This window comes from Lolium perenne, chromosome 4 (genome assembly GCF_019359855.2).
Source record: "Lolium perenne isolate Kyuss_39 chromosome 4, Kyuss_2.0, whole genome shotgun sequence".
NCBI classification, from domain to species: domain Eukaryota; kingdom Viridiplantae; phylum Streptophyta; class Magnoliopsida; order Poales; family Poaceae; genus Lolium; species Lolium perenne.
Genome location: NC_067247.2, coordinates 24,576,070 through 24,720,248, shown reverse-complemented (window position 1 = coordinate 24,720,248; position 144,179 = coordinate 24,576,070). Strand labels below are relative to the sequence as shown.

General features: G+C 46.0%; 1 protein-coding gene, 1 long non-coding RNA gene and 1 pseudogene across 2 annotated transcripts; 1 reads left to right on the top strand and 2 right to left on the bottom strand.

Moving 5' to 3' along the window:
• Positions 1 to 41,024: 41,024 nt before the first annotated feature.
• On the bottom strand, positions 41,025 to 92,555 carry LOC127346625 (beta-fructofuranosidase, insoluble isoenzyme 2-like; annotated as a pseudogene).
• Positions 92,556 to 106,547: 13,992 nt separating this feature from the next.
• Positions 106,548 to 108,314, bottom strand: LOC127291936 (uncharacterized). Its single transcript, XR_007844839.1, has 2 exons — positions 107,489 to 108,314; positions 106,548 to 107,020 (listed from the first exon to the last, which is right to left on the bottom strand). It is a non-coding gene; the product is annotated as an uncharacterized lncRNA (long non-coding RNA).
• A 1,152-nt stretch (positions 108,315 to 109,466) lies between these two features.
• Positions 109,467 to 110,676, top strand: LOC127346624 (protein ALP1-like). The gene is made up of 2 exons (XM_051372906.1): positions 109,467 to 109,907; positions 110,014 to 110,676. Exons 1-2 carry the CDS (start codon positions 109,467 to 109,469, stop codon positions 110,674 to 110,676), a joined length of 1,104 nt encoding a protein of 367 aa, XP_051228866.1.
• The last annotated feature ends 33,503 nt before the right edge of the window (positions 110,677 to 144,179 follow it).

Sequence of the window (144,179 nt, the reverse complement as noted above, 5' to 3'; positions counted from 1 at the left end):
GGAACACGACTTCCCAGCCCATGAGTTCCTCATTCTGACATGGGTAGGACAAATAATAAACTTGCTTGGTTTGGTGAGCCACAACATAGACGTCGGATCCGCTGTAGGTGGTTGTAGGCCTAACTTCAACTAAACCAATGGAGGGGGTGCTTCTCATTCCACCGTGTGGGTCAAACGTACCCAACTACGGGTCCGGCGACTGTCCCGTAAATGCCACAAGCGTTACGGTTCAAAATATGCTGACCACTAATGCATATTTATCCGCGTAACGCTTGCGGACGGGAATTGACACCTAGGTTACGCGACTTGACGGAGAAATTAAATCTAATGACATAGAAAATGCGGAGGGGGAGTCGGCAATTCAGCTCACCCTCGGCTGTAGAGGAAGTAGTCGAACAACCGGCGATGTCGACGGCCGTAGAGATGCGCCGCAAGATCCGGGATCGTCACGCGGGATGCTCAGTACGGGACCTAGTTAGAATAATCAAAATTTGTCAATGCAAATTCATCAATTGATAAAACAAATGCATTTCTACAAAATTCTAATTTATTTCATTTCAATTTCCATTTCTATTCCTTCATTTCAATTTCTATTTACATTACAAAATTCTATTTTACTTCATTTCAATTTCCAAATTCTTTACATGTTTCTTTCAAATTCTTAACATTTCAAATTACCTAGCTAATTGCAAATACTAAAAAGCTAAAAAAATAAAAAAAAGGTAAGAGTACCTTACCATATGGCCGGCGGCGGCGGGGTGCTGGGACGGGACGCGGCGGCGGGGTGCTGCGGGACGGCGCGTCGGCTGGGAACGGCCCGGGCCCGGCTGCCGCAGGGCGAGGAGGCTGCCGGGGCGGGGAGGCTGCGGGCGGCGGGGTTGCCGCTGCGGCGGAGCAGCTCGGCGGCGCGGGGCGGCGGCGGCCGGCGGAGCAGCTCGTCCTGGGGCGGCGGAGGAGTAGCTCGGCAACGCGGGGGTGGCGGCATCGGCGAGGCAGCTAGGCACGGGAGCGGCGGTGGCGGCGGAGCAGCTTGGAGCGGCGGTGGCGGCGGAGCAGGTGGACCGCGGGGTGGTGGCTGCAGTGGCGGCGGGGTGGTGGCGGCGAGGCGGCCGGTGAGGGGGCGGCGGCGGCGCGGGGGCGGGTTGCGCGGGGGCGGGTGAGGTTGGGGGCAGCTGGTTTCTGGCCCCCGACCGTGTCGACCTGGCCGTTATGGCCAATTCACTGTGCCGACGGTCGCGTATGTGCCGACGGTGACCGTCGGCACAGGTAGGGTTTTTTTTCTTTTTTTTTTAATTTTTTTACTGCAAATAATAAGAATAGATTATCACACATGGCATGCAAAGCAAAGGTTGGGCCCACTTTACCATGAAATAGGAGCCGACAGACCCGCAGCGGGAGTTTCCACGTACAGATTCAGGATTACAATAAGTGTAGGAACCCCATGTCCGAGAAGCCGGGCACACCCGGAGGGGGTAGCATTGGATATAGAACCATCTCAAATCACTTTTGTGCATGCCATGTGGACACACACAACTTTTGGGGCCATTCCCTAGGTCCGATGCTCGATTTCTGACGAAACCCTAGTTCTGTTGACCGCGCCGTCTACCCCTTTGACTGCATCCCATCGGGGGTCCCCCGGTGGGTGTATGCCTACGTTTGAGCTTGGTTAGGTCATAGGTACATGTGGAAACAAGGATCATACCCTATGATCCCAAGGTTCTCTCCGGTTCACCTCCGAGGGAGTTCCCCCTATACATGCAGAATCTGCCGAAGTGTAGGAACTGAAGGAGATATGCCCTAGAGGCAATAATAAAGTGGTTATTATTTATATCTTTATGTTTATGATAAATGTTTATATATCATGCTAGAATTGTATTAACCGAAACATTAGTACATGTGTGATATGTAGACAAACAAGAAGTCCCTAGTATGCCTCTTAAACTAGCTTGTTGATTAATGGATGATTAGTTTCATAATCATGAACATTGGATGTTATTAATAACAAGGTTATGTCATTGTGTGAATGATGTAATGGACACACCCAATTAAGCGTAGCATAAGATCTCGTCATTAAGTTATTTGCTATAAGCTTTCGATACATAGTTACCTAGTCCTTATGACCATGAGATCATGTAAATCACTTATACCGGAAAGGTACTTTGATTACACCAAACACCACTGCGTAAATGGGTGGCTATAAAGGTGGGATTAAGTATCCGGAAAGTATGAGTTGAGGCATATGGATCAACAGTGGGATTTGTCCATCCCGATGACGGATAGATATACTCTGGGCCCTCTCGGTGGAATGTCGTCTGATGTCTTGCAAGCATATGAATGAGTTCATAAGAGACCACATACCACGGTACGAGTAAAGAGTACTTGTCAGGAGACGAGGTTGAACAAGGTATAGAGTGATACCGAAGATCAACCCTCGGACAAGTAAAATATCGCGAGACAAAGGGAATTGGTAATGTATGTGAATGGTTCATTCGATCACTAAAGTCATCGTTGAATATGTGGGAGCCATTATGGATCTCCAGATCCCGCTATTGGTTATTGGTCGGAGTGAGTACTCAACCATGTCCGCATAGTTCTCGAACCGTAGGGTGACACACTTAAAGTTGGATGTTGAAATGGTAGTACTTGAATATGGAATGGAGTTCGAATATTTGTTCGGAGTCCCGGATGAGATCCCGGACACCACGAGGAGTTCCGGAATGGTCCGGAGAATAAGATTCATATATAGGATGTCATTTTATGTGAAATAAAATGTCGCGGAAGGTTCTATGGAAGGTTCTAGAAGGTTCTAGAAAAGTCCGGAAGAAACCACCAAGGAAGGTGGAGTCCACTTGGGACTCCACCTCCATGGCCGGCCAGCCCTAGGTGGGGAGGAGTCCCAAGTGGACTCCCCCATAGGGGGCCGGCCACCCCCCACATGGGAGGTGGAAATCCCACCTTTGGGTGGGAGTCCTAGTTGGGCTAGGTTTCCCCCTCTTATGGAAGGTTTTTTGTTCGGGTCTTATTCGAAGACTTGGACACCAACACTTGGGGATCCACCTATATAATGAGGGGCCAAGGGAGGGGGCCGGCCACCCCAAGACCACAAGCTGGCCGCCCCCCTTGAGTGGCCGGCCACCCCCGCCCAAACCCAAGCCGCCCCCGTCTCCGCCATATAGCCCGCGTAGCTTAGCGAAGCTCCGCCGGACTTCTTCACCGCCACCGACACCACGCCGTCGTGCTGTCGGATTCAAGAGGAGCTACTACTTCTGCTGCCCGCTGGAACGGGGAGGTGGACGTCGTCTTCATCAACAACCGAACGTGTGACCGAGTACGGAGGTGCTGCCCGTTCGTGGCGCCGGAACCGATTGTGATCAAGATCTTCTACGCGCTTTTACAAGCGGCAAGTGATCGTCTACCGCAGCAACAAGAGCCTCATCTTGTAGGCTTTGGAATCTCTTCAAGGGTGAGACTCGATACCCCCTCGTTGCTACCGTCTTCTAGATTGCATCTTGGCTTGGATTGCGTGTTCGCCGTAGGAAAATTTTTGTTTTCTATGCAACGTTATCTTACAGTGGTATCAGAGCCGTGTCTATGCATAGATGGTTGCACGAGTAGAACACAATGGTTTGTGGGCGTTGATGCTCTTGTTATCTTTAGTTTGAGTACTTTGCATCTTTGTGGCATAGTGGGATGAAGCGGCTCGGACTAACTTTACATGACCGCGTTCATGAGACTTGTTCCTCGTTCGACATGCAACTTGTATTGCATAAGAGGCTTTGCGGGTGTCTGTCTCTCCTACTATAGTAAAGATTCAATTTACTCTTCTATTGAAAACATTAGTATCAACGTTGTGGTTCATGTTCGTAGGTAGATTAGATCTCTCTCGAAAACCCTAAACCACGTAAAATATGCAAACCAAATTAGAGACGTCTAACTTGTTTTTGCAGGGTTTGGTGATGTGATATGGCCATAATGTGATGATGAATATGTATGAGATGATCATTATTGTATTGTGGCAACCGGCAGGAGCCTTATGGTTGTCTTTAAATTTCATGTTGAGTAGTATTTCAAAGTAGTTGTAATAGTTGCTACATGGAGGGTGATACGTCCCCGACGTATCCATAATTTCTGTCGTTCCATGCTTGTTTTATGACAATACTTACATGTTTTGCTTGCACTTTATGATGATTTCATGCGTTTTCTGGAACTAACCTATTAACAAGATGCCACAGTGCCAGTTCCTGTTTTCTGCTGTTTTTGGTTCCAGAAAGGCTGTTCGGGCAATATTCTCGGAATTGGACGAAATCAACGCCAAACCTCCTATTTTTCCCGGAAGGCTCCGAACACCGAAGAAGAGTCGGAGAGGGGCCGAGGGCCACCAGACCATAGGGCGGCGCGGCCTGGCTCGGGCCCGCGCCACCCTATGGTGTGGAGCCCCAGTGCCCCCTCGCGCCGCCTCTTCGCCTATAAAATCCCTTTTCGACCTAAAAACGCAGTACCAATTGACGAAACTCCAGAAAGACTCCAGGGGCGCCGCCGCCATCGCGAAACTCCAATTCGGGGGACAGAACTCTGTTCCGGCACCCTGCCGGAACGGGGAAGTGCCCCCGGAAGCCATCTCCATCAACGCCATCGCCTCCACCATGCTCCGTGAGTAGTTCCCCCATGGACTACGGGTTCTAGCAGTAGCTATGTCGGTATACTCTCCCCCATGTACTTCAATACAATGGTCTCATGAGCTGCCTTACATGATTGAGATTCATTTGATGTAATCGGTGTTGTGTTTGTTGGGATCCGATGGATGATACATTATGATTAGTCTATCTATAAAGTTTGTGAAGTTATTGTTGCTGCAATCTTGTTATGCTTAATGCTTGTCACTAGGGCCCGAGTGGCATGATCTTAGATTTAAGCTCTATACTTATTGCTTAGATTGTATCTACAAGTTGTATGCACATGTCACTGTCCGGAACCAATGGCCCCGAAGTGACAGAAATCGGGACAACCGGAGGGGATGGTAGTGATGTGAGGATCACATGTTTTCACGGTGTGTTAATGCTTTGCTCCGGTACTTTATTAAAAGGAGTACCTTAATATCCAGTAGTTTCCCTTGAGGCCCGGCTGCCACCGGCTGGTAGGACAAAAGATGTTGTGCAAGTTTCTCATTGCGAGCACGTACGACTATATACGGAAAACATGCCTACATGATTAATAAGCCTGATGTTCTTTCTTAATGCTTTGATTCCTATCAATTGCCCAACTGTAATTTGTTCACCCAACACTTGTCACTTATTGGAGAGTTACCACTAGTGTAGATCGCTGGGAACCCCGGTCCATCTCTCATCATAATATACCTGTTCTACATGTCATTGGAAGTAGTATCAACTATCTTCTCGTGCCATCGCTCTCATATTGCTATTACTGCTGCTGTGTTACTGTTATTACTGCTCTCATATTACTGTTACTTTCACATCACCCCTGTTGCTAGTGCTTTTCCAGGTGCAGCTGAATTGACAACTCAGTTGTTAAGGCTTATAAGTATTCTTTACCTCCCCTTGTGTCGAATCAATAAATTTGGGTTATACTACCCTCGAAGACTATCGCGATCCCCTATACTTGTGGGTCATCAAGACTGTTTTAAGGCGCCGTTGCCGGGGAGGCATAGCTCTACTCATAAGTTCACACAGGGAGTACACTCTACCTCTCTCTCTGTTTTATTTTATTTTGTTTTGCTTAGTTTACTTTTGTCTAGTTTATTTTTGCTTAGTTTATTTCTGTCTAGTATTATTTTGCGTAGTTTACTTTTGCTTAGTTTATTTTTGTCTTGTTTTATTTGTCTCATATACCCAAAAATCCATAAAAATTTGAAAAACCAAAAAATTAAAAACTGCTGTTATGGGAGAACCAACAACCTACTTGGAGCTTATAGAATGTTATAATAATTTTAGGAAATCAAGAGCTGGTGAAGTAATGAGTGCTATGATAGAAAAAGTGAATACAATTGCTAAAATCTTGCTTAAACGCCATGATATAAACTGTTGCTCTCAACAGGATACTAAACATCTTAAATTTCAATGTGGCTTTAGTGAGGAATTTTTAATTAAGAACTATAATCGGAATTGCTATATTCATTATGGGTTCGAAGAGGTAGAACAATTTGTCGTGTTTATGGGAGCCTCTGAGATCGAATCCTTCATGGTTGAGAATTATGAAACTTGTGTTGTTTGTAAGGACCTTAAAGATTATGTCTCTTCTATCCTTAATTGTTGCATAGAATGCTTCGGTAATAATCCTTATATCATTGATTATAAAGAGAGACACATTAATGCACAAGAATGCACTCACAATTTGCAGGAACCGGTGGAAGAAGAAATTGATGAACCTGAAAGCTCATTGGATGAAAAAGAGGAGGAAATTGATGAACCTGAAAGCTCATTGGATGAAAAAGAAGAGGAGAGCGACGAACAAAAGGAGGAAGAATGGATTAGCTACCCATGCCAACCTTCTAATGAGAGTAACTCTTTATCTCTTACACTATTTGATTGTCCTCCATGCTTACCGGAAGAGGTTGAATGTTATGTTCCTGTGGATTCTCTTGAAATATTCCCTATGAGTAAAACTTGTGAGAATAATTATGCTACTGTTATATATGATAATCCATGCTACTTTGATAAATCTTATGATAATGCTTTGTTTGTGTCTGATGTCGAAATGCATGGTACTAAAGAATTTTGCTTGGCAAATGTTTATGATAAATCTCTAGATGATGGTCCTATGTTACTTGATAATATTAATTGTGCTACTAATGAAAATGGGATTGGAGAGTTCTTGACTTATTCTATGAGTCCCATATCTCTTGAGAATGATCAACTACCTTGTTATATTATTAATAAAAGTAAGTTTGAAAGCATTAAATCCACTATTCTTGAACTTGATAAAAATTATATGTTTGTGGATCATGAAAAGTATGCTGCATGTGATAGCTATATTGTTGAGTTTGTTCATGAAGCTACTGAAAATTATTATGAGAGAGGAAAACATGGTTGTAGAAATTTGCATAGTACTAATACGCCTCTCTATATGCTTAAAATTTTGAAGTTATACTTATTCTAGCTTCCTATGCTTGTTACTTTGCTTTTCATGAACTTGTTTATTTACAAGATTCCTTTGCATAGGAAGCATGTTAGGCTTAAATGTGTTTTGAATTTGCTTCTTGATGCTCTCTTTTGCTTCCAATACTATTTCTTGCGAGTGCATCATCAAAACTGCTGAGCCCATCTTAATGGCTATAAAGAAAGTAACTTCTTGGGAGATAACCCATGTGTTATTTTGCTACAGTACTTTATTTTATATTTGTGTCTTGGAAGTTGTTTACTACTGTAGCAACCTCTCCTTATCTTAGTTTTGTGTTTTGTTGTGCCAAGTGAAGCCTTTAATCGAAGGTTGATACTAGATTTGGATTTCTGCGCAGAAACAGATTTCTATCTGTCACGAATCTGGGCTGTTTTCCCTGTATAAAAATCAGAAAAATATGCCAATTTACGTGCGTGTTCCTCAGATATGTACGCAACTTTCATTAGTTTTGAGTTTTCTGATTTGAGCAACGGAAGTATTTTATTAAAATTCGTCTTTACTGGCTGTTCTGTTTTGGCAGATTCTGTCTCTGTTTTTTGCATTGTCTCTTGCGGACTTTAAGCGAGCTTTTCTAGACGTAGAGGGCTGTAGCTAATGTTTTATTGAGTTCTTGCAATGTGCCACTACAGGACCAAGGTGGATTCAAATTTTTTGAGTACTAACCCCTCTAATGAAGTTTATGATAAGTTTGGTGTGAAGGAAGTTTTCAAGGGTCAAGAGAGGAGGATGATATATGATCAAGAAGAGTGAAAAGTCTAAGCTTGGGGATGCCCCCGTGGTTCATCCCTGCATATTTCAAGAAGACTCAAGCGTCTAAGCTTGGGGATGCCCAAGGCATCCCCTTCTTCATCAACTTATCAGGTTTCCTCCCCTGAAACTATATTTTTATTCAGTCACATCACATGTGCTTTACTTGGAGCGTCTGTATGTTTTATTTTTGTTTTGTTTGAATAAGATCGGATCCTAGCAATCCTTGATTGGGAGAGATACACGCTCCGCTTTTTCATATGAACACTTGTTCTTCGTTTTACTTTTAATGTTCAATGATAAAAGTTGGAAGCTACAATACTTATCTTTATTTGGTTGGAAGAAGAAAATGCCTCATATGTATTGGATAATTTGACACTTGGCAATTGTTTTGAGCTCTCAAGTAGATCATAAGTTTTTGCATGTAGTTTAAACCTATTAGTGGAGAACTACCGTAAAGCTTGTTAAAATTGGTTTGCATAATTGATCTCTCTTAAGGTCTAGATATTTTCTGGTAAAAGTGTTTGAGCAACAAGGAAGACAGTGTAGAGTATTATAATGCTTGCGATATGTTCTTATGTAAGTTTTGCTGTACCGGTTCATACTTGTGTTTGCTTCAAACAACCTTGCTAGCCTAAGCCTTGTATCGAGAGGGAATACTTCTCATGCATCCAAAATCCTTGAGCCAACCACTATGCCAATTGTGTCCACCATACCTACCTACTATGTGGTATTTCCTGCCATTCCAAAGTAAATTGCTTGAGTGCTACCTTTAAACAATTCAAAATTTATCACCTCTGATTTGTGTCAATGTTTTATAGCTCATGAGGAAGTATGTGGTGTTTAGCTTTCAACCTTGTCATTTACTTTTGACGGACTCTCATATGGACTAGTGGCACATCCGCTTATCCAATAATTTTGCAAAAAGAGCTGGCAATGGGATTCCCAGTCCCAAATTAATTAACCAAAATAGACACTCCTCCATGGTATGTGATTGTTGGACGGCACCCGAAGGATTCGGTTAGCCATGGCTTGTGTAAGCAAAGGATGGGAGGAGTGTCATCATAATAAAACTAAAATAAAAAGGCACTCCTTCATGGTATGAGATTGTTGGCAGGCACCCGAGGATTCGGTTAGCCATGGTTTGTGAAAGAAAGGTTGGAAGGAGTGCCACCCAAAAATAAATATGCAATAATTCATGGGAGCCGCTCTTGAAAGTCCGGTTGGCGAGGTAGTTAGTGTACCCATTACCATTCGTTGACAACAACAAACACCTCTCAAAACTCTACTTTTATGCTCTCTATATGTTTTCAAAACCAAAGCTCTAGCACAAATATAGCAATCGATGCTTTCCTCTCTGAAGGACCATTCTTTTACTTTATGTTGAGTCAGTTTACCCATTTCCTCCCACCTTAGAAGCAAACACTTGTGTTAACTGTGCATTGATTCTTACATACTTGCATATTTGCATTCATCATATTACTTTATGTTGACAATATCCATGAGATATGCATGTTGAAAGTTGAAAGCAACCGCTGAAACTTATATCCTCCTTTGTGTTGCTTCGATGCCTTTACTTTGAATCTATTGCTTTATGAGTTAACTCTTGTGCAATCTTTTGATGCTTGTCTTGAAAGTACTCTCCATGAAAAGTTTTGCTATATGATATCTACTTGTTAGCAACTATAGATCATTGCCTTGAGTCACTTCATTCATTTCATATGCTTTGTAATAGTATGATCAAGGTTATGTAAGTAGCATGTCACTACAGAAATTATTCTTTTTATCGTTTACCTGCTCGGGACGAGCAGGAACTAAGCTTGGGGATGCTGATACGTCCCCGACGTATCCATAATTTCTGTCGTTCCATGCTTGTTTTATGACAATACTTACATGTTTTGGTTGCACTTTATGATGATTTCATGCGTTTTCTGGAACTAACCTATTAACAAGATGCCACAGTGCAGGTTCTGTTTCTGCTGTTTTTGGTTCCAGAAAGGCTGTTCGGGCAATATTCTCGGAATTGGACGAAATCAACGCCAAACCTCCTATTTTTCCCGGAAGGCTCCAGAACACCGAAGAAGAGTCGGAGAGGGGCCAGAGGGCCACCAGACCATAGGGCGGCGCGGCCTGGCCTGGGCCCGCGCCACCCTATGGTGTGGAGCCCCCAGGTGCCCCCCTGCGCCGCCTCTTCGCCTATAAAATCCCTTTCGACCTAAAAACGCAGTACCAATTGACGAAACTCCAGAAAGACTCCAGGGGCGCCGCCGCCATCGCGAAACTCCAATTCGGGGGACAGAACTCTGTTCCGGCACCCTGCCGGAACGGGGAAGTGCCCCCGGAAGCCATCTCCATCAACGCCATCGCCTCCACCATGCTCCGTGAGTAGTTCCCCCATGGACTACGGGTTCTAGCAGTAGCTATGTCGGTATACTCTCCCCCATGTACTTCAATACAATGGTCTCATGAGCTGCCTTACATGATTGAGATTCATTTGATGTAATCGGTTTTGTGTTTGTTGGGATCCGATGGATGATACATTATGATTAGTCTATCTATAAAGTTTGTGAAGTTATTGTTGCTGCAATCTTGTTATGCTTAATGCTTGTCACTAGGGCCCGAGTGGCATGATCTTAGATTTAAGCTCTATACTTATTGCTTAGATTGTATCTACAAGTTGTATGCACATGTCACTGTCCGGAACCAATGGCCCCGAAGTGACAGAAATCGGGACAACCGGAGGGGATGGTAGTGATGTGAGGATCACATGTTTTCACGGTGTGTTAATGCTTTGCTCCGGTACTTTATTAAAAGGAGTACCTTAATATCCAGTAGTTTCCCTTGAGGCCCGGCTGCCACATTTGGTAGGACAAAAGATGTTGTGCAAGTTTCTCATTGCGAGCACGTACGACTATATACGGAAAACATGCCTACATGATTAATAAGCCTGATGTTCTTTCTTAATGCTTTGATTCCTATCAATTGCCCAACTGTAATTTGTTCACCCAACACTTGTCACTTATTGGAGAGTTACCACTAGTGTAGATCGCTGGGAACCCCGGTCCATCTCTCATCATAATATACCTGTTCTACATGTCATTGGAAGTAGTATCAACTATCTTCTCGTGCCATCGCTCTCATATTGCTATTACGTCGCTGCTGTTATTCTTGTTATTACTGCTCTCATATTACTGTTACTTTCACATCACCCCTGTTGCTAGTGCTTTTCCAGGTGCAGCTGAATTGACAACTCAGTTGTTAAGGCTTATAAGTATTCTTTACCTCCCCTTGTGTCGAATCAATAAATTTGGGTTATACTACCCTCGAAGACTATCGCGATCCCCTATACTTGTGGGTCATCAGAGGGCAATCATGAAGACGGCGCCATTGACCTTGACGCTACGCCGACGATGATGGAGATCATGCCCGAAGATGATGGAGATCATGTCCGTGCTTTGGAGATGAAGATCAAAGGCGCAAAGACAAAAGGGCCATATCATATCACATATGAACTGCATGTGATGTTAATCCTTTTTATGCATCTTATTTTGCTTAGATCGCGACGGTAGCATTATAAGATGATCCCTCACTAAAATCTCAAGATAATAAAGTGTTCATCCTTAGTAGCACCGTTGCCAAGACTTGTCGTTTCGAAGCATCTCGTGATGATCGGGTGTGATAGAATCAACAAGTGCATACAACGGGTGCAAGACAGTTTTGCACATGCGGATACTAAGGTGGCCTTGACGAGCCTAGCATGTACAGACATGGTCTCGGAACACGTGATACCGAAAGGTAGAGCATGAATCATATGGTTGATATGATGAACACTTTGAGTGTTCGCCATTGAAGTCACACCTTTTCTCGTGATGATCGGGCTTAGGTGCGGTGGATTTGGTTCGTGTGATCACTAAGACAATGCGAGGGATATTGTTTTGAGTGGGAGTTCACCTAGATTTTTAATTATGTTGAATTAAAATTTGAACTCAATTTGTCATAAACTTAGTCTAAACTATTGCAAATATATGTTGTAGAGATGGCGTCCCCAATCAATTTTAATCAGTTCCTAGAGAAAGAGAAACTTAAGAGCAACGGTAGCAACTTCACCGACTGGTTCCGTCATGTGAGGATTTTCCTCTCTGGCGGAAATCTGCAATTTGTGCTTGATGCACCGCTAGGTGACCCTCCTGCAGAAGATGAAACCAATGAAGTAAAAGCTGTTTACGCGACTCGAAAAACTCGGTACTCTCAAGTTCAGTGTGCCATCCTGTGCAGTCTGGAATCCGATCTTCAAAAACGTTTTGAGCACCATGATCCTCATGAGTTGATGAATGAGCTGAAAGCTATATTCGAGACTCATGCGGCCGTGGAATGCTATGAAGCATCAAAACATTTCTTCAGCTGTATGATGGAAGAAGGCAGCTCCGTTAGTGAGCACATGCTCGCCATGACCGGGCATGCGAAGAAACTCAGTGACTTGGGAATAGTGATTCCTAATAGATCGGGATTAATCGTGTCCTTCAATCACTGCCACCAAGTTACAAGAACTTTGTGATGAACTACAATATGCAGAACATGAACAAGGAGTTACCTGAACTCTTTGGCATGCTAAAAGCTGCTGAGATTGAGATCAAGAAAGAGCACCAAGTGTTGATGGTCAACAAGACCACCAGTTTCAAGAAACAGGGCAAGTCTAAGGGAAAATTCAAGAAGGGTGGCAAGAAAGCTGCCACGCCTCCTATGAAACCTAAGAACGGCCCTAAGCCTGATGCTGAGTGCTATTACTGCAAGGAGAAGGGACACTGGAAGCGTAATTGCTCCAAGTATCTGGCTGATCTGAAGAGCGGCCTTGTCAAGAAGAAGAAAGAAGGTATATCTGATATACATGTTATAGATGTTTATCTCACTGGTTCTCGTACTAGTACTGGGTATTTGATCTTGGTTCGGTTGCTCATATCGTAACTCGAAACAGGAACTAAAGAATAAACGAAGACTACTGAAAGATGAAGTGACGATGCGCGTTGGAAATGGATCCAAAGTCGATGTGATCATTGTCACACTTCCTCTACATCTACCTTCGGGATTAGTTTTAAGCCTAAATAATTGTTATTTTGTACCCGCGTTGAGCATGAACATTATATCTGGATCTTGTTTAATGCAAGACGGTTATTCATTCAAGTCTGAGAATAATGGTTGTTCTATTTTTATGAATAATATCTTTTATGGTCGAGCACCACAAAAGAATGGCTTATTTCTCGTTAGATCTCGATAGTAGTGATACGCATATACATAACATTGATGCTAAGCGAATTAAATTAAATGATAATTCTACTTATATGTGGCACTTTGTCGTCTTGGTCATATTGGAGTGAAACGCATGAAGAAACTCCAGCCTGCTGGATTACTTGAATCACTTGACTTTGAGTCACTTGATAGATGCGAAGCATGTCTAATGGGAAAAATGACAAAGACTCCATTTTCTGGTATGATGGAGCGAGCTACTGACTTATTGGAAATCATATATACCGATGTATGTGGACCAATGAGCGTAGCATCGCGCGGTGGTTATCGTTATGTTCTAACCTTCACAGATGATCTGAGTAGATATGGGTATATCTATTTCATGAAACATAAATCCGAAACTTTCGAGAAGTTTAAGGAATTTCAAAGTGAAGTAGAAAATCAACGTAACAAGAAGATCAAATTTCTACGATCTGATCGTGGAGGTGAGTATCTGAGTTATGAGTTTGGCATGCATTTAAAGAAATGCGGAATACTTTCACAATTGACACCGCCAGGAACACCTCAACGAAACGGTGTGTCCGAACGTCGTAATCGAACTCTCTTAGATATGGTTCGTAGTATGATGTCTCTTACTGATTTGCCGTTATCATTTTGGAGTTATGCATTAGAGACAGCCGCATTCACTTTAAATAGAGCACCATCAAAATCCGTAGAAACGACACCGTATGAATTATGGTTTAACAAGAAACCTAAGCTGTCGTTCCTGAAAGTTTGGGGTTGCGAAGCCTATGTAAAGAAGTTACAACTGGACAAGCTAGAACCCAAATCGGAGAAATGCGTCTTCATAGGTTACCCTAAGGAAACTATAGGGTACACTTTCTATCACAGATCCGAAGGCAAAATCTTTGTTGCTAAGAACGGAACCTTTCTTGAGAAAGAATTTCTCACTAAAGAAGTGACTGGAAGAAAAGTAGAACTCGATGAGATTGATGAATCTATACTCGTTGATCGAGTAGCGCAAGATCGGGAAGTTGTACTGTACCACCTACACCGGCAACAGAGGAAGCTAATGATAATGATCATGAAACTTCGAACGAGGAAACTATCGAACCTCGCAGATCGACAAGGGAACGTGCCACTCTGATTGGTATGATCCTTGTCTAAATGTCATGATTGTGGATAACAATGATGAGGACCCTGCGACGTATGAAGAAGCGATGATGAGCCCAGATTCCAACAAATGGCAAGAAGCCATGAAATCCGAAATGGGATCCATGTATGATAACAAAGTATGGACTTTGGTAGACTTACCTGATAGCCGAAAGGCTGTCGAGAATAAATGGATCTTCAAGAGAAAAACAGATGCGATGGTAATATTATCGTCTATAAAGCTCGACTTGTCGCAAAGGGTTTCCGACAAATTCAAGGAGTTGACTACGATGAGACTTTCTCACTGTAGCGAAGCTAAAATCTGTGAGGATTTTGTTAGCAATAGCTGCATTTTTCGATTATGAGATTTGGCGATGGATGTCAAAACGGCGTTCCTTAATGGAGACATTGAGGAAGAGTTGTATATGGTACAACCCAAAGGTTTTGTCGATCCTAAAAATGTTGACAAAGTATGCAAACTTCAGCGTTCAATCTATGGACTGAAGCAAGCATCAAGAAGTTGGAACCGACGCTTTGATAAGGTGATCAAAGACTTCGGGTTTATACAGTGTCATGGAGAGGCCTGTATTTACAAGAAAGTGAGTGGGAGCTCTGTAGCATTCCTGATATTATATGTAGATGACATATTATTGATCGGGAATGATATAGAACTATTAAGCAGTGTTAAAGGTTATTTGAATAATAGTTTTTCAATGAAAGACCTTGGTGAAGCATCGTATATATTAGGCATCAAGATTTATAGAGATAGATCAAGACGCCTAATTGGGCTATCACAGAGTACATATCTGGACAAGATTCTAAAGAAGTTTAGAATGGACGAAAGTAAGAAAGGGTTCTTACCTATGTTACCAGGCAAGGTATTGAGTAAGACTCAAGGACCGGCTACGGCAGAAGAAAGAGAAAGGATGAGTAATATCCCCTATGCCTCGGCAGTAGGATCTATCATGTATGCCATGCTATGTACTAGACCGGATATAGCACATGTTGTTAGTTTGACTAGCAGATATCAAAGTGATCCAGGAATGGAACACTGGACAGCGGTCAAGAATATCATGAAGTACTTGAAAAGAACTAAGGATATGTTTCTTTGTTATGGAGGTGACCAAGAGCTCGTTGTAAACGGTTACACCGATGCAAGTTGGAACACTGATCCTGATGACTCTAAGTCACAATCTGGGTACGTGTTTATATTGAATGGTGCTGCAGTAAGCTGGGCAAGCTCGAAGCAGTGCACGGTGGCAAAGTCTTCAACAGAATCAGAGTACATAGCGGCTTCAGAGGCTTCATCAGAAGCGGTATGGATGAAGAGGTTCATTGTAGAGCTCGGTGTGGTTCCTAGTGCATAGGACCCATTAATCATTTACTGTGATAACATGGGTGCCATCGCCAATGCACAAGAGCCAAGGTCACACAAGAGGCTGAAGCATATCAAGCTGCGTTACCACTCGATTCGCGAGTACATCGAAGATGGAGAAGTAAAGATTTGCAAAGTACACACTGATCTGAATGTAGCAGATCCGTTGACTAAAGCTCTCCCTAGGGCAAAGCATGACCAACACCAGAATGCCATGGGTGTTAGGTATATTACAATGTAATCTAGATTATTGACTCTAGTGCAAGTGGGAGACTGAAGGAGATATGCCCTAGAGGCAATAATAAAGTGGTTATTATTTATATCTTTATGTTTATGATAAATGTTTATATATCATGCTAGAATTGTATTAACCGAAACATTAGTACATGTGTGATATGTAGACAAACAAGAAGTCCCTAGTATGCCTCTTAAACTAGCTTGTTGATTAATGGATGATTAGTTTCATAATCATGAACATTGGATGTTATTAATAACAAGGTTATGTCATTGTGTGAATGATGTAATGGACACACCCAATTAAGCGTAGCATAAGATCTCGTCATTAAGTTATTTGCTATAAGCTTTCGATACATAGTTACCTAGTCCTTATGACCATGAGATCATGTAAATCACTTATACCGGAAAGGTACTTTGATTACACCAAACACCACTGCGTAAATGGGTGGCTATAAAGGTGGGATTAAGTATCCGGAAAGTATGAGTTGAGGCATATGGATCAACAGTGGGATTTGTCCATCCCGATGACGGATAGATATACTCTGGGCCCTTGATACGTCCAAAACGTATCTACTTTCCCGAACACTTTTGCTATTGTTTTGCCTCTAATTTGTGTGTTTTGGATGCAACTAACACGGACTAACGCTGTTTTCAGCAGAACTGCTCTGGTGTCTCGTTTTTGTGCAGAAATCCAACTTTCGGGAAAAACCTCGGAATTTATGCAGAAGGCCCTATTTTCCCAGGAAACTAACAGAGCCAGAAGGGCAATTGAAGTGGAGGCCCGAGGGCCCCACACCATAGGGCGGCGCGACCCAGGGGGGGCCCGCGCGGCCCTGTGGTGTGGCCCCCTCGGCCGGCCTCCGACGCCCTCCTTCGGACTATTTATCGGCCTCGACCTAAAAACGCACGGGAAGAAGTCGAAGTCGCCAGAAACCCTCCAGAACGCCGCCACATCGCGAAACTCCGTCGCGGGAGCCAGAAGTCTCCGTTCTGGCACTCCGCCGGGACGGGGAATTGGAGGAGATCATCGCCGCCATCACCACCAACGCCTCTACATCAACCAGCCATGTTTCCCCCATCCATGTGTGAGTAATTCCCCCGCTGTAGGCCGAAGGGGATGGTAGGGATTGGATGAGATTGGTCATGTAATAGCATAAGATTGTTAGGGCATAGTGCCTAGTGTCCGTAATTGGTACTTTGATGATATTGTTGCAACTTGTTATGCTTAATGCTTGTCACTAGGGCCCGAGTGCCATGATCTCAGATCTGAACATGTTATTGTTTCATCAAGATAATCATTTTTTTGAAACTTTCATCAAGATAATCATTGTTTATGGTCTTACCTATAAGTTGTATACACATGTCGCTGTCCGGAACCAATGGCCCCGAAGTGACAAGAATTGGGACAACCGGAGGGGATGGTAGCGATGTGAGGATCACATGTGTTCACGGAGTGTTAATGCTTTGCTCCGGTACTCTATTAAAAGGAGTACCTTAATATCCAGTAGTTTCCCTTGAGGCCCGGCTGCCACCGGCTGGTAGGACAAAAGATGTTGTGCAAGTTTCTCATTGCGAGCACGCACGACTATATATGGAACACATGCCTATTGATTGCTTTGTACTTGGACACCGTTTTATTATTATCTGCAAATGCCCTGCTATGATTGTTACATGAGTTTCTCTCATCCATGCAACGCCCGTCATCCGTCCCCGTGCCTACAGTATTTTAATCCTGCCGTTTACTAAAATCACTACTGCTGTCTCTGTTACTCTGCTGCTGTTATTTCACTACTGCTACTGCTATAAACTCGTTACTATCGATAAACCCTTGCGAGCAAGTCTGTTTCCAGGTGCAACTGAATTGACAACTCCGTTGTTAAGGCTTCCAAGTGTTCTTTGTCTCCCCTTGTGTCGAATCAATAAATTGGGTTTTACTTCCCTCGAAGACTGTTGCGATCCCCTATACTTGTGGGTCATCAAGACTATTTTCTGGCGCCGTTGCCGGGGAGCATAGCTTTATTTGGAAGTTCACTTGGATTAATATTGTTCGCTGCAAATTCTCCATCATGGGTAAACCTCGCGATACTAAGATCGCCATATTACCATCCACTACAAGAAAAGGTACAATTCTGAATACCTCTGCTGCTCTTGATTCACCATCTGTGATTGATAAACTTGTTTCACCGCCACATGCTTCGCATGCGGGTACATCTGCTGAATCTGAACACTCTCATAATATTGATAATGTTTCTGCTGTGCTTGATGATAGTGGTTCATTGGGATCTTTTCTAGATGCTACAATTGCTAGGTCTAGACAAATTGAAAATACTGAAACTCCTAATGCTACTACACCTGTTAGTTCACCTGAACTTGGTTATTTTAGTGATGATCCCGAGGAAGATTATGTGGAGCTTAATGATGATTTTATTGAAAAATGCAATGCTACTACTGATGCAAGAAAAATTAAAAAGTTGCTTGCAGAACATGCTGTTAGATATAAACTGTCTCCCGATCCTAAGTTTGCCACATCTCCTATAAACATTAGGGATAAAGATTATGATTTTTCTCTTGATCTATCTCATATAGCTATTGTTGAGAAAACACCCTTTTGTGGTACTGAAAAAGAAAGTGCTGTTGAACACATGACTGAGCTATCTACTCTTAGTAGCTTGTTTTCTCGATGATGTTAAGATGCGTACTTACTTTGTTGCTAAAATATTTCCATTCTCATTAAAGGATGACGCTAAAACTTGGTATAATAATTTGCCACCTAATTCTATTAAAAGTCCGAAAGAATTGCTTGATGTTTTCTTCCGCAAATACTTTCCTGCTAGTGCTCAACATATTGCTTTGCAGAGAATTTATAATTTTAATCGGGAGATGAAGAGAAATTGCCCGAGGCTTGGTCGAGATTCTGCTCTCTTATTAGAGCTCGACCTGAGCATGATTTGGAAAAGCATGATTTACTTGATATATTTTATAGTGGACTAACCATTGAGTCTAGGGCATACACGGATAGTTGTGCTGGTTGTGTTTTCAGAAAAGAACTCCAGGGCAATATTTGAAGAATTATTGGCTAAAATAAGCCGGAATCATGATGATTGGACTACGCTGAACCGACTCCAACTCCAATATTGAAGAAGCGGGGTTTAATTAAATTGAATGATGAAGATATGAGGGAAGCCAAGAAGTCTCTCAAGGAGAAAGGTATTAAATCTGAAGATGTGAAGAATCTACCTCCTATTGAAGATATATGTGAGATAATTCCCCCTTCATCCATGATTGAGGTAAACTCCCTTCAACGCTTTACTAGGGAAGATATTCCGTATTCGAAACCTCCTGCACAATGCTTAGATGAGTTTGATAATTATATTGTTAAGCAAGAAAATTTTAATATGAGAGTAGAGAATCATTTAATGGAAAATTCTCAAGCTATTAGTGAATTGCATGATATTGTGGAGAGAACCTCCAATGATGTTAAGATGCTTGTTAAACATTTTCAAATGATTCAAACTCAAATTGATCAACTCACTAAAGTGCAAAATGACTTGTTAGGGAATAATTCTAAAGAGAAACATGCTTATGAAGTAACAACTAGAGGTGGTGTCTCTACCAGGATCCTCTATATCCCGAAGGGCATCCCAAAAGAGTTGAACAAGATTCTCAACGCATTGAACCTAGTGCTCATTCTAGGAAGAAAAAGAAGAAGAAACATAAAAATGTTGTAGAATCCTCTGAACCTGTTAATGATCCTAATAGTATTTCTATTTCTGATGCTGAAACTGAAAGTGGTAATGAACATGATAATGATAATGATAATGATAAGAATGATACTCACGATAAAGAAGAGGTTGAAGAAGAACCTGAAAAGCATGCTAAAAATAAAAAGTACACTAAAGAAGATTTTATTGCTGAGAAACATGGTAATGAAAGAGAACCTTGGGTGCAAAAGCAAATGCCTTTTCCTGCTAAGAAATTAAAATCAAAGGAAGAAGAACACTATAATAAATTTTGCGATTGGATGAAACCTTTATTCTTGCAAATCCCTTTGACTGATGCTATTAAATTGCCTCCTTATTCAAAGTATATGAAAGATATTGTTACTAACAAAAGGAAAATCCCCAATGAGGAAATTTCCACTATGCTTGCTAATTACTCTTTCAATGGCAAAGTTCCGAAAAAGTTGGGCGACCCAGGTATACCTACTATTCCTTGTTCTATCAAGAATAATTATGTTAAAACTGCTCTATGTGACTTGGGAGCCGGTGTTAGTGTTATGCCTTTTTCTCTTTATAAGAGACTTTACTTAGATAAGTTGATACCTACTGATATATCTTTGCAAATGGCTGATAAATCTACTGCTATTCCTGTTGGTATATGTGAGAATGTTCCTGTTCAAGTTACTACTAACTGCTTAATATTAACTGATTTTGTTGTGTTGGAAATGCCTGAAGATGATAATATGTCTATTATTCTTGGGAGACCTTTTCTTAACACCGCAGGGGCTGTTATTGATTGTAATAAAGGAAAGGTTACTTTCAATGTTGATGATAGGGAGCATACCGTTTATTTCCCCAAGAAGATTGATAAAGTATGTGGAGTCAATACTATTTCTAATGTGAGAACTATCAAAGTGGGAACTATTGATTGTCCTATATATGAGCCTAAGGAAGAATATCAAACTCTCGTGATTGGATCCATATCAATACAATTCAAGGTAACATGATTGATTTGAGGTTTATTTCTTCTTATGCTATGTAAAATTTATTTGGTGGCAAGACTTGATCAACCTTGTTAACGAATACTTTTTATATGCATAGAGGAGGTAAACAACATATCTTTCTTCCTCCACTTGCTCTAGTTGCTGTAGCACTTTTAATTTGCAAAGTTCTTTAGTTATTTGAAGATTTCGAAATTTTTCCTGGCCAGTAATAATAAACTAAATACCCAGAAATGTGCGTTTTTTTAAAGTTTTCAAAAATTCACAAAAATTATACCGTTGGTCCTATTTTTCGACGAGGCACCTGGGAACACCAGAGGATGACCTGTGGGGCACCAGAGGGCGCTGACCACGAGCCGGCGCGGCCAAGGAGGTGGCCGCGCCACCATGTGGTGTGGGTCCCCCTCTGCCCCACTTTGTCATCTCTTTCGCCCAGAACAGTCTCTCTCCCGAAAAAACTCGTACCAAGTTCCTCTCACTCGCGTTTTTGCTCCAGAGCTTCGGATTTTTCGATCTCTTTGCTCAGCCCAGATTTCTGTCTGAAATTTGGCACATTTGCTCTTCGGTATGTGACTCCTCCACCCATCCAAGTAGAATTTCGTTTGGTTGAGTATATCTTGAATATTTTGCTGCTGTAGGTAACATGTTTAGTGAGCTTGCATGCTTGTTCTAAGTGGTAGAAACTAGTTTTGATGCATGATTAGTACTCTAGCAAGTTCCTATGGTAGTTTCCCTCAATTATATGTCACCAAATCAAAATTCTTATGTCATTTGTTGAAAATTTCAGAGAAGCTATGAAGAAGTTTAGCTTTGGAGAGTTGTTCAAGAAGGGGACAACCAGCACCGGGAGGCCTTCTAGGGCCGCCACCCGGATTAGGCAATCATATAATGAAGACATCCTCGCGCCTAGCTTCGCGCCTGAAGAGGACAACGGTCCTCCTAATGCTTCTACTTTTCCATGTTATGATTTTCTAAGGAATGCAGGGATACTGGAGGATTTCTTAACCCTTGTCAACAGGGCAGGGTTAACCACTTATATGGGCGATGAAAGGGAGCAATACTACTTGCTCACCAAAATCTTCGTCGAGAGTTTCCAGTTCAACAACAAACACTATGAGCCAACAGTTGCGTTCAGGGATTTATGGTAATACCGTGACTATGCCATTGAAGGATTTTTGTTGTGCCTTGGATATTGCCCCTGTAGGTACAGCAAGTAGGATTGATGACAACCCCGGGACTTGCTGGAGCTCTACCGTGGGATCACCGACGATGATTGTCGCACCCTTGACGGGGCAAGATAAGGAACATTCAACTCCCCGCCATTAAATATTTTGCATACTACATTGCTACTAGCATTCTTGGTAGGGAGAACACTAGTAATATCTCTAGCTACCATCTTGCTTTCCTGAATATTGCACTTACTGGTCAAACCTCCTATCACCTTGGTGCTCTTATTGCTCGCCGCCTGACTACCAGGGGGCCTATTTTTGGAGGAACCATTGCCTAGCAGCGTTTTAACATATCTTAATCTTCCTATTGATCCTAATGATGTGCCATTGGCCCCTAGGAGACTTGATATTACTGCTATGAAGAGTCATCATTTTGTTACTACTGACTCTACTTTAGATAGTATGGTGTATAGAATGTTGTTTTCTGACGGGGAGGAGAAGGAAATCCCTCTTCCCCAACCTAGTTTGTTGAGTATTGACAGGCAGTCATGGTCGTGCACTAAGGAGGAGGTGGATGAACATTTGAAGATAAGAGACTTCCACTAGCAACATGACTCCGAGGACGTCGGGACCTCCTACGACCACACCGTCACATATCCGGGTGCTTCTTCTAGCACATACCCGGAATACGACCCATCTTCATATTACGGAGACACTACTTCATGGGATCGATGGGATTGAACTCCACTTAGGCCAAAAGCCTAAGCTTGGGGGGAGGTATACCGGCATCACTCATTCTTTGCATATTATGGTTGCTGGATACTTGTACATACTTGTTTTGTTCGATTGAGTGGTTTTCTAATGAGAGAAAGATAATATTTGGGGAAGTGCTGCCTGAAAACAGATTCTGGAACGTTACCGTAAAAATTCTCAAAAATATCCAGGGCGTCATTTTGAGCTGCCAATTTTTGTGCAGGTTCCCCAGGTTGTTATCTAACTTTCATTAGTTGAACACTTTTCGATCTGAGCAACGTAAGATTTTTGTTAAAATCGATTTCTGTACTGCTGTCAGGTTTTGGCAGATTTCTGCCATCTCGCTTTTCTGTGTTTCTTTCAGTTTGCTATTTCTTGATTTCGCTTTGTTTCCTTCCCAAAACACAAAAAGACCAAAAATATTTCTGTTATTTCTCTTCACCATTTGTTTGCTTTAGTTTCTTGCATTTGTTTCACTTTATTTGCTATTGCTAGTTTGCTATAAGAAAACCCAAAAAGATTTTGCTTTGTTTGTTTGTTTCCTCTTGTTCTTGTTTCTAAATTCGAAAACACCAAAAATATTTGCTGTTCTTCTCTGGTTTGTAAAGTTCTTTATGAGTTCAATGGTCTTCGGTGGCTGGAGCGTGGTTTTCATTTCATATTATCCAAGCTGCACAAGTGAAAAGGCAATAATGACGATCTACGACAATCTGATTGTGGTGAGAGGCTGGTATGAACTCTATTTGCTTTCATTTTTGCACATATACTCATCCATGTGAGCATGCTTAGTTGGTTCGTGTGAGGTATATGTTATTTGAGAAAGTCTAGTAGTTTATGATCTCTCATGATTAGCTCCAATCTATTAATATGAGTAGCATGTCATGGATGTTTGCTTGCATTGTTTTATTCATAAGTAAGTATGGCATTGTGGTATCCTCCTCTGAATAATTCATTTATATCGACTTGGCACATGCTCACGCATGCATATGACTGAACAAAAAAGTCAATTAAGCCTCGATGATTTATATTGTTTCAGAGTTCTTGTATCACTTTTATGCCTCCGTTAATTTATTTTGCCGCAAGCATGATTATGACAGTTACTGCTCTCTTGATTTGTCGCTCCCTAGTCTATTGCTAGCCTTCACTTGTACTGAGCGGGAACGCTGCTCGTACTTCCAAACACATGAAAACCAAGTTATTCCAGAGTGTCCACCATAAATACCTATGCATGGCATTTCAAACCATTCCAAGTAAATTCTCATGCGCTACCTTTAAAACCTTCAAAATGCTTCTCAATTTGTGTTTATGTTTCATAGCTCATGAGGAAGTATGTGGTGTTTAGCTTTCAACCTTGTCATTTACTTTTGACGGACTCTCATATGGACTAGTGGCACATCCGCTTATCCAATAATTTTGCAAAAAGAGCTGGCAATGGGATTCCCAGTCCCGAATTAATTAACTTAAATAGACACTCCTCCATGGTTTGTGATTGTTGGACGGCACCCGAAGGATTTGGTTAGCCATGGCTTGTGTAAGCAAAGGTTGGGGGGGAGTGTCATCATCATAATAAAACCAAAATAAAAAAGGCACTCCTTCATGGTATGAGATTGTTGGCAGGCACCCGAGGATTCGGTTAGCCATGGTTTGTGAAAGAAAGGTTGGAAGGAGTGCCAAATAAATATGCAATAATTCATGGGAGCCGCTCTTGAAAGTCCGGTTGGCGAGGTAGTTAGTGTACCCATTACCATTCGTTGACAACAACAAACACCTCTCAAAATAATTTTACTCCTGTCTTTATAAAAATGAAAAGCTCTAGCGCATGTTAATCCCTGCTTCCCTCTGCGAAGGGTCAATCTTTTACTTTTATGTTGTGTCTCCATTATTTCTTTGAGCACTATCTTGAGAGCACAACTGTCATTCTTAGTATAATATGCTTGTCTCAAAATATGATTGATTGTGGTATAACTTTGATGCATTTATCTTTTGACAATCACTACTTCTAGACTTTCTATGAACTCCAGAGGTGCCCGGGCATTTATGTTTTGCCAACCAAATACAGGCAAGCGAGATACCACTTTATCATACTCTCTTATGAACATTGCAATCCTGCTTATATACATGATTCATGATGCTTATTATTAATTGTTGGTACCTCTCCATGATTGACATAGCTGTTAGATGATCTTATTTACATGTATCTCATTATGAATTGCTTAAGTATTAGCCATATCATGAGAATATATACATCATATGAGCAAATGTGTTCGTGAAAGTTCTTTTATCGCTCAGTTGTTAACTGAGTTGATACGTCCAAAACGTATCTACTTTCCCGAACACTTTTGCTATTGTTTTGCCTCTAATTTGTGTGTTTTGGATGCAACTAACACGGACTAACGCTGTTTTCAGCAGAACTGCTCTGGTGTCTCGTTTTTGTGCAGAAATCCAACTTTCGGGAAAAACCTCGGAATTTATGCAGAAGGCCCTATTTTCCCAGGAAACTAACGGAGCCAGAAGGGCAATTGAAGTGGAGGCCCGAGGGCCCCACACCATAGGGCGGCGCGGCCCAGGGGGGGCCCGCGCGGCCCTGTGGTGTGGCCCCCTCGGCCGGCCTCCGACGCCCTCCTTCGGACTATTTATCGGCCTCGACCTAAAAACGCACGGGAAGAAGTCGAAGTCGCCAGAAACCCTCCAGAACGCCGCCACATCGCGAAACTCCGTCGCGGGAGCCAGAAGTCTCCGTTACGGCACTCCGCCGGACGGGGAATTGGAGGAGATCATCGCCGCCATCACCGCCAACGCCTCTACATCAACCAGCCATGTTTCCCCCATCCATGTGTGAGTAATTCCCCCGCTGTAGGCCGAAGGGGATGGTAGGGATTGGATGAGATTGGTCATGTAATAGCATAAGATTGTTAGGGCATAGTGCCTAGTGTCCGTAATTGGTACTTTGATGATATTGTTGCAACTTGTTATGCTTAATGCTTGTCACTAGGGCCCGAGTGCCATGATCTCAGATCTGAACATGTTATTGTTTCATCAAGATAATCATTGTTTATGGTCTTACCTATAAGTTGTATACACATGTCGCTGTCCGGAACCAATGGCCCCGAAGTGACAAGAATTGGGACAACCGGAGGGGATGGTAGCGATGTGAGGATCACATGTGTTCACGGAGTGTTAATGCTTTGCTCCGGTACTCTATTAAAAGGAGTACCTTAATATCCAGTAGTTTCCCTTGAGGCCCGGCTGCCACCGGCTGGTAGGACAAAAGATGTTGTGCAAGTTTCTCATTGCGAGCACGCACGACTATATATGGAACACATGCCTATTGATTGCTTTGTACTTGGACACCGTTTTATTATTATCTGCAAATGCCCTGCTATGATTGTTACATGAGTTTCTCTCATCCATGCAACGCCCGTCATCCGTCCCCGTGCCTACAGTATTTTAATCCTGTTGTTTACTAAAATCACTACGTCTCGTTACTTTCTGCTCTTGTTATTTCACTACATCGTTTATAAACCTGTTACTACTGATAAACCCTTGCGAGCAAGTCTGTTTCCAGGTGCAACTGAATTGACAACTCCGTTGTTAAGGCTTCCAAGTGTTCTTTGTCTCCCCTTGTGTCGAATCAATAAATTGGGTTTTACTTCCCTCGAAGACTGTTGCGATCCCCTATACTTGTGGGTCATCAGCCCTCTCGGTGGAATGTCGTCTGATGTCTTGCAAGCATATGAATGAGTTCATAAGAGACCACATACCACGGTACGAGTAAAGAGTACTTGTCAGGAGACGAGGTTGAACAAGGTATAGAGTGATACCGAAGATCAAACCTCGGACAAGTAAAATATCGCGAGACAAAGGGAATTGGTAATGTATGTGAATGGTTCATTCGATCACTAAAGTCATCGTTGAATATGTGGGAGCCATTATGGATCTCCAGATCCCGCTATTGGTTATTGGTCGGAGTGAGTACTCAACCATGTCCGCATAGTTCTCGAACCGTAGGGTGACACACTTAAAGTTGGATGTTGAAATGGTAGTACTTGAATATGGAATGGAGTTCGAATATTTGTTCGGAGTCCCGGATGAGATCCCGGACACCACGAGGAGTTCCGGAATGGTCCGGAGAATAAGATTCATATATAGGATGTCATTTTATGTGAAATAAAATGTCACGGAAGGTTCTATGGAAGGTTCTAGAAGGTTCTAGAAAAGTTCGGAAGAAACCACCAAGGAAGGTGGAGTCCACTTGGGACTCCACCTCCATGGCCGGCCAGCCCTAGGTGGGGAGGAGTCCCAAGTGGACTCCCCCATAGGGGGCCGGCCACCCCCCACATGGGAGGTGGAAATCCCACCTTTGGGTGGGAGTCCTAGTTGGGCTAGGTTTCCCCCTCTTATGGAAGGTTTTTTGTTCGGGTCTTATTCGAAGACTTGGACACCAACACTTGGGGATCCACCTATATAATGAGGGGCCAAGGGAGGGGGCCGGCCACCCCAAGACCACAAGCTGGCCGCCCCCCTTGAGTGGCCGGCCACCCCCTCCCAAACCCTAGCCGCCCCCCTCTCCTCCATATAGCCCGCGTAGCTTAGCGAAGCTCCGCCGGACTTCTTCACCACCACCGACACCACGCCGTCGTGCTGTCGGATTCAAGAGGAGCTACTACTTCCGCTGCCCGCTGGAACGGGGAGGTGGACGTCGTCTTCATCAACAACCGAACGTGTGACCGAGTACGGAGGTGCTGCCCGTTCGTGGCGCCGGAACCGATCGTGATCAAGATCTTCTATGCGCTTTTGCAAGCGGCAAGTGATCGTCTACCGCAGCAACAAGAGCCTCATCTTGTAGGCTTTGGAATCTCTTCAAGGGTGAGACTCGATACCCCCTCGTTGCTACCATCTTCTAGATTGCATCTTGGCTTGGATTGCGTGTTCGCCGTAGGAAATTTTTTGTTTTCTATGCAACGTTATCTTACAGGAACCCCATGTCCGAGAAGCCGGGCACACCCGGAGGGGGTAGCATTGGATATAGAACCATCTCAAATCACTTTTGTGCATGCCATGTGGACACACACAACTTTTGGGGCCATTCCCTAGGTCCGATGCTCGATTTCTGACGAAACCCTAGTTCTGTTGACCGCGCCATCTACCCCTTTGACTGCATCCCATCGGGGGTCCCCCGGTGGGCGTATGCCTACGTTTGAGCTTGGTTAGGTCATAGGTACATGTGGAAACAAGGATCATACCCTATGATCCCAAGGTTCTCTTCGGTTCACCTCCGAGGGAGTTCCCCCCTATACATGCAGAATCTGCCTAAGTGTAGGAACCCCATGTCCGAGAAGCCGGGCACACCCGGAGGGGGTAGCATTGGATATAGAACCATCTCAAATCACTTTTGTGCATTCCATGTGGACACACACAACTTTTGGGGCCATTCCCTAGGTCCGATGCTCGATTTCCGACGAAACCCTAGTTACGTTGGACCGTGCCGTCTACCCTTTGATCGCATCCCATCGGGGTCCCCGGTGGGCGTATGCCTACGTTTGAGCTTGGTTAGGTCATAGGTACATGTGGAAACAAGGATCATACCCTATGATCCCAAGGTTCTCTACGGTTCACCTCCGAGGGAGTTCCCCCTATACATGCAGAATCTGCCTAAGTGTAAGAACCCCATGTCCGAGAAGCCGGGCACACCCGGAGGGGGTAGCATTGGATATAGAACCATCTCAAATCACTTTTGTGCATGCCATGTGGACACACACAACTTTTGGGGCCATTCCCTAGGTCCGATGCTCGATTTCTGACGAAACCCTAGTTCTGTTGACCGCGCCATCTACCCCTTTGACTGCATCCCATCGGGGGTCCCCCGGTGGGCGTATGCCTATGTTTGAGCTTGGTTAGGTCATAGGTACATGTGGAAACAAGGATCATACCCTATGATCCCAAGGTTCTCTCCGGTTCACCTCCGAGGGAGTTCCCCCCTATACATGCAGAATCTGCCTAAGTGTAGGAACCCCATGTCCGAGAAGCCGGGCACACCCGGACGGGGTAGCATTGGATACAGAACCATCTCAAATCACTTTTGTGCATGCCATGTGTACACACACAAGTTTTGGGGCCATTCACCCCCTTCGAGGTTCGATTTCTGGCGAAACCCTAGTTCTGTTGACCGCGCGGTCTACCCCTTTGACTGCATCCCATCGGGGGTCTCCCGGTGGGCATATGCCTCCATTTGAGTTTGGTTAGGTCATAGGTACATGTGGTAACAAGGATTGTCCCATGTGATCTCAAGGTTCTCTCCGGTTCACCTCCGAGCGAGTTCCCCCAATACATCCAGAATCTGCCTAAGGGTAGAACCCCATCTCCGAGAAGCCGGACACACCTGGCGGGTAGCATTGGATATAAAACCATCTCAAATCACTCTCTGATCCTCGATTTCTGAGAAAACCCTAGATCGGGGTCCCGGCGGGGGATCTATACCGCCCTTATACACATATATAGGTTTCCCGCAAAGGGGTTCGCCAAAATAGCAGTGAGAAATAAATAAACAAAAAAAATGATTGGGATTAATAATTATATGGGTAATAATTATCTCTTTGATGCAAAAAAATGGAAAAACAAAATGTGCATATCAGTCTATGTGCCGACGGCCACCGTTGCGCCGAGGGTCACCGTCGGCACAACATTAGGAAGACCCACCTGTCAGTCTATGTGCCGACGGCCACCGTTGCGCCGAGGGCTACCGTCGGCACAGTGCAGACGGCTCCGTGACAGTTAACGGCTGAGCCCACCGTGTCAGTGCATGACCTTCGGGCACCAGCTTCGTGTGCCGACGGTCCATTTGGCGCCGACGGTGACCGTCGGTGTCGCGCGCGGTGTGCCGACGGTGACTGTGCGCCGACGGTCAGCTCCGTCGCCGGTCGACGAGCGCTTCTGTGCCGACGGCCCCGACATTTGGCCGTCGGCACATGGCCTGGCCGTCGGCACACGGCGGCTCTCCCGTAGTGTATATAAATGATTGATAGCCACATAGTATTGTAGAAACATTGAGATTCAACTGTCCAACAAGTGTACTTTGATAAATGATATAAGTGGACGCCATAGGCAAAAGTATTGATCTCTTATTAACTAAGATCTACTCGCTGCATGCGCGCATTTGATATTTTAATAATATTAGTTGAATGCTCGCGCATTGCTATAAAGAAAATAGATCCCTTCATCCAGGCTCACGGCTGCATAAAAACCATCTAAACTTGAGTAGATAATATATATGTCAATTAATTGACACAAAGTACTACAGAAATTGGAATACTGCCAAAATATATTCAGGTACAGTGAACTTGACAATATCATTTAATGGACCCGATATATAGGTGGACTTGAACTGATCACATGATACCCAATTTACATCGCTTCAGTGTAGTTAAACTATGAAAACTCGGGTAGTGAGATTTAACACATTTAACTGATATACAATGAACTACAAATTCTAACAACCCATCTGGTTTGAGAATAGATTTAAACCTACGTGAAGGCCTGTACCATTCATTTAAAACCAACTTAAAACTGAAACACTGAGTAGTTGCTCATACACTAAGATTTGATAAACTACAACATATGATGAAATAATACATCTTTGTGAACATGTCCAAGAAGAGAAATTTTATGTCACTTCAGAGCCATCCCTTAATCAAAAAATCGAACAAAAAGGGTGCTCAATTCTGAAAGAGATTTACATCGCAGATTTTCCTTGGAACTTCCCAAGACGCTTTAGGAGCAACGCCTAGTACATCACCTTGCTCCACAATAGTCCAACGCTCACCCAACTTTCAAAAAGAATGAATCAATGGCCGGGTAATAGGTTTAACTATGAACATATCTTAATATACAGCTTGAAGCAGATTGCGCATAGTGATCCGGCGGCCAGCTTGTGGATGAATGCAGCAAACTTTTCGAGGTCCAAGATGTCGAACGCCTGCACGTTTTGAGAAATAAATCAAAGTTGTAAGTTTCTTCTACTGCCAACGATATGCAAAATAGTGCAAAATTCCTGAGACATAGGTGACGACTTTAAAGTTACAAACAATACTAACTACTAACGTAAATGACACAACATTGACAATATTACATAAGAAGGTGGAATTTCTTGGCATAAAAATAGTATTTAGAGGTATCTGTTTCTTTTAACAAGAGTACCTGGTTTGATGAGTTCAGAGTTGCTAACACTACTCCCGGTAACACATAGAACAACACACCAAAGAAACACAATGCACATGAACAGTTAATTCATCTGAATTACTTACTCAAACAAAACATATGTATGACAATACAATGAGCAAAAAACTGAAACCACCCCTTCATATTCCACTTACGGAAACAAAAGGGTGAGAGTGCGCCGAGCTACCATTTCGCCTGCGGGAAACCCCTCGCGTGCAGGGGAACTTTCTCGCGCCCTCCCACTCGCTCGTAGAGTTTGCCATGGACGCGGCTCGTTGAGCCTGCTATGGGCAGAGCCAGCTAGGAAGACATCGAAGCACCATTCACACCCCTGGCCATAAAAGCAACTTCTTTGTGGATAATATATGTACTCCTAATATACTAATATACTGGCTAATACTTCAACCTCATCGTACTTTCGTTAACTATCCAGACCGAACATATCACCAACATCTGGCAATACACATGCATGCACTACAAGAGATCTGATATACCGTGACGATCTCTAAACGTCATGCAATGGCTATAAACGTCACGGAAGACCCCTCTATGACGTAGTTTGAGCGTCACGAGCATCGTCATGGAATCCCCGTCACAGATTACTCCCTAGTGACGAGGCGCGCGAAAAAACGTCACTGAATTTGGATGATGTCATGTGTGATGTCAGCACCTAAGAGACCATCTCACGCCTAAAGAACGTCACAGATTAGGGTCACAGATGTGGATGACATCATATGTGATGTCATGATGTTAATTTATTAAAAAATCTTGGATTATTTTTTTTCCTTTTTTATTTTTTTCTAAAAATATTTTTTAATATTTATGCTTTGCCTGATATCTTTACCAATTCAGTTTTTGTCGAACCATCGGAAATGGCCCATACATATTTGTGTTGTATACTAGTCTGCAATTCACTTGGGCCATGGACATGCTAAGTATCATAGTAAACCTTTATTCACAGTCGAAAGTACATACTGACATTACAACAAAGTATCGCCGTGCCGAAAAGAAATTGACACTGAAACTCATAAATTGCATGCACTAGCTAATCCATTGTCCCGATCAGAAAGTACACTACTAATGTTTTGTTCCAATTCTACAAACACGCACGGTTGCTCTTCACTTTTGGGCAGCCGGAAGTTGAAGCAAACACAAGAAGCCGGGAGTTGTTTGTAACACATGTGTCCTCTGCTATCAAGTCCAGTTTCTGTTTCCAGCCACCTGCACTCAACTAAAAATGTTTTATACATCAATTTCGATTGACTCAAGAGTACAATCTAACAATGAAATTACCATCATAACTTTGGTGTTATGAATAAAACCTGCAACAGTTCACTAAGTAACACTCTAAATGGACATACTAGAAACAATAAGGGACATATATTACTGCACTCTCAATCATGTTGATCCTAATATAACAAATTTAACAGAGACATTGTAAATGTAGAGCAGTATTCCAGTATATAAGGCGTAGATACCTCGTAGCATACATTATAACATATCAAGTAGGTACACTAATGCTTGAGCATGTGAATTAGTACCTTGCGCTCACGATCTGTCGTATAGGTAATCCAATGGAAAGGGCTACTGCAGCAAACACAATTTATACAGTTACTTAGGGTTGAAACAAAATCGTGTTAGTAATAGCAAAAAACTGGGGATCGTGTGAGTAATATGTTGCTCCTCACAGATTGAAGCATCCGTAATTGCTAGCATAGATGTTTCGCAAATCTAGTTTCTTGGAAAATAATGCTGCCACTATAAAATTATGCAGATAATATCGTTAATTGGTTCCTCAATATGTTTCCATGTTGCTCCTTACAGATTGTAGGTTTAATAAACTCAATAGTAGGAAATGATCAAATAAAAGAAAATTTTAGAAACCATTCCCCTAAGAATAATTATCAGCTAGAATTAGACTCCCTTTCATAAGATGTAACATAATCAAATAGACTAAATACAGCCATGGAAAACTAGTGAGAATAACATACATGGCATTTATTTATGCACGTGTAGACAGAGAGAAAATCATGCCAAAAAACTGATAACTAGGAAATTATGTATCTGTTCATGCATAAAAGCATATTTCCATCCTGGCTACCATCTTCACAATCTCAAAATTGTTGGTCCCAAGAAGAGTTGTAATACAATGCAAAAACACATAATAAAGTACAATTGAATGGTCTAGAACTAAGAATATGGGGCGCTGTCCATCTAAACAAACACACAATGTAGTAAATATGTAGCAATAACTTAGAATTCTACAACCATTAAACACTCATGAACTTCAACAGACAATTAGAAGTACGGGGCCTGCTAGACATGTGATCCACTTATATGAAGCTACTGCAATCGTCCATACACCACTAGGGCACTTTGGAAGAAACAAAACTTACATCAGCAGCAATTCTTTCTAAGATTATAGCAGATGCAGCTGGAATAGACAAGAGGGTGTCTTGTCCAAGCAAGACACGTCTCACTCCATTAGCAGCTGCCACTTTTGTGATGATCTATAACCAAAAAGGAAGTCAAATTTCAAAGCATAGTTCACTGAAAATGACAATGTGCTATTAAAACTTATATAATATACAAAGTACATCGATGAAAATTACGATGTGCTAATATAACTTATATATTACAAAGTAGATATCATCCATACGGAGCTGACTGTTCAACTATTAAGGTATATATACATAATGCAATGGTATAAGAAATATGAATACTTCAACTGTTATGTTTATAGATATCAACTGTAAATGCATACATGACATGTTTGATTGGTGCCCAAATTTGGCTCGCTAAAAAAAATGGCATCCCATGAGAGCTCGGCCATATCTCTTATAGCCTATCAAATAATTGGATTAGTAAGAGCAAATGAATCATTCGTCAAAAAACTTGAAGGCCAATTCTTGCCCACGTTCGGTAGGGTTGCACAGGCACTAAGCTAATACACCTAGTCATTAGACTGTCAGACTCACGGGCAGTTATTTGTTACAGGCAGTTGTTTTCCACTTCAGATCTACAAACCAGAGTCAGTGATACCAAGGACGATGGGATGGCAAAGAGGGGTTGCGCTCACCATAGTTGAGATATCGGACTAGGTCGCCGTGCTTTTTCTCTTCGTGCCCTGCCGCCTCCTGCTCGTTATCCTCCGGACGAGGGTGAAGACGAAGGGGGATCCAGTAGTCGTCGTCATCCTGAGTCTCCGGTGCTGCCTGGGGTTGGAGTTGACGATTCCGGCGGGCCATTCTGGAGCCATCGAGATAGTCATGGTCTCTTGGAGGCACCTGCACAGAGGGATGTGAGAGGAGAAGATGCGGCGGCGGGGTAGGGTTTGAGGGGATCGTGGTTCATTATTGGTCAGTTAGAGAGGATCGCCAGAGTTTTCGAGACGGACGGTACGGAAATTTTGGTGTAATTTGAGTGTTAGACAAATAGCGGGAGATGAAAATAATTTTGGGTAGAAGTAAATCCGTATGGACCATATATATATATATGATTTTCAAAGAAATACATATTGCTAATATTCACCAGAAAAAATCTATGTAGAAAATATTTATAGATTTGCAGATGGGTGCCTCAAAAGATATCAGAAGGTAATTTCTTGTAAAAGCGGCAATTCGACTAAAAGAAGGACGATGTGAGTAAAACGGTGGCAGTGCTAGCATGGAGATCGTCGATGACACGGCTATACGAGAAGGAGAAGGAGATGTTGTTGGTGCCGCTGGGTCTGATTCTCGTGGAATGCCCACCATGGAATGGATGTCATAGGCTCAATTTCTAAGGGATAAAATTTTAGTAGTAATAATATGATTTACTTCTATCGCTTCGTTTTAGAAGAAATATAGGGCCAATGTGCAAACAAGAAATTGCTAATATGTAATATATCACTAGTGCATGATTGGAAGAGACATGTTGGATCTCCAACTATCCCCAATTTCTTCTATGACCTAACCACGTTCGTCATGGAAGCTAGTGGAATTGTCATGGATTGTGGTAATGGATGACGATGACTGTGCGATCGCCACGGATTTTTAGGAATCCATGACGCTAGGTGCAAAACGTCTTACTACATTACTATATTTTGTGACGTTACAAACCGACGTCATGAGGATTTTCGTCATAGTATATCAATTCTCTTGTAGTGATGCTTACCTTTCAAAATCACATAAAGGTCATAGCTTTTGATTGGTGAAATTTATCATTTCAGTACCACCAATTTCAGGTGAATACCTCTGTATGTTGCATGCAACAACATCATTAGTTTCCAGGCTGATCTTGTAAATGAACAAAAAATCTGTCATTGTTTTTTTAAAGGAGGTGGAAACCCCGTTCTCTGTGTCGAAGGGATGAATACAATCTTCTGTTCCTGAATTCTTGCAAAGAGGTGAAAACTTCCTCTAAGAGTATGTAAAAGCCTACATGTGTTATCAGAACTTCATAGGTGTAAATAAACAATCACACACTTCTGTTCTTGAATTCTTGCAACAAGGGGCTTCCCGTGGGACAGGTTCTAGTCGATACTTACCAGCTAAAAATCATCTCATCTGCTAGCCCAGTCCCTAAACAGAGGGAATCAGTTACTCTGGTTGCCATTTTCTCTAGGTAATATGATCATTGGCAAGCCATTCTATAGAATCTCAGCAGTCAGCATCTGTTGTGTATAAGTTAAAAAAGACCAAAAATATGGCCGAGAGATCTTGGTATAGTAGCCATAGTCATAAAAAATATGACTGAAAGAGAGAAAAATTAGCATAGTGTAACATGAAATTTACCTGCTTGTGGTCATTGACAAAATAACAATGTACAACAGGAACAAGCATTTCAGAGCATATCCATGTAGATAGAGAGCTGGAGAAACCGAATGTGAAATTGTTAAACAACAAGAAAATTTTAATTTAGTGCACTTACACCTGTACCTCTGTTCGCTCGTCACCCGCAAGCTGGTCGCCGCCAAGCTTTTTCAGAAGTATATAAGTGGACATGAGGCTTCGAGTGCCTAATCCTTCAGCAGAGGATCTGACGGGCAGGCAAGACATCTCTCCCCACTCTCCAGTAAAACCATGAGCACACGTTTTTTTTTCACTATTTAGGATGAGGCGAAGAGCGAAGTTCTAAAAAAGAAGATGCAGAAAAATCAGATTGGAAGAAAACAAAATGAAGGTTCACTCGTGTCTCACTATTGACACCAACAGTCTTTCTCTCAACCTTCCTCCATTGTGGCCAATCAGGCAAGGTGATTCGCCTCGGGGAGTGGTCGATGAGGTGTGGCACCATCTTCTCTGCCCACCACCATCTTCTTTGGCCTCCACCATGAGCTCCCGCTGCCGTACCATTCCTCCATGAACCCCAACCCGCTAATTCCAGAAACGAAGCTGCGCAGCGGCTTCCCTTGGGAATTGACATTGAAGCGGCCAGCGGCGGGACAGTCAGTAGAGAGACTGTATGAGAAAAAAGACAGCCAGGACCGGCGAGGATGGCGCTGCTCGTCATTGGCTTTGACCTTTGATGGCCTGATGCTCTGCCGCGCGCTTCCAGTTCTCCCGATTTTATTCCACCGGCCACCGGCCCCATCGCCTCCATGAGGATTTACCTAACTTCATCTCCAGAAAAGGGAAACAATAACCCCGTGAGTTGTGGCGCTAGTACAGGGAGGAAGATAGCGCCTCTATTAAGATTGATCACGTTGATATACTCGGAGGTCGATGGGAAGAAGTGCCGACTCTGTTGGATATGCCAAGTTTGTTAGCCAATTCGTTGGTCAGGGAGGAAAGGGCGCGTATGGTTAGATCGTTTGTTGTATATGAGCTAAAACAAAGGGCGTGCAAGGTTAGAGCGTTTTTAGGATTATGGTATGCGGTTGGGATTACAACGAGGTGAGAGCGTTTTTAGGAGAGGATTGGAGGGAGTGCGGGGTGGCATGTCATTTGTAATTTTTGGACGTGGGGGGTATTATTGTCCATCCTGAAAATGTGACACCAGGCATTCACCAGTTTGCTCTTAATAGTAGAGATTAGTAGTAGTCTCGAAGAAGGTGCACAGCTTGGTGCATGTTCACACGGGTTTTTTTTATCTTTTTGTTTCAGATGTAGGTAGGTTGGACGTCCAATTCATGAGCATCTGTATCCGACGCGATACATAAGAAATTAAATGAAAAACAAAATCACAATATCAAAGGAACGACATGCTTATAGCTTACTTTATTTGTAGGTTACATATAGGATTAAAAAGTCATACTTTTGATCTGCTAGAGCGCACGTACATATATATTAAGGGTTGTGTTTATTGTGCATGCCATATCTTTAACATTTTAGTGGTGTCTAGGCAACGGGCCTCCGTCATTGTTGCAAAATTTCTTCCATTTCACATATGTGCAATTAGGTAATTCCAACCCATAGCACTTTGCAGGTAGAGGGAGATCGAGCATCTATTTGTATATGCTCCAGACTAACATATTTTGTTAGGCTAATTACGTGCAAGATAGCTTGACACCTTATATTTCGGCATTGCTAAATATTCACTAATTTTCTTGGGACTCAATATTACAAAATGCACATTATATGATCATGGGGAGTGAAAAAGGCAAGTACATAAGAGTGACCTGCTTACTATCAATCTGGATCATGAGCAAGCTAACTTGTTTGCGCAAGTGTTTAGCTGCCAACTAGGATCCTTCCCTTTTAAGTACCTTGGGGTTCCCTTACACTTTGGTAAGCTAAGGAAGGAAGACCTGCAACCCGTTATTGATAAAATTATGAAAGGGATATCGGGTTGACGTGGGAAATTACTTTCTTATAGGGCTCGGTTGGTGCTTTTGCAAGCATGTATTGCCAGCATTCCTATGTATCTATTATCTGTTGTTAAGTTTCCTAAGTGGGCAATTAAAATGATTAACTCCCAGATGGCCCATTTCTTCTGGGATAACACTGATGGTTCCCATAAATATCATTTGGCCAATTGGGACCTTATTTGTAAAAAAAAAGAGTTTGGTGGTATGGGTATTCAAAACCTTAGGGATTTTAATCTTTGTCTTCTCGCCTCTTGGGTTAGGAGATACCACTTGGATGGAAACAAAATTTGGAAACAGATTGTAGATTCTAAGTATGATCTGTCTCCAAATGTTTTTTGGGCCAATCCTTCTTCTTGTTCTCCTTTTTGGAAAGGAGTCATGTGGGCTGCCCATGCTGTTAAAATTGGATATCGCTGGAAAGTTGGTAGTGGCGACAAGGTCCTTTTCTGGGAGGATGTCTGGTTTGGGCATTCTAGCTTGGCCATCACCTTTTGGGACCTTTACGTTATTGCTAACGAACATCATTGCACTATTGCTAGTGTGTGGGATGGGTCAGTTTTGAGAATTTCTTTTCGCAGAACTGTTTCCCAAGCTTTGTACAATAGATGGTTGGATTTAGTGAATTTAGTGTCTTCCATTTCGCTGAATAGTGAGGAGGACTCTCCCATTTGGATGTTTCATCCTTCGGGGGAGTACTCAGTCAAATCTTTTTATGCTGTGGTTAACAATGGGGGGATTGTTCCTGTTCATACTCCTGCCGTTTGGGGGCTGAGTGTGCGTCCTAGAATCCATGTGTTTCTTTGGTTGTTGGCGAACAATAAAACGCTGACCAGGGACAATCTCCACAAACGGCGTCATGTTGAGGATCGTTCTTGTCTATTTTGCGCTGAACCTGAAACCATTGATCATCTTTTTTTCAAATGCTTTGTGGCTTCCAAAATTTGGGAGGAAATTTCTGGTATTTTTGGGGTTCAGGTTGGCTATGATTTTGAATCAGTTGCGAGGTGGTGGATTAGTAACAAAAAAATACTGTGCTAAACATATTCTGCTCTGCTGTACTTTGGTCTCTATGGTCTCTAAGAAATGAACTTTGTTTTCAGGGAAAAAGCTGGCTCGGCATGGAGGTGGTTTGGAGAAATGTGTGTACTTGCATCAGGAGGTGGCGGGTGCTGTGCGCGGATGCTCATTCAAGCCTGTTGGATCGTAATCTGTTGCTCCTGATGAAGTCCCGTGGAGAACTAATGAGGATTGCCTGGAGATGATTAGATTTGCTGGTGCTGAGGCAGTAGTTTTCTTCCCCCCATTAGTTCTCTTCTGATGTTTGTGCTTGGATGTTCTTGTGAGTGTGTGTTTTTTCTGATAAACTGGAACCTGTACGCTTTCTATGGTTGCATATTAATGGAACCTGGGGGGGAACCCCTTTTGTCTAAAAAAAAAAAAAGGCAAGTACATAATATATCCTCGTTGTTCGCGTTGCATTAGGAGAGAAGAGCTACCATGGCCATGAGAGCTGCCAAAATAAGGGCGCATGCTTTCTTCTTGGAGATGGCCGGCCATTTGAAGATGCGCATGCAATGTCTATGCATGCTCAGGGTAACATGCTCCACCCCTTGACCGGTGTGGTGCCTTTCAGGCTTAGAAGGCAGAGTGCTTTCTTCGGAGTGGAAACGATTGGCATTGTGTCATGGCTTGCCGGAGGTTGACGATAGCGTGAGAGTCCTCACTGGCGTGCTTCCTTCATAGATTTCGCCTTTTCTTCGGTCAGATCGCAGGGCTGGACAAGGGCTTAAGTGATCAAGATGCACTTCATCTCTTTTATTTTTTGTGCCTTTTGTATTCTAGCTATTTTTCCAGTGCTATGTAAACCTTGTCGTATAAGGCTTATTAATTTAAAGTCCAGCGGCTTTTATATATAAAAAATGAATACAAACACAAAATGGTATGGAAATTAAAACATATTTGTAAACTTCGAGATAAGGAATGCATGTTTCTTCGCGTTCAAGCTAGACTTAGGGACGAGATACATAAAACCCAGGACACGATGAATTCTTTGTATTTATCCTTCTTGCAAATAATGTTCGCCCGACTTTATAAATATAGTCAAATGGTCAAACCAATACTAATTGATGAGGGAATGGTCTTACAGAGAGGTTCAAAGAGTAAAAACACTAAAAAGAACTAGGATAACCAAACCTACCACCAAAGTCACCGGAGCGCCACCAAGAGATACCAGAGCTCCACGACGATGCCCCCAGGAGAGTGACGATGCATCGTGTGGCCACCGTCGAGACCGACCGTCAAAGGTTCTCACCTAGAACACTAACATGGAGAAGGTACCCACATCTACCTGATGGATTTGCCCAAGACACACACATGAACACAGTGGGAAAGATGAACACACAGAGAGAGTTGCATCACACACACACAGACACATACACCACACACACACATGCACGCACGCCCGCGCGCGCACACGTGGTTTTTGTGTATTTCACTTCACCCCGACTAAACTGGTTACATTGCCTTTAAATAGAAACATGTAACATACACGTGCACGACGAGGAGGAGATCCGGGCGCGCAGTGATGCCCTGCTCTGAATATCGTGTCATCCATGGCCACTGTCTGCAACCGCCACAATCAACGCCATCTAGCTCCAAACTCCGCTGCTCCTTCGAGAAATAGCCCGAACGACCCTGTTCCTTTGGGATCAGGGCCGCCATCAACAGCCGGCAAGGGGGAGGAGCATTGGGGCTTGGGACCCCTGTCGGCTGGAGAGCTTCTCTCCCCGAGCCTGCCTAGGAGGAGGATGCGGGGGTGACGTACTCATTCGTGGGACTAGCGCTAGAGGGCGTTGTTTCAAACAGGAGAATTTTTTGTAGAGAAATTTTGTTTTTTTAGAACATAGAACTTCATAGCTTAGGATGAAATACAGGAGTTCATGTCGCTCATACAAATTTCTCTTATTGAGAGAGACAAAACATCTCTAAACATTTGATCACCAAGCGGACTCATGGGTGTTTTGGCTCATAGGTTCAAATACACCCATTATCAAAATTGCATTTTAAAATATATTTTAATATATTAAAAATCTGAAAAAATCTTGGGTGTACATCTGAATGTACTATGTTCGTACACAAATTTGTGTGGGGAGATTACATTTTTCCGGGGTTTGTAAAAATGACATATAAATGTCTCATGGGAAGCTATTTTGAAGCACTGAAAATTGTCTTTTTTGTACAAGTTATAAAAAATTTCATTATTTTGTGAAAATTTGTGTGCGGACATAGAATGTGCGGTGTACACCTATAAAAAATAATCAGATCTTTTTGACATTTGGAAATAGGTTTTTTAAATAATAGATGTATCTACACCGATGAGCCAAAATGCGTTTCCCCAAGAAAGTTGGCTAATTTACGGCAACTCTGTTGGCTTCTCTTCTGGCATGCCTTCGGTGCAGTCCCGCAGGTATTCATTAGGGCATTGGTCTCTTTTTATGTAGAACATAAATTTGATCTATCCTGCTCATTTGCGCAGAGCGCAGCAACCGTGGTGTAACAATCTAGCTCCACGATCACCTTGACATGGGATCGGTTGGACAGTAGTTTGATACCAAGATGGGTAGCCCTAGCCTCAGCTTCTTCCACATACCCACAATTGTCTTCAGTGGCGGAGGTTGCTAGGAGCATGGAGCCGTTAGAATCCTCAGCAATAGCAGCTCCACTCACCTAGTTTTGTTTAGAGCAATCACATATTTCATTAATTGAAAACCAAGTTACATGAAGCAACACATGTAAAAATTAAAAGACAAACCAGGATAAAATGATTATCCTGAATTTGCACATAAAATCTTAAAAGATCAAGAAATACAAAACGATTCCTAGGGTTTCCTGCAACCACCATAGCCAGCGGCCATCGAGACGTATATAGGAAGAGACGCCGAGCCTCCACCATTGCAAGATCCAAAAAAAACACCATCGCCAACGAGGCTTTGTGAGTCGATGAACAGGCCAAACGAGGCACACGTCGCTGTGGCATGTCGACCAGGAGACGTCCTCACGCCATCTCGAACCAAGATACGCCGCCTCTCATCGACGAAGTCGGAGAACACCGACATATACACCACCTCTGGACCAATCTTCCCTCCGGAAGAACCACCTGCCCCGGACGCTAGCGTCGTCGCGGATAACAACGAACGCTAGCGACATACCGAGAAACTGATCTCGCCAGATCTGAAAAACGGGCGAAAATACCAAGCTGTCGATCTGAAAGAGCGATCAACACACGTTGTTATCAAACTCCGAGACGCCGCCCAGAAGGTCGTCGCTGGTGTGGGAGTAGAGTTGAGACAGATTTATTAGCCCGAACGTCGCTCTCACCACCCCAACGGCGCGGAGGAACAAGATCACCCTCTCCCATGCCGACGCTGGAGCAGCAAGCAGAGGGAGAGGGCACCACTCTAGGACCAACGCCTTGGCCGGACGAGATCAGGAGGATGTGGCTGCCGCCACCTCTCGCGAGAGTTAGAGAGCGGAACGGTTCGTGTAGGATTGGATGGATCCGGTACAATCAGCCTTAAGGCAGCTCCACTCACCTTGTTTCGTTGATGGAAGCTTGATACACCCCTCAGGTGGTGCCGACTAGGCCTGTGGAAAGGCGATGCATGTCGTGCTTGCATAGGACCAGGGCCGGGCCGGCAAAATCGGGGACCCTGTGCGAAAATTTTAAATTAGGTCCTCTCTTAGTAGAAAAAGTCATATACATGATTCCTTTAAAAAAGATGTCGAAGATTTATTTATTTAGATATATCAGTACACTAAAATATATCTAGATAAATTTAAATTTAGACAAACGTGCGACAGAGAAATTTCTAAAGATGAATAAAACGAGATTACGAGGCTTGACATCATCAATCAACAAGAGTATTAACAAAATTTGTAATTTTGCTTGGCCAGTAAACACTTTTTGATGAGCGTGGAATAGGTACAGGCAACAATGGGACAACTTGTGCGTTATGTTCGTGGTGTACTGGTGTTGTAAAATTGAAAATGGGCCTTCCAAATCTCACTTAAGCCCACTACTAGTGCAGACCCATTTTTCTTTTCTTCCTCCTCTAGATCGTAACTGTTCCACAGAAAAGAGAGCTCTCGTCAATGGCGATGCTCACCTTTGACAGAATCCAGCGGGGAGCTAAGAGGGATACACTGCTCCGCGCCGAAAGAGCCGGGGAAACCGCCGCTTCTCGCTACTGCCAGCGGCAGTGCAGCCAGATGGACTCCCAAACCTAAGGAAGATACGGAAATTTGGGCCCCCCCCAAAATTTGGGGCCCTGTGCGGACCGCACATGTTGCACACCTGTCCGCCCGGCCCTGCATAGGACGTGGTCATGAGGGCACATTTACCCTTTGGTTCGTCGGTGTAGGTCGGAGACAGGATGGCGCCGCGCTGGTACGCCAGGAGAAAACTGACTAGAGCAGCGACCAAAGCCTTGCCTTCCTGGTGAATTATGTCGTTTCTTAGATACCATGCTCGCCACAGCACCAGGAGAAGTTGAAGCCAATTGTGACATGTGTGTGTCTGAAGGCTGATTAACAAGGGAGATCTCAAACCTCGCGCATCACATGCCCCCTGGTGCATGTGACCGTAGTACGCCTGTACGTGTTGCGGTCATGCAAAATTTATTTTTTCATTCTGAACTAGTCTTGAAGAAGGTGCACAACTTGGTACGTTTTGACAGGGTGTTTATTTGTCTTTTGTTTTAGATGTAGGTAGGTCGGATGTGCAATTAACGAGCACCTCTACTTTCCGATGAACTCATGAGCATCTCTATCCAACACGATACAGAAGTTAAGAGATGGTAATTTTTTCTTTGCAATACCGAAGAAACAACATGCTTATTTTTATTTGTAGGTTACATATAGGATAAGAAAGTTACATTTTGATCTGCTAGAACTAGCACATACATATATATCAAGCATGTAGGGATTTTTCATTTTTATTGTGCATGCCATCTCTTTGACATTTTAGTGTGGTCTAGGCAACGGGACAACAACACTCATTTGACTCAAGGCAATGTGCTCCCTCGCTGCTGCAAAATTTCTTGCATGATGCCTCCGTGCAGTTATCCAAGTGCAACTCATAGCACTTCGCAGGTAGGGGGAGAGCATCTGTTTGTATCTGTACCAGATCAACACATTTTGTTAGGGCAATTATGTGCAAGGTAGCTTTGCCACCTTATATTTCGGCATTGCTAAATATATACTAATTTTCATGGGGATCTCAACAACGTAAAATATTATGTACATTAAGCTATGATCATGGAGAGTGAGAAAGGGATGTAAATAACGTAACCTCGTTCGCGTCGCATGAAGACAGAAGAGTAACCATGACCAGGAGAGCTGCCAAAATCAGGGCGCCTGCTTTCTTCTTGAAGATGGCCATTTTGAGAGGCTACCGGTGCTTCGTAATTTTATTTTGGCACAACAACCTAGTACCTTTTCAATGAGGGGTTCTTTTCTGGTACACTATTTTCTTGTGACAGCGTTCAGCTCTTCCACTGTTATATAGTAGATGCATATTGCAATCTATTTCTGTCAAGTGTTTAATGGTAACTAATATTATCTTCCATATCAATATTTTGGTTATCAAATCAATAAATATTTAGGGGATCTAATTTTCTCCAAATAAAGATGGGGGAATTAATACCAGGGATGCATTATATTACTCCCTCCGGTTCAGTTTATAAGGCATGCACGTAGATTAAAAAAACTTTAACCGTTAATTTAGTCAACAAAATATGAATTATATGTCCCAAAAATTATAGCGTTAAAAACTTCTCTTGAATATGAATCCAATGGTATAAATTTTGTAGCATATATCTCATATTTTGTTGATAAATATATAGTTAAAGTTTTCTTAAACAACGTGCATGCCTTATAAACTAAACGGAGGGAGTAGCTAGAATAACTTCCGTGTTAATAATTTATGGTGTAAAATGAATGCATTAATAATTGTGATAAATAATTACTCCCCCCATTCCAAAGAATAAGATATCCTTGTTTTTCGTGTTTTTTTTATCAAGGATTACTTTAAATATATAAAGATTATTGGTATAATATTAGAATCATTAGAAAGTGTTCAATGCGAATCCAATGATATTAATTATGTACAATATAATCAAGATTTTGTTACCCTTTTTTTGTCAATGTTTACCTTGAAATACGTGTGTGCCTTATTAATCAAATCCCCTCCCTGGCAATCGATCGCTGGAGCGATCACTTTCCTTGGCGCGGCAGCGCTCGCGCCATGCGCGAAATCAATTCCCTTTTTTGTCTTGTAGTATTTAATTATGTTCACATGTAGCTTTGTGCTCACACTAACAGCTCACGTTCCCACTTACAAGTTGCATATAGCCAAGAGCGTTCACACTACATGCATGCATAAAGTATCTCATGGGTTTGCATTTAATGAGCCAACTTTAGCTCTCACAAGTTGTTGCATTCATGCACAGAGCATCTCGCTCTTTTTTCAGCACGACACATACTTTCAATTCTCTTTATTTGCGATTCCCTTTTGACAATTCTCTTTTTTTGCAATTCCCTTTATGTTGTTATTTCGTACGGTAATTCATATTTAATGGGATCCTTTTGCAATTCCCTTTTTCGGGCCAGTGGTATTTAAGGGGGGAAATAACGGGTGGGAAGATCCACTTGCAACTCAAATGAACTACCACTTGCTACTCAAATTAAGTACTGTTTTAAGTTGTAATCTAACAAAAGTTGCTAAAAAATTTCTAAATGAAATTTACTTTTTAGGGTTGCTAGGTATTTATATTTACCGTTGATAAATAACGGGGCACCGGGTTGATAACTTGTAAACAAAAAAAGAGTCGCTACATATTTTAAATTAAATTAAATTTTTAGGGTTGATATTTATTTATATTTACCATTGATAAATTGCGGCCCACCGAGTTGATAGCTTGTAAACTAAAAGAGAGTCGCTAAAATATTCTAAATGAAATACTTTTTAGGGTTATTATTTATTTTATATTTACAGTTGGTAAATAACGAGGCACCAGGTTGATAGCTTGTAAAATAAAAAAATGTTCGCTAAAATATTCTAAATGAAATACTTTTTAGGGTTAGTAGTTATTTATAATTACCATTAATAAATAATGGAACACCGGGTTGATAACTTGTAAACTAAAAAGAGTCGACAAAATATTCGAAATGAAGCTAGATTTTTAGGACTGGTAGTTATTTATATTTACTGTTGATAAATAACAGGACACCGGGTTGATAGCTTCTAAACTAAAAAAAATCGCTAAAACGTTTAAAATAAAATTAACTTTGGGGTCGATAATTTTATACATTTACCGTTGATCACTCAACTACGGAGGGGTTGATTATTCAAACAGAGAGGATTGATAACTTTTAGCCCGAAAAAAAGTTTCTCGAAACATATGAACATGGGTGCTAGTTTTGAAGATCTCGTCGTGACAGATTTATTGGTGAAAGCGAATCTTAATTTGGAGTTGTCGTTTGAAAGTTAAAACGTTTTGAATTTTTAAATTTGGAAAAGATTCCGCTGACATTAGCAGATTCGTCTATTTATGCATGCATGCAGAACTTTTTCTCAATAGCCTGCACCAGATTGATAATTTTATACATTCACCGTTGATCACTTAAATACGGAGGGGTTGATTATTCAGATAGAGAGGGTTGATAACTTTTAGCCCGAAAAAAAGTTTCTCGAAACATATCAACATGTGTGCTAGTTTTGAAGATCTCGTCGAGACGGATTTATTGGTGAAAGCGAATCTTAATTTAGAGTTGTCGTTTGAAAGTTAAAACGTTTTGAATTTACAAATTTAGAAAAGATTCTGCTGACATCAGCAGATTCGGCTATTTGTGCATGCATGCAGAACTTTCCCTCAATAGTCTTCATCAGGTTGATAATTTTATACATTCACCGTTGATCACTCAAGTACGGAGGGGTTGATTATTTTAAACAAAGATGATTGATAACTTTTAGCCCGAAAAAATATTTGTCGAAACATATCAACATGGGTGCTAGTTTTGAAGATCTCGTCGAGACGAATTTATTGGTGAAAGCGGATCTTAATTTGGAGTTGTTGTTTGAAAGTTAAAACGTTTTGAATTTTCAAATTTGGAAAAGATTTCGCTGACATCAGCAGATTCGTCTATTTGTGCATGCATGGAGAACTTTTTCTAAATAGCCTGCACCAGGTCGATAATTTTATACATTTACCGTTGATCACTCAAGTACGGAGGGGTTGATTATTCAGATAGAGAGGGTTGATAACTTTTAGTCCGAAAAAAAGTTTCTCGAAACATATCAACATGGGTGCTAGTTTTGAAGATCTCGTCGAGACGGATTTATTGGTGAAAGCGAATCTTAATTTGGAGTTGTCGTTTGAAAGTTAAAACGTTTTGAATTTATAAATTTGAAAAAGATTCCGCTGACATCAGCAGATTCGTCTATTTGTGCATGCATGCAGAACTTTCCCTCAATAGTCTGCACCAGGTTGATAATTTTATACTTTCACCGTTGATCACTTAAGTACAGAGGGGTTGATTATTTTAAACAAAGAGGGTTGATAACTTTTAGCCCGAAAAAAAGTTTGTTGAAACATATTAACATGGGTGCTAGTTTTGAAGATCTCGTCGAGACGAATTTATTGGTGAAAGCAGATCTTAATTTGGAGTTGTCGTTTGAAAGTTAAATCATTTTACACAATGGTTTCTACATATATTCGACGGGTGATCCTAAATTTGCATGCGGTGATTAGCCATGCTAATTAGGAATGCACGTGACGCGAGGAGAGAGAAGAAAAGGTGGTCCATCCCATGCATGCCTTCTACTTATTGTCATGTTAACTTGCATGCATTGATTATTAACATTAATTACATGAAAGGGAAGACATGCACTGTCTGAAAGCTACGTGTCAGCTGTCGGAAACCGATCGCTCATTACGATCTTGGCGCACGAGCGCCAGCTAGGGCTGCCCCTTATTAATCGAAACAGAGGTAATAAGTAAATATCACATCCTTGTGTTTCCAAATGATAGCATTATTTGGTATACATTCTTGATATGATAAATCTTTCTAAATATTGTGTGCACCTTGTGATATACAAGGAAAATATTAAATCAGTGTAGACGATTTGGCCCAATTATATTCTTAGTTGGCAAGAAAATGGAAAAATCCTTAAATCATATGTGTGTGTACGTGTATTGTTAACCGATGATATCTACTATAGTAGTTTTTTAACAATCAATACCATATATATTCATAGTAATAAATCGTACATGCTAGAGATACACGCGATGTCTACAACAATTACAAAATAAAGTCCAAAATAAACGAGCAAATATTCGAGATCTTCAAAAAGTTTCTTCTTACATGACAGAATCTTGTAATTTTTTAAGGCAACCAAAGGTAAAAAAACCATATACCTGCAAATACAAACAAAGGTTCTCGCATAATTTTAATTTGAACCGCAATGCTAAAGCTACATGCATGCACGCAATCATTAAAGTAGTTAATTAACATCAACAAGAGTACCAACACAAGTATGCCAGGAAAAAATAACCGAACAGCTTGATCGATGTCGTTGGTGAATCGAGAGTACGAATCACCATTGCCGAGGACGTAGTAGTTGGGACAAATTTTGCGAGGACAATCCTCCTCGCGGCAACCATGAAAAATGATCCAAAATCGATCTAGCGAACCAAGATCTAAAGACCTATACCTAGAGATTTGTATTCTTCCAACACCACAATAATGCCGGGACGAAGATCTCATTGTCGAACCAAAGACCAAAGACCACTTATTGTAGTCGATGCCATCTCCATTGATGCAGAGGACAAAAGAAAACGGCTACCAAAAACTAACCTATTATACTGCAAACACTACTTTTATTAACACTCCACGCATAGATCAGGTTTCCCACCCCTCCTTACACCGGCGAGGAGGGCTGGAGGAGGGGGGGGGGGACCGACCTATAGGGAGGCGGAGGTGGAGGCGGCTGGTTTTCAGAAGATGCAGCAACACTAGGTTTTCTATCGATGTGGTTACTAGTCTAGTATTCCTAGTTAAGTAGCATTATAAGATTGCACTTCCATATCCGACGGATTTTTAGACCGCTAAAACAAAAATGACATGCAAATGTTTATTCTGTGTGAACGGTCTTTCTTGGTGGCAAACAAAAGCTGGCATATAGTTCTACGCTGTGGGAGATATCATCATGGGAGATAATTATATAGTGTTAGTTGGCAAGATGGACATACATTTATGAATATTATTAATGTTGCAGTAGATGAATGCAGACATATAATAACTATCATGGATTGAAATCGACGTCAATGTAGGTCCAACCTCTTAGACAATGCAAGCACGTGTCGCTGACTAGTGTGGCCCACCATCATCGAGCCTATCCTTTATAGACCAGGCTCCAGTTCTCCACATCTCGTGCAACTGCGCTCCACATTGCCCATATCTCCCGTACGGCCGACGACAATACGAAGACGGTGGATCATCATATTGGTGCTGGAGGAACTGTAAGTAGTTATGCATTTCACCATCGGTCGATTTCTTTGGTTTGCTTTTATCTCCAATCGCACAAACTTAATTGGGGTTTTCGTATCGCGGTGTACCGATGCGGAGTGCTGCAAAAAGGCTTGACGACATGTTGGTGCAAAAGATCACCCCGCAAACCGAAGGGTGTTCGCGGCATACCAGATCACTCTATTAATAACGTTGTGACGAAGAGAGATTTCGGTGATGCACCCTCGTAGATCGAAAGCGGTTAACATTCCTCCAGAACTTGGATGATGTAGATGTACGTCGTCGTTGAACTCGGGGCCGTGATGATCCTCGCACAACAACATGCGCCACAAATGGCAGCACCTTTGTGGACTCGCACACGTACGATGCTCAGCAACGAATTCCGGTTCTCCGATCCAGCAGAGAGTGCGAAAGTTGATATTTTAGATTGGAACACCAGCAACACGACGGCGTGCTCGGATGGAGTCAAGTCCCGCGTGAGCCGTTCTTCTACGATCCGCGTGCGCGAGAGAAGACGAGAGAGAGGGGTGGTGCATGGGGAATTCTCCTCAAATTCTGTGTTATCCTCCTCCCCATGTTCCCCCTCCTTATATAGAGGGAGGGGTGGCCGTCTGGCGGCCAAGGTGGCCCCCACACCCAAATCCCTAGCCCTAGCCCCTCCATCCTTATCCATTGGGTGGCCGGCCAACCCCTTAGTGGGCTCCCCCGGGAGGGACCCATTAAGGTGGACTGCACCTTTATTTATTTAATTAAATAAATATATATTAATTCATTAAATTAATATATAACATATGTTATTTAATTCTCTGTGATCTAAAATACCTTTTGGATCACTCCGAACACCCTTCGAATTCGCACAGACCCTTGCCGATTCTCTCTTCTCTTTTTTATGGTGTTTCAAGTGATACCAAAAGCATCTCTAAGCGTTACCGAACCCTTAAGTGTGTTACCCTATGGTTCGGGAACATTATAGAAATGATCGTGATGCCTCTCCGGTCAATGATCATAAGCGGGACCTAGATGCCCATAATGACCCATGTGTATTCCACGAATATATATGTCGTTGAACAATAAACATTGAGTCCTATCCCTTTGTTACTTCGATACTAGTCGTGCCCGAGATGTGATCGTCAGTATCATTATACCTAGTTCTATCTCATTATCGACAAGCCTATTCAACTCGTTCCTGTGATATTCCATCCACATGACCTAGTCATATGCTACCTACATAGCTTCATGGATGTAATATCACCTACTGGGCCCAGCGTATATTTCCATCATGCGGATAAAAAAAATTCCGATCTTGATACATACGCCTCAACATACCCCTTTAGAATACCTGAGCAACACCTTTATGATCACCCTGTTACGGTGTGATGGTTGATGCAGTCAAAGGCAACCTCCCGTGATAGTGATTTGATATGATCTCACGGTCTAAGGAGTAGGTTAGTACGCTTTCATACACTACAAGAAAAGTTGCCATAACCGATGAATTGAAAGTTGCGCCGTGTGATATGTCTCAAACGTATCTATAATTTCTTATGTTCCATGCTAGTTATATGACAATACTCACATGTTTTATATACACTTTACATCATTTTGATGCATTTTCCGGCACTAACCTATTAACAAGATGCCGAAGCGTTAGTTCCTGTTTTCTGCTGTTTTTGGTTTCAGAAATCCTACACAGGAAATATTCTCGGAATTGGATGAAACAAAACCCCACGGTCTTATTTTTTATGGAGCCTTCCAGAACACCGAAGAGGAGACGAAGAGGGGACGCGAGGCAGCCACACCATAGGGTGGCGCGACCCCACCCCTGGCCGCACCGCCATATGGGGTGGGCCCCTCGGGCGCCCCCCGACTCTGCCCCTTCGCCTATTTATTCTCTCCGTCGCGAAAACCCTAGTACCGAGAGCCACGATACAAGAAAAGTTACTGAGACGCCGCCGCCGCCAATCCCATCTCGGGGGATTCTGAAGATCGCCTCCGGCACCCTGCCGGAGAGGGGAATCATCACCGGAGGGCTCTACATCACCATGCCCGCCTCCGGACTGATGCGTGAGTAGTTCATCCTTGGACTATGGGTCCATAGCAGTAGCTAGATGGTTGTCTTCTCCTCTTGTGCTATCATGTTTAGATCTTGTGAGCTGCCTATCATGATCAAGATCATCTATTTATAATGCTACATGTTGCGTTTGTTGGGATCCGATGAATATGGAATACTATGTCAAGTTGATTATCGATCTATCATATATGTGTTGTTTATGATCTTGCATGCTCTCCGTTGCTAGTAGAGGCTCTGGCCAAGTTGATACTTGTGACTCCAAGAGGGAGTATTTATGCTCGATAGTGGGTTCATGCCTCCATTGAATCTGGGATGCTGATGAAAAGTTCTAAGGTTATGGATATGCTGTTGCCACTAGGGATAAAACATCAATGCTTTGTCTAAGGATATTTGTATTGATTACATTACGCACAATACTTAATGCAATTGTCTGTTGTTTGCAACTTAATATTGGAAGGGGTGCGGATGCTAACCCGAAGGTGGACTTTTTAGGCATAGATGCATGCTGGATAGCGGTCTATGTTCTTTGTCGTAATGCCCTAAGTAAATCTCATAGTAGTCATCATGATATGTATGTGCATTGTTATGCCCTCTCTATTTGTCAATTGCCCAACTGTAATTTGTTCACCCAACATGCTATTTATCTTATTGGAGAGACACCACTAGTGAACTGTGGACCCCGGTCCATTCTTTTACATCTGAAATACAACCTACTGCAATCATTGTTCTCTGTTGTTCTTTGCAAACAAACATCATTCTCCACACCATATGTTTAATCCTTTGTTTACAGCAAGCCGGTGAGATTGACAACCTCACTGTTAAGTTGGGGCAAAGTATTTTGATTGTGTTGTGCAAGTTCCACGTTGGTGCCGGAATCCCTGGTGTTGCGCCGCACTACACTCCTTCACCAACAACCTTCACGTGGCCTTCCTCTTGGGGTTCCTGATACGTCTCCAACGTATCTATAATTTCGGATGTTCCATGCTAGTTTTATGACAATACCTACATGTTTTGCTCACACTTTATAATGTTTTTATGTATTTTCCGGGACTAACCTATTAACAAGATGCCGAAGTGTCAGTTCCTGTTTTCTCCTGTTTTTGGTTCCAGAAAATCTGTTCGGGCAATATTCTCGGAATTGGATGAAACAAAAGCCGAACCTCCTATTTTACCGAGACGAACCCAGTACACCGAAGGAGAGACGGAGAAGGGCCAGGGGGGCCCACACCACCTGGCGGCGCGGCCAAGAGGGGGGGGGGCGCGGCCCCTAGGGTGTGGACCCCTCTGGCACCCCCTTGTGCCGCCTCTTCGCCTATATAATCCCTCGCGACGCGAAAACCCTACATCAATCAACTATACTCCAGAAAGACTCCAGGGGCGCCGCCGCCATCGCGAAACTCCGTTTCGGGGGATAGAATCTCTGTTCCGGCACGCCGCCGGGATGGGGAAGTGCCCCCGGAAGCCATCTCCATCGACGCCATCGCCTCCATCATGCTCTGTGAGTAGTTCCCCCATGGACTACGGGTTCTAGCTGTAGCTAGTTGGTACTTTCTCTCCCATGTACTTCAATACAATGATCTCATGAGCTGCCTTATATGATTGAGATCCATCTGATGTAATCGGTGTTGTGTTTGTTGGGATCCGATGAATTGTTACATTATGATCAGTCTATCTATATAAGTTTGTGAAGTTATTGTTGCTGCAATCTTGTTGTGTTTAATGCTTGTCACTAGTGCACGAGTGGCATGATCTTAGATTTAAGCTCTATAATTATTGCTTAGATTGTATCTACAAGTAGTTTGCACATGTCTATGTCCGGAACCTGAGGCCCCAGAGTGACAGCAACTGGGATAACCGGAGGGGAAGGCTTAGATATGAGGATCACATGTTTTCACCAAGTGTTAATGCTTTGCTCCGGTGCTCTATTAAAAGGAGTACCTTAATTACCAGTAGATTCCCTTGAGGCCCGGCTGCCACCGGCTGGTAGGACGAAAGATGTTATGCAAGTTTCTCATTGCGAGCACGTATGACTATATATGGAAAACATGCCTACATAATTAATAGACTTGATGTTCTGTCTTAATGCTATTTCAATCCTATCAATTGCCCAACTGTAATTTGTTCACCCAACACTTGTTATTGGAGAGTTACCACTAGTGTAGATAGTTGGGAACCCCGGTCCATCTGTCATCATCAAATACTCACTCGATCCTATATATCATTGGAAGTAGTATCAACTATTTTCTGGTGCCATCACCTCCGTGTTACTATTACTGTTGATGTGTTACTGTTACTATTGCTCTCATATTACTGCTACTTTCACATCACCCCTATTACTAGTGCTTTTCCAGTTGCAGCTGAATTGACAACTCAGTTGTTAAGACTTATAAGTATTCTTTGTTTCCCCTTGTGTCGAATCAATAAATTTAGGTTTTACTTCCCTCGAAGACTGTTGCGATCCCCTATTCTTGTGGGTTATCAGTTCCCAACGGACGTGTGCTTTACCGTGACAAGCAACTCTTTTTCTGGCGCCGGGGAGATCAAGACACACTGCAAGGGGAGTCTCTCACACCCAATCTATTTACTTTGTTTATTGTCTTGCTTTACTTTATTTTATTTTCTGTCTTGTTTGCTTTCTTCATATCAAAAACACAAAAAAATTAGTTACTTGCATTTACTTAATTTATTAGTTGACCTTTGTTTATTTCATCATGCTTCACCCATGTTGTTTTTTGTTTTGCTACTGTTTTGTTGTGTCTTGGAAGTTGTTACTACTGTAGCAACCTCTCCTTACCATGTTTATTTCGTTGTTGTGCCAAGTAAAGTCTTTGATAGGAAAGTTGATACTAGATTTGGATTCCTGCGTAGAAACAGATTTTTACCTGTCACGAATTTGAGTAGATCTCTCTGTAGGAAACTCGTAAAATGCTGAAAAAATTCATGCGTGATCTTTAGATATGTACGCAAGTTTCGTTAAATTTGAGCTTTTTCATCTGAGCCTGTTAAGTGCCTCGAAAAAATTCGTCTTTACGGACTGTTCTGTTTTGATAGATTCTGCCTTTTATTTCGCATTGCCTCTTTTACTGTGTTGAGTGGATTTCTTTGTTCCATTAACTTTCAGTAACCTTGGGTAATGTCCAGAAGTGTTAAGAATGATTGTGTCCTCTTTGAACATGTGAATTTTTGATTATGCACTAACCCTCTAATGAGATTATTTTGAGTCTGGTGTGGAGGAAGTTTTCAAGGGTCAATAGAGGAGGATGATATGATATGATCAAGAAGAGTGAAAAGTCTAAGCTTGGGGATGCCCCCGTGGTTCATCCCTGCATATTTCAAGAAGACTCAAGCATCTAAGCTTGGGGATGCCTAAGGCATCCCCTTCTTCATCAACAACTTATCATGTCACTTCTAGTGAAACTATATTTTTATTCCATCACATCTTATGTTCTTTACTTGGAGCGTCTGTTTGCTTTTATTTTTGTTTGTGTTTAAATAAAATCGGATCCTAGCATTCATTGTGTGGGAGAAAGACACGCTCCGCTTTTTCATATTGAACACTGGTGTTCTTAGTTTTACTTTTAATGTTCATGGCGGAAGTTGAAAGCCGCTTCATTTATTGCTATTTGGTTGGAAACAGAAAATGCTTCATGTGGTAATTGGTATATTGTCTTGAATAATTTGATACTTGGCAATTGTTTTGAGCTCTCAAGTAGATCATGTTTAAGCTTTTGCATCATGTAGTTTAAACCTATTAGTGGGAACTACTGTAGAGCTTGTTGAAATTTGGATTGCATGATTGGTCTCTCTAAGGTCTAGATATTTTCTGGTAAAAGTGTTTGAGCAACAAGGAAGATAGTGTAGAGTCTTATAATGCTTGCAATATGTTCTTATGTAAGTTTTGCTGTACCGGTTCATACTTGTGTTTGCTTCAAACAACCTTGCTAGTCAAAGCCTTGTACTGAGAGGGAATGCTTCTCGTGCATCCAAAACCTTAAGCCAAAACTTATGCCATTTGTGTCCACCATAACTACCTACTATGTGGTATTTTTCTGCCATTCCAAAGTAAATTGCTTGCGTGCTACCTTTAAAATTTCATTCCTTGTCTTTGCAATACATAGCTCATGGGAAAGTAGCCTAAAAACTATTGTGGTAATGAATATGTTGCTTATGTATCTTAGTTCTTATAAGTTGCTTGTTGAGCGGTAACCATGTTTCTGGGGACGCCATCAACCTGTTACACCTTTGTTGAATATCATGTGAGTTGCTATGCATGTTCGTCTTATCTGAAGTAAGGGAGATTTCTCATGATTAAATGGTTTGAGTATGCATATTGTTAGAGAAGAACATTGGGCCGCCAACCAAAGCCATGTATCATGGTGGAAGTTTCAGCTTGGACATTAATCCTCAGAATCTCTTATGAGAATATTATTTGTTGTTGAATTCTTAATCATTAAAAAGAGGAGTCCATTTTCTGTTTTCTATATTGTCCCGGTATGGATGTCCTTAAGTTGAGATCTATCAAAATTGAGAAATCAAATGCGATCTATCTCCTTGGACCTTTGTACAGGTGGCATAGAGGTACCCCTTTGTGACACTTGGTTGAAACATATGTAATGCAATGATAATCCATGGAAGTCCGAGCTAATTAGGACAAGGTGCGGGCACTATTGGTATTCGATGCATGAGGCTTGCAACTTATAGGAGGTTTTATGCATAACACGTATTAATTATTACTACCGTTGGCAAAATTGTTTCCATGTTTTCAAAATAAAAAGCTCTAGCACATGAGTAATCCCTGCTTCCCTCTGCGAAGGGCTGATGGCGTGTAACTCACACGTTCGTTGGGAACCCCAAGAGGAAGGTATGATGAGCACAGCAGCAAGTTTTCCCTCAGAAAGAAACCAAGGTTTATCGAACCAGGAGGAGCCAAGAAGCACGTTGAAGGTTGATGGCGGCGGGATGTAGTGCGACGCAACACCAGGGATTCCGGCGCCAACGTGGAACCTGCACAACAAAACCAAAGTACTTTGTCCCAACGAAACAGTGAGGTTGTCAATCTCACCGGCTTGCTGTAACAAAGGATTAACCGTATTGTGTGGAAGATGATTGTTTGCAGAAAACAGTAGAACAGTATTGCAGTAGATTGTATTTCAGTAAAGAGAATTGGACCGGGGTCCACAGTTCACTAGAGGTGTCTCTCCCATAAGACAAACAGCATGTTGGGTGAACAAATTACAATTGGGCAATTGACAAATAAAGAGGGCATGACCATGCACATACATATCATGATGAGTATAGTGAGATTTAATTGGGCATTACGACAAAGTACATAGACCGCCATCCAACTGCATCTATGCCTAAAAAGTCCACCTTCAGGTTATCATCCGAACCCCCTCTAGTATTAAGTTGCAAAGCAACAGACAATTGCATTAAGTATGGTGCGTAATGTAATCAACAACTACATCCTTAGACATAGCATCAATGTTTTATCCCTAGTGGCAACAGCACAACACAACCTTAGAACTTTTTGTCACTGTCCCAGGTGTCAATGCAGGCATGAACCCACTATCGAGCATAAATACTCCCTCTTGGAGTTACAAGCATCTACTTGGCCAGAGCATCTACTAGTAACGGAGAGCATGCAAGATCATAAACAACACATAGATATAACTTTGATAATCAACATAACAAGTATTCTCTATTCATCGGATCCCAACAAACGCAACATATAGAATTACAGATAGATGATCTTGATCATGTTAGGCAGCTCACAAGATCCGACAATGATAGCACAATGGGGAGAAGACAACCATCTAGCTACTGCTATGGACCCATAGTCCAGGGGTAGACTACTCACACATCACTCCGGAGGCGACCATGGCGGCGTAGAGTCCTCCGGAAGATGAATCCCCTCTCCGGCAGGGTGCCGGAGGCGATCTCTGGATCCCCCGAGATGGGATCGGCGTTGGCGGCGTCTCCGGAAGGTTTTCCGTATCGTGGCTCTCGGCACCGGGGGTTTCGTCACGGAGGCTTTAAGTAGGCGGAAGGGCAAGTCAGAGGGGGCACAGGGGGCCCCACACCATAGGCCGGCGCGGCCAAGGGGGCCGCGCCGCCCTAGGGTTTGGGCACCCTGTGGCCCCACTTCGTTTCGTCTTCGGACTTCGGGAAGCTTCGTGGCAAAATAGGCCCCTGGGCGTTGATTTCATCCAATTCCGAGAATATTTCCTTACTAGGATTTCTGAAACCAAAACAGCAGAAAACAAAGAATCGGCACTTCGGCATCTTGTTAATAGGTTAGTTCTAGAAAATGCACGAATATGACATAAAGTGTGCATAAAACATGTAGATAACATCAATAATGTGGCATGGAACATAAGAAATTATCGATACGTCGGAGACGTATCAGCATCCCCAAGCTTAGTTCTGCTCGTCCCGAGCAGGTAAAATGATAACACAGATAATTTCTGGAGTGACATGCCATCATAACCTTGATCATACTATTTGTAAAGCATATGTAGTGAATGCAGCGATCAAAACAATGTATATGACATGAGTAAACAAGTGAATCATAAAGCAAAGACTTTTCATGAATAGCACTTCAAGACAAGCATCAATAAGTCTTGCATAAGAGTTAACTCATAAAGCAATAATTCAAAGTAAAGGCATTGAAGCAACACAAAAGAAGATTAAGTTTCAGCGGTTGCTTTCAACTTGTAACATGTATATCTCATGGATATTGTCAACATAGAGTAATATAATAAGTGCAATAAGCAAGTATGTAGGAATCAATGCACAGTTCACACAAGTGTTTGCTTCTTGAGGTGGAGAGAAATAGGTGAACTGACTCAACATTGAAAGTAAAAGAATTGTCCTCCACAGAGGAAAAGCATCGATTGCTATATTTGTGCTAGAGCTTTGATTTTGAAAACATGAAACAATTTTGTCAACGGTAGTAATAAAGCATATGTATCATGTAAATTATATCTTACAAGTTGCAAGCCTCATGCATAGTGTACTAATAGTGCCCGCACCTTGTCCTAATTAGCTTGGACTACCGGATCATCACAATGCACATGTTTTGACCAAGTGTCACAAAGGGGTACCTCTATGCCGCCTGTACAAAGGTCTAAGGAGAAAGCTCGCATTGGATTTCTCGCTATTGATTATTCTTCAACTTAGACATCCATACCGGGACAACATAGACAACAGATAATGGACTCCTCTTTTATGCATAAGCATGTAACAACAATTAATAATTTTCTCATTTGAGATTGAGGATATATGTCCAAAACTGAAACTTCCACCATGGATCATGGCTTTAGTTAACGGCCCAATGTTCTTCTCTAACAATATGCATGCTTAACCATAGGGTGGTAGATCGCTCTTACTTCAGACAAGACGGACATGCATAGCAACTCACATGAAATTCAACAATGAATAGTTGATGGCGTCCCAAAGTGAACATGGTTATCGCACAACAAGCAACTTATTAAGAGATAAAGTGCATAATTACATATTCAATACCACAATAGTTTTTAAGCTATTTGTCCCATGAGCTATATATTGCAAAGGTGAATGATGGAATTTTAAAGGTAGCACTCAAGCAATATACTTTGGAATGGCGGAAAATACCATGTAGTAGGTAGGTATGGTGGACACAAATGGCATAGTGGTTGGCTCAAGTATTTTGGATGCATGAGAAGTATTCCCTCTCGATACAAGGTTTAGGCTAGCAAGGCTTATTTGAAACAAACACAAGGATGAACCGGTGCAGCAAAACTCACATAAAAGACATATTGAAAACATTATAAGACTCTACACCGTCTTCCTTGTTGTTCAAACTCAATACTAGAAATTATCTAGACCTTAGAGAAACCAAATATGCAAACCAAATTTTAGCATGCTCTATGTATTTCTTCATTAATGGGTGCAAAGCATATGATGCAAGAGCTTAATCATGAGCACAACAATTGCCAAGTATCACATTACCCAAGACATTAATAGCAATTACTACATGTATCATTTTCCAATTCCAACCATATAACAATTTAACGAAGGAGAAACTTCGCCATGAATACTATGAGTAGAAACCAAGGACATACTTGTCCATATGCTACAGCGGAGCGTGTCTCTCTCCCATAAGGTGAATGCTAGGATCCATTTTATTCAAACAAAACAAAAAACAAAAAACAAACCGACGCTCCAAGAAAAGCACATAAGATGTGATGGAATAAAAATATAGTTTCAGGGGAGGAACCTGATAATGTTGTCGATGAAGAAGGGGATGCCTTGGGCATCCCCAAGCTTAGACGCTTGAGTATTCTTAGAATATTCAGGGGTGAACCACCGGGGCATCCCCAAGCTTAGAGCTTTCACTCTCCTTGATCATGTTGCATCATACTCCTCTCTTGATCCTTGAAAACTTCCTCCACACCAAACTCGAAACAACTCATTAGAGGGTTAGTGCACAATAAAAATTAACATATTCAGAGGTGACACAATCATTCTTAATACTTCTGGACATTGCATAAAGCTACTGGACATTAATGGATCAAAGAAATTCATCCAACATAGCAAAAGAGGCAATGCGAAATAAAAGGCAGAATCTGTCAAAACAGAACAGTTCGTATTGACGAATTTTAAAATGGCACCAGACTTGCTCAAATGAAAATGCTCAAATTGAATGAAAGTTGCGTACATATCTGAGGATCATGCACGTAAATTGGCTTAATTTTCTGAGCTACCTACAGGGAGGTAGACCCAGATTCGTGACAGCAAAGAAATCTGGAACTGCGCAGTAATCCAAATCTAGTACTTACTTTTCTATCAAAGACTTTACTTGGCACAATAAAACACTAAACTAAGATAAGGAGAGGTTGCTACAGTAGTAAACAACTTCCAAGACTCAAATATAAAACAAAGTACTGTAGCAAAATAACACATGGGTCATCTCCCAAGAAGTTCTTTCTTTATAGCCATTAAGATGGGCTCAGCAGTTTTGATGATGCACTCGCAAGAAATGGTATTTGAAGCAAAAGAGAGCATCAAGAGGCAAATTCAAAACACATTTAAGTCTAACATGCTTCCTATGCATAGGAATCTTGTAAATAAACAAGTTCATGAAGAGCAAAGTGACAAGCATAGGAAGATAAAACAAGTGTAGCTTCAAAAATTTCAGCACATAGAGAGGTGTTTTAGTAACATTAAAATTTCTACAACCATATTTTCCTCTCTCATAATAACTTTCAGTAGCATCATGAGCAAACTCAACAATATGGCTATCACATAAAGCATTCTTATCATGAGTCTCATGCATAAAATAATTACTACTCCCAACATAAGCATAGTCATTCTTATTAATTGTAGTGGGAGCAAATTCAACAAAGTAGCTATCATTATTATTCTCATCACCATAATCATCAAATGTAGAAGGCATAGTATAATCATAATAAACTTTATCCTCAATAGTAGGTGGCACCAAAATACCACTATCATCATAAATGGGAGGCAAAGTGTCATCAAAGTAAATTTTCTCCTCCATGCTTGGGGGACTAAAAAGTTCATGCTCATCAGAGCCAGCTTCCCCAAGCTTAGAATTTTCCATAGCATTAGCAACAATGGTGTTCAAAGCATTCATAGTAATAACATTCCCATTAGCATGCATATAAAGTTCCATGGGTTTTTTAATTCTCTCTTCAAACACATCATGTCCTAATTCAAGATAAAGTTCATAAAGATCTCTCATATTTTTGTTGTTTTCCATTATGCTTAACTAGTGAAATAAAAACATGCATGATATTAAGTAAAGTAAACAAGTAACTAATTTTTTTGTATTTTGATTTAGTGCAGCAAACAAAATAGTAAATAAAACTAAGCAAGACAAAAACAAAGTAAAGAGATTGAGAAGTGGAGACTCCCCTTGCAGCGTGTCTTGATCTCCCCGGCAACGGCGCCAGAAAAAGAGCTTGATGGCGTGTAACTCACACGTTCGTTGGGAACCCCAAGAGGAAGGTATGATGCGCACAGCAGCAAGTTTTCCCTCAGAAAGAAACCAAGGTTTATCGAACCAGGAGGAGCCAAGAAGCACGTTGAAGGTTGATGGCGGCGGGATGTAGTGCGGCTCAACACCAGGGATTCCGGCGCCAACGTGGAACCTGCACAACACAACCAAAGTACTTTGCCCCAACGAAACAGTGAGGTTGTCAATCTCACCGGCTTGCTGTAACAAAGGATTAACCGTATTGTGTGGAAGATGATTGTTTGCAGAAAACAGTAGAACAAGTATTGCAGTAGATTGTATTTCAGTAAAGAGAATTGGACCGGGGTCCACAGTTCACTAGAGGTGTCTCTCCCATAAGACAAACAGCATGTTGGGTGAACAAATTACAGTTGGGCAATTGACAAATAAAGAGGGCATGACCATGCACATACATATCATGATGAGTATAGTGAGATTTAATTGGGCATTACGACAAAGTACATAGACCGCCATCCAACTGCATCTATGCCTAAAAAGTCCACCTTCAAAGTTATCATCCGAACCCCTCCAACATTAAGTTGCAAAGCAACAGACAATTGCATTAAGTATGGTGCGTAATGTAATCAACAACTACATCCTTAGACATAGCATCAATGTTTTATCCCTAGTGGCAACAAGACAACACAACCTTAGAACTTTCTCACATCGTCCCGGTGTCAATGCAGGCATGAACCCACTATCGAGCATAAATACTCCCTCTTGGAGTTACAAGCATCTACTTGGCCAGAGCATCTACTAGTAACGGAGAGCATGCAAGATCATAAACAACACATAGATATAACTTTGATAATCAACATAACAAGTATTCTCTATTCATCGGATCCCAACAAACGCAACATATAGAATTACAGATAGATGATCTTGATCATGTTAGGCAGCTCACAAGATCCGACAATGATAGCACAATGGGGAGAAGACAACCATCTAGCTACTGCTATGGACCCATAGTCCAGGGGTAGACTACTCACACATCACTCCGGAGGCGACCATGGCGGCGTAGAGTCCTCCGGGAGATGAATCCCCTCTCCGGCAGGGTGCCGGAGGCGATCTCCTGGATCCCCCGAGATGGGATCGGCGTTGGCGGCGTCTCTGGAAGGTTTTCCGTATCGTGGCTCTCGGTGCACCGGGGTTTCGTCCCGGAGGCTTTAAGGCGGCGGACGGGCACGTCCGGAGGGGGCACCGGGGCCCCACACCATCGGCCGGCGCGGCCCGGGGGGGGGGCCGCGCCGCCCTAGGGGTTGGGCACCCGGTGGCCCCACTTCGGTTCGTCTGCGGACTTCCGGAAGCTTCGTGGCAAAATAGGCCCCCGGGCGTTGATTTCGTCCAATTCCGAGAATATTTCCTTACTAGGATTTCTGAAACCAAAAACAGCAGAAACAAAGAATCGGCACTTCGGCATCTTGTTAATAGGTTAGTTCCAGAAAATGCACGAATATGACATAAAGTGTGCATAAAACATGTAGATAACATCAATAATGTGGCATGGAACATAAGAAATTATCGATACGTCGGAGACGTATCAAGGGCCTTTCTTTTACTTTATGTTGAGTCAGTTTACCTACTTCTTTCTATCTTAGAAGCAAACACTTGTGTCAACTGTGTGCATTGATTCTTACATGTTTACTTATTGCACTTGTTATATTACTTTATGTTGACAACTATCCATGAGATATACATGTTACAAGTTGAAAGCAATTGCTGAAACTTTAATCATCCTTTGTGTCGCTTCAAAACCTTCTATTAAGAATCTATTGCTTTATGAGTTAACTCTTATGCAAGACTTATTGATGCTTGTCTTGAAAGTACTATTCATGAAAAGTCTTTGCTATATGATTCAGTTGTTTAGTCATCATCTAGACCATTGCTTCGAATCACTTCATTCATCTCATATGCTTTACAATAGTATTGATCAAGATTATGATAGTAGCATGTCACTTCAGAAATTATCCTTGTTATCGTTTACCTACTCGAGGGCGAGTAGGAACTAAGCTTGGGGATGCTTGATACGTCTCAAACGTATCTATAATTTCTTATGTTCCATGCTAGTTATATGGCAGTACTCACATGTTTTATATACACTTTACATCATTTTGATGCATTTTTCGGCACTAACCTATTAACAAGATGCCGAAGCGCCAGTTCCTGTTTTCTGCTGTTTTTTGTTTCAGAAATCCTACACAGGAAATATTCTCGGAATTGGACGAAACAAAAGCCCACGGTCTTATTTTCCACGGAGCCTTCCAGAACACCGAAGAGGAGACGCAGAGGGGACGCGAGGCGGCCACACCATAGGGTGGCGCGGCCCCACCCCTGGCTGCGCCGCCATATGGGGTGGGCCCCTCGGGCGCCCCCCGACTCTGCCCCTTCGCCTATTTATTCTCTCCGTCGCGAAAACCCTAGTACCGAGAGCCACGATACGAGCAAAGTTACTGAGATGCCGCCGCCGCCGCCAATCCCATCTCGGGGGATTCTGAAGATCGCCTCCGGCACCCTGCCGGAGAGGGGAATCATCACCGGAGGGCTCTACATCACCATGCCCGCCTCCGGACTGATGCGTGAGTAGTTCATCCTTGGACTATGGGTCCATAGCAGTAGCTAGATGGTTGTCTTCTCCTCTTGTGCTATCATGTTTAGATCTTGTGAGCTGCCTATCATGATCAAGATCATCTATTTGTAATGCTACATGTTGCGTTTGTTGGGATCCGATGAATATGGAATACTATGTCAAGTTGATTATCGATCTATCATATATGTGTTGTTTATGATCTTGCATGCTCTCCGTTGCTAGTAGAGGCTCTGGCCAAGTTGATACTTGTGACTCCAAGAGGGAGTATTTATGCTCGATAGTGGGTTCATGCCTCCATTGAATCTGGGACAGCGACAGAAAGTTCTAAGGTTATGGATGTGCTGTTGCCACTAGGGATAAAACATCAATGCTTTGTCTAAGGATATTTGTATTGATTACATTACGCACAGTACTTAATGCAATTGTCTGTTGTTTGCAACTTAATACTGGAAGGGGTGCGGATGCTAACCCGGAGGTGGACTTTTTAGGCATAGATGCATGCTGGATAGCGGTCTATGTTTTTTGTCGTAATGCCCTAAGTAAATCTCATAGTAGTCATCATGATATGTATGTGAATTGTTATGCCCTCTCTATTTGTCAATTGCCCAACTGTAATTTGTTCACCCAACATGCTATTTATCTTATTGGAGAGACACCACTAGTGAACTGTGGACCCCGGTCCGTTCTTTTACATCTGAAATACAACCTACTGCAATCATTGTTCTCTGTTGTTCTTTGCAAACAAACATCATTCTCCACACCATACGTTTAATCCTTTGTTTACAGCAAGCCGGTGAGATTGACAACCTCATTGTTAAGTTGGGGCAAAGTATTTTGATTGTGTTGTGCAGGTTCCACGTTGGCGCCGGAATCCCTGGTGTTGCGCCGCACTACACTCCTTCACGTGGCCTTCATCTCCTACTGGTTCGATAACCTTGGTTTCTTACTGAGGGAAAACTTGCTGATGTACGCATCACACCTTCCTCTTGGGGTTCCCAACGGACGTGTGCTTTACCGTCACAAGCACCGTGCCGTGCCCGACGATTTTTGTCGTCTCCGTGGTGCATGTCAGAACTTTTTTTCTCGTTTCTGAGACCATCTAGCCCGATGAAAACGTGGAAAACGTCGCGTATGGTGGCCCGGGACGTGGTGCATGATGAATTCTCGGGTGCGTCGGCCGAGATAACGCAAATCCGCACCGCCTATGGATGTAGGGCCCAGATGGCAGCCTCTCTAGCATTGTTTTCTTCTCGATCGCGCCATCTCGTTAAACGTTCTCCGATCGAGCCGTTTACGATGCAGGATCATGGGTCCCGCATGTCATCCTCTATGAACGAAAATTCTTTCTTTTCTTGGATTTGTTTGACCCCCTGATTTCTGGCTACTTCCTTTTTCTTTTGATCCCATGCCGCCTTTGAAATATTGGGACCGCTGCTGCAAAATGGGACCTGCATGTCATCCTCTATGTGCAATCAAGTTTTTTTCTTGGAGTTATTTTGACACCTGATATTTGGTCACTTGCCTTTTTCTTCCGATCCCGTGCCGCTTCTGAAACGTTGAGACCGCTGCTGCAAAATGGGACCCGCATGTCATCCTCTATGTACAATCAAGTTTCCTTTCTTGGAGTTATTTTTGGCACCTGATATTTGGTCACTTGTCTTTTCCTTTCGACCTCGTGCCGCCTCTAAAGCGTTGATACCGCTGCTGCAAAATGTGACCCGCATCTCATCCTCTATGTAGAATCAAGTTTCTTTTCTTGGAGTTATTTTGGCACCTGATATTTGGTCACTTGCCTTTTTCTTTTAATCTCGTGCCACCTCTGAAACGTTGAGACCGCTGCTGCAAAATTGGACCCACATGTCATCCTCTATGTACAATCAAGTTTCTTTTCTCAGAGTTATTTTTGGCACCTGATATTTGGTCACTTGCCTTTTTTCTTTCGACCCCGTTCCACCTCTGAAACGTTGAGACTGCTGCTGCAAAATGGGACCCGCATGTCATCCTCTATGTACAATCAAGTTTATTTTCTTGGAGTTATTTTTGGCACCTGATATTTGGTCACTTGCCTTTTTCTTTCGATCTCGTGCCACCTCTGAAACATTGAGACCGCTGCTGCAAAATGGGACCCGCATGTCGTCCTCTATGTACAATCAAGTTTCTTTTCTTGGAGTTAGTTTTGGCACCTGATATTTGGTCACTTGCCTTTTTTTTTGATCCAGTGCCACGTTTGAAACTTTGACACCGCTGCTGCAAAATGGGACCCGCATGTCATCCTCTATGTACAATCACTAGTGGAAAACGGGGCAATAGGCCCGGTCCATTTGGGCCTTTAGACCCGGTTCCCGAACCGGGACCAACTAGGCGGGACTAAAGGGGTACCCTTTAGTCCCGGTTCAAAGATAAACCGGGCCTAAAGTCCTCGACACGTGGTGCGGCCAGGGAGCTCGCGGTAGAAGGGCTTTGGTCCCGGTTCGTGGTACGAACCGGGCCTATGTTTCTCTGCCGCGGCAGAGAATTGCTATTTCTCTGCCGCGGCACAGATTTGGGCTGTACCAGCGTTTCTCTGCCGCGGCAGAGAAACAGGGCGTTTCTCTGCCGCGGCAGAGTTTCAGCAATGCATATATATATATCATTCAAGAAACCACAAAAAATCGTCATGAATATATATAGACATCGTCAACAGTACACGACATAGTCAACACAGTACACGTAATGCATGCATATTTACAATACAACATGTCCTGAACGAATATCCTCCCCCGTCACGATCTTCCGATAGTGCTCTCCACCTGGGGTAAGGACCTCGGTAATAAAGAATCCCGCGATTTCCTCTTGAATTGCTTTTATTTGATCCGCTGTTATGAGAGTGTCCCGCAGGCGTGTCATCTATATTTAAAAAAGGAGATCAATATATGAATGGAACTCAATACAATAGATGGTACTAATTAAGATTAATTGTGAAAATTTGTTATCGTACACGAGTGTGGTGTATTTGGGCATCCCCACCCTTGGGACAGGACATGTCACGCATGAAGGTGCAGACGTAGTATCCACATAAGTTATTCCCTTGTTCCTGCCTCATACACTTTACGAAAAAATAGTTCGATCAAACTAATAATCAAGCATCGTATTGAAAGTAAATATCATATATAAAGTTTCACGGACATAGCTATATATATAGTACTACTTAGAGGGTAATCTCTAAATGTAAGCTCCGGTTTCCATTCACCCGGAACAGTATTGATGAACCGTTTCCAAGCCCTGCCCGGCAAAAAATAATGAGTAAATGAGTAATTGATTAGTTGATGATATCTTCGAATTAGAGCAGATGAAGATGCCAATACGAAATTGATTGAAACTACCTCTGGAGGATGGCAGCCATGTCCGCCCATTCCGCATATTCTTTACGTTTCGAGTCCATGACGTTTACGACTCCAAGGTGAAGATCAATGATTAGGAGAATAAAGTGGAAACTGCACAAGCATAGCTCAATGATTACGAGAATAAAGTGGAAGGTGCACAAGCATAATGTATGTTATATATAACACTCACTTGAAGTTGTAGGGAAAGAATATATCCTCTTTGTCTGCTTGCTTCTCTAAAAACATTACGATGTTGTCCTCTGTGTCCTTGGGGTACCGTCGAACCGTAACTTCATGAACTGTGTTTGGGTCTATGAACCCCAGCGGTAGGAGCTTGCCTCTTTTGTATTCCAGCTTCTTCATTCTGCATAATTAAATGTATAGCGTACACAAAGAATATAATGAGGATAATTGTTAGTGCAAATGAATGAGCTACAAACTTAATTACACAAATAAATCACTTACAGCGTAGTAACCGATGACAGCTTTGTCGAGGGCGTCTTGATTGAATAACTAAAACAGCTTCTTCTAACTCAAGGTTTATCTCTGCCTTCCCCGGAAGTAATGCTCATCTCTAAGATACACCGTGATGTAGCTTTCACATCTTCGACAAAGCTGTGTACCAGTCATGCAACCTTCGCATCCGAGTCCCTAGACGCGCGAGCTCGCCAGTTTGACGAGATCAGATCCGTATCTATACTTGTTTACCACTTGAGCCGTTGGATAGTAATCTTCGTACTCAACTGATGCTCCCTAAGCTCTAGCCGCCCGTTCGATCATCGATGCCGTCTCTGGATCATGATATGGCTCCACGATGAAGTGGGGTGCGGCCTGAATGTCCTGCTGTCCAAGCTGGGCGACTTTTTTTGCTTCTTTGCTCGCTCTAGAGGACTATCCAAGAAAGCGGTCATAATCAGCTCTCAGCTCAGGTCTCTTCATTCTCGTCTCGGCAAAGTGCTTCACTGTCTGCGGTGGAATAAACATCTTCTTCGGCGCAAGAAACGCCTTTTGCTCTTCAGTCTGCTCATGTGGTAACAACTCTGGAGTCTGTGCCCTCATTGGAGTTGATGATCTCTTCAGAGCTGTAGGAGGTGCCGCGGACCGCTTCCTCTTTTGCTTAGGTGGAAGCGGCGGAGTCTCCTGACGAGGAGGAGGAGGCGGCGGAGTATTTTCACGCGGAGGAGACTGGTCATGGATAGGGGAATCATCATCGCGCAGAGGAGAATCATCACGCGGAGGAGATCGCACAGTGGCGGAGGAGGCGGAGGTGGCCTGCTTGTTGGCTTCTCACCTGGAAACACAATGTTCTCCTTCCGCCATTGCACGGTGGTTCTACGGGCTTCTCCCAGTTCTTTGATTTCCCCATCTTCACCTGCAGGGTGCTCAAGCACCAACCCCTCATACTCTCTCAACACTTCATCCACCATCACAACAGCAAAGTCGTCTTGGACCGGACGGAAATGGTAAGACCTTGTAGGTAAGAGGATGCCGACCGCCGCCTTGAAGGATAGGTTGAAAACTTTAACATGCAGCTCACAAGGACGGCTCTCAGTGAGATCATCCACGGGGGGGTAGCGAGGAGGCTCGACCACCTGGTCATCATCATCATCATTATCCACCTGCTGAGAGGAAGCCACGCTGCTTTTCCGGTGTGGTTGAGATTGCAGCGGGGCGATGGCATTGAGCAAGGCAGGATCTACATCCTGACCCCGAGCCATCTGAGATGTAAGTACTTGGGTTACCATGGTTAATTGGGCTTGCATGGTGCTCATACCCTCCTCTAAGTTAGCCAGGCGGTCTGTTTCCCTTGCCTTCCTCCTCTCATGGCTTTTATCAGGAAATCTCTTCCTTTCCGCAGGAAAGCCATACTTCCACTGAACGGAGCCTGCTGTGCCTCGTGTTCGTCCGCCGTGTTCTTTGTTCCCAAGGGCGCGTGTCAGCTCATCGTTCTCTCTTTCGGGCTGGAACAACCCCGCCTCCACGTCTCTATTAAACGACCGTATTTTGGGGGCGCCGGCAGGGGCGTCGACACTACCGGCACCGCCACGGACTCGGCGCTCCTCCTCTCGCTCTTCTCTCTATTTCGCGACCCTACTATGTCGCGGCGGCACCGGCAGGGGCGCCGGCACTACCGGAGATGGTGGCGGTCGGCCGGTGGTGGCACTAACATAGGGGTATGGTGGCGGCACTAATTAACATATAGGGGTGCCGGCACTACGGGAGTATGGTGGCGGCACTAACATGCTAACAAAATTATTTACTAATTAACTAGCCTAACTAACAAATTATATATCTAATTATCTAATATAACAAATTATATATCTAATACATACACTATGTATTACAAGGATGTAAAATTGTCAATATTTTTGAATTTCTTGGTAATACATACACTATCTAATATATACACTATGTAAGAATTTCTTGGTTTATCAAATGATGATACATAGTGCAATATGGTCAGAACAGGGTATTTTTGAATTGATCCATAGATAAAATTGTCAATTGATGTCAAATTTGATAATTAAGAAACAAAAAAAATAAAAAAGGGTGGCCGGCCGGGGCTCTCACCTTGCTTGCCGGCGGAGAGGAGGCGCGCGGCGGTGGAGGAGGACGCGGCCGACGCGGGCGGAGAGAGGAGGCGGCGGCGGGCGTGGAGGAAGCGACCGGCGGTGGAGGAGTCGGCGGCGGCGGGCGGAGCGCGGCGGCGGCGGAGACGGCCGGCACGCGCGGCGTCGGAGAGAGGAGAGAGGGCGGGCGCACGGCGGCGGCGGTGGCGGTGCGCGAGGCGGAGGGCGGTGGCGGTGGTGCGCGCGGCGGTGGCGATTCGCGGCGGAGGCGGTGGCGGGCGGGGCAGCCTGGCGGCGCTGTGGTCTCCTCCTCGCGCGATTGATTTGCGCGAGGAAGGAGACGAGCAGTTATACTGCCCCCCCCCCTTTGGTCCCGGTTTGTATTACAAACCGGGTCCAAAGGCCCCCCTTTGGACCCGGTTTGTAATACAAACCGGGACTAAAGGCCATTTTTGCTGCGTTTTCGTTGCGCGTGCAAAAAAGGCCTTTAGTCCCGGTTTGTAATACAAACCGGGTCCAAAGGCCACTTTTTTAAAAAAATTTCATTCCCGCCTTATTTCAAATGAAAAAAAGCCACCGCACTGCCACACGTGTCCACCGCCGCCACCGCCACACCCACACGTGTCCCTTCCCCGTGCCACGTGTCGCCGCCGCTTCCACGTGCCTCGCCCCGCTGTCACCGCCATGTACGGGCCACCGCCGTGTACTGCCCACCACCGCCACCGCCATGTACTGGCCACCACCGCCACCGCCACACGTGTCCCTTCCCCGTGCCACGTGTCGCCGCCGCTTCCACGTGCCTCGCCCCGCCGTCACCGCCATGTACGGGCCACCGCCGAGTACTGCCCACCACCGCCACCGCCGTGTACTGGCCACCGTCGGCACCGCCGTGTACTGCCCACCACCGCCACCGCCACCGCCTGGCCACCACCGTCAGCGCCATGTACGGGCCACCGCCGTGTACTGCCCACCACCGCCACCGCCACACGTGTCCCTTCCCCGTGCCACGTGTCGCCGCCGCTTCCACGTGCCTCGCCCCGCCGCCACCGCCGTGCGACGTGTAGATCCCGCTTCCACGTGCCACGCCCCGCCGCTTCCCCGCGCCACCTGTCGCCGCCGCTTCCACGTGCCACGCCCCGCCGCTTCCCCGCGCCACCTGTCGCCAAACTTGCCGCGTCGCTGTGCTATAAAGCGCCGCGTGCGCGCGGAACCACACGTCGCCGTCGCCTCCGTTCATTTGTCGCCGGGATGCCGCCGCGCCGTCGCGGCTCGTCCGGTTTCCGTGGCGTCCGAGCGCGGCCGAACGGTAGGTTCTACGCCGAGATGCGTGCCGGTGGCTTCCGGCTCACCCTCGGCACGTACAACACCCCGGAGCTGGCGGCGCGCGCCACGACGCGGCCGCATGGCGATTTCGGCGGCCACGGTGCGACATGAACTTCCCAGACGTCGAATCGCTAGAGGAGGCGGAGTTCCTCGCGCCGACGCCGTGCCTCGTCGACGACGAGGACCGTCGCCACCACCGCCAGGTGCAGCGCCGGATCGCAATCGCCGAGCACGACGAGGAGTTGATGCGCCAGTGGAGGGCGCAGTTCCCCAACGACGTCGACAACACCGCCGCGTTCTTCGCTGACCTCCGGGCACAACGCAGGTCCAACAGGCGCCATCGTCGGGCCGTCGCCGTGTTCGAGCTCGATAACCCGAATACAACTTGGGCCGACAACGACCCTCGGTGGGACGACATTTGGACCGAGACAACCTCCGACGACGAGTAGATCGACTAGACTAGTTGTTTATCTATTTTATTGTATTTTCAATAAAGTCGTTGTGGCAGACGCTGATGATGAGAAAAGTTTCCCGCCAGATTACATGTGGAATTAAAGTACAGAACTCAACTGAAAATTAATTAAGATACATGGCCAGATAGTACTCGTGCCTAGCCCTATAGTACTCGTGCCTAGCTCAACTGAAAATTAATTAAGATACATGGCCAGATTCGACGGTTCGAGTCATTCAGTCATACTCGTGCCTAGCCCTATAGTACTCGCCACTGTAGTCGTCGTACTCGCCGTCATCATCGTCGCTGGCATCGGGGTCGCGGTAGTCAAACCTCGGCAGGAGAGCACGCGTGGGCTGGGACTGAGGGTAGCGCAGGCGGGGGCCACGGTGGGCCATGACGCCCTGGAGAGTTCGGTCGCGCCACCACAGCCGACGGCCGGCCTCGTTGAAGTTCGAAGGAGGCGGGCCGCCCTCCTCGTGCCTGGCGAGCGCCCTCTCACGCCGATTGATGAAGAAGCTCTCCCAAGTCGGGCTGTAGTCGGGATGCCACTGGGGATTCCTCCGCTGCTCTGGCGTGAGCTCAAAGTAGTAGTGGTTCGTGATGGCCATCTCGCGCGCCACACCTAGAGGGACAGGAGGGACCGGTACCCCTCCGACGCTCAGCAACCAGCCGGTAGGGACGCGGTAGCCCGGCGGGCAGGGGTAGTTCGACGCGCAAAGCGCCTCCGCCTCCCGGAGGGTTAGAGATACGATGGAAGCCATGTGACCTGGTGATGAGGTTTGCAGATATGAGTCTAGATGTGATATGTAAATGGAGGCCAAGCCAACATATATATAGTGAAAAAATGGCGGGAGGACGGAGGCGGGAAGCAGTGGAAAGCGCGGGAAGAAAAATAGGCGGGAACGCAGTGGCGCCAAAAACTGTCGGTGGGATAAGGACGTGTGGGTAACCTTTAGTCCCGGCTGGTGGGTACAACCGGGACTAAAGATCCTTTTTTGTGTCATCTAACAAAACTGTCGGTGGGATAAGGACGTGTGGGTAACCTTTAGTCCCGGCTGGTGGGGACACCCGGGACTAAAGATGTCGGCAGGATAAGAACGCATGGGTGGACGCACTGCTCGATGAGATAAAGCATGTAGCGCACGACGCCCTGTCGAAGGAACAAGACAAAGTAGAAGAGGTGCCGTGCCTATAAAAGGAGCATCGATACGCCTTGCCAAGCCCCCGAACGACTACATCTCATCTAACGTTGTTGGGGAAAGGGTTGGGAAATCTCCGTGGCGCATCTCCACTTTTAATATCTTACATACAGTTACATGATTACACAAAAATAAATGGGAAATTGATTGCCATGTTGAGATACTCATTTGTGCCATGAACATTCTTCAATTAACTTGATGATGGAGCATCTTCATCATTTAATTAATCTTCTTCGGCCGTAACCATGGAGCATCTTCATCATTTAACTTGATGCTTGGATCAATGTTCACTACGAAGGGTGGAATTTCATCAAACTGATTATAATCTTCTGACATATCTGTCTTGTCCTCCACTCCCACGATGTTTCTTTTTCCAGAAAGAACTATGTGGCGCTTTGGCTCATCGTTTGATGTATTTGTTTCCTTATGTTTCCTTTTTCTTGGTTTGGTAGACATATCCTTCACATAGAAAACCTGGGCCACATCCTTGGCTAGGACGAATGGTTCGTCTCTATACCCAAGATTGTTGAGATCCACTGTTGTCATTCCATACAACTTGTCTACCTGAACCCCGCCTCCTGTTTTGTTGACCCGTTTGCACCTAAACAAAGGGACCTTAAAAGAAGGTCCATAGTCAAGTTCCCATATATCCTCTATGTAACCATAATATGTGTCATTTGGGCCTTCATTCATTATTGCATCAAACCGGACACCACTGTTTTGGTTGGTGCTCTTTTTATCTTGGGCGATCGTGTAAAATGTATTCCCATTTATCTCGTACCCTTGGAAAGTCACTATAGTCGAAGATGGTGTCTGGGCCAGCAAGTACAACTGATCTTCAATATGTTTGTTATTCAGGAGATGTTTTTGCAACCAACCGCCGAAAGTCGACATGTGTTCACGTCTAATCCAATCGTTCGACTGCCCCGGGTTCTGGGAGCGTAGAAAGTTCTTGTGGTCACCGATATACGGAGCCACCAAGGTGGAACTTTGTAGGACTGTGTAGTGTGCTTGAGTCAAAGAAATCCCGTCCCTACATATCATTGATTTCCTTCCTAGCGTGCCTTTTCCACTTAGTCTCCCTTCATGCCGCGATTCAGGAACACCAATCGGCTTAAGGTCAGGAATAAAGTCAACACAGAATTCAATGACCTCCTCTGTTCCATAGCCCTTGGAGATGCTTCCTTCTGGCCTAGCACGGTTATGAACATATTTCTTCAAGACTCCCATGAACCTCTCGAAGGGGAACATATTGTGTAGAAACACAGGACCGAGAATGGAAATCTCATCGACCAGGTGAACGAGGAGATGTGTCATAATATTGAAGAAGGATGGTGGGAACACCAGCTCAAAACTAACGAGACATTGGACCACATCATTCTGCAACCTCGGTAGAATTTCTGGATTTATTACCTTCTGAGAAATTGCATTGAGGAATGCACATAGCTTCACAATGGACAGTCGAACATTTTCCGGTAGAAGCCCCCTCAATGCAATCGGAAGCAACTGTGTCATTATCACGTGACAGTCATTAGACTTCAAGTTCTGGAATGTTTTCTTCTCCATATTTATTATTCCCTTTATATTGGAGGAGAAGCCAGACGGGACCTTGATACTGCTAAGACATTCAAAAAATATTTCCTTCTCTGCTTTTGTAAGAGCGTAGCTGGATAAATGACGTCCTTTAACTCTCTCATGCAGCTTTTTGGGGTCTTTCCAACGTTGCTGGTCCTCCCGTGCTTACGGTGTATCTTTTGTCTTCCCGTACACACCCAAAAAGCCTAGCAGGTTCACGCAAAGATTCTTCGTCACGTGCATCACATCGCTTGAAGAGCGGACCTCTAAGACTTCCCAATAGGGTAGATCCCAAAATATAGATTTCTTCTTCCACATGGGCGCGTGTCCGGCATCGTCATTCGGAATGCACCGTCCGCCAGGACCCTTTCCAAATATTACATCTAGATCCTTGACCATACCAAATATATCAACACCATCACGATGGGGAGGCTTCCTCCGGTGATCAGCCTCACCGTTGTAATGCTTGCCTTTCTTTCTTACGGGATGGGTAAGCCTAAGAAATCGACGATGCCCCAGGTACACGACCTTCGACCTTTTTCCAAATAATCACCTTCGAGCTCATGTAAACAGTGTGTGCATGCATTGTATCCCTTGTTTGACTGTCCTGAAATGTTACCAAGAGCAGGCCAGTCATTGATGGTTACGAAAAGCATCGCTCTTAGGTCAAATTCCTCCTGCTTGTGCTCGTCCCACACACGTACACCTGCTAGGGACCACAGCTGTAGAAGTTCTTCGACTAATGGCTTCAGGTACACATCAATATCGTTCCCGGTTGCTTCGGGCCTTGTATGAGCACCGGCATCATAATGAACTTCCGCTTCATGCACAACCAAGGAGGAAGGTTATATATACAAAGAGTCACAGCCAGGTGCTATGGCTGCAGCTCTGCTCTCCAAAAGGATTCATGCCATCTCGTACCGAGACCAAACCGTAAGTTCCTTGCATCCTGTGCAAAGTTTGGGAACTCTCTATCGATTTTTCTCCATTGGGAGCCATCAGCAGGGTGCCTCAACATCACGTCTTTCTTACGGTCTTCTTTGTGCCATCGCAACAACCTAGCATGCTCTTTATTTCTGAACAAGCTTTTCAGCCGTGGTATTATAGGAGCATACCACATAACCTTGGCACGAACCCTCTTCCTGGGGCGCTCGCCCTCAACATCACCAGGGTCATCTCGTCTGATCTTATACCGCAATGCAGTGCACACCGGACATGCATCCAAATTCTCGTACTCATCGCGGTAGAGGATGCAGTCATTAATGCATGCATGTATCTTTTGCACATCTAATCCTAGAGGGCAGACAATCTTCTTCGCTTCGTACGTACTGGCGGGCAATTCGTTACCCCTTGGAAGCTTCCTCTTAATTATTATCAGCAACTTTCCAAATCCTGAGTCAGTGACACCGTTCTCTGCCTTCCATTGCAACAATTCCAGTGTGCTGCCTAGCTTTTTATGGCCATCTTCGCAAGTTGGGTATAACAATTTGTTGTGATCTTCTATCATCTTGTCGAAGGCCAACCTTTCCTTTTCAGTTTCACATTCTCTCCTTGCATCAGCAATGGCCCGGCCAAGATCATCATCAGCAGGCTCATCTGGTGCCTCTTGATCTTCTACTTCGTTGTCTTCATTGCCTTCTGCAGTATCATCGTATTCAGGGAAATTGGGATAACCGTCATCATCCTCTTCCTCTTCGTCATTGTCTTCCATCATAACCCCTCTTTCTCCGTGCTTGGTCCAACAATAGTAACTGGGCATGAAACCGGATCGCAGAAGGTGGCTGTGAATGAGACTCGAGTGAGCGTAATTTACGGTATTCTTGCAGTCCACACATGGACAATACATGAAGCCACCATGTTTGTTTGCCTCCGCCACGGCCATAAAATTATCCAGGCCCGCAGTGAACTCGTCAAACCGTCGGTCAATGTACATCCATTGCTGATTCATCTGCATGATATAATTAAGCTGATCAAAACCATTACAGAACATCACGATGTATATATACACATGCATTTTATCAATTGTAGATGAAAAGGATAAAGTTGTTAACCTCGATGAAGAAGAAAAAAGCAAGTTAAGTGTGGCTTGATTTGTGTAAACTCAAGTGGCAAATCCTCTTAAGCATTTCATCGAACACCTCTTGTGCATGTGAAGAAGAGAGGAAAGCAATACACCCCTCTTGTGAAGATAGTGAAAAAATGGCTAAGTGTGGCTCACACTTGGGCAGTGACAAGGTATCAACTTGTCAATGCCTATGGATTGTAGGCTAGGGTTTAGTTGGAAGTAGAGGGTAAGTAGATCTCGAAGGTTTCAGCCGGAAAGTACTCGACGAATATGAAAACTAGGGTTTGCAGACAATGATTCGATTGATTCTTCGTCCCTCGACTCCCCCTTTATATAGGAGGTGGAGCCGAGGGATTCGTGCTATACAAGTTCACAGAGTCCGGGACGGTTTCTAACTCATCCCGCCAGATTACAAACAACACTTCCTATTACAACTCATCTTTCCTTAGTAAATCTTGGGCTCCCGAATCTTCTTATTCTTCGGGTATTGGGCCTCCAGTAAACCCCGGGTACCATCTTCGGCAGGCCCATTTGGGATGCCTATGTCAGTAGCCCCCGAGATTTTGCTTGAATCGTAGAGTCAGGGAAAATCTCCACTGTTTACTTTTATTCGGAAGTTTTAACTTTTTTATACTTCTTCACATAAAATTCTATATTGTACAGGGATAATGGTAGTTGGGGCTAGTTCATCTGACGGATCAGGTACTAGTTAACTGCTCTAGTGGCAATCCGCAAAAACCTACTTCAAAATCACGTCCCTGGACATGATCTCGGGATACTGGTGTAAACTTCGACAGGTGCCGCTTAAGGTCTTACCATTCTGTCGAGTCCCAGTCGAATTTATCGGGTACCTAACGCGTCCGTTAGGATTTTTCTTCGCATCTGTTGATACGGATAAAAGCAGCAGAGCGCAGTCTTTGGCGATGCCACGCCCAGCAGAACGGATCTGGGGTCTTACCTTCGCAATTTTGCGGCATTCAGAAATTGATCGCAACTTCGGCGTTCTGAGAATATATTGTCGAGTGCTTTTCCGGCTGCTGGAATGGCACATTTTATCGAGTCAAATATGACTTATATTGCTATCCCGATGGGAGTATATGTAGAGTTAACTATAACTCGAAATATACTCTCTTGCTTTTTCTATTTTTCCTTTGTTAATTTCATCGGGCACGCGAACAGCGTTCCCGATGGGAGTAGCCCCCGAGGCTACAACCAAGAACTTGTGCTTGGTTGTAGGCTCAACATTTTAATCCACCTTGTCGCTATATTTTCATTACTTCCCAATATGATCTCTTTCTTCTTCTCTCTCTTTTTTTATCTCTCGGGTGCGCGAACAGCGCTCCCGATGGGAGTAGCCCCCGAGGCTACAGCCAAGAACTTGTGCTTGGTTGTAGGCTCCCGCAATTTCTATATTGCCATAGTCGAAATTTTACTTTTTGTCGAAGTAGCCCCCGAGCATTTGGGGAAAAACTTGTTTTTGATCAAAGGCTCCCGAAGTATTGAATAATTCTTCCTGTCGCCAATCTTTTAACTTTTCTTGTCGACATGCTTCCCTTAACCAAATTTACTTCATCCTTCTCGAATAGTCGTGATTTTTCTGCCTGTGGGTCCATTGCTTCCACCATGTTGACACGTCGTACAAGTGGGGGACACACGTCCTCCGCTTTTTCTGGCGCACGTACAGTAACGCCTATCTCAGTAAAAATACCTTTTTACCCTTGTATCTAGAAGATCTATTCTCACCACACGATCTCTTCATCCAACGGCACACTGCTTCACCCGATTCTTATATAAACCTTTCTTCAACCTCCGTTCATCCCCTTGCTTGCGCCGCTCACCTGTTCCTCTTCGCAAAACCTCTCCTGCGCCCAATCTTTCTCTGATCTTCCGCACGCACACACATTACTCTGCCATTGCCGTTGATGCCACCGCGCACGCGTCTGACTCGCCACAGCACTCCGGAATCCAAGATGGCCGCCGAGGATCTTGAGTGGGAGAGATCCAAAATCTCCAACCAAGACACCAATATGCTGAAGAGGCTTGGCCTCATGAAGAAGGAGGACGCCATCCGCTTTCCTAGCGAAGAAAGCTACCCCAAGCCTCCAATGGAGTATCGGGTTAGTTTTGTTGATCATCTCATCCGCGGCCTCTCGACCCCAATCCACGATTTCCTCCGCGGTCTTCTTTTTGTTTATGGGATTCAACTGCACCAGTTGACCCCCAATTCCATCCTTCACATTTCCATCTTCATCACTCTTTGCGAATGTTTCCTCGGAATCCCTCCCAATTGGGCTCTGTGGAAACGTATTTTCTGCCTCCGCCGCAATGGCTCCCACAACGTCACTTATAACATAGGTGGCGTTGTTATCTGTGTTCGTACTGACGTCGACTATTTCGACGTCAAATTTCCTGATTCTGTCCAAGGATGGCGCAAAAAGTGGCTCTATATTCACGAAGAAAGCGCCAACTCTGTTGAGCACAACATAGTTCCTTTTGACGGAAGTGCCGTAATCCAGCGCCGCCGCTCCAGGGATGCCGAAGCTTCCGAGGAAGAGAAAAAGGCGACAGAGGCACTCATGTCCCGTATTCGCCAACTTCAAAACACTCGAGGCCAAGAGCTGTCTGGTGTTCAAATCACAGCCTACTTCCTTAGGATTAGAGTGCAGCCTCTTCAGGCTCGCAAAAATCCCCTTTGGACGTATTGTGGTAAAAATGACGCCAACAGAATCTCCGGTGATCTTTCTACCAAGGACTTGGAGAAGTTGATTCGAAGACTTTCTCGTCTGGGTAAAGACCCAATTCCTTCCTCTTGTCGCGTGGAACCGTACAGCGCCGCCAATCCACTCCCCGAGGTATTTTGTCTTGCCGAGTTTTTACCTTATTTTGCACTTTCTCTGCACCTCATTATATTGTCATCTCTTTTAATTTTCCTTCTGGTCACTAATTTTTACAGAACCATCCTACCATGATTTCCCTTCCTCCTCTTCCGGAGGGTGGAGAAGTCGAAGAACAGGCCATCGTTGCCGAAGATACTCAAGCTTCTTCTATTCGTGAAAGTGAAGTCGCGGGTTCTCACAAATCTGCGGCTTCTCATGAAAAAGAAGTTGAGTCTGAAGCCAGTGAATCGACGCAATCCCTTCCTCCTGCTGTTTCTCCCAAGAACAAAAGGAAGAGGACTGATGTTGAAGATTCTGGCACCTCTAAGGCTGAAGAAGTTGTTCCTTCTCATCCGAAGGCAACTTACGATCTTTATGCTGAATCCCTCATCAGCTCGTAAGTCGTCTTTATTTCTCTCTATTTTTGTACTCGAAATATTTAGCTTGTCTTGCTTTTTATGCTGCCGATTTTTTGATTATTAGCGATGACGAGGAAGAAGTTCCAACTCGACGTGGCTCCTCGGACAAGCACGTCACGTATCGTACTTGCCTCGTACACGCTAGTTGAAGGAGAAGAAACCTCGCCTCCTCAACAAAACGTCGTCACCACTACTCCGCCATCAAGCCCCCTTGCTCCTTCGCCAAAAAGGACAAGGGTTGAAAAGATTATTGAACCTGCCCCTCAGTTGGGCAGTTCGTCGACTCTGCTCCTAGATGATGTAAGCTTGTCGGCATCTATATTTTCCTTATTTTGTTTTTTCACACCTTTTCTCTTTTTCATGCCGATGTTTTTCTTTCTGTGTTCACGTTGAACAGCCTATGATCAAGGATCTTCTCCGCATCGGTTCCCAATTTGTTGGGTACCGTGAATATGCTAATAGAGCCGAAGGTAACGACTTTTGTACTTGCTGTTTTTCCTTGATTTTTTACTCTTGGTGCTTGTCGCGATTTTTGATCTTTCTCCTCTCTTTTTTCATATCTCGACAGAGAAACTTGCAGAGGCTAACGAACGCGCCGACGCACTTTCTCGAAAACTTGAGCAAAGTGAGGCGGCTCGCAAGAAAGCGGACCTCGCTGCTAGCAAAGCCAAGACCGAAGCTGATGAAGCCAAGGCGAAAGCTGCTGGTGTCGAGGAACTGCAGAAAAAGCTTAAGGATGCTACAGCTGCTTTAGATGAGCACAAAGCTGCGCAAGCTTCTCGTGAAGAAGGAATCCTCAAGCGCCTAAAGACTCAGAGTCGCCGTACTTTCGGTAATTTTACTGCTCCCTTCTATTTTTAGGAAAATCTTTGTTTCTTGTCTTTTCACCAATACTTTGTTTCCTTGACAGTCCAAACAAACCAGGACTTTGACCTGACGAATCCTGTCGATGATCCGGTCCTTGACGCACTTTCCTATCTGGAGCTTCATGGGTCCGAGATTCGGGAAGGTGTATCGAATGCTAATGCAGTATTGTCGGCATTGTTCCCCTACTTCTTCCCGAAGAAGGAGGAGCCTGCGACTTTCCTCAACCTTGCCAAGATGTTCAATACACCGGAAGACCTTGGACTGAAGATGCGCCAAGAGAATATGAAGGTTGCCGTTGAAAACACTGTCGCCTTGGTTGCTGACAGTCGACAGACTATCGACTGGATGAAAGTTGGCGACACCGAGCAAATAGAACAATCAAGGTGGAAGTCGCTGATCAAGGCAGCCAAGCCCAACACGAAGAAGATCTTGGCCTATCTCGGGATTAAGCCAGCGTCGACTCCTAGCTCGTCAAGGCCGGAGGTCTAGTTGCATGCCTCTGTTTTTCTTTGTTTCTTTTGCTTTTGTCGCCAAAGTAGTCGTTTAGCGACACGTATTTCCTTAGCTCCACTGTAATGCCCTTGTAATTATTCCAAGAGATTAATGAAAAATTCTATCTTTGCTTGTCGTTTGATTTTATCCTGTTTATATTTCAGTTGATATTTGATAACTATACTCCAACTTCCGCTCCTTCCAATGTGTCGCCTTCTTCTTCTCACGCGAGGAGAACTTTTGCTGGTACTGCACCTGTCGATGATACCTTGTCGCAAGAACTGGACGAACTTCGACAGCAGCTTCAGTATGCAAAGAAGCAAACACTTGTGATGATGGAACAATCTCGCAAGTCATCTGAAGCCGAAAAAGTTGCTCTCCAGCAAGCTCACGAGGCCGTGGCTGCCAAGGAGTTTGCTGCTTCCGAGGCTGAAAAGGCGACTACTCGAGAAAATTTCATGCTCGAATTAATGAATGAAGCCAGTGCAGATATGTCGGGTATGCCTGTTTCATCCTCTGATATCTTTCATCTTCATGCTATTGTCTCTTAAAGGTTTCCACGTCTTTGTTCTGATAGGTGCCTTTACTGATGCTGCTGCCGAGGAAGAGAGAGTAAGTGCTAGGACAAACCTCCTTGTTAATCTTTCCCTGGATCATGGTTCTTTGTTTTGGGCTACCCCGGAGAGGACCCGCCAAATTGTCAGATTTCAAGATCGCACCTCTCAAACTCGCGATTTCCTTGACTTCTGTACCAAGACCTTGTCCATGGTTTACAACTCCATGTTTCCTCGGAACGTCCAACCAAAAACTCTTCCTGAATTGATGGAAAGGTTTAAGGATGCTCGCAGATCCATGACTTTGTCGAGCTCAACTAGTAGCCGGGCGCTGCATTTGCTCTTATCATGCTCCAGATCTGCCACTCGAAACTTGACCTTACCCAGGTTGTCGAGAAGGTTCACCAAAAGGTAAAACGTCGGAGAGTTGGTGTTGACAGGATTAATACGAAGGTTACGCCCATAGCCGAAGAAATGATTGAGGACCTGCTTCGGATGGATGCCGACTTTTTTGCCGATGGCCATTATGCCGATTTTCTTGGTGCTGCTCCTGAGGAAAACAGAGTTACTCTTGATGACATACTGAATCAAGACTAGTTATTTTCTTCTTGTAGATATTTCTTCTTTGTAATCCATGACTATATTGTAAGGCAATCATTATATTTCTCTGTTTGTCTAGCCCCCGAGTGTTTCGGTGACTCTTTATTATATTTGTATATTTGCGAGGTTTTTTAGACCAAGGCATATATATACTTAAGGTGAATATGAGCCCCCGAGCTTTTTACTGAGTACTATTTTGTATTTTTATTGACTCACGAGGTATTTGAATACCAAGGCAAGGTTTTTGTTTTGTCGATGAACTATATTGAAATTCATCGGAGCAAAGATTTTGGTCGTGTCGATAAAGAAGAAAAGTTATATTGTCACTATCTTTATTATATTGCAGCACCGCGAGCCCGCCTCATTAAAAACCTTCTCCGGCCCCACTCGGTGCCCCGAAAAAGGAAAAGAGTGCGTCTGAAAACTCGCGGGCGTTTCAGTACATTGAAGTTTTACAAGGACTATATTTCGACTCTAGGCGTAGAACCGCCTAAGTTGCGCCACGTTCCAGGGGTTTGGCTCCTCCACCCCTGTCTTCTTGTCCTTTATCCTATATGCTCCTCCTCCGATTACTTCCGTGACGATGTAAGGGCCAAGCCATGGTGACTCGAGTTTTTCATGACTTTTTTGCGTGAGCCGAAGAACTAGGTCGCCCACCTGAAAAGATCTTGGCCGCAAACGTGGACTGTGGTAATTCTTTAAGTCCTGTTGATATTTGGTTACCCGAGATAATACTTCATCTCGAGCTTCATCAAGTGCATCGACGTCGTCCTCTAGCGCTCTTCTCGATGTTTCTTCATCATATTCAGCGACACGTGGAGAGTTGTGCTCTATCTCGATTGGTAGTACTGCTTCTGCTCCATGAACCAGAAAAAACGGAGTTTCCTGCGTTGCTGTGTTTGGTGTTGTTCGGATGCTCCACAACACGCTTGGTAGTTCTTCTGGCCAGGTATGTCGAGCTTTTTCCAGTGGTCCTAACAAGCGCTTCTTAATGCCATTGCAGATGATACCATTGGCTTTCTCGACTTGCCCATTGGTTTGAGGATGTGCAACTGACGCAAAGTTCAGCTTGATACCCACCTCTTCGCAATAATCTTTGAATTCATGGGATGTGAAGTTACTGCCGTTGTCTGTGACGATGCTATGGGGCACTCCAAATCTGAAGACGAGGCCTTTTACGAATTTTACTGCGGATGCTCCATCTGGTGAATTTATCGGCTTCGCTTCTATCCATTTTGTAAACTTGTCGACAGCTACTAGCATGTACTCCTTTCCTCCTGGCCAGGATTTGTGTAACTTACCCACCATATCAAGTCCCCATTGAGCAAAGGGCCATGACAATGGTATTGGTGCTAGCTCTGCTGCTGGAGAGTGAGGTTTTGCGGCAAACCTTTGACACGCGTCGCAAGTTCTTACTATGTCCTTGGCGTCCTCAATTGCTGTCAGCCAGTAGAATCCTGCTCGAAAAACTTTGGCTGCGATAGCTCGACTACTTGCGTGGTGGCCACATATTCCCTCGTGTACATCCTTCAGAATTATTCTTCCTTCCTCTGGTGTGACGCACCTTTGCAAGACGCCTGAAATACTTCGCTTATACAATTCTCCCTTGACCACCGTGAAAGCTTTGGAGCGTCGAATTACTCGCCTTGCCTCAACTGGATCGTCGGGTATTTCTTTCCTCAGGATGTATGATATGTACGGCTGCATCCACGGTATCTGTATCACCATGACCAGGTCCTGATCTTCTTCTTCGTCCTCTTGCTTTTCCTTGGTAGCCCCCGAGGGTTTCTTCTCCTTCTTTTTTGATTTTGTCGACTTAGTGGATCTCTCTGTTATTTCCTCCCAGAATACACCTGGCGGGACTGCAAGGCATTGCGACCCGATGTTTGCAAGAACATCGGCTTCGTCGTTGCTCAATCTGCTAATATGGTTTACTTCGCATCCATCGAACAACTTCTCGAGTTCGTTGTATACCTCCTTGTATGCCATCATGCTATCATTGATCGCATCACATTGGTTCATAACTTGCTGTGCCACCAGCTGTGAGTCGCCAAAGATTTTTAGTCGAGTTGCTCCGCAGGCTTTTGCCATCTTCATTCCATGTATGAGAGCCTCGTATTCTGCTTCATTGTTAGATGCGTTAAGGAACGTCATCCGGAGGATGTACTTCAACTTGTCGCCTTCAGGTGATATGAGTACTACTCCTGCGCCAGCTCCTTCCAGTCTTTTGGACCCATCGAAGTTCATGGTCCAAGTTCTCGATAAATCTGGAGGTCCTGTATTTTGCAACTCCATCCACTCTGCGATGAAGTCCGGCAGTATTTGCGATTTTATTGCTTTTCTTTTTTCATACGTGATGTCCCGAGGGGAAAGTTCTATTCCCCAAAGGGAAACACGACCCGTAGCTTCTGGGTTGTTCAGTATATTTGATAAGGGAGCTTCATTGACCACTATGATCGGATGTGCCGAAAAATAGTGGCGCAATTTTCGTGCTGTCGTGAATACTCCATATGCTATCTTTTGGTACTGCGGATACCTTTGTTTAGATGGTGATAGAACCTCGCTGACGAAGTATACTGGCCTCTGCACGCCGTGGAGTTTTCCTTCTTCTTCCCTTTCGACAACTAGCACCGTGCTCACCACTTGTGGTGTGGCTGCGATATATAGCAGGAGGGGTTCCCTTTCTTTTGGTGCCACCAGAATTGGCGGTGTCGAAATTGTGCGCTTCAAATCCTCGAAAGCTCTGTCGGCTTCTTCGTTCCACTGAAATTTATCTCCTTGTTTTATCAAAGCGTAGAACGGCAGTGCCTTTTCTCCCAGCCTAGCGACGAATCTACTCAAAGCTGCGACTCGCCCCGTTAGCTGTTGTATCTCCCTCAACTTTGTTGGCTTCCTCATTGTTACGATAGCCTGTATTTTGTCGGGATTTGCTTCAATCCCTCTTGCTGATACTAGAAAACCCAAAAGTTCTCCTGCTGGGACGCCAAAGGAACACTTCGTCGGGTTTAGTTTGAGGCAGAACTTATCAAGGTTGTCGAAGGTTTCCTTGAGATCCTCGATCAGCGTTGCCCCCTTTTTTGATGTTATGACGACATCATCAATGTATACTTGCACGTTCTTCCCAATCTGTGTCGCCAAACACTTCTGCATCATCCTTTGATATGTTGCTCCCGCATTTTTTAGACCAAAGGGCATTGTTCTGTAGCAAAACACGCCGTAAGGTGTAATAAACGCGGTCTTTACTTCATCATCTTCTTTCAATCTGATCTGGTTATAACCAGAATATGCATCCAGGAAGGAAAGACGTTCACATCCAGCCGTGGAGTCGATAATTTGATCGATCCTCGGGAGGGGAAAGTGATCCTTTGGACAATGTTTATTGACACACGTAAAGTCGACGCACATGCGAAGGACCTTAGTGTTTTTCTTCGGCACTAGCACAGGATTTGCTACCCATGTGGCTTCTGTGAATATCTCTTTGATAAAACCAGCTTCTTGTAGTCGATTAATTTCTGACAGCATGGCTTTGCGGTTTGGTTCCGAAAAACGTCGCAAATGTTGTTTGATTGGTCTCGCTAGTGGATCCAAGTTTAGGTGGTGCTCGGCAAGTTCCCTGGGTACTCCTGGCATGTCAGCTGGACACCATGCGAAGATTTTCCAGTGCTCACGGAGGAACTCGACGAGCGCGCTTTCCTATGCGATATCCATGTCGTTTGCTATAGATGTCGTCTTTTTTGGGTCTGTCGGGTGAATCTGCACCTCTTTTGAATTTTTCTCGGTACTGAAAGTTGATTCTTTGTTTGGCCTTCCAACGTCTGGCAGTACGTCGTAATCAGTCATGCTTTTTGACGCCAAGTACTCAGCTTGCATCCCGAAGGTTTCTGACAACCGGTGGAAATCCTTGTCGCACTTATCGGCTAAGGCAAAGCTTCCTTTAACTGTGATTGGTCCCTTTGGTCCAGGCAACCTCCACAACAAGTATGTATAGTGTGGTACTGCCATAAATCTAGCATATGCTGGTCGTCCCAACAGAGCGTGATATTGCGACGGAAAATCCACGACTTCAAACTCGAGCCTCTCGATTCTATAATTTTCTCGGGTCCCAAACTGAACGTCGAGATTGATCTTTCCCAATGGATAACTTGGTTTCTCCGGTGTGATGCCGTGGAACCTTGTGTACATTGGTTTCAAGTTTGCTAAGGATATGTTCATCTTCCTCAATGTATCTCGCATACATAAGGTTTAAGCTGCTGCCGCCGTCTATGAACACTCGAGAGACATCAAATCCCGCGATAATCGCTGGCAGAATAAGTGCTGACTGCCCTGGTCGAGGAACTTGCTGCGGATGGTCTGCTATTGTGAAGCCGATATCTTGTCCTGACCAATTAAGGTACTCAACTGTTGGTGGAGGCATTTTCTCTGCCATAAACACCTGTCGTGAGATTACTTTCTGAGCTCTATTGGACGGCCTTCCCTTCTGAATCATCAACACTGCTCCATTGGAATTAGGATCAACATAAGGTGGTGGCGCAGGTGCTGCCGCTATTCTGAGCTGATGCCGATTGTCGTCTGTAATCGCGGGAGGAGGCGGCAAGTGAATCTCGCTTCTGGGTTCTCGAGGATTTCTCTGTGCTGCCCGCGCATTAGCGTTCTCTGCATACCGCAACATTGCTTGAAAATTTCGACAATCCTTCTGCAAGTGCCCAGACTGTCTTTTTCCATTGCTGTCGAGGAAAAAAGGCATCTGGCACGGTCCGTTCATCATCTCTACAGGGGACACGAAAGGTCTTGGGAACCTAGGCCCGCTATTTTGCCTGTTGCGTAAATCATCCCCGTTATCACCTCGCTGCTCACCGCTTCTCGGTAATCATCTCTGTTGCTTCCTCCCGTGTTTGTCCGAAAACCTGCCGAAATTTGTCTGGAGCGTCGTAGTTCTGGTACGTCCGAGGAAATCTTCGCCTCGGTTGATAGTTTCGACCGCGGTCCTCCTCTCGGCGACCCGTGTCGTTTGTTGTGGACGGCGTCTTCTCCGTCTGCCCATTTATTTGCTATCTCCATTAACGCGGATACTGTCTTTGGATTGGTCCTTCCCAAATCTTCGACGAAATCTCCACGCCTGACTCCTGCGACAAACGCATCTATTGCTCTCTCGTCAGATATATTTTCTGCTGAATTTTTAATGATATTCCACCTCTGGATGTACTTCCTCATTGGCTCATCTGGCTTCTGTCGACACGCTCTCAACTCCTCTAACGACGCGGGTTTTTTGCACGTGGATCTAAAGTTCTTGACGAACACATCCTCAAAACTTTCCCAAATTGTCGATGGATCCTGGAGCGAGTTTCTTTATCCAAGATCGTGCGGCTCCACTCAAATGCACCTGGATACTTTGCATGGCTGTTGCCCTAGTTCCTCCTGTGAGCTTCACCGTCTCCAGATAGTCGACTAGCCAATCCTCTGGATCTTGAAGGCCGTCGAACTTCTTGAAATTATCGGGTAACTTGAATCCTGAGGGGACTCGAGTTTTCCGGACTCTCCTCGTAAAGCATGGCAAGCCACACATATCTTCATCGGTCAATTCCGGAGATTGCCGATGATCCCTTCTGCTTTGCCGCGCTCTGTCGACTCTTGCCTGTGCTGCTGTGTCTCTTGCTCCACTTGGCCCTTCAGGTGCTGCCGCCGTTGCTGCTGCAGGTCGTGGACTATTTTGCCTTGCCACTCCTTCGGGAGGCGTTGATACAAACGCTGTCCCCATAGCTCCAACTCCTGCTACCGCCATATTGTACAATGTTTCCCTTGGATCACCTGGAGGTGGTTTAGACGCAAGGATAAAAGCATGTGTCGCCATATACCCAGCCTCTGGTGTCTTAGGGATGATGTTTCCTCTTGTATCTATCGACATGAAGGACATGTCGAGGTTCTGGACCAAGTGCTCTCTTTCTGCTTCGGGTATGTGTTGCAGCCTTGATCTTGCTCTGTTCCGCGCCTCCCGGTGGCTATCACCCGTAGTTCTAGATTGTCGACTTAGATCTGCCCTTCTCCTGCTGGATGCAGAAGCTGCCTCCTTTCTCCTGTTCAACTCAGCTGTCTGTTTTTCCAATTCCCTGGCAGCTCGTGCGAGCCTATATTGATGTGCTTGCAATTCTTCTGGTGTGGCTGTGGTAGCCATTGGTTCTGTGCCGTTCATAGCTCTCGCGGCTCTGTCCCACGCTGCTTGTGAAAGTTGAACTCTATCTCGCGGCTCTGGCCCGACGTATTTGTTGCCCAGGCCTTGTCGCAGATTGGAGGGATCGACGTATGGATTTCCCAAACTGTCGAAAGCCTCAGATGTCTCCTCTTGATCTTCAATGGCGTAAATCTGATGATACTTTGTACTCAGACCTACGTTGGGTTTGGTGACATCATCGTTGAGATTGATGAAGACCTTGCCCACTGTGAGAGATTTGTCGATGAAGTCGTAACTGTCGACATCGCTTGAGCCATCGCTTATATATGAGTCCGCAGATGACTCGAACGACATGTCGTTGAAGATCTTGGCGAGTTTCTCTCTTGCTCTGGTGCTGACGTAGCGTGTCGCCGAGGTTTCTTCTTCTCCTGACTCGGTTGACGATGCATAGTTTGAAAAATCGGAATCGACCACCGACGATCCCGACGAAATCGGAATCTCGACACGATACGATCCTTCCTTTTCGACGCGAAAGTGAAACCTTCCGAACGTCATCTCCATGGGCTCCGCCAGATACGCATATGCATCCAAACGGGAGGGTGGGTGAGGAACAAAATCGACAAGACCAGCAGCGATCTGTTTACCTCGATCCATTGTGTTGCTTGCGGTTGACGATGTCGAAGATCTTGAGTGTGCCATCGAGATCAGCTCCTTACGCCTCTAGTCCCCACAGACGGCGCCAATTGACAAGGTATCAACTTGTCAATGCCTATGGATTGTAGGCTAGGGTTTAGTTGGAAGTAGAGGGTAAGTAGATCTCGAAGGTTTCAGCCGGAAAGTACTCGACGAATATGAAAACTAGGGTTTGCAGACAATGATTCGATTGATTCTTCGTCCCTCGACTCCCCCTTTATATAGGAGGTGGAGCCGAGGGATTCGTGCTATACAAGTTCACAGAGTCCGGGACGGTTTCTAACTCATCCCGCCAGATTACAAACAACACTTCCTATTACAACTCATCTTTCCTTAGTAAATCTTGGGCTCCCGAATCTTCTTATTCTTCGGGTATTGGGCCTCCAGTAAACCCCGGGTACCATCTTCGGCAGGCCCATTTGGGATGCCTATGTCAGGCAGGGGCAAGGTTATATAGCCAGAGGGGGGCCTTTGGACCCGGTTTGTCATACAAACCGGGACTAAAGGGTTCCCCAGACTGACACGGCCTGCCGCGCCCTGCGGTGGACCCTTTAGTCCCGGTTTGTATGACAAACCGGGTCCAAAGACCGCTACAGGACAGGCGCCAGCGGGTGGGGTCGTCCTGGGCAGAAACGAACCGGGTCCAATGGGGGCATTGGACCCGGTTTGGTGCTTGGGACCAAAGGCCTCTTCTCCACTAGTGAATAAAAGTTTCTTTTCTTGGATTAATTTTGGCTCCTGATATTTGGTCACTTGCCTTTTTCTTTCGATCCCAAGCCGCTTTTGAAACGTTGAGACCGATGTTGCAAAATGGAACCCATATGTCATCCTCTATGTACAATAAAAGTTTCTTTTCTTCGATTATTTTTGGCTCCTGATATTTCGTCACTGGCCTTTTTCTTTCGATCTCATGCCGTCTTTGAAACGTTGAGGAACCTGCTGGCTCATGGGACCTGCATGTCATCCTCTATGTACTGTAAAAATTTAATTTCTTAGATTTTTTTTCATGTCGCAAAGCACACATTTCTACAGACCAAGACCTAATATACAATGAGGGTTTTGCACATGGTACAATCAGCTTAGTTAAAAGTGCCTGAACCCGAACCCAACTTATGCTACAAAGATTCTTATATTCTATTATCCAGAATGTACATATACATGCTAACCAAATCATTTCCTTCTTCATCGACCATGATTAGAGCATTAAACTACATTGATATGTGCCCTGTTTTGATGACACTGAAACCTGGTGCCTGTATATTTATATACAGATGCCTACTGTAAATATGATTAGAATTGATGAAAAAAAGATGCTAACACCATGATGATAAACCCAAACCGGTAGTTTTCACACCCAAGCATCAGTCCAGAGATTATTTTTATTTAGATTTCTGATGCTTTTAAGTGCAAGGTTTTACCTGAATACTTCGGGATTACTGAATCTGGATGAGAATGGCTCTTGGTTGCTTAAGTTAGTAATATACAGAGTTCTAAAATTACAAATACACTCTACCTGAATCCCCGCCCACCCCTTGGCCTTGCGTCGTGGACGGTATCAGACTCATTGGCCCAGGCCCAGAGTATCCTACGTCGCTTCAATGGGTCGTAAAATGTCTTCGAGGCATAGAAGTTGCCGTAGTCGTGGCGCAGGTGGTGGTCATCGCCGGCTGGGTTGTCTGGCAAGTACCGCTCCATGCAGGGACGGAGACAAGGGGGACGAGGGGGGGGGGGGGGGGCGCAGCCCCCCTATGCTCATGATTTTCCTTTGAACACAAACCATGTCAGCTCCTTATTTCTGTGATTTTAGATTGCTTTGTCCCCCTCATATTAAGATTGCCCCCCTTATACTTCAACTCCATCCCTGGCTCCATGTCACGGTCATATCTTCCAATGGTGTAATAGTCATATCGGTAAGAATTGAGGCTGTGTTTCAAGATATATTTGACCCAAAGGTTAGACTTCATAGAAGTATCGACTCCATTCTCCCAGCCACTGACCATGACCGGATAGAAGTCCGGGCACTCCCACATCCCCGTGGGTGCCGAGTGCAGCGGCCGCCTCACTCCGGCCCACCGCTTGAAGTCCCGGCTCCGGTAGTGGTATGCTATGCCATGGGTACTCCCCTCGCGGCTGCCGACGAGCACGTGCCATAGACCATCCGCGCGCCAGGCGTTGTAGGGTCCCGGAAGAGCGTCCTGTTCATCTTCGGCTCTGGCAAGATCACCGGATTACCGGTAAGCTTGATCCACTCGCGCAGGAGAGGATCGGACCTGTTCTTGGGGTAGGCCAGGTTATGTACCTGGTAGTTGCTCCCTTTGACCTTCTGGATGATCCCTGTGTATAATATTGCCGGCGTGCCATCGAGCAGCATTGTCGCTGAGCCTGACCAGCAGCCATATTTGTCAGCCTTGATACTTGGCCTGATAGCTGGTTCCAAAGGCACCCAGTTGATGATCATGCAATAGTGCGACGCCGAGTGTGCCCAGAATATGTGCCCCCAGACAGGCGTCCTCGGGGTTGTACTGATAGAAGAGATGGTACCATCCCTTGTAGTACATAGGTGCTGCAATAACACAATTGTTGTCAGAAATGTATACAAGTTAATTTGTCGGTAAAATGCTCATGAAATGATGTCCAACTCCAAATGCTTGTGTAATATTGTAGATATAGTGATGACTCCCAAAATATGTAATAACGGTCGTGGAATATCATGAGCATAGGGGGGCGCAGCCCCCCTATGCTCATGATTTTCCTTTGAACACAAGCCATGTCAGCTCCTTATTTCTGTGATTTTAGATAGTTTTGTCCCCCTCATATTAAGATTGCTCCCCTTATACTTCAACTCCATCCCTGGCTCCATGTCACGGTCATATCTTCCAATGGTGTAATAGTCATATCGGTAAGAATTGTGGCTGTGTTTCAAGATATATTTGACCCAAAGGTTAGACTTCATAGACGTATCGACTCCATTCTCCCAGCCACTGACCATGACCGGATAGAAGTCCGGGCACTCCCACATCCCCGTGGGTGCCGAGTGCAGCGGCCGCCTCACTCCGGCCCACCGCTTGAAGTCCCGGCTCCGGTAGTGGTATGCTATGCCATGGGTACTCCCCTCGCGGCTACCGACGAGCACGTGCCATAGACCATCCGCGCGCCAGGCGTTGTAGGGTTCCGGAAGAGCGTCCTGTTCATCTTCGGCTCTGGCAAGATCACCGGATTACCGGCAAGCTTGATCCACTCGCGCAGGAGAGGATCGGACCTGTTCTTGGGGTAGGCCAGGTTATGTACCTGGTAGTTGCTCCCTTTGACCTTCTGGATGATCCCTGTGTATAATATTGCCGGCGTGCCATCGAGCAGCATTGTCGCTGAGCCTGACCAGCAGCCATATTTGTCAGCCTTGATACTTGGCCTGATAGCTGGTTCCAAAGGCACCCAGTTGATGATCATGCAATAGTGCGACGCCGAGTGTGCCCAGACAATGTGCCCCCAGACAGGCGTCCTCGGGATTGTACTGATAGAAGAGATGGTACCATACCCCTTGTAGTACATAGGTGCTGCAATAACACAATTGTTGTCAGAAATTTATACAAGTTAATTTGACGGTAAAATGCTCATGAAATGATGTCCAACTCCAAATGCTTGTGTAATATTGTAGATATAGTGATGACTCCCAAAATATGTAATAACGGTCGTGGAATATCCTACTAGATGATTAAAAGAACAAAGCATGCATTCCATTGGAATTACAAAAATAAAATAGTAAAGGGACAGTGAACATTACAGAAGAAATTTTGACAAGGTAAAGCTAAGTTATGGAAACTAAGCATTCCAGAAGAAGTTTCAATCCTTTTTTTCATCCAAAGGCTGAGACCTGAGGAATCCAGTACTCATGGCGCATTGATGTGAACGCAGCACGGGATAAATCCAGTGCTTTCTCTGAAGTAACTGAGCATAATGCCTACCCAACTGAATGCTCTATCGCATTCCTAAATGAAAAAAAGGAACGCCTTGTTTTTTAGTCTTGTTGGGTTACTCTCTTTGCTACGGCAAAGACTTCTGTAATTAAACACTCTATTCTATCTAATCGGATGGCATGATCGACTGCTTTAAAACTCAAAAAAAAAGGAACGACCATGGTGTTAGCGAATAGACAATCGATTATCCAGCTATTACGTCGCATTCTATCGTTAGACACTGCAAATAGAAAGCAACTGTGTAGCAAAGTTGCAGTTTAGGCAATCCTAAAAAGTTGAGGTGATGAAGAGCACAATGTTCAATTAATTCAGCTGGGCATATTAGCAAACCGTGTTTATAAAAACAATGCCTGACTAACATACAATGCTCTATATGATTCATTCCTACATTTTTTTTTGGAAATGGAGATTAAAACCCCGGCTTCTGCATCATGATGATGCACATAGCCTTTATTAATAAGTTACGAGTACAGAGTTTAAAATAATTCACGCATCGCCGAGACTTGATACAAGAATCAACCAGCGAAAGAAATAAAACAAAATATGACTACACATCAACATAGCCGCCTATTATATCGCCAGTCAGCCTGGCACAAGATATCGCGAGCAACCATCTGGAGCCGTGTGCATCCAGAAGTCATAGCATCCGGCTCCTCCTCCGGTGAGAGCAGAGCCCACAACTGAACCCAATGTGACACCATATGGATAACCTGCAAAAAGTGAAAAAGATTGTTTTTTGAAAAAAATAATATCATTCATCGCCCTCCATATAGACCAACATAAAGCAGAAACCCCAATACGGATGAATGCCTTAGATTCTCTATCAACTCCATTTAACCAATTATCGAACATTTTCGTAATATTGGTTGGAGGTGGAAGATCGTACGTGAAATTAACCGTACGCCAAAGTAGTTTAGCTAGAGGGCAAGTTATGAAGATGTGTTCAATAGTCTCCTGCTCTCCGCAAAAAACACATTTCGTACACCCATTCCACCGTGTTTAGCTAAATTATCTTTGGTAAGCAAAATCTTATTACTTAGAAACCACATAAATATTTTTATCTTAAGAGAAACATTAACTTTCCATAAGTATTTTCTCAAAAAGGGGGTGTGATCATTCATAAGATCCTCATACAAAGATTTCACCGTAAACAAGGCATTGGTTGTCAAATTCCAAACAAATCGATCATTCTCTCCATTTAAATTGACCATCATAAGTTTTTGGCATAACTGTAACCATAAAGTTCATTTGTTACCCACCAACAGCCGTCTGAAACTGATATTCAGAGGTGTTTGAGCTAACACATGAGCTACCGTTACATTCTTGTGATGCACAATATTATATAAAGATGGATATTGCTGGGCTAACGGCTTTTTTCCTAACCAAGTGTCTTCCCAAAAACGAGTAGATTCTCCATTACCAATTTTGAAATTAATAAGTTTATACAGCCACTTACTCAATAAACATCTATTTTTGAGTTCGAGAACCTCAATACTAAGCCCCCTTGATCTTTGGGTAGGTAGACAATATTCTATTTTGTAAGTCTATATTTTCTCTTATTTTCATCGGACTGCCAAAAGAATCTAGACCTATAGAAATCGAGTCGTTTCCTTACCCCAGCAGGTATCTCGAGAAAAGATAACATAAACATAGGTAAGCTTGTTAAAACTGAATTGATAAGAACAAGTCTATCCCCATAGGACAGTAGCTTGCCTTTTCAGCAACCTAATTTACTTTCAAACCGGGTCTTCACTGGGTACCAATCAGAATTTATGAGTTTTCTGTAATGGATAGGAATACCTAAGTATCTAAAGGGTAAGGAACCAGCGTCACATTCAAATATCTGCTTGTACTAATGTTATCACCAGAATTTGACCGAGTTAGAGGTGGGTCACGATTGAGATAGACTTGAAGATATACATGGAAGGAAGAACAAGAATTGGCCTTATACACGAAATTGGGCTGAATTGCCCATGTATCTGTAATATAGTAGATCGCATCTTAGATTAAAAGTTAGAGTTTTACTCGTGCACGGTTAGGTGCACGTCCGAATTAGAAAGTCCGCTGGACTATAAATATGTATCTAGGGTTTATGGAATAAACAACAACTCACGTTCAACCCAAACAAACCAATCTCGGCGCATCGCCAACTCCTTCGTCTCGAGGGTTTCTATCGTAGCGACATGCTGCCTAGATCGCATCTTGCGATCTAGGCAGCACAAGCTCCACGTTGTTCATGCGTTGCTCGTACTGAAGCGTCTTTGATGGCGAGCAACGTAGTTATCATAGATGTGTTAGGGTTAGCATAGTTCTTCGTATAACATGCTTACGTAGTGCAACCCTTGCATATCTAGCCGCCCTCACACCTATCTTAGGTGTGGGGGCGGCACCCCGCTTGATCATTATTTAGTAGATCTGATCCGTTACGATTGCTCCTTGTTCTACAAGGATTAGTTTAATATCTGCAATAGTTAGGCCTTACAAAGGGGGGGAGGATCCAGCGGCGCGTAGGGTGTCGTTCGCAAGTCCTAAACAGGATGTTCCGAGGATCAACTTCATGTTGGTTTTTAGGCCTTGTTTAGGATCGGCTTACGATCACCGTGCGTGGCCGCGAGGCCCAACCTGGAGTAGGATGATCCGATTATGCGGTGAAAACCCTAAATCGTCGTAGATCTCATTAGCTTTATCTTGATCAAGCAGGATCACCATATATTCGTGCACCCCGTACGAACCATGGGTGGATCGGCTCTTTGAGCCGATTCACAGGATAACCTGAGAGCCGATCGAGGCTCGTATTTAATGTTTACGTGTATGCCATGCAGGAAACTAAGCGAGGCATCCCCATCACCTTCCTGACCAGGTATAGGTCAGGTGGCACGCCCTTGCACTTCGCATCGGACGTGTGACCAGAAGAGCATTGCGGGCCGTCGCTCGGAGGGGTCTCAGCCAGCCGCAGCTCTAGGCTCTTCCCGGCTCTACCGTGTTGACCGTCGCTGCCCGCCGGTGGGTTTTGGCAGTCAACACATTCTGGCACGTCCGGTGGGACAATCGTCTACATCAACCACATCGCCATCTACATCTGAGATGGCGGACGGCACGCCAGTCACCTACGAGGAGCTGCCTGACGAGCTCAAGAAGAGATATGACGAGATCAAGGTCACCCTCGAAGCCGACCTCATCGGCTCTTTTCGAAGAACCCGTTCCCATGGCATCGAGATGGAAGGGATTCTCACCGCAAGGTGCACTCGATGGGATAGACCTCTCTGCCCCGTCGGAGGAACGCACCAGGGGCCTGCGGCAGGAGATCAACTACTTGGTGGCTCACTCGCTACACCGCCACTCTGAAAACCTGGTCAACGTGTTGGAGCGTGTCGCTCGCGCGTGATCCGAGAGATCATGAGCCACCAGTACTCGCCGTCGGGACCAGCTCTCGGGACGCATCAAGGGGAGTTGCCACTCCAGTCCCGTCCACCGCTGCCATATGCGTTGGCAGCACCGGTGAAGTGCCGGCTACACCGGCATTCGTCGTCTACAAGATCGGTGGTCACCCTAGTGACTACCAGTTCTTGGCTGAGGCGCCTAAGGAGATCCCTCAAGGATACGCGTGCACGTATGTGCCAGATTGTGGCGACTGGGCACTCTCAAACCAGGCCACAACATCAGGGACTCCGGCGAAAACAGGAGGAACGTCGGCGACGAGCTTGAGAAGCGAGACGTGGCTAACTAAGTATGCCACCCCGACGAAACTCCGAGCCCAGCTCCTGCGGTTGGCTCAGAGCTGGAAAAGCAAACATGGCTGGCTAAGTACGCCACCCCGGCGAATCTTCGTAGTGCAACTCCTGCAGCCAGCACAGCGGATCAGATCGGTACCATGCGAGAGACCAGTTCGGCATGGTGCCGAAAAGAAGGGCAATCGGCTATTCCAAGCCGTACCCCGACGAGTACGAGATGATCCCGCTGCCACCTAACTATCGGCTCCCGGACTTCTCCAAATTCAGTGGCTCAGATGGCTCCAGCTCCATCGAGCACGTCGGCCGATATTTGGCGCAACTAGGACCGGCTTCGGTGTCGGATCAGCTACGCGTGAGGCTCTTTTCACGGTCCCTCACGGGATCGGCTTTCGGATGGTACACCTCTTTGCCGGCAAACTCCATCCGGTCTTGGAAGCAATTGGAAGAACAGTTCCATATGCAATACCATTCGAAGCTTCCGAGTCTAGCATTGCCGATCTAGCACAACTACGTCGAAGCGCGGAGAAACGGTGACAGAGTATATCCAGCGCTTCAGGAATCTTAGGAACCGATGTTATTCGGTTCGTATAAGCTGAAAAGGAAGCGATCGAGTTGGCGGTAGCTGGCCTTGCAACACAGCTCAAGGACATGGCCTCCTAAGCAGATTATCCCTCGGCGGCGCACATGGTTCGAAACTATCGGCATATGAACAGCGCCACCCGGACTGTACCAAGACAAGTTCAAGCGTGCGGTAGTCTGGTCGATGCGAGAGGAAGACGAAGTTCCTGCGGAGACCAAGAAGTGGCAGTGGCTGAGTGGACTCGGGGAGGAACCCCGTGTCTGCAAATGGGTAAAGCCACCAGGGCCGCCAGGGGGATTTGATTTTGACGTGACCAAGACTGAACAAATCTTCGACCTCCTGCTCAAGGAGAAACAGTTGACGATTCCTGAAGGTCTCAAGTTCCCCACGGCGCAAGAGCTGAACGGAAAGCCGTACTGCAAATGGCACAACTCGCTCTCCCATGCCACCAACGACCGCAGGGTGTGGCGTCGGCACATCCAAGCGGCGATAGAGAAGGGGCGTCTAATTTTCAACCGATGCGCCATGAAGGTCGACACCCAGCCCTTCCCCGCCGTTAACATGGTAGAAGTCACCTACCCTGAGGGTTGCCAGCCAGGTCCCACGTTCAGCATCAACATGGTAGGACCTGGGAACCACTCTGGCAAAGATGGAGATGAGGGCAGCTGCTCTCATAGCAAGGACACAGAGGAGGCCGCTCCACGCGATCGGCTCCATCATGATGGCAAGCGCTACATCACAGAGGGAGAAGTGAAGAACATAAGATATCAACGACCTCTCTCTGATCACCTCCTCAACAAATATGTGAGTCAGTATGACCAACGCCGACGGTCCAACTATGATGATGAAGGAGATCGTCTGGCTAGAGAAGCCAGAAGACATCGTCGGCATGATCGCGATGAGGAGGAGCACGAGCGCCGTGCCACGGACAGGTCAAGGGAGCAAGATGACAACGCCAGACACTGGGACTGCCCTTTCTTCAGACACTGCTGGGATTCAGGAATGAGCCGATTGCCCACAATCGGCAATTGCCGTAATGCAACCAGAAGAAGAAGGAGGCAGCCAACGTGTCTGTGTTCAAGCGCTTAGGGCCTCTCCCGCCACAAAGCAAGCGCGCTGAGTCACCTCGTTGGGCAGATCTTGAGGATTCCGAAGACGAGGGACTAGAAGAAGAAGAAGACAGGTACCACCGTCCAAGGTGGTGCCCTGACGGACTCAGCCGTTCACAAAAACGCAGGGTTCAGCGGTTGCGCGGCCTGGAGGAAGCCGAAAGGTTATACCTGCATACGCTTAGGAAGGCAAGGCCTGATCTGGCTGCAAAGGTTCAGCGAGCCCTGGATGAAGAGGGTCGTCCACGGAAAATGGAGTGGCGCCCCAAACAAAGGAGAGCCGATGATGAAACATCGGCTGGCACGAACATGGTGTTCATCCTCCCTTCGGAGTTCAGTGCTCCAGGGTTAGATGAGATATCCGTGGCACAACTTGACTGCGGCCCACGGCCGGTTATCTTTGAGAAGCCACGAGAAAAGAGCTACAGGCATCTGAAGGCCCTGTACTTGCGAGGATATATCGATGGGAGGCCTGTAAATAAGATGCTGGTGGACACCGGAGCGGCAGTTAACATCATGCCGTACTCTATGCTACGTCGGCTGGGACGCTCTAGCTCGGATCTAATCAAGACCAACGTGACATTGAGCGATTTCAACGGCCAAGCGTCTGAGGCACAAGGAGTTCGAACGTGGATCCGACCGTAGGAAGGAAAACTATCCCTACAACGTTCTTCATCGTCGATAGCACGAGCGGTTATCTATGTCTTCTTGGGAAGAGATTGGATCCACGCCAACTGCTGTATTCCCTCCACGATGCACCAATGCATAATACAGTGGGATGGAGATGAGGTAGAAGTCGTCCAGGCCGATGACTCAGCCGAAATTTCAACGGCTGGCATGAACGCATGGGAAGCAGCAGGCCAAGAACCCCTCTCAGGCATCAACTTGGACGACTGCGAGCGCATCGATGTGACAAAGGGAAGGGTTAAGCTGGTTTTATCCACTGGCCTGACCATGTAGTTGAAGCAAAGCGATGTGCAACTTGGCGAGGCTGATCCTTGTGATCGGCCCCAAAGGTCTATGAAGGGACATTACAGAACCTTCAGTCAGCGCTCCAATCATTATGGAGGCCGGTCCCAGCAATCGGCCAAAATTATCCTCACCACATGTTCTGCTAGTGTTCGCCCTTGACCCTATCAGGAGCCGACGTGCGAATTACAGAGCCGATCTCTGCCATTCTTTGACAGATTCGGCTCGGGGGGCACCTAAACATGGGAACAGATGCAGGGGTACATGTGGGCAATGAAATACTGGGGGCCGATAGGAGAAAATCGGCCAGTAAAAAAAAATGTGGGCAATGAATTACAGTCGAGATTGCATCGACTTTAGAATTGAGAAGCAGCCGATGCGCAGCCATCGACTCTAGTGGAATTGTGCGATGTTTATCGAGTCTCCACCAAATCCAGGCCAGCGGTGGTGCCTTCTGTTGCTTCGAGGGAATAAAACAATGGAATTTCTTCAGCTGCTTCGAGCCGATCCGGGTTCCTGAACCTTTTTGTCAAGGATTTCCAATCTTTGGGGCTAGTTCAGCTGAGACGGAAGGTTATCGGCTGTCTGAGGAAGAAAGGGGATCGGCTTTGGCGCATTCTCTCTGATATTCTCGCCTCGAGTAAGGCTCGGGGGGCAGCAGGCTCGAGTAAGGCTCGGGGGGCAGCAGGCCTGGTGGATACTCTTTTTCGCTCTGTTTAAAGAGCCGATTGGGATACCATCGGCTGATCCTTCATTGCAACCTTCTTCACAAATGATGAGTACTGAAGAGGATTATTGGGTTTGGTTGGAAAAGTTCAAAGGTTTTCCTGAAGATCCTGCATTTTCCACCAGATTTAGAAAATCATCAGTTGTAGAAGGGAAGGGTGAATTTCAAAGGACCGATGCGGTGCTATCGGCTCATTACGCATTGGCAAAGGGGACGAATCGGCAAGGTCAGTAGAAGAGGGAATCGGCTCAATTAAACTCGGAAGAAATCGGCAAAATCAAATTGGGGAAAAGTTCTTCATTGATAGGCGAGATTTCTTACATAAAGAGCTAATCGCTCTCAAAAGGAAATACTAGGGGATACATTGCCCCATCTACTACTGCTGGCCCTATTCTAGAGGTCCTATCTACGGGCCATCACTGCCCTCGTCGTCGCCGCTGTCGGCGCTGCTCCCGGCGGGCTCGTCGTCGCTCCAATGGCCGCCGACCGGGCCCTCGTTGTCTTCATCTTCTTCGTCAGCGTCGTTCTCGTCGCTGTCGAAGTCGCTAAGGTTGCCCGGCCAAGGGCAGAACCGCTTGGCCGGCGGCTCGTCGGAGGAGCTGTCGTCGTCGTCCTCCTCCTCCTCTTCCTCCTCCTCCACCCCCTCGGAGGAGGTGAAGTCATCCTGTGAGAAGCGATCGTCATCGCTCTCCTCCTCCGATTCCCCGTTGGTGAGGAAGCGGAGGTCGCTCTCCGTCCGTCGAGGACTGGTCGTCCTCGGACCAGATGGAGAAGTCATGGTCTGACTCCTCCCGGCCGCAATGGCGCGGCGGATGTGGGCCGCGTGGACCTCCGCCGGGTTGTACTCCGGCGTCGGCTCACGGGATGTGGAGGATCGGCTGGAAGGATCCGATGGAGCGAGAGGAGGAAGAAGACATGGTGGCGCAGGAGGGCTTTTGGAGTGCTAATGCGAAGGAGATGCAGAGGAGACCTGTTCGTTGCGGTTAACTAGGGGGGGCTATAGGGGATAGTCAATGCCACAGCAGTTTTCGAGGACGGGGTGCCGCAACGACGTAAAAAACTGCCAAGTCACGCGGAGTAGGTGAGACGGCAGGGCTTCATGATGAAGGATACGCAACGGTTACGCCACGACATGACCCGACGAAGGAAAACAGTGATTTTGGAATTACCAATTCCAAAACCAGGGGGGCATGTGTTATCACCAGAATTTGACCGAGTTAGAGGTGGGCCACGATTGAGATAGACTTGAAGATATACATGGAAGGAAGAACAAGAATTGGCCTTATACACGAAGTTGGGCTGAATTGCCCATGTATCTGTAATATAGTAGATCGCATCTTAGATTAAAAGTTAGAGTTTTACTCGTGCACGGTTAGGTGCACGTCCGAATTAGAAAGTCCATTTGGACTATAAATATGTATCTAGGGTTTATGGAATAAACAACAACTCACGTTCAACCCAAACAAACCAATCTCGGCGCATCGCCAACTCCTTCGTCTCGAGGGTTTCTATCAGGTAAGCGACATGCTGCCTAGATCGCATCTTGCGATCTAGGCAGCACAAGCTCCACGTTGTTCATGCGTTGCTCGTCCTGAAGCGTCTTTGATGGCGAGCAACGTAGTTATCATAGATGTGTTAGGGTTAGCATAGTTCTTCGTATAACATGCTTACGTAGTGCAACCCTTGCATATCTAGCCGCCCTCACACCTATCTTAGGTGTGGGGGCGGCACCCCGCTTGATCATTATTTAGTAGATCTGATCCGTTACGATTGCTCCTTGTTCTACAAGGATTAGTTTAATATCTGCAATAGTTAGGCCTTACAAAGGGGGGGAGGATCCAGCGGCGCGTAGGGTGTCGTTCGCAAGTCCTAAACAGGATGTTCCGAGGATCAACTTCATGTTGGTTTTTAGGCCTTGTTTAGGATCGGCTTACGATCACCGTGCGTGGCCGCGAGGCCCAACCTGGAGTAGGATGATCCGATTATGCGGTGAAAACCCTAAATCGTCGTAGATCTCATTAGCTTTATCTTGATCAAGCAGGATCACCATATATTCGTGCACCCCGTACGAACCATGGGTGGATCGGCTCTTTGAGCCGATTCACAGGATAACCTGAGAGCCGATCGAGGCTCGTATTTAATGTTTACGTGTATGCCATGCAGGAAACTAAGCGAGGCATCCCCATCACCTTCCTGACCAGGTATAGGTCAGGTGGCACGCCCTTGCACTTCGCATCGGACGTGTGACCAGAAGAGCATTGCGGGCCGTCGCTCGGAGGGGTCTCAGCCAGCCGCAGCTCTAGGCTCTTCCCGGCTCTACCTGTGTTGACCGTCGCTGCCCGCCGGTGGGTTTTGGCAGTCAACAACTAATCAACCTCATCCTTTGCCTTACCAAAACAAAAAATCTCACTTTTGTGGAAGTTAATCTTAAGTCCCGAGAGCTCTTCAAACAGACATAGAATTAGTTTCATATTAACAGCTTTCAAGAGGTCGTGCTCCAAAAAAAGAATTGTATCATTCCTACATGAAAAAAGGGAACTATATCTGAGATCATGGTGCTACTAGTGCCTAGGGATGGCACACGCAGGGTATGGGTACGGTTAGAGTCATCCCATACCCGTACCTGTCGCGTTTGATCTTACCCGCCACCCGTACACATACCTGCCAACGGGTACAAGTTTTCCTATACCCATCACCCAACAGGGTAAATGGGTACCCGTGGGTAAAAATACCCGCGCTTACAACACATCAAATTGTTCAAAAAAATATGACACGAGGTGAAGCGATCCTATATAGATTCTAATTCTCACTAACCTACAATTGATTATGAGATCAGAAAGCGTGAGATTCAGCCTAGCAACATGGAGACATGATTAGGGGAAAAAATTAAGCAGTTTAGAATATTACGATGGCCCACTTGTTAAATTTAGATGGGTAGATAGGTATGTGAGTATGGGTTCTACGATCTCATACACGTACCCACTCTACCCGATGAGTATGATATTTTTCTATTTGCAAAATCATGGGTAATATTTTATCCCATACCGGTACTTCTATTGGGTTTTACCCGGCAGGTTCGTGGGTCACGGGTACCCATTGCCATCCCTACTAGAAACAATATATGTGACACGTGGAGAGGCAGGTTTCGACCTGGCCAAATAGATAGAGTTCATTAAAGAAACTTTGCAAACCCTGGAATTACCTAGGGATAAAGTGCAGACCCGAGCACTCCGACCTGCTTACCCATGGCATGGACCACCAGCGTACACTGTTAAGGTAAACTCTGATGGTGTGTTTCAACTAGACCAAGGTCATGCAGTGACAGGGATAGTGGCGCGAGATGGAACTGGTTTCTTTGGAGAAAGGTGTAAGATCTATGAAAGCATCATTGATCCACTGACAATTGAAGTTTTGGCTTTGAGAGATGGATGTGTCCTTACCGTGGACAAGGGTTTTACTTGACTGATCTTTGAGGTAGAGGATGCGGAGCTAGTAAAACTTTCGCATTATCGGTTGTCTGATCGCTCTGTGATCGGACCAACTTTAGATGATATTAGCGAGCTTTGTAAGAATTTTCTTTCTTTTAATATTTTTTTTCCTGACGCGAAGCTAGTCAGACGACACTGCTAAGTTTGGTTGCTTATTGGTTGAGTTGTTTTCCTGGGACGTCGAGCCTCCGATTTTTTTTAGCTAACAGCCTTAGTGCTGATTGTAATCATGTTATGGTGATTTAATAAAGCGTGCAAGTTTTTCAAAAAAAAAGAGAGAAGGTTGGGGGGAATTTTTTTTAGATGAGGTCGGGGGAATTGAGCACGAAACAAAATGGATTTGTGTTTTGGGGCTTGTGATGTTTACCACTCGTTATGCTGCTACAGAAGCCCAAAAGAAGGGGCCTGTGACGGCATGTTTGCTCGAAGGAATTGGGTAATAATCGCCCCCTTAGCTGTAGGCCCGGTTTACACGTTTGGCAGAAGAAATTGAGCCTTTGACAACCCGTTAGACCACAAAGGATGACACGTCACTAGCAAGTTGACTCAAAAAACGAGAAATCTTGTGACCTACGTGGCTGGCGGAAGAAGGAGACGGACTACGAGATGAACTAGGAAAACACACTGAATTCTACCTGCAATGTTCTGGAGGAGCTAGCACGGATTGGTGGGGCAAAAGAGAAAACACACCATGTTGAGGGGCAAATTAATCTACGTTTTCCAATTTAACACCCTAAAATAAAATGTATTCACCAATTTTTTCAAGTTTGGGGGGGAGGGGGGGGCGGTGGCCCCCTGACTTACACATAGCTACGCCCCCTGAATGTACTACTTGACGACTCCTATTCTCTGATCTTGACCACAACTTGTGGATTTTATTCAGAATGTGGGCACATTATTTTCCCATGAACTTGTGGGAAAAAATGTATAACCTATCAAAATGATCGTCTCAAAAAGTTACATCCGATTTTCAACTGCCTTTAGCCGTTCTCAAAATGATCGTCTCAAAAACCAACGATCTGCATCACGAGGTACCATGAAAATTAAGCAAGGTCTTGTATGCCCAGAATAGATCACATAGACCCCAGTCTGGCTGGCTGCACTGCTAGCTCCCGTTTGCATGGCTGGCTGCCTTGCTCAAGCTTGTGCCACCATGTTGCATGCGCTCCCGTTTGGGAAGTCTGAATAAATTTCGCCAAAGCTTTTTCTCTGCGTCCTTTGGATCCATCTCCATGGTGATGCCTGTTTGGATATGGTTCGTTTCATTTAATTCCTTGGCGTTCTTTTTTGTGTGTGTGATGTAGACATAGATATATATCGATCCATGCATGCACGATGTTTTCTCAAGTTTCAGCTACTCTTATTGTATTGCATGATCCACCAATTGCATAGTGCTATCTATTTATTTTCCATTTTCATGTGGATGAACCAATCGAGTCACTCGGTCTCTTTAGTTTGGCAAGCAACTAGTCTCACAATGTGACACAAAAATATTATATCCATTTAACTGTTAAAAAAAATCTTGTGAGCTGCATGGACTTCACAATGCACCATGCAATGCAACATATTGTGTGTGTGGACAGTCATGTACGTGTGTGGACCTGTAACCGCCATCTGACCGAGGTGCATGGCCCATTGGCCCCTATCCTCCCGGCCGGTCTGATATTGACCACTGTGGCTACACTGCTTGCCTTGATGGGGATTGTCACATTGCTCCACATTGGCCGTGCTAGGGTAGCTAAATTTTGGCGGAGCTTTCCTCTAGGTCATTTTGATCCATCCCCAATTATCCACGATACTACCTTGCATGACGCCAGCTGCTTGGATATGGTTCATCCGTTCTTGTTATATATATAGTTTTATGGTCTTTTCTTGTGATCGTCCCTACGAGAGAAGAGCCTAGTATTGGCGTTGTGTTTCGCCGACTGATGGTGTGTATCCAACAAACCACTAAGAAAGACGCCACTTGTAATAGTTATCAAGTGGTGTGCCCATTATTAGTGGCACATACCACTAGTAGTAAACACATTAGTGACGTGCCTATAATGGCACGCCATAGACAAAATTTACTAGTGGCACCCACCAGTAATATAAGAGCACGTCACTATGTGTAATTTTTGGCTGAAAAAAAAGACACAATAAATTTAATTATGATAGTCGTCGAAAGCACTCCAATCCAGCGGCGGGCTATCCGTGGTGTTTCTTTTTTGTGAGCGCATAGATATGTTTTCTCAAGATGACGCGGATTTTCTACCAAGGGTGGTAGCTGTGCATAGGGTAGCAACCGTTGGATAACAAGAGTTCTGAGTCTATTGAGGTGCAGATCAAAAACTCGGGAGCAATCTCATGTAACGGCCGTTTGCTTCTCGGTCCGTTCAAAAAGTTTAAAAGTACTACCACACCGTAACCGAATATAAAGTGTGGTTTTTATCTACTTTAGGCAAAGGAACGTCGGTGTGGGACGTTTCAAAACAGCCACGGATACCATACCGTGTGCACTTTGTCGATTTTTTCCTCTTTTCACAAAATTGTATCGGTACGGTGCAAAAAAAATCCTACCTAAGGTATAGCTGTTCCACCGCACTGGCAGCCATGCCGTTGTTAAGTTTTTCTTTTTGTATCTAATGGCATTTTTTCTGCCACGGTGTTTTGCAAGAATGGGCTATATCAGCGCGCCTATCGTTATTTTAGCTTAGATATATGTTGACAACCAAAGAGAAGTGGGGTTTGATGTCTGGTTCTTTTCAGACAGACGGGTGATTAATCGGCAACATGTGGACCTAGACCACGATCTGAAAAGGGATTTGCAAAATTTTCAGTTACCAGCATTTGAGCATGCATCGGCACATATTAGGCATTGAGTTAGAGAATGGTAGAATCGAACCAGCACGAATATCCAAAGAAAATCTCTCAATCTCTCCACGCTCAAAAAGAAAACAACACAGAAAAAGAGCGAGCAACCATAGGAACTCAGTAGAGCTTGCATAAAAAATGACGGTAGAGGACAAGAGAAATTCCAATTGTTTGTCTCAGCAAGCTAGGTAGATCGTGCTTCATATGGAGATTATCATAAAACGTAATCGAGCACATGGACAGGTGATGCCACGGGAGGCAGGCTACATCACTTGCTGTTGAACAAAAAACAGTGTCCACGAGCGATGCGATGAAGCCATTTGCTGTGACAGTGCGGCCACCTTCTACTCGCCGGTGCCGCCTCCATCCGGTCAATACGGGGCCGCACGGCCCGCTCGATGCAGGTGGAAACGGGTTATCCCCGCCACCGGCAGGTGCCCGTGCTCCCGTCTCGGCCCCTCCACTACCGCAGCAAGCTCTTGGTCAACTCCGCCGTCGCGCATTGAGCTCGTCCAGGTCCTCCCGTCTGGTAGAGCAGACCAGCTCCTCCCGTCTGGTACAACTCCTCCCGGCCGAGACAACCCTGGACGCGTCCAGATCAGAAAATTGCAGAAAATCAAGCCGTTAAGCAAGAATGGGCTTGTGCTTCAGAAACTTGAGACTGAAAATTCAACAATGCAAAATAAGGATTGACAGAGGATAAGTCGCCAAGGACATCAAACCATACTGATTTCCGGGATGGGCATCCACAGTCAACTAACAAAAAAATCAGAAGTATCTTTGGAACAAATCAAAACGCACATAATATGCAGATATGAAGAAATTCAGAAAACAGAGGCTGAGATGGCTGAGCCGGGTCTCCGATCGATCCACGGTAATCGCAACAAAACACACGGGAAAAACTTTCCCTTCATTTGAATCAACACGGGATCTAGATCCGGAGTTCGGGACCATGTAAACGAAAAATAAAATGGACCAGGTTCGAAGCAAAATCTAGATCGCAAAAAGGATATAAAGCAAATCCAGTTCAGAAAGTATAAACGCGGCCGACCTCACGCGCAGACCCAAGATTAGGCAACGAGCGGCCCTGCTCGAGGCCTCACCGGTCGTGCCAAGCTGCCCTGGTCGTCCAGCAACGGCAACACATCCTCGCGTGGGGATCTCTCGTAGCGGCGCTCGAGGGTAGGGCTGCACCTCCTGCTCCGGCAAGGCGGCGCCTACGGTGGTGGACCAAGACGACCTCACGCAATCCAGTTCTATGGCGTCAGCAGAACAAATCTGCCACCGCCTGAACGGAGCGCACTTGCGGACGGAGATGGGCGCGAGATGGAAGGCGGCAGCGAACAGGAGCTCCTCCATGCGAGCGTCAAACATGAGCTCTTCCATCCATCTTCCCTTGCGGAGGGCACAGACTAGGAAAAAGATCGGAGAAAAAGGGGAAAGTGAAGGTCAGAAAAAAAAGAAAGGGGAATGAATCACAAAAGCAAATCCACGCAAGAAAGAGAAAAATAGGACACGGGTGGGGGCTCGGTGGTGGTGGGATTCGCGGTGGGGGCGGCGTGGTGGTTTCCCGGGCAAGGAGGCCACAAGGAGGCAGGGTGGACCTCCCGCGGGGATGAGCTGCTGATCCCGCCGCGAGCCCTCATCCCATCTCCACGGTCTACGCCGCCTTGATTTCTCCCCGAACATGCTGCCGTGTGGAAGGAGGCGGTGCAGCGGCCAGCCGCCGGGGGGAAGGAGGTGAGCAGAGGTTGGGGAGAGAAAATGGTGGGGAAGGTCACGGTGGGGTTGGCGACAATGGAGAATGGCTACGGCAGGTGGGGAAGGTGGGTTGTGGATTAATGAGTGGATATGGTATTACCGGTGTGACGACGTTAGCTACTTTTGTTAATAATTTGTGCTCTCTGGATGCATTTTCATGCTCCCTATAGAAGATCTAATGGTTGGATGTATATGCATAGCTATCACCCATGGTAGCCCACTATTTTCCTACAAGTTATTACTCCAAATGCATGCCTGGATGAGTTACAATTAATGTTATATATTTATTGTACTGTATATATGATCCTCCAAATGCATAGTTCTATTTATTTATTTTCTATTTTCTTGTGAACGAACCGGTGAAGACACTCGTCTGTTTAGTTTGGCAATCAAGTAGACACAAAAAACTTGGGTTCCAACATGGTGATTCCGCTGGGAACACAGACCTGGATGTGTGGCTAAGGGAAAGAGCATTGGTATTGACAGTGATTCGTCAGCATTTGGAGCGAGCACAAATGACGATGAAAAAAAGCAGGCAGACAAAAAGTGGCTGGAGCGATCCTTCAACCTTGTTGGCGACATGGTTTACGTACGGCTACAACCTAACAACCATGGGCCCGTTTGGTAGCCTGGGCGCCTCTTGGCTCGCATCATATTTCGGGCCGTTTGGTTTTCTGGACGCAGTTGCGTTCTTGCACATCACGGGTTTTAAAGCACCCCTGGGACAGGCACCGGAGGAACGCCCGGTTTGACAGTTTCTCCGGGGCCAGGCCCTAGCGAGACGAAAATCGACAATATCGTTCGAGCGGGAGCTCTGCCTTGGCATGGCGGGAGAAGCCGAAATCCCAGCGGCGTTGCGCGGCAAAGGTAGGGGTAACCTCCCTCTCCGGTTACCCTCTCCATTAGCCCCCTTCCAAAATTTCCCTTCCCCCAAATTTCGCACCGGCGGCGGCGGCGATCCAGACCTGGCAGCGCGCATCTCCCTTCGGTCTCCGGCGTCAGACAAGGGTCCTCTTCTCCAGCCGCGGCGGAGCCTGCGCACATCTGCGGCGGCTTTCGGCCCTGTCATTCGTCCACCATGACGTCCACCATGACGGAGGTAAGTGGAAACTCCTCTGCTCTACTGTAGTGTTAGATTCATGTTGGTAGAACTAGCTGGGTTCGATAAGACCGTTCGTAATGCATAGATCTTGTTTGAGTAGACCGACCAGCTCCAGCTTGTGCATCACGCCGCAGCACTCATCATTTGCGAACAAGCCTGGATCCCGATGGTGCACAAGAGAGCAGTTAGGCATGCTGCTTTTTCTCGTGTGAATTACGGACCTATGTTACAACGAGATCAGGAGTGGATTGCCAACCTAAACAACATCTACAACTGCAACGACATAGAGGCCATCGATATGCTTCGGATGAGAAGAGCCCCTTTCTATGCAGTTGTGAAAACGTTCAGGCAAAGAGGACTGCTGCTGACTGATAGCATCCACACCTCTATCGAAGAACAAGTCGCAATGTTTCTTCATGTCGTCGGTCATAACCAAAGGTCCAGAGTCATCCATAACACATTCAGGCGATCCACGGAGACTATCTCTAGGTACTTCCAGCAGGTGTTGTACGCAATTGGGGAGCTCAGAGGTGAAATGATCAAGCCAGCATCAATGAACACACCAACCAAGATCAAGAACAGCTACAGGTGGTTCCCCTATTTCAGGGTGAGTACAAAATCATGTTCCTTCTACCTATCTGATGTGTGCTACCATGAGAAACATGATTGTGTTCTACTGTGAGAAACATGATTGTGTGCTAATATTTTTACAGGATTGCATTGGGGTTATTGATGGTACTCATGTCACTGCAAAGGTACCGAGATCAATGTTTGCAGTATTCCGCGGGAGGAAGCACTACACCAGCCAGAACGTTCTAGCAGCTGTGGATTTCGATATGAGGTTCACCTACGTGCTTGCTGGGTGGGAGGGTTCAGCTCACGATGCCACCATCCTGGCCGACAGCCTGTCAAGGCCTGATGGGTTGCAAATCCCTGTCGGTAAGTTCTACCTTGGAGATGCTGGATATGCATGCCGACCTGGAATTCTACCTCCCTTCAGGAAAACAAGGTACCACCTGAACGAGTTCTCTGCGAAGCACCGACCTCTGAATGCGAGAGAGTTGTTCAATCTCAGACACTCAAGCCTTAGAGTCACCATTGAGAGGGCTTTTGCTGCGTGGAAGAACAGGTTCAAGGTCCTTGACCAGAAACCATTCCACACGTTTGACACTCAGGTAAAGCTGGTCCTTGCTTGCTGCATTCTTCACAACTGGATCCTAGGTTGGGGCGAGGATGAGTCCTTCGAAGAGGTTGTCAGTTTTGATGAAGTGGAGACCGGCCATGGCGTGGAAGCAGGCGAAAATGATGCATGGAAGGTGAAGAGGCAAGAGTGGGCAGACGCAATGTGGGAAGCCAGCGGCAACACCATCATCTGAGAAGAAGTGAAGATATGAAGAAGAAGAAGAAGATGTGAAGAAGAAGAAGAAGAACCCCTATGATCCCCTGTTTCTCGAACCCTTTTCGATCCTCGTATGTTGAACGATCCCGTTATGATAAACTACAATTCGTAGTAGCTAGAGAGCATCGTGTTATGAACTACCATTCGTAGTAGCTAGGGATAATTTCGTGAACTGATTGTAACTATCATGAACTGTGATTTCTGTGTGATGGGAGGTGAGAGCATGGTAAGGTTACCCGTCGTAGAGAAGAGGTAACCGTAGACATGCCTGGATGGTACCAAACATGCCTAATATCATCTCCATCGAGATATGGGTTTGGCTGCAGGCAAACAAACAGAAAGTCCATTTTGGCCCTGCCGATGCAGCCCGGCCTAACAAACAACAGGTCAATTTCTGCCCGTGACTCGTTCTGGACGCGCAAGTGTGCTTGCATGGCTATGCCAGTGAGCCACGAATCAGCCCAGGCTACCAAACGCGCCCCATATGTACATGCCTCGGTGATGTAGCGAGTGTTGCAGAAGCTGAGACTCAAATATTTTGGGCCATACAAGATTGTTGCACGCGTCGTCTATATGTCGTATAAACTCCCGCTGCCTGAATCTTCAAAAATCCATCTAGTCATTCACGTTTCGCAGCTGAAGAAGGCGATTCATCCTACATACAATGTAAGTGCTCCTAAGGCAGAGCTTGAGAAGGTTTGGGTACATGTTCACTCAGTACCGTATTCTGTGAGACATTTCCTCGGCATTTGGGCAGTTGGTTCTCTCATTGGGACGACTGTTGATCTTGTTACACTCCATACCCGAGGTGTTGTGTGAGTTCTTGTTGGTATGCTTAATTCTAAAGTTCTGGACAAGCGGGTGGATGAGTCTGGGACATACGTTGGTGCGGCATGTGTCGTGAAACTCAAATCTTTTGACTTCTTCCGTTGCGATCGAGGCGGTAGACTTTGCACCTGATCTGGACTTTGTTCCTTATTTTTGGCGCCGTAAGGGTGAAGACCAGGATGACGAGGAAATGGGTAAGAGTAAAGTCTGTATTCAACCTTGAGCTTTTAGATGATGTTGGGATCAAACCCCTCTAGATCCCTGGAATCAGCACCCTGTGCTTACCGATCCGGATCAATCTAAACCTTGGGCCATTAAGACTAGTTTGGCTCACGGGAAATAATACCATCCCGGCCGGGACCATCCTCAACTCTCGCACATGTCATATTCATCTTTTTTTGTTGGGATATTTCTCTCTCTGTCTCTCAACTCCACTCCCAATAAAATTTCCCCTTTGCCGTTCTCACCTCAATCAGTAGCTAGCCTCCTGGAAGAAGAACGACGATCTCCCAAAAGAACCAAGACGAGCTCGTCGGCGGCAAGATCCCTGAAGTTCCTCTTCTAGCGCAGCACCGGCGGCGGGCGTTTAGCAGCGTTGCATGAGACTTCGTGTCGGCACCGCTCCTACGCGATAGCTCAGACTCGAAGGACTCCCTGTCTCTCGCCTCCTCCCGCTTCTCGCACTCGTCCAGTCGTCCTCCTCCAGCTCCGGCGGCGACCACGGTCACACGATGACCTTGTTTCTGTCAATCCCCACTTCTCTAGACTCTACCACCCCGGCCACAACGAAGCTCCCTGCTTCCGCCCCGTCCACCACCGGGACTCGAGCATTCGAGCGCAGCTACGTACAGGACACCCTTTGTGTGCAGGTTATGTGTTTGTGTTAGAGTATCTCCAGCCGCGTCCCCCAAAGCGGCTCCCAAAAGGATTTGGGCGCGCCGGAAAAAGTTTCGTTCCCAGCCGCGCGCCCCAAAAGCCTTTTCCGTCCAGCACGGCCTAATACGGCGTTCGACGCAGGGCCCGTCGCTGTTCCACATGACACTCTAGGCATGCCAAACACAACGGAATAAAACCTTTATTTCCGTGCACTTCTATTTATTTGGGGCGCGTTTGAGGAACGCGGCTGGGAAACGATGTCCGCCAAATGCGGCACGAACAAAACGCGTCCCCGAAGGAATCGATCCGACGCTATTCGAGAGACTATTTGAGAGACGCGGCTGGAGATGCTCTTGATGCCAATGGCATGGACGGTGTTGTTGGAGCAACATCACCTAGCCATATTTACTTCAAGTCTGACCCAGCAGCGCAAGGCGGAACTGAACCTCGACACGGCAGGTACTAAACATACAGCCAAGTCGTTTACTTCTTTTTCGGATTCTCGAATTGCATCTAATTTATGTAGAGTAGGGGTCTCTTTAGGTAGTCGGTCTGATGAGATTGTAGCTTCGGCTAATGTGTTGAGACAAATGGAGCTTGACCGTTTAACGGTTGCTTCAAATGGATCCACTGAGCCTGCCACCTCAACCATAGACGATGATGAAGATGAGGACATCCTAGATGGTCATCTTCTCTCGGCTATAGTTGGGAGTGTTACGGAGGTCGATTTAGAACACTCAGAGCTCAGTTCGGTTTATGATCTTGATGCTTCTGCTCGTGGTTCTAGATCGTCCGCTGGTAAGAGGTCTCGTAGATATGGCAAAAATACTAAATCTAAAATAGTCTCTCGATGAATGGCATGTTTCGGAATAGCAGAGGTCTTGGTGACTTGGCTAAACATTCTCACATTGCTGATGGTTGTAGAGACTATGATTTAGATTTTATCGCTATATCTGAGACGGGCAGGCGAAATTTCTCACAGAGTTTTCTCGACCGGATATCTGGCGGGATTAACTTTCAGTGGTTTTCTCGCCCGCCTCGTGGTAGATCTGGGGGTATTTTACTGGGCGTCCGTATAGACACCATGACAGTCTTAGCTAGTTCTGATGGCGAGTATCATATTAAACTCGATATTCAGAACAAAGCAGATGGTTTCATTTGGAGTCTGGTCGCTGTGTATGGTGCTGCCCAAGATGCCTTTAAGGCCGACTTTTTACGTGAGTTGGTAAATCTTGCAAAAGATAATCCGCACCCGATTTTAATCGGAGGGGATTTTAATTTGCTGAGATTCCCTCATGAGAAAAGCAAAGGCCTTTTTGATGGACATTGGTCTTTCTTGTTTAATGCTGTCATTGATAGCTTAGATTTAAGAGAGGTTTTCATGTCGGGTCGACAGTTTACTTGGGCCAACAGTTTACCTGAACCCACATACGAAAAACTAGATCGCGTGTTGATGGATACCGAATGGGAACAAAAATATCCTATGGTGTCCGTCCGTGCACTAGAACGTATCGAAAAACTGTCCGACCATGCTCCTATCCTATTAACCACCGGGAATCCTCGACCTGTTTGTAAGCGACCGTTCAAATTTGAACTTGGTTGGTTACATCGTGAGGGTTTTCATGAGATGGTTAAGACGGTTTGGGAAAGACCAGTCCGGGGTGGCTCGCCAATTTTGAGATGGAATAATAAGATGCGCGCTATGCGCAAGCATCTCTCTGGTTGGGCTGCTCATATGGCGGGTATTTTGAAAAAAGAGAAGGCTCGCTTGTCTAAAGAGATTGATGATCTTGAGGCCATCGCGGAAGTGAGACCGCTGTCTACGCAGGAGATTGATCTTAAGAATCAATCCAATGCACAAATGGCGAGTCTTCTTCGTGAAGAGGAACTCAAATGGTATCAAAGATCTAAAGCCCAATTCATTTTGGAAGGAGACTCGAATACGCGATATTTTCATGGTTTAGCCAATGGCAGACATCGGAAAAAGCGTATTCATTCTCTTGTACAAGAAGAAGGGGTGATTGAAGGCCACGAGCAGCTTAAATCGTACATTACTAATTATTACAAAGACCTGTTTGGTCCTCCGGAGGAAAGCTCTTTCTCTCTTAACGAGGACTTAACGGAAGATATACCCCAAGTTTCTATGGAAGAAAATGGCCTACTAACCGCACCTTATTCTGAGGATGAGGTTAAGAAGGCTATTTTCCAAATGGAATGCAACAAAGCACCGGGTCCAGATGGTTTTCCAGCAGAGTTTTATCAAACCTTTTGGGATACTATTAAATCGGATCTTCTAGATTTGTTCGGTGATCTTCACACAGGACAACTGGAATTATTTCGTCTAAATTTTGGTGAAGTAATTTTGTTACCGAAGGTTAATGAGGCAGAAAGGATTCAACAATATAGACCTATCTGCCTTTTAAACGTCAGTTTCAAGATTTTCACGAAAGTGGCCACCATTAGACTTAATACGGTTGCGGATCATGTCGTTCAACCTTCACAGACCGCTTTTATGCAAGGAAGGAATATCCTTGATGGAGTGGCAGTGTTGCATGAGACGGTACATGAGTTACATTCTAAGAAATTAAACGGGGTAATTTTAAAATTAGATTTCGAAAAGGCGTATGACAAGGTTAAGTGGTCTTTTCTGCAGCAGACACTTAGGATGAAAGGTTTTTCTCCTGAGTGGCGCGCTCTAATTTACGATTTTGTGTATGGAGGTAGTGTGGCTATCCGGGTTAATGATGACACCGGCCACTATTTTCAAACACGAAAGGGGTTACGCCAAGGGGATCCGTTATCACCGATGTTGTTTAACATTGTAGCGGATATGTTGGCAATACTCATAGAGCGAGCTAAGTCTGATGGCCAGATTGAAGGTGTGATCCCGCATTTGGTTGATGGGGGTTTATCTATCCTTCAATATGCCGACGATACAATTATTTTTATGGATCATGATCTCGAAAAAGCTCGCAATCTCAAATTAATTTTGACGGCGTTTGAGCAGCTATCGGGATTAAAAATCAATTTCCATAAAAGTGAGTTGTTCTGTTTCGGTGAGGCCCAAAACGATATGACTCTATATACAGAGTTGTTTGGTTGTGGGCAAGGCCAATTTCCCATTCGCTATTTGGGTATTCCGATTCATTATCGGAGACTAACAATTGCTGAATGGAAAATTGTGGAAGAAAGATTACAAAAACGCCTTAGTAGTTGGAAGGGTAAATTGCTGTCCCTCGGAGGGAGATTGGTTCTCATTAATTCAGTACTGACAAATATGGTACTGTATATGTTATCATTCTTCCTGCTGCCAAAAGGAATTCTGCATAAACTCGATTATTATCGATCCAGATTCTTTTGGCAAGGGGACAGCGAGAAAAAGAAATATCGACTGGTTAAGTGGAGTGTAGTCTGTAGTCCCAAAGATCAAGGTGGACTTGGAGTTCATGACCTAGAGGTTAAGAACTCAGCTCTGCTAGGTAAATGGCTTTTTAAGCTTCTTACTGAGGATGGGATTTGGCAAACTATTCTTCGTAGAAAGTACATTGGCTCGAAGGCGTTATCCCAAGTGGTTTGGAAACCCGGGGATTCCCACTTCTGGGCTGGTCTAATGGCGACTAAGAATGTTTTCTTTCGTCATGGTACTTTCTCTATTAAAAATGGAGAACAGATACGCTTCTGGGAAGATGTTTGGTTAGACAATGCTTCCTTGAGTGAGCAGTATCCTGCCTTGTATAGTATTGTCCGTCGCAAGGGTGATACCATTGCCACAGTAATGGCTACCTCACCACCTAATGTGACGTTTAGAAGGGTTTTGCTTGGACAAAGGCTTGTTGCATGGAATGATTTAATTCAACGGTTGGAAGATATTCAATTATCAACTGAACCGGATGAATTTAGATGGAATCTTCATGTAGATGGTACTTTTTCAGTCAAATCCTTGTACAATGCGATTCTCCATTCTGATATACCGGTTGATAATAACAAGAAAATCTGGAAGATGAAAATACCACTAAAAATAAAAATTTTCGGATGGTATCTTCGTCGCGGAGTTATTCTTACCAAAGATAATCTTGTCAAGCGGAATTGGCATGGAAGTACTAGGTGTGTTTTTTGTCAACAAGATGAAACTATTAAACACCTTTTTTTCCAATGCCATTTTGCGAGATCTATTTGGTCAGTCATCCAAGTTGCTTCTACCCTGTATCCCCCGACTAGTGTAGCCAATGTTTTTGGCAATTGGCTCCACGGTATCGATTCAAGGTTTAAGTTGCTTCTTAGGGTGGGGGCGCTAGCAGTTATCTGGGCACTCTGGCTAAGTAGAAATGACAAGATTTTTAATGATAAAAATTGTTCTTTGTTGCAGGTCATCTACAGATGTACAGGTATTCTCCGTTCGTGGTTACCTCTTCAGCGGATGGAGAACCGAGACCTATTTACGGAGGTCTGTACACGGTTGGAGGATACGGCGAGGGATACTTTTTCCCTACATGGGTGGCAGCATAGTCTACGGATTGCAGCACCACCCACACCTTAGGCGATTTATGATTCATCGTTCCGATATGTATTTCGCCTAGTTTTTTCTTTTACATTGTTGGTTACAGACTCTTTGAACAGCTGTGTGCATCCTGGTTATGCAGAGGCTGGATGTAATTGCTTTCCAAAAGTAATAAAGCATCCGTTATCGAAAAAAAGCAGCGCCGTGCACTCACCACTGCTTGCACAAAGGCATCGACTGCTAACGACCGTGCTACGAGATGGAGGTGCTCAATCACTACGGGAGAAACTTAATGTGCCGACGGCCAGCCCATGTGCCGACGGCCAAATGTCGGGGCCGTCGGCACAGAGGCCCTCGTCGACCGGCGACGGAGCTGACCGTCGGCGCACGGTCACCGTCGGCACACAGCTGTCTACACCGACGGTCACCGTCGGCGCAAACCGGACCGTCGGCACAGAAACTTGGCGCCCGAAGGTCACCGTCGGCACAGCCACGGCCGTCGGTACACGCGCAGACAGGCGGGCCCCGCCATTAGGCTGTCACGGCGCCGTCTCAGTGTGCCGACGGTAGCCCACGGCGCAACGGCGGCCGTCGGCACAGTGGACTGAAACTGGGTCCCCTTCTTCGGTGCCGACGGTCACCCACGGCACAAAAAAGGCCGTCGGCACAGCCAATTATGCACATTTTTTTGTTTTTCCATTTTTTTTGCACCAAAGAGATAATTATTAATCCCAATCATTTTTTTTGTTTATTTATTTCTCACTCCTATTTTGGCGAACCCCTTTGCGGGAAACCTATATATATGTATAAGGGCGGTATAGAACCCCTTCGCCAGAAATCGAACCTCGGAGGGGGTGAATGGCCCACACACGATACAAAATACTTAAGACCCACACACGATACAAAATACTTAAATAACTAGACTCACACAGATACCAAAGCGATTACAGAACTAGACCCACACACGAACTGAAACAGTTAAAGAACTACACCCACACAGAGGAAGCAAAACACTTAAAGAAACTACACCCACACACATGAACCAAAACACTTAAAGAACTAGACCCACACACAAACCAAAGCATTTAAAGAACACTGGGTCGACACATGACCCGCTAGACACACGGACTCGACACACACATATTAATCAGAGAAGTCGAAATCTTCATCCTCGCTGGGGTGTCCTTCGAAGCGGTGGTTGTGAGGTTCCACAACCACCGTTCATCATTCTCCCCCATGTCGACGCCTCTCCTTTGGCGTACTGCTTCAACCTCGGCCTTCCTCTGCCGCTTTCCCGCCCTCCTCTCTCTCTCCGTACGTGCGCTTCTCCTTCCGTAATGCGCGCGTTGCCTCGACGTCTCCGGGATGGTGTCTGCACCGCTGTGCCCTGAACTGCTCGTCCGGGTCGGTGGTATCAGTCCGCCGCTGGCCAGCCCGGTCCCGCCGCGCTTCACCCCAGTGAGCGAAGTAGTGGCTCGATGAGAGACTCGAGCTTCCGTCAGAGACGACCTCCGGGAAGTTCATTTTGTGGCGCGGCCGGCCAAACCTCCAAGCCGCAACGTCGTATGCGCGGGCAGCAGCCTCCTTCGTGTAGAAGGTGCCGAGCCACACACGCGTACCACCGGCGGTGATTTCAGCCGCGAAATGTTCCGCAGGCCGCAGGCGAACGCCGATGAAGCCCGTGTTGCTACGGCGACGAGGAGCCATCTCAGCGGCAGCTCAGCTCAGAGGATTTTGTGGTTCTATTGGATGAGAGAAGTGATGAAGGGAGAAATGTTGCTGGTGCTGTTAGTGGAGAAGCCATGGCTATATATAGGCCGACGAGGGGCTGAAACGGCGGGAAAACATGGCGGGAGAGAATGGGTGGGAAAGGGTGGGCGGGAAAAAAGGGCGGGAGAGAAGCAGCGGGAAAGGGTGGGCGGGAAAAAAGGGCGGGAGACAAGGAGCGGGAAAGGGTGGGCGGGAAAAAAGGGCGGGAGAGAAGCAGCGGGAAAAGGGTGGGCGGGAAAAAAAGGGCAGGAGAGATTCTGCATGTATAGGGGGGAACTCCCTCGGACGTGAACCGTAGAGAACCTTGGGATCATATGGGATGATACTTGTTTCCACATGTACCTATGACCTAAGCAAGCTCAAACGTAGGCATACGCCCACCGGGGGAACCCCGATGGGATGCAGTCAAAGGGGTAGACGGCGCGGTCAACAGAACTAGGGTTTCGTCAGAAATCGAGCATCGGACCTAGGGAATGGCCCCAAAAGTTGTGTGTGTCCACATGGCATGCACAAAAGTGATTTGAGATGGTTCTATATCCAATGCTACCCCATCCGGGTGTGCCCGGCTTCCCGGACATGGGGTTCCTACACTTAGGCAGATTCTGCATGTATAGGGGGGAACTCCTCGGAGCTGAACCGGAGAGAACCTTGGGATCATATGGTATGATCCTTGTTTCCACATGTACCTATGACCTAACCAAGCTCAAACGTAGGCATACGCCCACCGGGGAACCCCCGATGGGATGCGATCAAAGGGTAGACGGCGCGGTCAACGTAACTAGGGTTTCGTCGGAAATCGAGCATCGGACCTAGGGAATGGCCCCAAAAGTTGTGTGTGTCCACATGGCATGTACAAAAGTGATTTGAGATGGTTCTATATCCAATGCTACCCCTCCGGGTGTGCCGGCTTCCGGACATGGGGTTCCTACACTTAGGCCGGTCTGCATGTATAGGGGGAACTCCCTCGGAGGTGAACCGGAGAGAACCTTGGGATCATATGGGATGATCCTTGTTTCCACATGTACCTATGACCTAACCAAGCTCAAACGTAGGCATACGCCCACCGGGGAACCCCGATGGGATGCGATCAAAGGGGTAGACGGCGCGGTCAATGTAACTAGGGTTTCGTCGTAAATCGAGCATCGGACCTAGGGAATGGCCCCAAAAGTTGTGTGTGTCCACATGGCATGCACAAAAGTGATTTGAGATGGTTCTATATCCAATGCTATCCCCTCCGGGTGTGCCCGGCTTCCCGGACATGGGGTTCCTACACTTAGGCAGATTCTGCATGTATAGGGGGAACTCCCTCGGAGGTGAACCGGAGAGAACCTTGGGATCATATGGGATGATCCTTGTTTCCACATGTACCTATGACCTAACCAAGCTCAAACGTAGGCATACGCCCACCGGGGGAACCCCGTTGGGATGCGATCAAAGGGGTAGACGGCGCGGTCAACGAACTAGGGTTTCGTCGGAATCGAGCATCGGACCTAGGGAATGGCCCCAAAAGTTGTGTGTGTCCACATGGCATGCACAAAAGTGATTTGAGATGGTTCTATATCCAATGCTACCCCCTCCGGGTGTGCCCGGCTTCGGACATGGGGTTCCTACACTTAGGCGGTTCTCGCATGTATAGGGGGAACTCCCTCGGAGGTGAACCGGAGAGAACCTTGGGATCATATGGGATGATCCTTGTTTCCACATGTACCTATGACCTAACCAAGCTCAAACGTAGGCATACGCCCACCGGGGAACCCCGATGGGATGCGATCAAAGGGGTAGACGGCGCGGTCAACGTAACTAGGGTTTCGTCGTAAATTGAGCATCGGACCTAGGGAATGGCCCCAAAAGTTGTGTGTGTCCACATGGCATGCACAAAAGTGATTTGAGATGGTTCTATATCCAATGCTACCCCCTCCGGGTGTGCCCGGCTTCCCGGACATGGGGTTCCTACACTTAGGCGGTCTGCATGTATAGGGGAACTCCCTCGGAGGTGAACCGGAGAACCTTGGGATCATATGGGATGATCCTTGTTTCCACATGTACCTATGACCTAACCAAGCTCAAACGTAGGCATACGCCCACCGGGGGAACCCCGATGGGATGCAGTCAAAGGGGTAGACGGCGCGGTCAACAGAACTAGGGTTTCGTCAGAAATCGAGCATCGGACCTGGGGAATGGCCCCAAAAGTTGTGTGTGTCCACATGGCATGCACAAAAGTGATTTGAGATGGTTCTATATCCAATGCTACCCTCACGGGTGTGCCCGCTTCCGCACATGGGGGTCCTACACTTAGGCAGATTCTGCATGTATAGGGGGGAACTCCCTCGGAGGTGAACCGGAGAGAACCTTGGGATCATATGGGATGATCCTTGTTTCCACATGTACCTATGACCTATCCAAGCTCAAACGTAGGCATACGCCCACCGGGGGAACCCCGATGGGATGCAGTCAAAGGGGTAGACGGCGCGGTCAACAAAACTAGGGTTTCGTCAGAAATTGAGCATCGGACCTAGGGAATGGCCCCAAAAGTTGTGTGTGTCCACATGGCATGCACAAAAGTGATTTGAGATGGTTCTATATCCAATGCTACCCCCTCCGGGTGTGCCCGGCTTCCCGGACATGGGGTTCCTACACTTAGGCAGATTCTGCATGTATAGGGGGGAACTCCCTCGGAGGTGAACCGGAGAGAACCTTGGGATCATATGGGATGATCCTTGTTTCCACATGTACCTATGACCTAACCAAGCTCAAACGTAGGCATACGCCCACCGGGGGAACCCCGATGGGATGCAGTCAAAGGGGTAGACGGCGCGGTCAACGTAACTAGGGTTTCGTCAGAAATCGAGCATCGGACCTAGGGAATGGCCCCAAAAGTTGTGTGTGTCCACATGGCATGCACAAAAGTGATTTGAGATGGTTCTATATCCAATGCTACCCCCTCCGGGTGTGCCCGGCTTCCCGGGCATGGGGTTCCTACACTTAGGCAGATTCTGCTTGTATAGGGGGGAACTCCCTCGGAGGTGAACCGGAGAGAACCTTGGGATCATATGGGATGATCCTTGTTTCCACATGTACCTATGACCTAACCAAGCTCAAACGTAGGCATACGCCCACCGGGGGAACCCCGGTGGGATGCAGTCAAAGGGGAAGACGGCGCGGTCAACAGAACTAGGGTTTCGTCAGAAATCGAGCATCGGACCTAGGGAATGGCCCCAAAAGTTGTGTGTGTCCACATGGCATGCACAAAAGTGATTTTAGATGGTTCTATATCCAATGCTACCCCCTCCGGGTGTGCCCGGCTTCCCGGACATGGGGTTCCTACACTTAGGCGGTCTCGCATGTATAGGGGGAACTCCCTGAGGTGAACCGGAGAGAACCTTGGGATCATATGGGATGATCCTTGTTTCCACATGTACCTATGACCTAACCAAGCTCAAACGTAGGCATACGCCCACCGGGGAACCCCGATGGGATGCGATCAAAGGGGTAGACGGCGCGGTCAACGTAACTAGGGTTTCGTCGGAAATCGAGCATCGGACACTGGGAATGGCCCCAAAAGTTGTGTGTGTCCACATGGCATGCACAAAAGTGATTTGAGATGGTTCTATATCCAATGCTACCCCCTCCGGGTGTGCCCGGCTTCCGGACATGGGGTTCCTACACTTAGGCGGTCTCGCATGTATAGGGGGAACTCCCTGAGGTGAACCGGAGAGAACCTTGGGATCATATTGGATGATCCTTGTTTCCACATGTACCTATGACCTAACCAAGCTCAAACGTAGGCATACGCCCACCGGGGAACCCCGATGGGATGCGATCAAAGGGGTAGACGGCGCGGTCAACGGAACTAGGGTTTCGTCAGAAATCGAGCATCGGACCTAGGGAATGGCCCCAAAAGTTGTGTGTGTCCACATGGCATGCACAAAAGTGATTTGAGATGGTTCTATATCCAATGCTACCCCCTCCAGGTGTGCCCGGCTTCCCGGACATGGGGTTCCTACACTTAGGCAGATTCTGCATGTATAGGGGGGAACTCCCTCGGAGGTGAACCGGAGAGAACCTTGGGATCATATGGGATGATCCTTGTTTCCACATGTACCTATGACCTAACCAAGCTCAAACGTAGGCATACGCCCACCGGGGAACCCGATGGGATGCGATCAAAGGGGTAGACGGCGCGGTCAACGAGAACTAGGGTTTCGTCGTAAATCGAGCATCGACCTAGGGAATGGCCCCAAAAGTTGTGTGTGTCCACATGGCATGCACAAAAGTGATTTGTGATGTTTCTTTATCCAATGCTACCCCCTCCGGGTGTGCCCGGCTTCCCGGACATGGGGTTCCTACACTTAGGCAGATTCTGCATGTATAGGGGGGAACTCCCTCGGAGGTGAACCAGAGAGAACCTTGGGATCATATGGGATGTTCCTTGTTTCCACATGTACCTATGACCTAACCAAGCTCAAACGTAGGCATACGCCCACCGGGGGAACCCCGATGGGATGCAGTCAAAGGGGTAGATGGCGCGGTCAACAGAACTAGGGTTTCGTCAGAAATCGAGCATCGGACCTAGGGAATGGCCCCAAAAGTTGTGTGTGTCCACATGGCATGCACAAAAGTGATTTGAGATGGTTCTATATCCAATGCTACCCTCCGGGTGTGCCCGGCTTCCCGGACATGGGGTTCCTACACTTAGGCAGGTTACGCATGTATAGGGGGAACTCCTCGGAGGTGAACCTTAGAGAACATTGGGATCATATGGGATGATCCTTGTTTCCACATGTACCTATGACCTAACCAAGCTCAAACGTAGGCATACGCCCACCGGGGAACCCCGATGGGATGCGATCAAAGGGGTAGACGGCGCGGTCACCGTAACTAGGGTTTCGTCAGAAATCGAGCATCGGACCTAGGGAATGGCCCCAAAAGTTGTGTGTGTCCACATGGCATGCACAAAAGTGATTTGAGATGGTTCTATATCCAATGCTACCCCCTCCGGGTGTGCCCGGCTTCCCGGACATGGGGTTCCTACACTTAGGCAGATTCTGCATGTATAGGGGGGAACTCCCTCGGAGGTGAACCGGAGAGAACCTTGGGATCATATGGGATGATCCTTGTTTCCACATGTACCTATGACCTAACCAAGCTCAAACGTAGGCATACGCCCACCGGGGAACCCCGATGGGATGCAGTCAAAGGGGTAGACGGCGCGGTCAACAGAACTAGGGTTTCGTCAGAAATCGAGCATCGGACCTAGGGAATGGCCCCAAAAGTTGTGTGTGTCCACATGGCATGCACAAAAGTGATTTGAGATGGTTCTATATCCAATGCTACCCCCTCCGGGTGTGCCCGGCTTCCCGGACATGGGGTTCCTACACTTAGGTAGATTCTGCATGTATAGGGGGGAACTCCCTCGGAGGTGAACTGGAGAGAACCTTGGGATCATATGGGATGATCCTTGTTTCCACATGTACCTATGACCTAACCAAGCTCAAACGTAGGCATACGCCCACCGGGGGAACCCCGATGGGATGCAGTCAAAGGGGTAGACGGCGCGGTCAACAGAACTAGGGTTTCGTCAGAAATCGAGCATCGGACCTAGGGAATGGCCCCAAAAGTTGTGTGTGTCCACATGGCATGCACAAAAGTGATTTGAGATGGTTTTATCTCGATGTTGGGATTTATCATTATTCCATGAATGAAATGCATAGTTGCCCCCTTGATTAAGTAGGGCACCCCCTCAAACACCAAGATGGGGCAAAAGTGGGGATGTTCTAAGGCATTCTTTTTTCTCAGCATTATTGTAGCAACATCAGTCATGCCAGAACAAAAGATCAAAAAAAATAATTAAAAAAAAAAGTGTGCCGACGGTCACCGTCGGCACAACCTGGCCGTCGGCACACAAACCCACTTAAGTGGGGGTCAACGCGGGCTGCCTCTCCCAGATCGACGCCCTGCCCACGCCCCACGCCCTGCCCCCCCGCGCGCGCCGCCGCTACCCCGCGCCGCCGCCGTCCTCCCGGCCGCCGCGTCCCCCCGCACCCTCCCCGGCCCGCGCCCACGCTAGCCCCCAGCGCCACCGCCGTCCTCCCGGCCGCCGCCGCTTCTGCCGCCGCGCCGCCGCCGTCCCAGCAGCCCGCCGGTGCACGCACCGCCGCCGTCCCCCGCAGCCCGGGTGCCGCCGCCGCGCCGTCCCGCAGCCCGCTGGTGCGCCGCCGTCCCCCCGCAGCAACCCGGTGCCGGCCATGGTAAGGTTTTTTTTTTCTTTTTAGTATTTGCAATTAGCTAGGTAATTGTAAATTGTAAATTTGCAAATTGAAATAGAATTGAAATAGAATTGTAATTGTAAATTTGCAAATTGAAATAGAATTTGCAAATTGAAATTGAAATGAAGTAAAGAATTTGGAAATTGAAATTGAAATTTTAATGTAAATTGAAATGAAAATGAAGGAATAGAAATGGAAATTGAAATTTGCATTGACAAATTTTTATTATTTTAACTAGGTCCAGTAGTGAGCATCCCGCGTGACGATCCCGGATCTTGCGGCGCATCTCTACGGCCGTCGACATCGCCGGTTGTTCGACTACTTCCTCTACAGCCGAGGGTGAGCTGAATTGCCGACTCCCCCTCCGCATTTTTTATGTCATTAGATTTCATTTCTCCGTCAAGTCACGTAACCTAGGTGTCAATTCCCGTCCGCAAGCGTTACGCGGATAAATATGCATTAGTGGTCAGCATATTTTGAACCGTAACGCTTGTGGCATTCTGAGACGATCGCGGACCCGTAGTTGGGCACGTTTTCCATGTTGCTCGGGTGCGAGACAGGATTTCGTCAGCGCCTCCCTGTTGTTCTCCGGATGCACATCCTCTCGGCTTTTTGCCGAGACGTGTATCGGGAGAGCAGCGCGGAGGTCTTGCCGAAATCTGTCTCGCACCCGAGCAGAACGTGGAGAACGTACTCAACTACGGGTCCGGGGCTGCTAGGAGCCCACCTAGTAGAGATGTAGGTTGATGCACGCGTTTTCGCCGGTAGAAAAGTAAAAATATGATGCATTCAATTTCATGCTACTATTTGTTGTTTGTCACGCAATAAAGCAGGATGGCTGATAATGAGTGGATGTACAGTGGCCGTGTTAGTTCGACTCAAGTGACAGATGAATGGAAATGGAAGACCGATTTGTTAGTGAAGGAGTTAGCTCGTGGTTTGAAGGGGATTGTTCGTCCCCGTTGCCCTTGCAATGTCTGCAGGAGGCGTCATCCTAAGGATATTCTAGAGATGACTAAACACCTTTGGTGGAATGGGTATATGCGTGACTATGACCCGCCGGTCGACTTTTCTCGGCACGAACGTGATAGAGGTGAGGTGATGCGGCAGCGGATCGATGGCAATGAGAACGATGGCATCTTAAACTTGCTAGATGATCTTCGGGATGCTGACATGCCGAGTTACCATGGGACGAACAGTCTGAACCGGAGGAACCGCCTGAACCGGAGGGACCGCCACAACCGGAGGAACTTCCAGAGGAGGAACCTGAGCCAACCGCGAGGGCCTTCATTGATATGATGGCCTCAGCTAGGAGGCCTCTATACCCGGGTGCAAAAATGTCTCAACTTGATGGCATCACGCAGTTGCTAGCCGACAAGTGCATGTTTGAGAGTACTCGAGCATCCTTTGAAAAGACTCTGAGCACAGTAGGTAACATGTTGCCTGAAGGTCATTGCTTGCCCAAGACCATGTACGAAACGAAGAAAATCTTGAAAGCATAGAAAATGGATTATGTAACATATGATGTCTGTCCAAAACTTTGCCTTTTGTTTTGGAAAGACTATGCGGATGACAAGTACTGTGCCAAGTGTGGTCACTCTAGGTATCATGAGGTAGATGTAGGCAATGGTCAGAAGAGGCAGACAAAAGTAGCCATAAAGATTCTTCGTTATCTCCCATTCATCAAAAGAATCCAGCGGCTTTACATGTTCGAGGAGACTGCCAAGCAGATGACATGGCATAAGACCGGGATAAGATTGCAAGACGAGAAGAAACGGGTACCCATGGTACATCCATCTGATGGTCAATCATGGAAGCGCTTCGATGAAAAGCACCCAAATGAGGCAAGTGAGGCTCGGAATGTTAGAATTGCGATAGCAACCGATGGATTCAACCCATATGGTATGTCGACTGCCGCGTACAGCTGCTGGCCCGTGTTTGTTATTCCGCTCAATCTCCCTCCCGGAGTCGTAATGCAAAGGAAGAACATATTCTTGTCGATGATCCTTCCAGGGCCTGAATATCCAGGGAAGAAATTGAGTGTCTTAATGCAACCACCTGTGGATGATTTGCACCACTCGTGGCATCACGGTACATTGACATACGACCGAGCATCAAAGGGAAACTTCATCATGAAAGTTTGGTTCCACTATTCGATGCATGACCTACCCGGGTACGCCCTATTCTGTGGGCATAGTATAGCTGGTAAGTTTCCATGCCCAGTGTGCAGGCACGAACTAGAATTCAGGCACCTAAAAGCTGGACACAAATATGTTGCCTTTGACAAACACCGCAAGTTCCTCAGTCCAGGGCATCGGTTTAGATCTGACAAGAAAAACTTCACGAAAGGCATAGTTGTGCTTGAACATAAAGAAATACCAAAGTTCAATGGTGCAACTGTTGATGCTGAGCTACGTGCTCTCCAGCCTAGTAAGGAACCCGACCACCAATTTGAGGGATATGGTAAAACGCACAACTGGACTCACATAGCAGGCATAACAGAGCTCGAGTATTACAAGGACCTTGAACTTCCCCATAATATCGATATGATGCACACCGAAAAGAATTGTGGGGAGGCATTCCTTAACACCTGCTGCAACATACCAGGCAAGTCAAGGGATAATGTTTCAGCTAGAGTCGATATTGAGGAGATATGTGACAGGGTGGCTCTACACATGCAACCTCCTGAGGGCAATCGAAAAGGTTGGTTAAAGCCGCATGCCAAGTACTATCTTGATAGCGCCGACAAGAAGGAGGCATTTACGTGGCTCAAATATGACGTGATGTTCCCTGATGGTTATTGTTCGAATATGAGTAAGGGAGTCAATCTTGCTACAGGAAAAATAAACGGGCTCAAGAGTCACGACTATCATATATGGATTGAGCGGCTGATGCCGGTGATGCTTCGAGGGTATCTCCCCGATCATGTCTGGCGAGTGGTTGCGGAGGTGAGCCATTTTTTCCGCACGGTCTGTGCTAAGCAGATATGTACCGAGGTGATTGAGAAGCTGCAGCAGCAAGTGCCGGACATGCTATGCAAGTTAGAGATGATATTCCCCCCATGCTTCTTCACTCCGATGTTACATCTCATCGTGCATCTCGCCAACGAGGCACTCTTGGGGGGACCGGTGCAGTATCGTTGGCAGTTTTGTATTGAGAGGGAGTTCAAATATATTCGGTACAAATGTGGAAACAAAAATAAGATTGAAGCATGCATAGATGAGGCAACTCTCCTCCATGAGATGGCAGACGCCACGACAATGTACTATGCCAATGATGTGCCCACTAAGCATAACCCGGTCGCTCGGTACAATTCCGATGAGCCCAACCGTGACCCAAAGCTCTTGCTCTTCAAATATCCCGGTGGCAAGGCCGGTGCCTCAAAAGTGGAGAACATTTCGCCAGAAGAGAAGGATTGCATAATGCTTTACGTGCTTATGAACATGGAGGAAGTGGTCGATTTCATGAGGTAAAATGATGAACCAATTACTTTGCAACCAGTAACTTGGTTTTGGTCTAATACGTATTTTCTCCTTTCAGCCAATTCCATGATGAAATGTGGTCAGGAAGAAATGGTCCCACTCCCACGCAGTGGTACACTCTTCTGAAAGAGGGTGCCCCGCCTTAAATAAAAGCTTCGTGAACTGGTTCCATGAAAAAGTAATTTCTCAAATGTTCCTCTTACTTTGCAATCCGTGACTTGTCTTATTACACGTAACTAATGCACAAAATAATCTGAACTGAACTTGTAGGGAGCTGATCCCAACGTTGAGATGACAGATGAGTTGAGATGCGTTTCCCAGGGTTTTAACCGTAGAGTCCATACGCATGAGAAGTATGATGTAAATGGGTATCGCTTCCATACGGAGTTTCACCAGAAGAACCGGCCTAATGCAAAAACAATAAATACTGGGGTCTACACCCGCGGAGCCGATGATCTTGATTACTATGGAAGGTTACAAAAGGTATACGAGTTGACGTTCAACAACGCAAACATAGAACTCAAGCTCTTTGTGTTCAAATGCCACTGGTTTGACCCACACGGTGGAATGAGAAGCACCCCTTCCATTGGTTTGGTTGAAGTTAGGCCTACAACCACCTACAGCGGATCCGACGTCTATGTTGTGGCTCACCAAACCAAGCAAGTTTATTATTTGTCCTACCCATGTCAGAATGAGGAACTCATGGGCTGGGAAGTCGTGTTCCAGGTATCGCCACATGGTAAGCTACCCATCCCCTCCGAGGACGATTACAACAACATTGACCCGGTAACATATGAGGGAATTTTCTATCAAGAGGAAGAGCAGTTCGGGGCTCTTCAAATAGACATAGGTCTTCAGGATCTCCACAACGATGTACAAATGCGTGGTGAGACCGTGGTGGACCTGAAGGACATAGCTATGCTCACCAAGCGCCATGCGAACAAAGACAACATTGTCGAGACTCAACCGGAACCCAATGCCGACCATGAATACTCATATGATACTGATTTTGATAGTGAGGCTGAGAACCCAATGCCTAGAGATGAGAGTGGTGATGAATGGTGAGGGTCTTTTATGCTTAGTACCTACATTATCATTATGCTTAATACATACATTTGTCATTATGCTTAGTACCTACATTATCATTATGCTTAATACATACATTTGTCATTATGCTTAATACCTACATTTTTCATTATGCTTAGTACCTATATTTGTCATTATGCTTATTAATTTTCAACATGCTTATTAATTATTTTCTCTTTTATTATGCAGGTAATTGCCCAATATGAGCGGATGGAAGGCATCATCGAGCTCCTTGCTTGATCAGATGCATCAGCGGAAGCCAGGGCCGGGTGCTTCCAGACGGAGTGGAAGACCCATTGTTCCCACCCGGCGTTACGAAGACGCAGACGGAGGACAGGGAGGACGAGGGGGAGGACGAGCTGGAGGACGAGGGGGAGGACGAGCTGGAGGACGAGGGGGAGGACGAGCTGGAGGACGAGGGGGAATGCACAGCTCCTTCTAGCCGACATTCCCTCCGCCCGGCTCGATGGCTTCACAGTCTATGGACGAGGAGGAGGACACTAGGGAGGAGGAGGAGGACACTAGGGAGGAGGAGGAGGAGTCTAGGGACGAGGAGGCTTCGACGGAGATGGCTCCGAAGAAGTTGCGGATTCGTGGGGAAGCGCAGGTTCCCGATGAGAGTAAGGAACCTGCTACGGAGGATGAGAAGTGGCTCCTTGTCCCAGGAAAGATAGAGTAAGTAGTAAGGTGATTTCATTTTCGTTATGACACTTAGCATTTTCTAATGTTTGATAATTGTGCAGGAATTTCACATACACGTGGAAGAATGTCCGCGTGCCAGGGAGTCTGATTGGAGCTGCTATTAGGAAGTACTGGCCGGGGATGTACACTCCGGTCCTTGGGGGCGAGTCCAAGCTAGCCTACACTTGGGAAGACTTTGAGATAGCGCCTTACCCTGGCTTTACTTCCGCCGCCGACGCTGTGATCAAGAAGTTTTGGGTACGTAATGCATACTCTTTGGGTTTCGTTCATATGTAGTTGATAACCCCACCGTGATAACTCATGCCTCTCACACTTTCTGTTATGCTTGATTGCAGCGCAATTATAGGGTGGCGACTGAGCATAAGGAGAGGGCGGACGTGATGCTCCGTAACATGTGTCGGAAGTTGACACGGCAGCAGTGGTACAACCAGAGGATCACGTGCATCGGCCACTTCTATGCTGAGCAGGGCGTAAGGTACACAAAGCCTGAGATTGTGCAGGGACTCGCCCCGGCTATGACGATAGATGACTTCATGTCGGTAAGTAATTGTCAATGCGATTCTATGTACCGCGGCTAACTTGCAACTATATTGTTTGTTCTTCAAATGAGTTTTGATTTTGCAGGTTGTACCACATTGGGCTGATAATAATAAGAGGGCCGCCTTCATGGAGTTGGTCAAGAATTGGGTCGGCGAAAACCCCGATTTCAAGGCCGTGAGCGACCGGAACAAGGCCAACCGTGGGAATCAGGGAACACACACTGCGGGGAGCAGCAGCACCGATCGCTATCGGGAGCGTCTGGTACATATAAAAATGGAACAAGCTGCATTTTTTTGATTTTCGATGATATGCATAACATTTGTTTTGTGATGCAGGGGAAGAAGCTCGGGAGGGAACTTGGTGAGATGGAAGCGTGGACGCACATGAAGCTGGTGACGCCCCGTCCGAACGAGCCTCGGCCCGCGCCTGAGATGTACTACGGCAAGGCCAAAGAGAACAAGGAAAGATACAGCGAGGAGTACGCCAAGCTCCATCCAGAGGTGGAGGACCCTATGACCGAGCCGGTCGACGAGGTGGCGATGATGCTTTGGCGGGGTCCGGCCAGCCGCATGGACGTCCCGCCCGCCTTGTCAGGGGTTTCAAGCCTCGTGAGGAACTTCACGCAGATCAAGGCTACCCTCCCCTCCGGCAGCTACGCTACCTCCTCGCGGACTACATGCCGTTCTCGGGTAGAGGTTGATGTAAGTCATCCACACTTTCATCCTCTGTTTTGACTCTTGTTCCTGAATGGCTATGTTGATGAGACGCATTATTTCTGAAATTGTAGACTCAGCTCGAGGAGGCCTATGCAGTAGCTTACGAGGAGTATCTCGAGAAGATTAAGGAGCATGACCTTGTGAAAGATGCCTATGTCCAGTGGACGAGCAACCAGATGGCGGTAAGTTTCAATCTCTATGGTTGCAAAACATCATAAGTCCCCATGTTTGAATCTCGAGCTATCTCTCCCGTTTCTTGCAGAGTTTCACTCGGTTCATGATGACCGGAGTGCGAGAGGAACCACTCCCAGAGCCACCTCATCCGGGGCCGACGCCAGTGTTCCCGTCCAAGGAGGAGTTCTATATCATGTACAAGCGTCAGCGTCAGTTGACCCCGGTAAGTTGCTAACTTGGCTAAGTTGCTAACTTGGTGTGACATGGCTAAGTTGCTAACTCCCTCCAACATGTAGGGATTGGGAGAATCCGGGAACGACACTCCTTGTGGTACGCCGATGCACCCCGGTCGCCATTCTCCCCGGTGCTTCGCCGAACCTCGGCATTTTTCTGGTTCCGGTGGCTCTCGTCGTGGTTCTACCTCCCCGAGCACCGTCGAGATACAGCGGCCTCACTTCACCCACTCGGAGCTAGATCGTCTGTAGCTAGATCGTCACTCGGGTGGTGCACCACCATAGTTTCTACATTGTACTAGCTACATGACAAATGCTATATGTGTAGAATGATCTATGTAGGATGACTATATGTACAAAGATTGCTTGTGTGCTATATTTGTACTAAATTTGGGATTTGGTGCCATATTTGTGCTATATCCGTGATGTGAGCTATATGTGTGCAATTCGTATATGATACCGCTTATTTTATATGCAATTGCTATACAAATGGAGCAAAATCAGGAAAATTAAAAAAAGCGGGCAGCAGCTGTGCCGACGGTGTCACCGTCGGCACAGTGCCCATAGCTGTGCCAAATGGCAGGTCTGTGCCGACGGTGACACCGTCGGCACAGCTGCTGCCCAGCGCGCGTTTTTCCCAGGTCAAATCAAAACGTTTTCCCGCCGGTTCTGGAAAAAAAAAAGATGAAACTGTGCCGACGGTGAAACCGTCGGCACAGGTGGGCACGTTGACGGCAGCCGGCGTGACGGCGAGATGGGTGTGCCGACGATGGGCAGGCCGACGGCCACCGTCCAGCCGTCGGCGTACGCCTGTGCCGACGGTGTCATGCTACGCCGACGGTGCCCGCGCGAACCCCGACGCCATCTGTGCCGACGCCTGTACACCGACGGTCACCGTCGGCAGAGACGGTGCCGACGGTGGACTTACCTGTGCCGACGGTGCGGGGCCGTCGGCCCACGGCGTCTCCCCCGTAGTGAATGCGTGTGCAATATATTTGCCTAGCTCAGTCTTATCTCCAGACAGTTTGTGAGCTCGCAATAAACTTTGCGGTGATGCCATGTTGATGTCGTTGAGCAATAGCTAGCACCGAGGGAAAATTTATTCTGTAGTGGAGGTGAGAGAGAAATATACCAAAGAAGAGATGAACATGACATATGGACCACAATGGTCGGTGAGAGTGGAGGGTGATCCTGGGCGGGATTGTACTATTCCGGTGTGCCAAACTAGTCCCAACAGGCCTAAGGTTTAGATTGACTGGGATTGCCAAATATAGGGTGATGATTTCAAGGATTGATAGCTCAGGGGTTTGATGCGGACACTGACTACAAATTCAAGGTTCAATACAGACTTTACTCAATGGGTAACGATAAGAGCATCTCTAGCAGAGCCCGTAAAAATGCGAACTGTAAACGTGAGTTCAGACCACTGAATTCGTGTTTACGGGTCAAAAATGTGTCGGCGCAGATCAGAACCCGTAGATTAAAACCGTAAAAAAGCATATTCCTAAAGATGCTACTAAATCCACATGTCAGACTCTTTTTCCCCTTGTCTCCTTCTTCTTCCTCCAACCCGTCTAGCTACGCATGCACTCGTCCGACAGAGACCCATGCCGGCCGCCCCGCCCGCTCCTGCTCCGCCTCGCCCCGTCCTACCCCGGCCCCGCCTGCGCCGCGCCGCCCCGGCTCTGCCGCGCCGCACCGCCTGGGCTCGCCCGCGTGCCGCACCGCTTCGCCTGCCGCCGCCGCCCCGGCTTGCCCCCGCCTTGGCCGCACCGCTTCGCCTCTGCCCCGACTACCCGCCCGCGCCGCCGCCGCCGCCTCGGCCGCGCCCGCGCCGCCTTCTCCCGGCCACGCCCGCTCCGCCCCGAGCCGCCCCGCAGCGACCTTACCCCGCCCCGCACCGCCCCAAGCCGCAACGAGCTCTCCCCGCCCTGCGCGCCCCATGCCGTCGCGAGCTCGCCGAAAGTTAGTTGGATTCCGGCGAATTTAGTTGTATTCCGGCGAGTGTACCGGCGAAAGCAGTTAGTTTGAGCTGAAATTTCAGCGCGCCATGAGTAGGGGCTCGTGTTCAGTTCGCTCTTTCAGCCCCTACAAATACAGGCTGAGTTGGGTTTTCGGTCTCGGCCTGAAAACTTTTTTTCGGTTTTGGCTCGTTTACGGTGACTGATTTGCATTGTTTTCTGAACCGAACCCTTGAATTGGCAGTTATTTTTTGGTTTTGCCCAATTTACGGACTCTGTTAGAGATGCTCTAAGGAGGGTTCAAAGGGACCTATGGGACCATCGAATCTGCCGAGTGCTTACCAGTATGCAAGTGGACCAGTCAAGTGGTACCCCTAACCGCGGCAAGTCAGTGTCATCTCTTGGTTTAAATCCAAATGAAAAAATGATGGTGATCACTCCGTATAATCCAAATCCTAAGACTCCTGGTGGCTGGTGGGGTGAAGATTGTTTCTAGAATCCCGCGGGATGTCTCCTAGTCTGCTGCGAATAAGTCCTGCTATTATGGCCCCTTAGGGTGCATTTGGTTGCATGGGCCGATTTGCTGCATGACTGCGGCAGCGAGATGGAAACCCCAGCGCGTCGCGAACGGGCCATGGGTCGCTTTTGGCGGGTAGTTTGGTAGCCTGTGCGGCCTTTTGGGCGCCGGAGAAGGAACCCAGGCTGTCGTTGCCTATTCGACGGTACCTCCGAGGAGGGATCCTCGCGAGGGGGAGAAGAAGTAGGGGCCATAGGGCGGAGTGCACACGGGACGGTGGTACGCGAGTTACCCAGCTTCGGAACACCTGCACGATGACAGGGCCTACTGCTGCTTGTCTGGAATTATCTGGGCGCTTGCGCGTTGTTACAATGAGTTGTGGTTGTGCCTCTAGGGCTCCCGGGATCCGGCTTATAAAGGCGCACGGATCTAGGGTTTACATGGAGAGTCCTAGCCGGATTACAGATTGCCTAACTACGGTACAATGTCTTGCCGTGTACGTGAAGGATCCGCCTCCCATATACATCGTACTGGATCCGGGTTCCTCATGGGCCTCCACGGATCCGGGTTCCTCTGAAGGTCGGTGCGGATCCGGCTAACTGATCTTGGGCCGGAATTCATCCTTCATGATCAACAGCAACTGGGCCGCCCGATGGGCCACATGCCACATCACCGTCTATGGGCCACCCGGGCTTGCTGGATCTAGGCACTGTCGATGGTACACCCATGAAGTATACCCACAACAGTAGCCCCCAGAGTTCTCCGAGTTTCACCTGCAGTTTCCGCCTTGCTAGCACCTTGGTAACGCAGAGAAATTTGAAGAACTCCAACTTCACACTTTCTTCTTTCCCTACCCTTAGTAGGAAAATCTTCTTATCCTGCGGGACTTCATCCATCGACAGTTTAAAACATGTCTCCGGGTTACTCCCCTGCTTGCGAACGAGAATTACTTATCATCACGCTTTTACCCGGAATCTTAATAGACTCAAACGGTTCCGCCAATTCTGGCGCCATTTTCACGCGATTTGAGCGGTAACTTATCCTTAGCCATTTTTACCGTTTAGGGTTTTGACACGTGTCACGCATCCAACGGCGCGACGCTTGTTGCGTTCCGACCATAGGATGCGGAGCACGAATCTCCTCCTCTCGGCCTATAAATATCCATCGTCAACCCTAATCTCTCCATTCACTCCCTCTTTCACCTCTCTGCGAAGCGCCGCCCGCGAGCTCCTCCTCCGCCGTGCCGGAGTCTGCCGGAAAACTCGCCGGAGGTTCGCCGGAGCGATTTCACCACCGCGCAGTTCATCGAGTTCTTAACTTCGGCGAGCCACCGCGCGAAATCCTCGTCGCCGGCGACTCCGACCACCGCGGAATCCATCACGGTGAGTTCTCGAGCTTCAGTCTTTCGCCGTAGTTGGAAGGGATGATCCTTAGGAAGACAATGTGGATCCGACTAAGTTATGTTTTCCGTCATTATTCTTTCTTCAGATGTCTTCTGTGACTCCGCCTCCAACCTCCGAGCCGATCATGGTAACCCCCCTCTCCTCCGCCCCTCCTCCCTTCGTTCCAGTCCAACTGGATCCCACCAGGGACTCCGGGAAGGATGCCGAAGGAACTTCTGCAAACCCGGAGAAAACCTCCGGGGCGGAACATGCAGAACAGAAAGAAGAACATGCAGCCAAAAAATCTAAAGCTCGTCAGCGAGACTCCAAAGCCAAAGGGAAATGGTGGCCTTGCACCACCACTGAAATGGAGTTGAAGAACTTGGAGGCAGAAGGCTTTCTGCTCCCCGGAAGCTGGCGAACAGTTCTGGGTTCCCTGGCTCCAGCCCCTCAGGATGGCGAGATGGTGGTGACAAAAGCGCTGGTGGAGCGAGGCTTCTCTTTTCCGCCATCGGATTTCTTCTCAGAAATCCTAAAGGCGTACGGGCTCCAGCCCCACAACATATCGTCGAACAGCGTCCTGGCGATCAGCAACCATGTCACTCTCTGCGAGGGCCACCTCCGGGTAACTCCCGAACTTCCTCTTTTCCAATACTATTTCTCCGTCAAGAAGGAGAAGATCCGCCAAACCTCTGAGTTGGCGACTTGCGGATCCATCACCTTCATGCTCCGCCCCGGCCGCGTCTACCCCCCTACCGACCGCCACGAATCCGCGCGGTATTGGTCCGGAGGCTTCTTCTACCTGAAGGACATCTCAGACCCAGCGAGCGACAGGAAACTTCCATTATTCAAGAACAGCCCCGCCAGTGAAACTCCGGCATGGACATAGTGCCCTCACCTCTCCGAGTCGCCTCAGCTGACCCGCGCTGTTAGGCGGATCTGCAAGCTCACGGAGGAGGGTTTGTCGGGGAAAGACCTTACCATGTCATGGTTCACCAAGCGGATCCAGCCACTACAACATCGGGACCGCTTGATGTTCCACTACACGGGGCGCGACGATCTGATGCGCTCCACGAAAGATAATCTCTCCGCCGACGCCATCGACAAGAGGATCCGGCTCCTCATCAAGATTCCGCGTGAACTTCACGTTCACGTGTGTAACAAAGACATCCACACCAACGGTTCCGGGACCGCGGTACGTTATCCTGATGTGCCTGCTAATTTCTTCATGCCTTACATTTTGTCTAAGTCTTGGCCTGGTATCAAAGCTCGAAGCCCTCGAAGAAGGCAAGCTCGGAACTCTTCTCCGAGCCCCTCAAACCGGCAATACCGACCCGGAAGCCGCGTCTGAGGTGGAGGCTCCCGAAGCTCCGCGTCCTTCCAAGAGGAAGAAAGCTGCTCCCTCCAGCCCTGCAGCCAAACGCGCCCGCGAAACACCTAGCATCGCGGCCACCCGTAAGCTAGAGGCGGAGAAGAAGCGTCTGAAGATGATTGATACCAGCAACCGCGCTCAACCCAACATCGAGCAATTCTTTATACCAACTGGGTAAGCATTTGGTTTCCATAACGACTTCTTGTTGCTGCTGTGAGTTAACATATACTAACTTGTTTATGCTCCTTGTTCTTTTTATTGCAGCAAAAGCTCCAGAAACCAAGCCCCCAAGATTACCAAGAAGAGGGTCAAGCCGTCTCCGGCTTCTATTCCAGTTACCCCAGAGGTGGAGGTTCCGCCCAAGGCCTCATCCGCCGCCAAGTCGGATCCCAAGGACGTCATCAACGTTGATGACCTTCCGGAAGATCCAATTGTCGAATCTGACAAGGGCGATTCCGGCAAGGGCACCTCCTCATCTGCACCTCCGCCTGAGCAGCCCATGACTACCTCCACCGAAGTTCCGACTGACCTAATCGAGAGAAAACTTCGTTTGAGCGGCGCCACTGGAACGCCCCAGACTCATCCCCACTTTTTCCCAGTTCTGCAAAAGGTCCCCCTTTCACAGCGCCACAAGGAAATTTCCGACATGATGGAGCAAGTGTGGGGGCCTGCGAACACGGAGGAGCAGGAGCTGAATGAGCTTGAAGGCGGCATCAAGGCCTTTTTCGCCAAGCACAAGAATGTGCGTCAGGTAACACCAGCCCCCAGGCATTGGTTTATGCATTTTTCCGAGTAACATGTATGAGCCAATGTCTTAAACTTTGTAGATTGTAGCGGAAAATCAAAATTTTCACATGCTAAACATTTTAACTTCCGTCCAGCCCCCACAAGTTTGAATTTCCGTCTAACCCTTAAAACTGCTCTCACAGAACACGCGGAAATTGCACGAAGATTTGCGCACCCACGTGCTGGAGCAGAGACAAGAAATTGAACTGCTTCAAACCAGGGACGCGGATAATCAGAAGGCCATTGCCCTGCTGGAGACCCGTATCAAGGGTTTTGAAGGTAATAATTCCGACTGAGCCCCCAGTATCGTCAATGCAACTATATTAACTTTGTTGTTGAAATTTCCGAATTCCAGATGATATTGCCAAACGCCCCTCAATTGACTCCCTTTCCGCCAAGATAGAAGTACTTGAGGCAGAGAATGAAACTCTCAAGAAATTCCTGAAGGAATCCTCCGAGGAGGAGTCCAAAAAGAAAAAAGAACTCTTGGAGAAACATGCCCAAGAGCTGTCGGATCTCGCTGAGAAATTGAAGAAAAGTCAACAGCGAATCCAGACCTTGGTCGCGAAGAACAAGGAGTACGAGGCGGAGGCGGAGGCAATTGATAAAATGATCTTCCGTAAGAATCTCTTCTTTTTTTTGTGACTCCGACCTCTTCAAACTTGTGCTTTTGTTCGCGGAAAACTGATTGTACTTTTCGCAGCGAGCCTTGGATTTGAGTGGACTAAGGATGCCACTCTGAAAAGGACTGAAGCGTATAAGGAGGCACAAAGCTCTATTGACAGCCTCTTCGAGGCATGTCGCGGAGTCGCCAAGTCGCTATCCTTGAAGAGAGCCGGAACCACGGTGATCGACACCATGACCAAGCTTATCAAGCAGGTGCCGGAACTCATCAAGGATTGGCAGGAGTCTTCTGCTCGCGGAGTTGCTTCCCTCGTGTTGGCGACGTGCAAGGCGCACTTCCCCACCATGAACATTGCTGACGTCTCACGCGGAGCCCCCAAAGGCACCAATATGAGGTCCCTCCTCGCGGAGACCCAAGGGTATGATCGGCTCTTTGTCGGACGAGTTAACCACTCGTTTTGGTATAATAAGCATGATCTTCCCGTGGGGTTCTCTGACGCGGAGAAGATGAGGAGGACCTCCCCGAAGACGATTTCGCTGAGGAAGGCTCCGGGTCAAGCGCGGATCACGACGAAGAGGGCTCCGGCGATGACTCTGGCGATGGCTCCGCCTACGTTGCTTCTGATGAGGAGCAATCCTCCGAGTAGAGCCTGCGAGGCAGTTAAAAACTGATGCATCATTTTGGCCCCGGAGTGGGTTTGTAATATAACTTTAAATTTTTAAGTAGCTAGGGACGAAACAGCTATGCATGGGTGGAAAATACTTATCCTGCTATCCTTTCATATAATTTGCATGTTTTGTTTTGTTGGAAAGCAAGTGCTGATTTCTATGTTTTCCGGCTTACTCGTTTGACCTTCCGCGAGCCGGAAGACCTTTAGCCGGAAACGTTCGCCAGCAGCGACGAAGCCCAATGGCAATCCGTCAATAACCGCGGAAACAAGCCCCCAGCCAAGGTGCCGGAAATCGCTACTAGGAATCCACGAATTCGCAACAGAAATAATTTCCGTCAGAAAACTTAAGCTTACGTCCTAAAGGACGATTTTGAGAAATCACAACTTTCATACACGCCTAGGCGGAAATATCTAGCTCTGCGGTTTTAGTCGGAAAAAACATACACGATCTAAAATGAACAAGTAAAGGAGGTAAAAGACTCAAAGAGTGAACCAAAAGCTTTATTTCATTGATCTTGTATTATTACAATGTATGTAACTCTATGCTAAGTGTGGAAAGGACGTAGCTGTGCAATGTTCCAAGGACGCTCTGTTTCGTCGTAGATGTCATCCGGATCCTCCCTCTTGCGTTTCCGGCGCCAGTTAGTGATGACCCACAAGTATAGGGGGTGTATCGTAGTATTTTCGATAAGTAAGAATGTCGATCCCAACGAGGAGCAGAAGGTGTTGACAAGCAGCTTCGATGAAGGATTCACTGTAAATGCTCACAGACAAGTATTCAGGGGGTTTTGATGTAACAGTTGAATAAAGTACGAGTAAGTAAAGTGCGAGAGTAACAATTGCAGCGAGTGGCCCAATCCTTTTTAGCACAAAGGACAAGCCGGTTTGTTTACTTATAATGACCAAACGTTCTCGAGGACACACGGGATTTTAGTCTAGTGCTTTCGCTACATATGGCTAAATAATCTTCATTGTTATGATAAGTGTTGTGTGGGTGAACCTATGCTAATGTACCGCCCTTCCTAGGACTAATACATACTTGTGATTATACCCCTTGCAAGCATCCGCAACTACAAGAAAGTAATTAAGATAAATCTAACCACAGCCTTAAACTTTGAGATCCTGCGATCCCTCCTGCATCGATGTACCAACGGGGGTTTAGGTTTCTGTCACTCCGGCAACCCCGCAATTGGCAAACGAATACAAGATGCATTTCCCTAGGCCCATAAATGGTGAAGTGTCATGTAGTCGATGTTCACATGACACCACTAGAAGAATAACACCACAACTTAAATATCATACCATTGAATATTACTCAACCATAGTTCACTACTAACATTTAGACTTCACCCATTGTAACATCCCAAGTTTCAACCATAATAAACAAGAAAGAGAAATTCCCCAAACCCAAAATTTGCAATTAACAAAAACTTTTTCCATGCATATAGTGCCACATATAGATATATGCATTTGAGTGATATTCTTTTGTGCAATTGCCATGATGAGTGTTAGTATGATTAAATATTGTTATGTGAACCCTAAGCAAGATCACTAAACCCTAATTTGAGGGGAAATGGAGAAAATGAGAAAAACTCATTTCTCACTCACATACACAATATGCATTTTAGCAAATCCTCAACCAAGGCCAAGATTGCTTGCCCCATTGCTTCTAAAATGCTTCAATGTGATAAACTAACACTTTTGCATCCTTGGATCAAGAATCAAATCAAAAGAAATCAAGATTTCATCATACATGTGATAATGGTCACTTAACCCAAAATTATTTTCTTCACTACTTTACCCCTCTGTATTTCTCAAATCTTAAACTAAGCAAGGTCAACTAAAGCCAGGTCATCCAAGAACATGTCAAGGTGAGTAACTTTGATGTTGACCACCCTCCCTAAAGTTGACTAGGTTGACCAGAATAAGAGGGCAAAGAGGGAACCCGAGAGAGAGAAGAAGATCACCTCAAATTTGAAATGTTGCAAATCACTTCCAAATTGAGTGCCACCACCACCAATACATCACAATAATTATATAAATGAGATTCACCAAAGAGATTTTCAAAATTCAAAAGAAAGTTTCATGCGGGCATTTTGTCGAATGGCAGGTGCAAAGCATGGAATTTGTGTTACATGCTATTGTCCAGCAGATTTGAGCCTAAACCACTTTTGCAATGTGATCATCAGCCTCCCCTACACCCCCTGCCTCTAGCCCAGTACTTGCATGGTCGATTAAAGTCGAGGAGAAACCCTAAAACTTGCCAAACAATGCCATGCCGGCCACCTTTGGCACTCCTCTCCCTGGCCTCTCCCTCGTCGTTTCTCCATGTCCTCGAGCATCCCTGCAGCACAAGGACGCCAACGGTACGCAGCCCCAGCTCGCCAAGGCTTGGCATTGGCCAGCAGCAGCGCGTCCAAAACGTGCCAGGACGTGCCAGCCGGCGTGGTGATCACGCCCTGGACGCGCCAGGACGCCAAGGACTCGACCGCTACCGTCCTCGCCCTACATCCCTACGCCTGGAACGAGAACTGCCTCTACGCCCTCTACACGCTAGACATGCTCAAGCACGCGCAGAAGCCTTGTCGCCGTCGTCCTCGCCGGCGAAGTACCGCGGGTACCGCCACACTCATCACACGCGCCCGATCGATCCCATCTCCCTTTTTCTGCGCCAGCTACTCCTCGAGCATCGCCAGGACAAGGCCTACACGCTGCCGTCCTTCGCTTGCCCTTTCGCTCGCCGGAAACGCCACGCCATGGCCGCGCCCTTGCAGCACCCCGCGGCACCCCTCGACACTATAAATAGAGGCCCTCCCCGCAAGCTCTCCTCACACCAAACGACTCCCCTCTCACCACTGATCTTCCTCACCACCATAGCTCGTTCGATTGCCGCCGGAGGAGAAGCAATTTCAAGATCGGAGCCGCCGGGGGACGCAGCTCACCATCGACGATTGGCGCCACCCCGAGCGCCGCCGCTGCTCCCAAGCTCTTCCCCATCTACTACACCTTCACCGCGCATACTGCCTGAGACCTGCATCGGCCTGGTAGGCTCTCCGACCCCCTACTGCCGCCGTGACCTCGTCGGAATCCCGTCGGTGACGACGACGCTCACCCGCCGTCGATCCTCTTTCTAATCCTACGGTCGAGATAGAAAATACCGCTTCGGCGTTTAAAGAGGCGCCGACAGGTGGCCCCCACCCTGTCAGCGCGGCCCGAGCGCGCCAGACGCGTGTTGGGCTGCGAAGTGCTGTTGAATTTCGTTTCGGCCCAATAACTCTTCCCGCCTAAGCCCACAAATTCAAATCCAGTTTATTCTTTATTCAAATTGCTCTGCTGAATGTTTAGTAAAATTTGAATAATTTGAATTCTACCAAACCAAATCTAGCAAACTTTATACCGTTGGAAAGCCCATGAATTTATCTATCCAATGCCACTGGCCCCATCTCCATTTTCCTTGTAGATTTAATTTGACAAAAAAGACAAGACAGGGACTTTTGCACATTCAAACTTTATTTAAAATTCAACCAGAATAGATTTTTAAGTAATTCCAATTCTAATAAATCACAAATGATGTCCTCTAATTGATTATGCAATAACATAGCCCTGTTATTTGTATGATCATGGACTAGATCAAATAAAATGGCTATGTAGTCATTTCTAGAGCTTTTTAAAGTGGAATTCAAACTCAACCCTAATATGAGAATTACCTCTCATTTAAATTTTGATCCTAAGTACTAATAACCAGGGGGAATGACTTAGGCTAATGAACCCTTGAGAATTACTACTTAGAGATTTTAATTCATTTAAATGTTAAGTTTTAAAACTATGTGAAGTATAGCACTTCAATTAAATTGAACTCACATATAATAGATATGGAATGTTGACTTTGGGTCAACCTATATTTCATACCTTATTATTATATGAAGAGATTAAATCTTAATAAGAGGTAGTGAAAAGAAATGATTTCTTTTAAAGACCTACCTACCAAATTTAACTTTGAGGAATGATGAGAGGAAATTATTTTTCTTTCAAATAAAGACAAATCCAATAATCCACCATGCCATGTTTGATTGATGATAGGACTAGTGTGTGAACTATTTTGAGTGCCTCTAGTTTAGTATGTGAGCTTGGTTTAGTATTTATACCTCGTATTCGTATATAGACGCTAGTAACGAGGAGTACCAAGAGGAGGAGGGCTACTCTCAGGAAGAAGAAGAGAACTTCGATAACTACCCAGCTCAAGGCAAGCTAACCCTTGCTGAAAACAAGTGCTTAGCTCTACAAGAGCAAAGGCATCTTTACCCTTTACTTTTATATATTACCTATCCCATGTTTTTACTTACATTTGCTTTTGCTGATTTATTTCAAAGTACTTTTTGATTTATGATTTACTTGTCTGGAATAGAACAAGAGTATCAAAGTTAGCCTAAGCAAATAAAGCTAGATAGCACCCCCTCATGACTAGTTGCTATCGCTAAGAACTAAAATTGACTACTCTAGATGGGAACATTTGTGAAATGAACTAAAGTGAAAGATTTTGAAGGTGAATGTGACCTTGAGGAGATGGTGATTTTTGATAAAACAGATGATTGAGTTTGAATGCGATACCCTTCCAATTATACAAGTACCCCCACAATACCTGATTATGGGTAGGGCTTAACTAGAAACTTGTGTATTTTAGTATGGGTTCCCTCTGAACAAACATCATAGGGGTTACGCTGCGGCTGCCTCCGTTACTTGTGGATTGAGGTTGAAATGAGGTGAATGTACGGCCCAAGCCCTGTGCAGTTCCCGGGTTAATCGCGGTTTCCACCGGGAGGCCAAGCTCATGGGGAGAGGTGCTCATACTAGCATATATAAGTGAAAGGTTTCGATTGATGATCCGCGATCGTGTTACGATGATTCGAGGTTACCCTCGACGGATGTAATCAAAAGTTGTGGCACAAGAGTACAACCTCTGCAGAGTGTTAAACCTATTCGAATAGCCGTGTCCACG

Coding starts and splice junctions, on each gene's coding strand:
- LOC127346624 (XM_051372906.1), top strand. CDS start 109,467: ATGGTGCACAAGAGAGCAGTTAGGCATGCTGCTTTTTCTCGTGTGAAT. Junction 109,908..110,013: donor GGTGGTTCCCCTATTTCAGG/GTGAGTACAAAA, acceptor ATATTTTTACAG/GATTGCATTGGGGTTATTGA.